Genomic DNA, 140,452 nt, shown 5'->3' on the forward strand with positions numbered 1-140,452 from the left:
CTTGATCGATCTTAACTCGTAGGGACAATTCACTTTTTGTATTACCTGTAAATAGATTGGCTTGTCTCGTCACTTAAAGTTCGCCGTGAAATTAATAGAGCATGATTTATACAGTACTCCCTCCGTCCCCTTTTACATGTCCATTTTGACTTTTGACCAGTCAAATTGACTGAATTTTGACTGATTTTACATGTATCAGATAATTGTGAAAAATATTAAAAGTTATACCATTAGAAAGTATATTTAGTCTACTTTAATATGTAATTTTCAGATTTTAAAAATAATAAATAGATAATTCGTAATGTTTAGTCAAAAATTGGTCAATTTGACTCCTCGAAAAGCAAAATGGACATGTAAAAAGGGACGGAGGTAGTTGCGCCAATTATATTAGATAGACAAGCATATGTGTGCAGGACTGCAGGGCTATATATCTGTCAATGTATGAGTAGAACTTAAGTCTTTCACGTACAGATGTGTTTTTTTGTTGTCTTCGAAAACTTTCACTCTGCACTTTTCCATTTGTTGAAATGGTCTGCAAGAATCCAGATGCCTGCAAGAGGAAATTGCTTGGAAGCTGTATGTAAATAATATTAAAAAATTTAAATTACCAAAAGAAAAGAAAAGAATATCGCAAATTTTCTTCAACCAAGCAGACCACATGAGATAAGGTTAACTAAATATCTATGTTAGTTGGACTCGGCTACTAGCAATGACGGATTTAGGAATAAATTTCACTACATACCGTTTTTGTTATAGTTATATCATGTGCTTAAACAGACCTCCTGGAGGAGGCTGACCAGAAAATTATCCGGTCAGCTTAAACACACCTCCCGGAAGATGGCGACTTGAAAATTATCCCACCCCCGTGAACAATCCACTCTTAAATCCGTATTAATTTTGCGATGATTCGAACCCGAGATCGTGAGTGGACCTTCCAAATCTATTACCGTGGCGTACAAGTCGTGAATAGTTATTAGACGGAGCAGTGCCGACAATTCCTGCAATTTGATCATGTGAATTAGCTGCTCATCAAGTTCCGTTTGAGATCAGCCACTAACATTCTGGTATACTTCCAAGTATGCCTGTTTGTCTTTGCCAAATATAATCATCATGCACACATGCATTTGCATATTGTAAACAAGGTAAACAACGATTGCATGCATGTGACATGTATATATAAAGTGTAACAAAAATATACAACTATATATACATGCTACTTTACCTATAATCTACGGCACGAACAGTCCAGAAAAGGCAATTATTCAAGCCTAATTTAATTAGTTAAAGACCTAATTTGTTGTTCTATCTTTTCAAGCAGTCATGTATGTTGACGTATACAGAGCTAGTAGGGGTGATCACGGTGCGGGCGGTACAGTTTTTAACTAAAACCGCGAATCAAACCGCGCATGCGGTTTGGTTAAAAACTCAAACCGCAACCGCAGCACGCTAGCATAAAAACCGCGTAAAAAAATGCGGTGCGGTGCGGTGCGGTTTGTGCGGTTTGTATGCTTAAGAATCAATATTTTTAGTTGAAGTTAGAAATAAAATTTAAATATACAATAATTAAAATCTTTTCTTGTAATGAATTTATATGATATTTATCATTTAAGAGCTACAACAACTACTAAAATAATACAAACAAAAGTGTAAATATGATAATAAATATGAATACTAATAGACATATTATAATAATATAATCATTTCATTCAAATTTGATATAATAGTAATGAGAGACCGATAAGTTAATTATTAACTATTATTTGAAGAGATTTAACGAATATATATAACATAATTATACATAATATATATATGAATATAATATAATTTTATTTGACAATAACTAATATATATATATATATATATATATATATATATATATATATATTATTGCGGTGCGGTGCGGTTTGAACCGCACTAGGAATATGTCAAACCGCAACCCGCACCGCGCGGTTTGTGAAAAATTCAAACCGCAACCGCACCACGAAAATTAAAAACCGCATTTTGTGGTGCGGTTTGGTGCGATGCGGACGGTTTATGCGGTTTGGACGGTTTCTTGATCACCCCTAAGAGCTAGTTTACTGATAAGAAAGAAACTACGCATCTTTCGTATTACTCTTGCACATCTATAGTAAAAGCGGCCTGAAAAATAGGTCAAGAGTTACTCCTCCATCCCCTCAATTGTTTACATGGGATGGGACTCAGCACCTATTCTAATACTCTCATATATTTTGAACTTTTTTCTTTTGAATTAATGTTTAGTATTTAAATTTTCATACAAAAAAGTAAATTTTTTGAAAATAAGTAATGGAACTATGTTTTATATGCACCTTAAAATGTGTGTCGAACGGTGTAAGAAACGGTAAAAAAATGAGAGTGACATAGGGAGTATATAAATAGTTTTCCTCAACACCAGCAGAATTATGCTATAATTTTTGGAAAGAAATTGTTTCTATCATAATTTTGTAAAATTCTGTTTTTAAGTTTGTATGAAATTGTTATAAATTATATTATCAGATCAACCAAAATTATTATATTTTCATATTATACCGCAAATATATAAATATCAAAAATATTATCAGACAGCTTCGTGATTTCCGTAATAGCAAACCAATATTTCCTCCATCTCTTTTTACATATTCATTTTGAAAAAATTACACAAACGATATGTGTAAAAGGGGACAAAGAGAATATTTGTTTTAATAGTGCAAAAAATTTTGAACGCCACTTCTACACTTCTAAGTACATCTTAAAAACAAGCCGAATGTATTTTGATGATGAGACTGGCTTTATTGTTTGGTGTAAAGAATTTGTAGAATTGTCAAACATGCAATATTTTGGAATTGATGTGAAAAATGTCCGTGACCGAAAAGTTAAATGAAATTTTGTTACTTATGACGATCAACCAGAGTTCAGCAATATTCTTTTTCCCCAATATCAGCTAAATCGATGACCTAATATCAAGTATATATTATATAATATTTAAGAGGGATTACATACTAATCAAATGAAAATTCCAAGAACAAATCAAATGAGAAAAGATGAAAACAATTTAATATTTAATTTATAGTTATCGAGTTTGTAATAGTCAAGTTGTTTCTGATTTTAAACCAATTTATTACTGTATTATTATTATATTTTTAATAATCTAGAAATCATAAATAAATCAAAAAAAATATTTTAAACTGCATGCCAATTTATCTTATTATATCATAAATCACAATTAAGCTCAAACACTCATCATCTTACAGACCCCCAAACACTTTTGTGTCCGAGTACCCGAGCTAATATCTTGTTTCCTTATCATAACATTACACAGGACAAATTCGAGATATTGATTGGGATAAGAGGACAGACTACCCGGACTGAACTCTATAAAAAAAATTATTAATAAAATTTACTAGCAGGTCCTGCCTGAGATTTTAGGTGACCTGAGCAAAATTATAAATATGTGCCCCAACAACAAAAAATAATAGTAATTATGTAAAATAATATAAATAATCATTTTTTTAATTTTGATATAATTATAAAAAATTAAAAAACTGGAAAAACAAGTACAAAAACAGTAAGATATAATTATAAAAAATATAATCATACAAAAACTAATTTAAATGTAGAATTTATTAAATTTTGATGTAAAACTTTAACTAACTGATTAATTAATTCTAATTTAACTTTTTCATTGAATATATAAACATTCAATAGAAACCTAATTTAAAATAAATTAGATATCCAAAAATTGAATTATTAAAAATAATATAATGTACAAGTTGTCTAAACAAAAACTAGTGTTGACGGTTTTATTTAATTATTAAAATTAGTAGTCTAAATTACCAATCAAATAGATAAATATTCTTATTACATATTTTTTTTATTAAATTTATTTAAAAAAATTATAAATTACTTTTTCATTAAGACTAATATAACATTTTTTCAATTTTGCTAAAATGATTTTTTTTTTAAACAATACACGTGCCCCTCAAAATTTTGGCCCTGTTCAGTCGAAAATCTCGCACACCCTCAGGCACCCTTACTACGGGTCTACCACCAACCCTAGCCTCGGCTATTCTCCGTTCATGAAAGCTAACACTTCACTTAAACTCGTGATTCTTTACGAAAATAAAAAGGGGCTCTCTCGAATAAATAAAATGGCACAAATGTTATTATTTGTATAGTGGAGGTCATTTGCCCGGACCTTCTGGTATAAATATGCATGAAAGTTCATCACATCTCCCCACCATCCATATATCTCCTCTCATAACATAACCAAACTGCAAACAGCACCATAGCTATGGCCTCTAGATTGATCCCTCTTAAGTTTTCAACTCAAGTCCTTCGTCCAACCATTCTCCCTGCCAAGATCGAAATCTCCGATAACTCCCCACGGACACCGTTTTCAGCAGTTTCACCGGCTCATCACCATCTCCTTGAAATCCCAAGAGCTCCCATACATAAAACCCTGGAAACAATTTTTGAGGAAGAGAGCCAGGAGGAAAATCTCGAGTTGTCCACTTCCTCGGCCTCCTTGTCAGGTTACTCATCGTCGTGCAACTGCGACGCGAGTTCAAGGAGGTTGCTTCGTTTTATAGCGCTGCTAATGATGCAGAAACATTCTCAATCATCAACTCAGGAGTGCAAGTGTTGTTAAGGGGGCTGTGCTTAGGAATTATGATATGTCTTTTGAGGTCCACTCAAAATAATTAAGCCTTAGGCCAAAATGTTGTATACAAGTAACAAGCCTTCCTACAATTTGATTAGGGGTTTGTTCGTTATATATTAATTTAATGTTAATTAGTTTCGTATCAAGTTATAGTAATACTCTATATCCCTCTGCCTTAATCTTTAATAGGTATAACTATATATATGGTGTGCATAAAAATTAAACACATAACCAATTTTCCAAATAGATTATAAGTTATAAATAAGAGTCACGCTCAAGAGAACCGGTACTTAAAATAGGAACTATAACATCAGTTCTGCTGCAAAACTCTAAATTTTAAATAGATTTTTAGAGTCTAAATCTAAATCATGCTTTTTGCTTAATTCGTTGTGTGTGTTCAAAATAATTTTAAAATATAGGGTACATAAACACGACACTTTTTGCATGTGCAGTTCTGTTGGAGAATTATTAATACTAAAAGGTTCTAAGATTCTTAGGCTAATTATTCTGAGAGAAATATGACCCTTATTTTAAATATAATAAATAAATTTTTAAGTTCAATCAAACTTCACCTAAAATACATTCAAAATGATCATATTTTATAATCATTTTCAATATTGGATCCCTTAGACTTGCAGTGAGGATGCATAACTAAAGTCTAATCATCTAAAACAGTATATTAAAATTGTTACTGCTTTACAATAATTTTAAACATTTACTAATTTCCTCAAATTAATTTTGAGAATATACATGCATGGCTATAGCATGACATTAACCAATTATCCCAGCTGCATGCATAGTTTTCTTTCAAAGTACAAACCGAGTTAATGTCATGATAACAGGGGCAACACCAATAGCTAGCTGCTGGTAGCACTCTTTAGGGACATGTTATTAACAATTTAATATTGTTATCTTTTATTTTCCCCTTATTTATACATTTGTCGTTTTTTCAAAAAACAGTCTGAAGCATACCTTAACCCTAACCGAGGGTCAATACTTTTAAATAATACTTGTATTTCTGATATGACTTACAAACGAAATACATCCAACATTTTTTAAACGTTCAGTATCCCTCTGCATGAATATACCAACCCCTCTCAAATAGAGCGTTAATTGTCATGTGATATCATGTTAGCACCTTGTTAAAACTTCTTGAGAAAAAGAAAACCTGCGAAAATTTTATAATATATATAACTTTCGAAAATTAATAACTAGCGTATTACGTTAAGTGTCGAATTCTATTAAAATATTAGAATTAGTATTTAAAAGTTAATAGGAGGCTTTAACTGATCATGTATTATATTATAAATAATAAATAATTATATAGTATTGTCAAAGGAAGATAAAATGCCAAAACTCAGCACGTAAAGTTTTTAAGCAAACACAACATATGTAACTATGTAAGATTTTATACAGATAAAATATTTTAGTTTCAACCTTGACCCAGAAAAAAAAGAAGGAAATACACATATAGATGTCGTAGAGATTGTAATTAGGGGTATGTTTGGATGTGTTTTTAAAAACTGTTATGCTCTTATAAAAAATGTCTGAAAGAAAGCGTTGTAGAAATCAGATAATCGGTAATGTTTTTAATATTTGCATATTTTAATTTTTAAGTAATAATAAAAAAATTGAGGAGATTTGAAGGTAAAATTTATTGATAGTTTTACCGCAAAAACTGAAATTTGCAAAAGCATGGGGATCTGCTTTTTTTTTTTTAAACGGTTTTTGAAATAAAAACTGCTATTCAAAAAATTACTTTTAAAATTTTCAAATAATTTATTACCAATCATTCAGTAAAAAGCTAGCTACTGTTTATAATGTTGATGCTATTTATGTTGATGTCAAATCCTTAGATAACGATAAACTCACAATTATTGAGAGAAAGCACGGGAGAGAGTATTTTGAACTAAAAATGCATGGGGCATAACTTTCAAATTACGAAATGATTATAATCTTCCAAATTAATTAGCTGTTTGTTCAATAGTAGACTAGTAGTGCAAGCTAAGCTGGGGCATGCAAGAAAAGAGACGATAATCACCTGCGCCGTATTTGCAAGGGCACGTACCTTTCAAATATATTTTCAAAAAAGGACTTATTTGTTGTGCACAATATAACAAATTTAGGCCATCTATCCAGGGAACTATGGAATATAGTGATGTTAATTTACACTCATAAATATTGTCAGCAAGTCGGCCTTGTGAAGAAGACCGATACGGTAGATGTGGCCTTTGCTTGACAAGTTTGCTATGAACCTTATCTTGTTTCCCAGCTTAATAATTTTCTTGCATTTCAGTAATGGACGTCAATGTGACGAACTCTTTTTGGTCATCACTTATCAGTTAGTATCAAATTGCCAAAGGAGGACTGTTGGGCTAATTTAAGTTGCATTATTGTAATTCGCCACCATTTTTTTGCTCAAATATGTTTACCATTTGACCTTGGAAATTTAGTAGGCTGAAATAGGGTTTTTACGAGCGATTCAATTTCGGTCGACCCAATTCCAACGATGCTAATTCCAGTCAAAAAATAGAACGATCGGAATATGGGATCAACAACGACTAGATGCAGACTTAGGTTGGTATTTTGTGGATATTAATCGATAATTACGATTAATAATCAAGAACTCTATAAAATAAAAATTGACTTGGAAGTAATGTTGATAAGTAATCGATTTTGTGTCCAATAATTCGGTCGTTATCTAGAAACTCAGGTTCTTAAAATATCGAAATTATCGCTCGTAATCGATCAGTAGTCAAGATGAGTCCACTCTCTTAAAAAAGTTTGACCCGTAAATTATAAATAAATATATATAACGATTAATTATCCGATCGACGGTTCGGTCACAATGACATGATTTTTTAAAATTCCGATCACAAAAATTTCTTTTGATTTGTTTTGCTATTCAAGTTTTATTATTTAACTCTGTGGTTCATTAATTATAGTATTGTGTTTATAGCCTGCGGTCCCCATATCAGTGACCTCAAAAATAATTATATATATTTTAACAAAATTTATTTCTCCGAACTTATTCTGAAAGAACATTTTATATTAATATATTATTTACTAAGAAAGTAAGGAGAAAGTGTTTGACGCATCTGATCTATGTAAAGAAATACTTATTTTAATGAAAAAGGAAATATTTACATATTTTTGTAAAATAAATAATTATATTAAATATCCAACTTCATCTTCAAAATTACTATTCCCTCTTTTCTCCTCGTTTATAAATAACTTTTCAATTATTTAACACGTATTTTAAAATTTTCACAGATTATAATTTTATAATCTATTTTTGAAAAATATTTATAAATAAAAATTTCAAATATTATATTTTTATTAATAAAAAAATACTAGCCGGCCCTCCAAAAACGACGGAGTGAGTAAGAAGATGATAAATTCTACTCCGACCACAGATCTTGATCGAGAGATCCGACAGAATAACTCGGAAGATTGAGAAATATTGTTGATTTGTTCATGCTAGTTCCAAATTCGAAAGAAATTTTCATTATGTACATGTCAGATCATGAATTAGTAACTGCATCTAATTTCCAAAATAAATCCCCACCGAAATTGTACATGCTCCCATAGCAACAACCTTCTTTTACCTCCCGCGGATTCAAAAAAGGAGGAAGTCAATAAGAAAAAACGTTAATTAATCAAAAGTACGCTGGACCGTCCATGAATTTTATCATCAACTTCTTCGAGGATGAGAAGGGTCCTTTTCAAGTTTAAATCGTTCACTTGGAATTTGGATTCTTCTGTTACTTCGTTTTCTTCTTTTTAGGCCTGCTTTTTACAGGCTAGTAAAATCTTTATGCTCAAAACCCCGACTCAAATAGCCATTTATTTGGTACCTTCCAAGAAAGCACGGCCATTCTAACCTTTTTCGGGGATTTCATCCACAAACGCAAAGTTTGTGGCTGACCGAATCCCTCTAAATTGTTTACGTTCATTATTTGCACTGAGACTCTTATAAATTATAATTTCATAATTTTTTCTTAAAATTTTCTTATTTTGAATAAAAATTAATTTTAAAAATATATTATAAAACTATACTTTAAATGAATTTTAAAAAAAGTGTCAAAAATAACTTAAAAAAACATAATTGCTAAATACACTTCATCTTTACTTCGTGCAGTTCACGGAGATTACAAATATATCACTCCTAAACTTTTGTGTAGTTGGTATAAAAAATAAATTTAGTCTTGGTTTTTTGTGCAGAAGAGGATTATTGCCGGCAATCAATACACGCACTGACTTAAGTTTTTGCTCATCATTTATTAATATCGGTTGATTATATTCTTATTGGTTTTTGTTAAAATATTGTTTATTCATTCTCAATTATATCAAACTATATTTGATTTTTTTTATATTATAACATCTAACTGACCTAATACCTTTAATATGTATTAAAAGTTTAGAAAAATAATATATATAATATTTATTCATACACTTTTATTTTACTTTATATATAAATTTATTACTAAAATACTTGACTTTATATATAATTTTATCCTCCACTTTAATTTTTTATCGATGTGTTTGAGTTTTTTGGGGCAAAAAATTATTTGGGCTGGAATGGGTCAAAATCTCAATACATAAATATTAAAAAAATTAACACTAGTGTTTGATATAATATTTTAGTCGAATAAAAAATACTTGATTTTTAATTAAAAAGATAACACTAGTGTTTGATATAATATTTTAGTGAAAATAAAAATAAATTGATTTTTTATAATATAACCTTTAGCTGGCCAGAATCTTTAATATGTATTAAAAATTTTGAACGATAATTTATACTATATATTGTATTTATTCATATAATTTCATTTGACTTTATATATAATTTTATCAGTAAAATATTTGAATTTGTGTATAATTTTATCCACTTTAATTTTTTATCGATGTGTTTAATTTCTTTTATTTTGTTCATTCTCATTTAATCAAAAAAAAACTTAAAATTTTGAGACTTCACTATCAGGGGCGAGGCATATAACCCAATAATATTAAATATTAAATATTAAAAAAAATTAACATTAGTGTTTGATATAATATTTTAGTCAAAATAAAAAATCCTTGAGTTTTTTATAATATAACTTTTAGATGGCCTAGAATCTTTAACATCTATTAAGAATCTTCACAATTTTAAAATGTATTTAAAAATTACTCTTGATCAAAATTTTAAAATGTATTTAATATTTAAAAAAGTGAATGATTCCTTAATAGTCATAAATATTTAATATGCAAAACTAATAGATTATTAAAACATGATAATCATATTTTATAATATATTTTTGAAAAGAATATATGTTTTAGAATTAAAATCTAAATATTTTAAATTTTAAAATTAAAAAAGTAAGAAATTGTTTGAAGTTAACCATCAATGCAGTAGCACCTGTTGAACCCTGTTACACGTGTGCAAATAAATATACATTCAAGCGTGAGTATTATTATCAAGAGTTAATTACATTGTAGTCAACAGTACGTGCTTAACAGGGTTTCACGCATTTAATAGATTAAAGGTTATACTAGTAATTTCAACGAACTGTGTATAAATTCACGCATTTAATAGATTAAAGGTTATACTAGTAATTTCAACGAACTGTGTATAAAGTAAAAATGAACTGTATTTAGCAACATCCCAAAAAAATGAGAGATAATATAAAATTCATCTTTACCTGTGTCCAAATCTAATTATAAAAATTACCGACGGAGTTCTCAAAAAAAAAATTACCGACGGATGTGCAGAAGACACTCATTTATGCTTCCTTTGTTCCCCAATCCGATCACTAGTAGCTCGCTTCTCATTTCCACATCCACCACCGCAATCTCTCAAGGTTCCCCTCTTATCTCTGAAAATCTTAAATCCCTATGTAGCTTTTGGTGTTAGGGTTTTAATTTCCTCTAATTATTAATTTGAATATGATTACTGTGTGTTAGGGCTAATTGCTAATGCTGTTTGCTGTTTTTGCAATTTGTGTGCTTTTCGAGTATTATTATTTTGATGTTAAGCTTTTTAATTTTGTAATTCATTGTTCCAATATTGTTAAATTGGCATGTTGAAAATAGATAAGAGTAATTGTCAGTTGTAACAAGCTTGATGAACTGTTTTCCAGCTTGTTTTTATCTCGATAGCATTGTTAAGTTCATTTATAAAAAGTCTTTCGAGATTTGAAAACATTACTACAGTTGAGAATGAATTTTTCGGGTGACTCAATTATCTGCAGTTGCTGTATTTTTTTGTCTGCATTTTGAATCACATTTAAAGTGTACGTATTGGAGTGTGTTGTCTACTCTGACCTCGTTAACTGTAGCTAGCTAAATATGTTAAGACACATTTGTAAAGAGGACTATAGTATTACCACATACAGTTTTTGTTTTTGTGCCAAGTGATTGTGGCACTGAAGACAGTATAAAATATTAACGATCATCAATTTTACTCATTCTTATTGTGTATCTGTATAGATTTCTTTAGCAATGTTTTGGTAATTAACAAACAAGCTACATGATTCCGACTCCTGTGGCCTCTTGATATCCGTGTTGTCCTCGGCGCTTTATTCAAAACTGTTTGAATTGCTTTTTTGGTTTAATCGTGGCTCCTATAGCTTTTTTTGTTGGGAGGTTCTAACTTCTGAGTTCTATTTTTTATAATCTAAGCATTCACTGTTGGTGAAGGTTTAGTCATTGTCTTTATAATATATGATGGCGGGACGCTGTGAAGGGGAAGATGAAAACCGTACCCCTAGCGGCCGTAAAGGTGAGGGAATTATATCTTACGCATCATGTTATTATCATGTATCATGTTACTAACAACTGAAAGTTCTGCAGGTCTCCCTCGTAAGCTTCGCAGTCATTCTTCAGGGGCTCATGGGAGGCCTCCTCAAAAGCCACACACTATTACCATAAAATCTGGGAGTATTAAGCACAAGGAAGCAAAGAAGACTTTACTAGCTATTATTCGGCTGCACTGGCCTGTGGGAGCGTATAGCTACACTGAGATAGAGCGTATTACTAATAAGAAGTTTACAGAGGACGTCCTGGATGAGTTTCATGTATTATACTCTGAAATCTGTTTATCATAATATTTTTATTCACCTTTTAATTGATTTTATGCATATATGCATCTATGCATCTAATTGTTGTAATTTTTGAATATATAGTTGTATTACACATATGAGCCAACCATGCCCCGCAAAATTGCAATTTCTTGTGTGAGAAAGCACATTATGGGCGTTGTTAGAAGGACAAGTAACGAGGAGAAGACACGGGCATACGCTCGGGCAAAGACCTCTGGCCGCACCCCCTTCGATCATAGGCCATCATATTTTAATCAAGATGTGTGGCGTTACTTCTGTGATCGCTGGGTGTCGGAAGCCCACATAGCGAAGTCAGAGACTAGTAAGAAAAATCGCGAGAAGCTAGAGGTTAATCACACAGCTGGTGCGAAGCCCTTTGACGATGTTCGAGAGGTACTACAAATAATTAATTATTCTAATTTAATGTTTAATCACTTGTTTGTGCAATCTTTCAGTTTATAAGGAATAATAAAGTTTTTTTCTTTATTGTTGCAGGAGCTCGAGCGTAGCACCGGGACGCCTCCCTCTCGCCTTAAGCTCTGGGAGACTACGCATAAGAAAAAAGACACTGGTGATTGGGTCACTAAGGCTGCAAAAGAGATATACGTATGTTTCTCCCTGTCTGGAGCTTATAATAATGCAAATACTTGCAATCAGTGACATACTGACATGGATCAAACTTATACAGTAAGTTGTAGTTACAAATAGGTAATTTGACTGATTGAAGTCATAGATGCAGAAGTACATCAAAATTGAAGAAACTCTAATAATAAAGACTATAAAAGGATCAACCCTTATCATTTATACCAATCTTCAATCTAAAAATGACGGCTTTTCTTTTTGTTAAATTTTTACTGGCCAGATTTGCCACCTGCTTCTTGTTATAATTTGTGCTTATTCTGGTATCCATCTTCTCTAACACTTCTATGCTGATACTAAAGTTGTTGAGAGCTTTTACATTTATGCTTTTACGTAAATATTTTTGAGTGTATATTGGAGACGCTTAGTGTGAGTTATGAAAATACCTTGTTCTTGGTTTATTTGAGATTAAAATATTTTAACTTAAAAATTCGGTAAAAAGGAAGATTAAAACTTTTCATCAAGGGCCTTTCGGCCCTTGCTGCCTGCTCACTTAGAATATATTGCATGTAAAGTGATTGAGCTCTTTTGAGTTCTTTGGCAGGATATTATGTGTTATGAGGATCTCATCAGGTTTTACATTTTGTTTTTTTTTTTTTTTAATAAAAAAATTTTGGGTTCCTCTTTCTTTCGACTTATCTAGTGTCATTAATATATTTGAATATAGGACGGGTTGTATGTGTATTATATATGTTAATTCCACCATTTTGTTGTGTAGACTGTAAGAAAGAACATGTAGAATATACCTGTAGAAGCTAAATTTACTGTTCTGGTTTCATAATGTGATTCTGTCTTTTTTTTATTACTTATCATGTTCACCTGGCATACAAAATTGAAATACTAGGAGCTATATAACTAATGCTCTTGAATCAGTAATTGTGAAGATATTAACAGCAAAGAGAGTATGAAATTCCCAATAGAAACTTAATATATTGTTTGTTAATTGCATTGTGTTTCTGCCTTTTTGCTGTATTACATGATATAAATTTTCTTGCTTTATTACTTTAGAATCTTATCACTTATCAGTTGAGATGGATAGAGTGATTCTTTTCTCTCGTCAGTACAAAATACTATTAATTAATTTCTATGATAATACAGAGTAATATATTATTCTTTCTCCCCCTCCATTAAACTTGTTTGTTGAATTTATTAGTCGTTATTCCCTTTTTCTTGGTCAATTTTTTATTATTTTTTTTATCACAATAATAATTTCAAATTATATTACAGCTATAGAATGGCTCTACAGTTCCAGAAGATCTGATTAGAACTCAAACATAATCCTTCAGAGGATTATACCTTAAATATAAAGATATTTTCGTTTCTAGTATAGACTTCTATGAATTGATTGAGCTGACACAATTATTATTGGATTGCTTATTATCCCAATAATTGGCCCAAAGCTAAATAACAGAAACAATACTCTGAGCACCAAAAACAAGTTTTATGGAATTAATAGATGGGATCTGCTGATCTGCACTCTGCCTTAATAAATTGGTGTGTGTGTGCGTGAGTGAGAGAGATGGAGAGAGTGAGATTACATAGCAATTGACATATTGTTTTCACAGGAGCGTTATCGTGCCCTTTCTAGCGAACAATCCTCTACAACTTCAGCAGATGAACCTGCAGATGAGCCATTGGATTTGTGGCTGCAGGCCACGGGTGGCATTAAAAAAAATCGTATTATTGGTATGCCAAGAGTGCAAGCTTCCAAAATTTTATCTCCTGTCCAATGCACTAGCGAGTCCTTGCAAGGGGAAGGGCCATCAGTAGGCTCATCGAAGCCAGGTAGGGATCTCTCGAATGAGACATTTGTTCATATTGTCGAATCTACCTTGGCACGTATCCGCTCCAGCCAATTATATCAAGGAGGACGTAAGCTTGACAGACAGACGCTCCAAACAGTAGCTCAGGAGGCATTGGCAGCAGGTGACATGGGTCCGAACTCTGTCTTATCAGAGCTCATTCGCGGTGAGGCACTCAGGGTGGCAGTGAGCTTGATTGAGAATATGCTTCTGGGGATAGAGTGTGAGAAAGAGGTAACTTATGCTTTATATTAAAGAATTTTCTCTGTTTCTTGTTATGTTATATATACATATATATTAATTTTTGCTTTATTATATATTTACTATTAAGTTTCCCGCAATTATGTGTTCCAATCCAGGATTGCAATGAAATGGAGACGGTACCCATTTCAGATGGTGAGGATGATAACCACTCTGATGACGAGGAGCGAACAATGAGCCTTTCAAATAATGAGGCCAATGGGGACTCAGATTAGGCCTTTTGTAAATGTAAACAACAATCGAAAAGTTTGTTGGTGTAAGATGTCTTATCTTGGGTGTGTTTTATAACTTGATAGATCTAAAAGTTTTTGTCTAGTTTAAGTACAGTATTACTTTTACATATATTTGTTTGTTTTTTAGTTGCGGTTGTTGTAGTGTTGGTGTTGATTATTGTTGCTGGTGTAGTATCTTACATGCAGTTAGCAAAAGTTGAAGCGCTTATACGTTGTAACTTGTAAGCCGTGGCCAGAAAGCAACATACTATGTCAAGGCAGTTTGGAGCATGAGGGGCACCATTTGTGGCCCTGTTTAGCACTGGTCATGTTTTTCATAGGACTGTCATTTAACAAAATTTGGGGAAGCTGAAGATATAAACCAACTGGAGCTAAGATTCAGCTAATCAGCTCGGAATGAAATTTATTGGATACTGTTATTGATGCTAACAAAATTAAAATAAGTATAGCTCTGTTAATTAAATATTTTGATTTATAATATGGTATATTGCTGGTATTTAATTTATATTTTATAATATATGTTTTTTCTTCTGATAGTATCTTAAAATTTAGGGCTTTTTTTATTCATAACCAAGTTTTCAATCTTATTTTCAAAAATACTACCTTCTCCAATCTTATTTTCAAAAATACTACTTTCTCTAAAATATTTTCAAAAAAATAAGATCGGAGAAGGTAGTATTTTTGAAAATAAGATTGAAAAAATAGTATACAAGGTAATTCCCCCAAAATTTATAGAAATTATCTGTAAAAGTTTACTATGTTGTTAATGTTATTGATTAGCAAGTCATATTTTGCTTTAAAAATGTGTGCATATGCATAAAATTATTATTATTATTATTATTATTATTATTATTATATATCTGTTATTATATTTTTATTCTACCTTTTGCTGGCAACCATTTTTAGTTAGTTAAGATCAACACAATGTGTTAGTTTCGTTTCATTTCTTCTCTTCACCGCGGGTTTTATAATACAACTTTAATTCCATCCCATTATATTGATAAAATGAAATTTAAATATTAATTAAATATAAAATAAAAGACAGTAGAGAATATTGTTGAGAATCGTATATTTTATATTATATTTAAAATTGATTACAAAACTCCTGAATATGTTCTTATTGTATATTATTATCATTGTATCCTTAATATGTTATTAATAATGATCCTTTTTGAAAATCAAATGCATTATATTATTTTATAAACACTAACTATATATTATATAATAAATTTCAGTACCAAATCATATTTAATCAAATTATGTAAATTATATAATATTAAGAAGATTGTTACATTTTGAAACACAAACAATTATTCAGAGGAAAAGTCCTTTTATAGAAAAGTAAAAAAGTTTGAGTAAATTACAAACAACGCAAATTTGATACGCAAAGGAGATCTCTCTCGTTTATGCAAACACTCTATTTTCCCACCTTCAATTTGCTCCATATATATACACACACCTGTATCTATATCCCCTGAACCGACAACAACTTGAATCGAAATGACAACCGTCGGCGGCAATGCGACGGAGAACGGCGTCGTTTCGCCTCGCTCCGCCCTCATATTTCTCGGCACCGGCTGTTCCAGCGCTGTTCCCAATGCTATGTGTCTTTTACAACCTTCCGATCCGCCGTGTCAACTCTGTTTTAAGTCCATCTCACTCCCTGCTGAACAGAATCCTAATTATCGGTACATTTTGTTGCTGATTCTAATTGTTTAATATAGATGATCATATTTAAATTATTCTATAATGTTGTTTTTTCCGGAATTAATTAGGTGTTTAAATAGAAGTTTAATTAGTATTTATTAGATTGATTATAATGGAGTATTAATAGAAGTTAAGTTGAGAAATGTGCTCCATTGTGATTGATGTTGTGCAATGTATATGAATATAATGTAGTCGATTAAAGAGAATTGATTAGACTTTTCGACGTGTATTTGATTTGTATTCTTAAGTTTTAGTTTGAACTTCAATTTGATATTATTGTAGGGAGGTGTGGTATGATTATTGATAACATTATCGCGAGTGTGTAGTTTAAGTAAAATTATTTTTGTACGACGCAGATCTCATGTTTTGTTTTATATTGACACGCGAAGGACAATATTATTTATTAATTTGTAATTTTAATTAGAGAATCAGGTTTCACAATCAGATTAAAATGCAATTTTTGTTAGATATAGGATGCTTTTGTGTAGTTATATTGGTAATTGTTTGCGTGGTTTGACGTTAATTGTGATAGAATGTTTTTGTTGTTATTATTGATAAAGTTGTTACTCAAGAGGTACAGAATTTGAGTTGAAAAAGCTTTTTTAGCTTGTAGGTAAGTAGGTGTGCTCATGATCTGTTTTGTATTAACAGGTGCAATACATCACTACTTATCGACTTTTGTCCAAATGATGGCCATCACAAATATATATTGATTGATGTTGGAAAGACATTTAGAGAGCAAGTGCTTAGGTGGTTCACATTTCATAAGATTCCTCGGGTGGATTCTGTGAGTTTAGTTCTGCTCATGGATTTTTCTTAAACTTAAAATGCTGTTTGATTTGGTAACTAATGCTTGTATTCATTTGCAGATTTTGTTGACTCATGAACATGCTGATGCAATTCTTGGTCTGGATGACATACGTGCTGTACAGCCATTTAGCCCTACAAATGATATTGATCCAACTCCAATCTACCTTACACAGTTTGCCATGGATAGGTACATCATGCTTTTGCTCTTAATTTAGAGTTTCACTGTTTGCATGGATGATTGACGGTTGCAAATGATGATTGTATTGTCATTTTGTGTCACTTTTATTTACGATTCAGGAGCCTACATTTGAATTTCACTAGCTATTTAGGCTCATGGGGTACTTGATTACTTGTATAAGTTCCTCTTTAGTTGTGGAGACTGGAGGGATAATAGTTTCTTGGGTCCTTTGACTTGTTTAGCTATGCGTCTCTTTAGTTGTGTTTCCTGGTAATTAAATGGACATAGTGACAGTTCTAACTTGAACGTCTAGTGACTCTGGTCTTGACTTTGGTTAGAAAAAGCTGGATCTCATCAGTGCACATGCCTTGTTGGGTACTATAACTTTGTCGTATATAGTTCTCTGACTTGTTAAACGATCTAATATATGGAGCATGCTTTTTTATTTAAGGCATGTTACTACTGAGGTGATTACCAATATGCAAATGATCAAGATATTGGTTAAGAACTTGTAAACATTGTCAAGCCTTAATGAACTGTTGTCCTTTAGCTTGGTGATACAGAAGAGCAAAAATGTATCCCCTCTGCAGCAGGGTTTCACTATATGACTCCTAAGCCTTTGTGATAGCATAACTTCTGTCGAGCATGAATTCTTTGCTTTTATGGCTATGCTTGAATTGCAAATGGTCTGTCATCTTTATTTTGGTCTTGGTACAGATGTACTTTTAGTTTCATCTTGCTCTTTGTTCTGCTAGATTTAATTCTGGAACTGATATAGGCATTGTGTATGGCGTGAATTTTATTTATTTAACTTCATTTACTAACACAGTATATGCATAATGATTGTTCATTTTCTACCTTGAAACAGTGTAGGTGTGAAATTTCCATATTTGCTTCCAAAACAACTCAAGCCTGGCCAAGAAGTAAGGCGTGTGGCCCAACTTGACTGGAAGATAATTGAGAACGACTGTATGAAGCCATTTGTTGCATCAGGATTAAAATTTTCTCCATTGCCTGTTAGTTTCTCCACATACCTAATATTGTCATCATTCTTCCTTTTACCAAATTACAGCAGTTTTTAATTATCCTTGTACTGCAGGTAATGCACGGGGAAGATTATATATGTCTTGGCTTTCTTTTTGGTGAAAAGTATAGAATAGCTTATATATCGGATGTTTCACGTTTTCTTCCCGAGACAGAGCATTGTAAGTTAGCACTGACCTATAACTGTTATATTTCATGAATTTAGGCCTGGCTGGCCGCTAAATTATATAAAATAATCCATTAGCAACATACAACAATAGGAATGTTCTTTAACTTGCATGCATATATGATGTGATTTATACAATACTCAATCTCAGCACAACCGGAACAAGTCGGATCGTACAAATAGTATTGTAGTATAAGTAGGATGTCGTATCTACTTGGAAAGACAAAGGCAATATTAAAGCAAGTCAATAGTCTCTTAATGTCCAGAAGTGTGCTGAGATAAATTGGTTTGTTACTAACTATGTTAAACTAATGAGCAATTAAAACTAAGATTTAACGATTAGGAAAGCAATCCGAGAACTAGGGTTCCTAACTGGTTCAATGAATGTCTAAATATATGCGATATCTACTTGTCATACTGTAGTAAAAACTATATTGAATATTGAGTTGAGATTCTCTCTTTCTTGTTATGGGGTGCAATCAAAGCAAATTCTTCTCTTTTGCGGGTAAGAAATCCCAAGAAGAGCGGTTCTTTTGCAGATCCCAAGATTAGTGGTTCTTTTGCGGTCGAATCACCTTAGGGCTAGTGATTGTTGGAACTAGGTTTCTGCTAGAATAGTTATCGGCAATGACCTGCAAAAGAGAAGAATGCGAGGGATGTTCTCCCGATTCACCTCTGGTGTGAGAATAAGTTAACTGGTCTTTGAGGGTGAGTAATCGAAAATACAAATGCTCTTGTGTGCTTAGAATGTGAATGAATGTAAATGCAAACCTGTACCAGTTACTATTTCAAATTGTGTCCGTCTCCTCCGGTCGTGGCCGAGAACGGGAATGGGAGGTGGTTTCGAGAACCAGGGACGAGGAAGTTGAGTTACAACGTCTCACGAACGACTCTGGAGACGCGGTCAAGGCAATTTCCAATTGTGGACTCTGCCCGAATGGGCTTCGACCAGATGGGCTTCGACCCAATGACCAAGACACTTGGGCCTGTGGAGACTGGCCTTTGCCAGTGATATTTCTGCTATTAATCCACTACGTACCTATCTTTATTGGCTATCTTTTTAATTTTTAATTCCATGTCCTGCATTACACTGCACTGCAGTGGACAACACTTCACTTCTTCACGGATAAAAATAATGCAATAATGCGAGTTGTACTCGATTTATTTTTGAAGGTAGACATTCTTTACTGTTATGCAGATATTTCTAAAGATGGTGGTGGTCAGTTGGATCTTCTAATATTAGACACACTGTACAAGGTCAGCTATACGCCTCTAATATGTTGTACTTTCGCCACTTTCTGGGGTGCTTTCCCTGTTGGGTGTTGTCAGCTAATGCATGACCTTTTGGAATTTGTTTGGAAAATGATTGAGTGGACCATCATCATTTTTCTATACATTGATGTATAAAAATCCTTCAATCTATCTAATGTGACCTGGGTACATATACAACTTTATTTAAAAGTACATATATAGTTTTTGGCAAGGTTTTACTATATTGTACTTGTAAACACCAATTAAAAAGTACAAATTAAAAGGTATTCAGGTATCTGCATGTCTTAATTTAAGAAGTTGCTATTAGACAACAGCAACAATATTTTACATTGGAGGACTGCAGTTCTTGTGGACTGCAGTTCTTATGATGAATTATTTTCTTAAATTGTGAATGGTAGTGCAGTATTTCTTCTCCTTTAGTTCTTGACACGCATGGCTTATAATTAGGTTAAACGCCACAGCTTTTCACTCAAGTGTTGGCTCGCACTATATGTTTAAAGCATGTTCTATCTCTTGGATAGTTGGATATAATTTTCCTTCCACAATTAGAATATTTCTCTCCATTTTCTCTATATTAGCCTGTTATATACTAATTTGCATGTTTTCTTCCACTTATTTATGCAGAATGGGTCCCATAATACTCACTTTTGCTTCCCCCAGGTTCGTTCAACTCCCTTACCTGTGGATGGGTTTATTTTCTGTTCTGTTGATATATATAACTCACCTTTTTCTTTTATCTTGTGGTTATTCTTCTTTAATTTATTTATGATGAAGAGTGTGCATTTTGTAGACTCTTGAAGCTGTGAAGAAGTTGAAGCCGAAGCAAGCTTTCTTCATTGGAATGACACATGAATTTGATCAGCAGAGGGATAATGAGTTTCTTGCAGACTGGTCTCAGAGGTACATGGTTTAACTATCCTTTCATTGTTTATATTAGTCTCATATGTCATGTACATTCCATTTTGGTTATCCATTCAAAATATATTGTAAATTGGAAGATGATTGCAACTTGTTACTTGTGGTCTTTTCTTTTCTTTTTTTCTTTGTTCTTTTTTTTTTTTGGTCAATACTTGTGATCGTTTTCTTATATTGGGTTACTTCTATTTTTGAAGTGGTCACTAATAGCTTAAACCTTATCTACTTTCAGAGAAGGAATTCCAGTCCAGCTTGCACATGATGGGTTGAAAATCCCGGTAGACCTTTCATGAGGTAAAGATATAATCTGTTGCATGCATGTATTGTTCTTAGTTTAGTAATAAACAAAGATATGAGCTGATCCCTGGCCATCAATGGCAAGGGAACTCTTATGTGCCATCAATTTGTTAGCCATTGGATCGACGGCTGAGATTAAATTTCTGCTCCCCCCTACCAGCAATAAATTTTCTTTTGAAAGAGTTGTTGCTTCTAGTAAAAGTATAAAGTTACTGGAGGAGGTATGTATTCAGCAAAAATTGATTGCTGGTTGGGAGAGCAGAAATTTTAATCAATCTAACGGCTGAGAAATTGATGGCCGCATAAGAGCTTCCGGGCCATTGATGTCCAGGAATTAGCTCCCATTACAATAATATGATAATAGTACAAAAATCCCCGAGTCGTTCACCGTCTTCAGATAAAAGAGTGCATGTAGAGGTGTTACTGTGTATCTTGAAGGTTCCTGTTTGTAATTTGCATGTTTTGCTTGTCAATAACAATTATATGTATGATAAACTGTAGTAATTTGAGATCTTATAAATTTTTAATCTTCACCCCGAAGTTCTTTATTACAGAAAACTCTTCTATGATATACGCAAAACTCCACTTATAAGATCTTTATGAAGCAATCTTCAAAAAACAGACCTGCTCAGCAACCTATCAACTATGTGATGAGTAATCTACTTGTATGCAAAATATAGCCACTTGTCATTAAAATGATTTACACTGTGTTCCCGAGTCACGAATTATAAAATGGATTGAAAAGAAGAGACAATAAGAGAAATCTTTGTAAGCAACGTCCCGAGTTTTTGTTGAAGAGAAGAAAAATATTTTACTCTTTTGAAAAATTTATCCACTATTTGAATAAACAAATAATTTTTGAATGTTCTTTTTTGCTTGTTCTTTTTTTCTTTTGCTAAAAAACTCATGAGCATGGGAGACTAAGTTTGAAAATGTTCTCTTTACTTTTCAACTGCACAGTTAGATCTGTTTATTTGTGTTTGTTCAACAAAAACTCAGTACTTAGAATTTTAGATGAGCTGTTCATCATTAATTGTATTAATCGTAAGTAGTAGATACACTGCACTGACTGTTATGTTACAGTGAAAGGATAATAATCCCTTAAAATTGCCTTGTTTGATGGGATTGAATAATACCTCCTCCAACCAAGTATTAGAGAGGATTATAATCCTATATCTTAATTAACAAAACAAACATGGGATATCTATTTTAAAGTATTATAAATCTTGAACTAATCCCAAATATGGTTATACCAAACAAACACGGGATTAAAAATTTTAAAGGATTATAATCCTATCCCTTACTTAATCCCATGAAACAAACATGGCCTTAAGTGCATCAGGCAACCTGAAATGTACATCCCGTGTGACTTTTTGCATCTTCAAGTTGGGGGTGTTTGGATGATTGGTGGGAATGGGAATGGGGAATGGGAATGGGGAGTATGGGAAATGGTAACCCAAGAGGTGTGGAGGTATTGATTTACCCTTCAAGAGGGAATGAGGTTCCCATTCCAAGCAAAAATTTTACTAATCCAAACACAATGTATGGGTATTAGGTTCCGATTCCCGTTAACCGGCTCATTAACCATCAACCAAACGTCCCCTTAATCTTGAAATGTAACACCTTGGTAGAATGGCGCTTCAAAACCAACAGGTGTTAAGTTATCCTAAATATACAATAAAAAATAGTACAGGTGTTACATACTTACATATCTATGTTAAGTACTAAAATTTATTGCCCAAACTATTCTCAAATGAAGTCATCATATATAACATGTTGATGGTACTTGGTAGGTAGCCTAGTTCTCAAGTTTGAATATGTTTATTGTGTATTATAGATTCCCAGTTTGCTTTCTCGTTGTTACTGATCACAGATTAGTATGAATGACCTTGGTATAAAATATATGTTCATTTTCTAAGTTCCCTGTGATAAAATTAAGCGCGGGGCGGGGGGGGGGGGGGGGGGGGGGGGGGGGACTGACATTCTGATTCTGAGCAACTTTTTATGGTCTGTATGCAGGTTGATCTTTGAGGGAACTTGTTTTATCAGACGATACAAAAAATTGCTTCTTCCCATTTCGAGATAGAGAGATTCAACACAGATTTTGGTAAAGTTCCGCTGCAAGCATGTTTAAGTGGTTTTCTGACATTCTGCGAAATTCACTGATGCATCATATAGTTCACAGATAGAGAGTACTGGCAGAATTAATATCTTGTTACATCTTATGTTTATTCTTACAGGGAAGAAATATATGCACATACATTACAAATTTCATCCTTGATATATGTCCGGAATTTACATTCTTAAAGTATTATTTCATATTTCATGTACCAAGAACTCAACTGAATGTGACATATAACATTTATACTATGCAAGTTTGGCAAGTTCTTATGTAAAAAGGAAGCAGCTGAGGAAAATACAATGTGGGTTAGAATGCTGTGCACAGCAAGTATATATTATTATATTATATATGTATGATATCAAGTATTAACCTTGATAAAGGATTAGTAAATGGAGGGATTGTATTAAAGTCGGACACGTGAATGAAAATGAAAGAAAAAGATAGTAGGGGCCGGTATTACTCACTGGAAAGTTGATAGACAAATTTTCTATTTCAGTCCAACTCATTACCGGCGATTGAGGGATGTTTGAAATGATGAAATCACTTGAACAATTAATGTCTCAATTCAATCATACAAACACACTTTATTTCATTTTTGGAGGATTTATAAAGTGCTACAAGTCAAATAACTTTCTGTTGAGGTGATAATTAGATTCTAAGAGGAAAAGAAAACATTATTACAGAACAAAATTGGATAAGAATTCAATACAAATAAGACAGAAGGAACCCTACAGTATAATGAATGTGTTGCATTATTACACGATGCCTGGTTACAGACTTTGAAACACTTGGGCAGTCTCTGGTCAAATAATTACGCTTATGAATCTAACCGAATCTATTTGGAGTAGATAATTAATTCTAGTCAAAACAATGACCAAAAATATATGTATATGCGTGTAAGTATCTGCTGCAATATAACTACATATATACCACTATGTATGGTTCGTGGCAAGGACAAAGAGAAGAAACATCATCACATGTGAAAGTGAAATGAGAAAGCTACGAGCCACAAAGCATATAGTCCCCACTTCCCAACCTCCTTACTTATCAGCTTAGCCATTAAGAGGAGTATTTCCAAATTCCAACTAATAAATTATGTAATGGAATGTTTTGAGTTCTATAATTTTATTCACATGTCCATTTCTTTTGCATCATTTCACACTTTGCACATACTTATCACCTCAAATTCGTGTTTTCAAATATATTTGTTCCAGCCAATTACATACATTTAATAATATAAGTACTTTTGTTTTGATTTAATAAATATTTTAATATAAACAACAGAGACGTATTTTTGGCTGTCTATAAATACTTCGTAATTAATTTTGATCCGAATTTTGTTTTATCACCATCATGTTCACACTATATATTATTTTAACGTTAGCAAAGGTGAATATGGTAGGACAATTCCGTTACATTGCCAGTTCTGTCCAAGAGTTAATTTATTTAATTTGCAGAAATGAAGTAAATGGAGAGGGTGAGAAAGAATTAAAGAAAGTTAAAGTAGGTTAGATGCTCCTGGGGTTCATAATCCTGGAGCTAATCAAATAGAAAAAGGATGAAGTGGTACGAAAGTATGGGAGCACTTTGCAGTCTTGAGTTCTGAGCTATTAAACTGAGCTACTCCTATTAAACTTATGATTGATATAAAAACCACACACATGCATACACACACTTTTGTGACAGAAAAGAACACGAATCCGAGGCTTAGGTCATGTTTATACCTCCATGATTTTGGAGTATTGTTTATTTGTTCAGAGGATAGGCACAAAATATTAGGGAATTTAACAAAATATTATGCAAAAATACTGTTTCCAATTATACGCAACCAGATACAACTTCATTCAAGATTGTTTCATACAGTAATTTTATAAATATTTTTGAAATTTTAATATTTTTACAAAATATTTGAAAAGGATGTAATATTTTTCAAAAAATATAAAATTGAACTTGGAAATTTATAGAAAACTCCAAAATAATATAAGCCCCTTCGGATTATCTTTTACTTGTTCCTTCAATTTTCTCTTCACCTGTCATAAGCTTGTGTTTGTCGGCAATGAATATTTTCATAAATTTTATAAATTTTTAAAGTTGAAAAATAATTTAATTTCATGATAATATACTACTTATAGTGGAGTTTTTTTTTAAAAAAAAGATTACGTAAATTCGTTGAATAAAAAATAAAATCAAGCACAACAATGGGTCGAAGAGTTGATCGAAGTAATTTATTTATTTTCATTTTGACTTTTTTTTTTGACAAATACAAAAAAAATTTATTAACTTGAATATAATATAGCCGAGACAAAATACAACCGCATGTAAAACAAATAACATATTAAAAACAAGTTAGAGCAGATTATGCTCAAGCCACAAGTCTAAAACGATTTCCCGTAAAATGTAATTTTTCCATTGTCCGTGTGTTATATGATTATTATTTAATAAAAGTGAAATTTTTTGTAAACTTGTCTAATTTTAGTATTATTAAATGGAAAATATAATTATTTAAATATAAAAAATTTATCAAATCGAGTTCGAATTTGACGAGATTGAATAAGTTCCAGTTGAATAACTAATATTCCAGTTCAGCATGATAAATTTATAAAATAATTTTATAAACAAAACAGTTGAGTCATTCAATTTAAATTTTTTAACAATAGAAACACTTATTTGTATCATTTAAAATATTAAGAAATACTTAAAAATGGTTAATATAAAGAATAATTTTTGTTTCATAACTTTTATTTTCTCTTTGACATTTTAACTATAAATCTTAACTTGCTTATGATTTCTCTTTTATTTTTTTGAGTTTAAATAAAAAGACTTATTTTAAGTTCACCTGCAGAGTTCCTCGTGCTTTTTAGCATGCAAATTATCTAACTTATTTATCTGTTCCTTTGCTTGGAATTGGTAGCCGATTTAAAAGAACATTACAAAATATTTCACCCCGAAACCCGAACAAATAATATCCTCTCACTGCTAGCTATCAGTGGTCTAAGAAACCGGTACAAGTACTTGGCTACTAGTCTATCATATGGGTTAGAGATGCATCGAAGCACGTGTAGACCAGGTATCTTTGACTCCTTTCCACCTACTAACTTTTTTCACTTACACATACACACTCTGCAATTATTTTTTTCCGGACGCCCCTCTGCTCACAACTAACTTTCATTGCAAATAATTAGATAAACACCACTCATTTTTTTATTTTATTTTTTTTGCTAAATCACTCATTTTTTTTATTTCATGCAACCGTGCAAATCACAATAATTAACAAATTATATAAAACAATAATGAATCAAACACATAAAATGAAAAATGTACAATATTCTTTTCTGGTGAAAATACAGCAACCTTTGTCATCAACAACAAAAACAAGAAAGAGAGGAACTGGTTGTGTCATTTCCTTCCTCAGCTTGGAGAAAAACTCAGATTTTAATTTTGTGGAACAGAAACAGCACAAGACAGACAAATAGTGAAACAAAGTTAGAAAAGCTCTTCTTACGTACGTACATGCATTACATGTAACTCACATAGTACACCCGACTACAGATCGATGGCAAGAAAACAAAACCCTCTTTTTAATGCTCGTGAATTAATTGGATCCTAGTAGTACTTTTTTCACTCTGAAATTTCGTCTAGGTTTTGTACTTTGTTCAGTAATATTGCCCATCTTTTATTTTTCATAATGTGGGACTAGCCTAGTTTCTGTACCAGCCTCCCTAGCCAGCTCCCCGTCTCATTTCCAAGAGATTGTTGTTTTTAACCATTTCTTATATGGGTCCAGGTCCTAGCATACGTATGTCAATCAATTTTTTGATCGTTGAATGCATATCCAGCGGTCAAGATGAAAATAAAAGTTTAATATGTCCAGCGTTTTTTTATCGCTGGACGGGGAAAAAGACTCCGTCCAATGATAAAAAAAACGCTGAACAGACTTCGTCTAGCGCTAAAAGAGCACTGAACGTAAGTTATAATCCTAGCCGCTAGATGAAAGCCCACTAACTGTGGGTTGGGTAAACAGTCCCTGGCAATACCGCTGCCCTTCTTATATAATTCTTTTTTATCGTTCGTTTACAGAGATACTCCTTATCCTATTCATTTTTATTAAGTTTATTTTTTGGAACACTTCAACCAATTCTAAATATTCTCAAAATAATAAAATAGTATAATATAAAATTTTAATTGCATCCACTATTTTCTTCAACCACCCTCATTTTATATATTAAATATTGGTTGATCCCACTACTTTATCCAATTTTCTTATACTTCTTTACTAATTTATATTTTTCTTAATATTCGTATCTCATCTCATGTGTACACTGCTGCATGGGACGAAAAGAGTGACCATTAGCCACTTTTCATTTTTCTCTTAATAATTTACACCTCAGTTTCACATTTTACGTTTTTGTTAAGACATTTTAATTTACTTTATGACAATAACAATAAAAACATGATAATAATATTTAATATATAATATATATTTGGAAAACCAACTAAATCTCCTTGCTCATATTGGGCGGAAGAGTATGCAACTTGCCGACTTGATTATAGTATGGGTGTGCTTGTAAGTTGTGATTGTATACATGGTGATGGTGGTGTGTATGCTCACCGATTTTCACACCTCAGATTTATTATTATTATTTTATTAAAGTATACAGTAGCAAATTGCATGTAGTCGGACTAGTCAGTTGTCGGTATGTGGAAGATTGTGGCAGCCTGAGGATGTCAGCTTCGTAAATAAGAGCGGTGATTTAAAAATTCATAATTTATTTGAAATTTTTGTTATCTTAAAATTTAATTATAGATTTATAAGTTATATTTAAATAAAAATTCAATTTATCAAAAATTCTCAAATAAATATACTGTTTTAGTTGATCAAATGATTAATTCTGTTTAATGATTTTACCGGAAACAAACTATAATATTATGTTATGAAAAATGCTCGAAGTACATAATTATTTACAAAATTTTGTATATAAAGACATGAGATGAGATGGGAGGAACCCTAACGAAAACATATCATGGACATCGATTTGTACAATTTTATGAACACAATTATGAATTATAAAAAGAATACTAAACTCGACATCCTTTAAGATTACTGAAATTATTAGCAAACTAAGACAATAATTAATATAATGAAAGAAGAAGGATAATGTGGTAGAGCCAAATTAGTTGTAAGAGCATATTTATCAGAATAATGGTGAGTTTTTTAAATTTATAGTAAAAAATTAATTTACAAAAATGAGAATTTCATATTGATTAACAAATCTAATAATAAGCTCTTTTCATAATTTTATTATTTTATATTAAATTCAAATTATATTAATAAAAAATAAGGAAAAAATGTGAAAAGAGGAACTAGTTAATCATTATCTATTTATTAGGAAACGAAATTGATTCCTTGATATTTAAAAAGTGACTAATACTGTGCTGAAATGGTTTTATATGATATGTTATTGAAAATTATAATTTAGAATACAATATAACAGTGTGAAAGTATTTTTATTTTCAGATATCACAAAATTTTAAACTTAGAGCACAGCGGTTAAGAATTTATCATTTATCATCCTGATTCGATTCTAGCTGATTATGAAAATTTCTTAAAACATATACTCCCTTCGTCCCATATGGTTGTTTATATTCACTGTTTGCACACATTTTGGCTCTTATAAAGTATAGTTTCATAATTATTTTTTAAAATTTTATTTTTGAATAAAAGTTTAAACATCAAACTTTTATTCAGAGAATTTTTTTTTAAAAAAAAGTTATAGAACTATAAATTAAACGAGTGTGGAAAAACATGACAAAAAGTAACGTAAAAAAAATAAGAGGGGCAGAGGGGTACTCATTTATTTATAAATCATATTTGTCAAAAAAAAATTCTAAATCGTAATCCAGTATACAAAAATTCAGCTTGACATATGGCGTCTGTTTGGCACTTTTTTTGATCAGTTTGTGTAAAAAACAGAAATATTTTTCAGAAGTTATAAATGCTAGTTTTTTTTTACCGTTTCTACTTTTTTCCCAAACAATCACTTACTGTATAAATTTTAACTTCTTTCTAACTTATAATTACTTTTTTTTACTTTAGTCTCTATTTTTTTCACTTTTTCTTTTAATTAAAAAATATTTATTTTAAACTCACTCAAACGGACGATGAATTACTGAAATGAAACCAAATCTGCACTTACTCGACTCTGGATAGATAGTCAGGAAAAATGATTTGGTCAAAGATGAGTAAGGTCATCAATTAGTAATTGGAGAGGACAGGGGATGATGATGATTAGTTGAGTCAAAAGTATGGTGTGTATTCAATTCACTGGTTTCGTTGGCTGTCACGAGTAAATTTCCTGTAAAATGATTTGATTGATTAATACAACATGTCTCAGTATACGTATACAATTCATATTACTCTCCTCATCTATGCCCCGTTTTTGTCAATTTTAGAAACCTGCCATTTGCATGTGTGGTCGGATTTTAAGTTTTCTAAGCAAAAGTTATACGTCCGCGACTCCCGTTCAACCCACCTCTTTTCTATTAAGATCGGGCTCGTTTTTGCGAAAAAAAATTGAAAAAGGTTAATTTTTACATTATACGACCACATGTGAATATTTCTGTACTACTCCTCGTTGGTCCCGAGGGACGGAGGAGACTAGATTAGCCGAAAGATGGTTATCGGTTCAAGCACGTAAGGTGACCCTACTTTTTCAGGGTAAGAATGGGTAGAGAAAATGTCTCAAGCCAACGTTCGAATACCAAGCGCTACGACGCTGAAGTAACACATGTCATACTCCCAGAAAAAGCTCGAACGACCTTCAACAAAAGGGTACCTGTATCCAAAATCAACACAGATAGGTAGATAGAGAATGCCTAGAGACGCGAGACAAATCTCTCTAAGAAACTCGGCAAAATAGCCCCGTAACTTCGGGAGATAGTAAATTAATTTTTTAATTATTTATATTTTAAATAATCGTTATGTTACTAAATTCGACACTAAGATCTCTTCTCGAAGATGGCTCTAATTATTACTCTTTATATATATGTGTGTTATACGCAGTATCATAAAATGGGGGAAATCGAAATTACCGTTAGGTGATTAATGAGATAATCGAGATATTAGTTGGATATATTAAAATAATATATTAATATTTAATTTATTAAACTTGTTATATTAATATTAGAATATATGTATTCTCTCTGTCTCATAATACTTTTCATGTTTCTCTTTATCACGCTTGCTGACACACATTTTTGATCGTTAGTATTTTTAATTTTGTATTAGTATTAAATATAAAAACTTCATCGTATTAAAGTACTCGTAAATACGAATCCAACCAAATCACTCATAAATATAATTAATCTTATAAATTAGACGTAAATTAGTAATTTATATTTCATGTTATGAACAGTCTCGATATATCAAACGAGAGAAGTAAATAGAAACGGAGGGAGTATTATTATTATCAACCAAATCCAGTGTTACAGAAATCGGGAATCGGACCTAATCGGTTGAGCTACCGATTCAGAGATTAATCGGAAATCGGGGATTAATCGGAAGGATTAATCGGTGTGAAAATCGGATTTATTTTAATATTAAGATATTATTTAATATTTAGTTATTATTATATTAACTATTCAGTAACTAATATATTTACTACTCCCTCCGTCCCACCCATTTCTTATCAAATGGGTTGGGCACGGAGGTTAAGGAATATGTATAAAGTAGTGGAAAAGAGGAAGAAAAGTGGGTAAAGTGGTGGGACCCATTGATTTTTAATGTATAAAAAGAAGATAGTGGAGTAAAAGTAGTGTGAAAAGTAAAGAAAAGTGGAGAAGTGGTGGGACCCATTGACTATTTTTGGTAAGTTTTGAAATGTAAAGAATTGGATGGGACACCCCAAAAGGGAAAGTGTAAAGAAATGGGTGGGACGGAGGGAGTATATTCATAAACTTTATAATTACTCATATTTAAAGTAATATAGTATTTTAATTCTAATAATTTATCATATATACTTCAATTAAGATATATATATAAGGATTAATCGGATTTCAAAAATCGGATCGATGGCCGACCTTGCAGGAGATTAATCGGGAATTAATCAGTTAAATCGGGGATTTTCAGAACACTGACCAAATCTGACAAATCGAATTAATAGAATATCTTATATTCATGTACGGTACGTGGTCACAGATAAAGTTAAAAGTTCTTTTTAGTCCCCCTAGTTGAGTTTTTCTTTTATTTTACTTTGTCAGTGATTTTATGTTTTACGTGTTGTGTGACACTGTGACTTGTGTATTGCACTTTCATTTTACCTGTCTCATTTTAGTTGCACTAATTACTCTAACCTTACGAATCTAAACACGTACATTCTGCACTATAAATTCTGTTGCAGGTAAACATTTGTGTAATTGAGCTCAATTATTCGCGAATATTTAATGTTTGGCTTCATAATATTCGAGATTTAGAGAAAGTGTTTATGAGTGTTAGTTTGATCATTCACTTCGAACTTAAATTCTATAATGCGCACTAGAATCCAATTTTGAGTTCAAGATTTGTAACGTAAATGAACTTAAATTCAAATCTAAATCACTACAGATTCAAACTCGAATAAACATTTTCATATCCGATACGATTGCATAACATATTTTCTTGTTTGTAACTGTATAAGTGTCGATTAAACTACTCTAATTTATTATATTCGAAAGTGTTTATCAATTTTAATGATCAATTTAAACTCAAATTTTATATCGCACTTCAACCAAATTCTGAGTTAAGGATTCGTAACGTAAATTTAAATTCATATTAAAATATTTATTCGAATCAAACTCGAAACACGAGAATTTTATATGCGGTTCGAATTCATAACGTGCCATAATTTCTTGTTTGTACATGCACCAACCTTTTTCCCCACTGTTACAGTAGATTACTGTAATAAATGGCGAGTAACATGATGTAGAATCCGCGACTCTCTGTCGGCTCTGCAGGTAAATAAAAGAGACTGTGTGTATGAATGAACAGTCTTGCTGCATTGTGTTGTATAAAATATATTAACAATCATATCTCTTCGTTACTCTCACCTCTCTGCATATTCTCTGTCTCTCTCTTGCTTTCACAGCACCATCAAATGGATTATGATAGAATACATAAACCCCAGGTAGCCCTTCTTCACATTTGAGCTCATTTCAACTTTTAAGTACTTTTTGTGTGTGTGAAAAATGTTGTAAGACTGATTTGATTTGATTTGTGTTGATGGGTTTTTTGCAGACTGGGATCATTTCACCAAGCAAGCTGAGAATGAAGCTGATGGGCCAACAGAGAAAGAAAGAAGGAGGATCAAATAGTAACTCTGCAAGAACTTCTCCTTCTAAGCTTGAGGATGCAGAGTTTGTGAGGAATAGCTTGTTGGCTTCTGATGTGGAGGATTTTTATCAAGATGGTCAGTTGGTTTGGCTTAATTTACTTGCTCAACTTAGACCATCTCCAATCTTGTCTCTATCTTTATCTTCAAACCAACCCTTTAAACTTTATTCTTCTCCAACCAATCCTTCAAACTTTACTTTAAACTCAATTTAATACAATAAAATATAGAAAGATAGATACATATATATGTTGTGTGAGAGTTGGTCAAATAGTAATGAAGATAAAGTTGTACAGTATTCCTTCAAATTTGAAGATAAAATGTTGATATCTTCAAATATGAAGATAAAGCCAGCATGCGTTGGAGTTGTTTTGATTGCTCTAACTTCAAAAATATGAAGATAAAGTCATCCGTTGGAGATGGCCTTAAGGAACTTACTTTCTTGATTTTTTCTAGATGGGAATGTAAATATGTGATTGGTGCTAGTTGTTTTTATCATGTACTGCAGTGGCCTCAATTTCAAATCTTTAACTTGTAAATCTGTGGCAAATTTGTTTTTCGACCATTTTTTTCTGTTTAGTAGCCTGAAACTGGGAAATTTGCTTGTAGAAATTGCTACAATCTGCAATTTTTGCCAAAAGTAGCTATCTTTTGCAACTTGTGATGAAAGTTTATTTTTAATTTTTCTGGGAAAAAGTCATTTTTTTTGCTAAATAGCTGAGTTTCTGTTAGCAGCAGCAATGCCAAACTGACCCTTTGTGGATTGCCTATTCTGTATGTTGATGCACATAGTGATAGAGTTAGTACTGGTTATATGACTTTGTTTGAACTGTTTTGTTTATGTGCTCAACTGCTGGATAAGTGTTTTAGAATTTGTGTCCTGTAATCCTGTTGCAGTTTCCAATCTACAAATTGAGTCGGTGAAACCAGGAGGCTCTGCGGTTTTGGATTACAGTCAAGGCGATTACAACCCTTATCAGCAAAGGGAACATGGTAATGGCGGTCGTCTTAAATTGCAACAATTCTCAAAAGCGGATGGTTTAAGTTTGAGTTCAGTTCATCCGATGAGAGCATTGGAAGATGATATTGATTATGATAGTAATGCAAGTTCATCTAGCTTTGAATTTCAAGGGGAAAGAACAGTGAACAATCCTATTGGGAGGTCACACTTGAGGCCAAAATCTTCGAAGTGGAATGATGCAGAGAAGTGGATAATGAATAGGCAAGCTAATCATTCAAAAAGTAGCAATGTACAAAGCCAAGCGATGAGAATGCAAGTTAAAAATGGTGTTAAATTTGCTTCAGAGTCTGCTAGCAGTGACAACAAGTCGGCAGTTAAACGAGTTGATTTCTGCCAACCTGCAGAACTAATGAGCATGGAGAAGTTTTCTTTTATTTCTCCTGGAGGTCTGCCTACTGGTCAAGGAAACGGGACAAATCTGCCGATTGATCTTTGCCCTCAAAGTAAGGATCTGGAAGCCGTGGAATCCAAGAATTCCTCGTGTATGACTGCTGCAGGCGACGGATCAACAGGTAAATCCTATGACTCTGCTTAGATTAGATCAACGTGTTCCCTTGTTTTCCCATATTTATTATACTAATTCTAGTTTTTGTTTCAATCATGAAGGTCCACCAGTAATAAGAGCTGTTTCGATGAGAGACATGGGAACAGAAATGACTCCTGTTCCAAGTCAGGAACCTTCAAGGACTGCTACTCCTGTAGGGGCAACGACTCCAATTCGGAGTCCAACTTCTTCACTCCCATCCACTCCTCGAGGAGTACCAACTTGCACGCCTGCAGATTACTTTAGTGATGCTGAGTTGAAAACTTCGACTAAGGGTGGCACAAAAGAGTTGTCAGAGCAAGAACTGAAACTCAAGACAAGAAAGGAGATTGTAGCTCTTGGCGTCCAACTTGGTAAGATGAATATCGCTGCCTGGGCAAGTAAAGATGAGAAAGACAATAGTGCTGCAGCAGCTGAAAACGCTGAACTGGAGGAACTGCGTAGGATAGAATTTGAGAAACGTGCAGAACTATGGGAAGAAGCTGAAAAATCTAAGCACAACGCAAGGTTTATCCCTATACCTACACAATATTACTTGGCGTAGAACTTGATCTGGCCTCTTGACATCAATTCTTATTTCAGATTCAAGAGGGAAGCAATCAAAATCCAAGCCTGGGAGAGCCAGCAGAAAGCAAAACTTGATGCCGAGATGAGGAGAATCGAGGTATGAATGGAAACTCTTCCTCTGTTTATAGTCAGTCATCGAAAGAATGTGATTGTTGTATCACTGTGTAGTCTAATACATATCTTGAAGTTGCTGCTTTGGATCATTCGAGTATTAGATTGCATTCAGTTTAGCCGTTATGGCAAAAGCCAACCAAGTTTTCTAACTTAATCACACTTCTAAACTGTTGTTTTAGTCCCAAGTCGAACAAATGAAAGCACATGCCCAGGCAAAAATGGTTAAAAAGATTGCAATGGCAAGGCAAAGATCAGAGGAAAAACGCATTTCAGCTGAAGCTAAGAAGAATCGCCAAAACGAGAAACTTGCTGCTCAGGCAGACTACATTCGCCAAACTGGCCGTCTTCCATCTTATCCATATATGTGTTGCGGATAGTCCTACATAATTAAGCAGTACTAGACAAGTCTCCGAATAGCCTACTTGAATCATCCGCATCTCGTGTAAAGAGGATTGCTTTCATCTGTTTAATCTATCCATATAAGTACTCCCCACAAGGTACAAGTTATAGATGGGTTGTGTTCTTGAATTGCTGCACAACATCCACACACAGATACTTGTATGTTCAAGAATGGATAGTGTTGTAAAACCCGCGGTCTTGCAGTTGGTTACAGTTTGCCATGTACATTTGAAACTTAGACTGAAATCGAGGTTTTTATTTCAAGGTTATTTGATACACATTGCCGTTCTGGTTGAAAAAACTGAAATGTAGCTTTCCCAATCTATTTAAATGGCTTTTAGTTTCAACGCTTCTCCATAATGTTGAAGATCTTCTTATACTATGTTAAGTTACCGGTTCTCTTAAAACGCGAAATTTATCACATTTGGTTTATAGCAACTGATATAAATTTTTAATACCATGTTAGCCGGCTATTTTGGGACCTGTACTTGAAAGTAGGCTGAAGGTTTTAAATTCCCATAGAGTTCCATATAGAATCATAGATTCCCATAAACTTGCATGTTCACCCATACAGTAGATGCAACAATTCACTTTCATACCTCAAATAGCCAGGGGCGTCTCCAGGATTTCGGAGGCCCTAGTAATATACTACAAAGAATCAAAAATATGTAGTATCTAGTATAGAAAATTAATTTTGAATTAAAAATCTCAAAGTAGAGAAGAATTGAAGAGATCACTATATATTATCTTTGCTGGCATGCTGCTCTGGTTCTATATCTGCTCAATTGAGCGTATTAGGTTTTCTACCTTTTTGGATATATTAAAGACTTAAAGTGATTTAAAATATTGAAAAACTTTATATTTTATTGGGCTTTTATCTATTTTTTTATTTTATTACATGGACCTAAAGTTAAATGACTGTATATATAGGAGGCCCATGTATGGATGGAGGCCCTAGGCAAATAGATGGGAAGACTCCCCCTGAAGACGCCTCTGCAAATAGCCATCACTTGTTCAAATATGATATTAGATCCATTTGGGCCTCACATATTAAAATTTTAAGACAGGTTCTCGACATGATATCATAACTCTGATTTGACGAATGTTTCAGATTCGAATCTCCTTCACCTCCAATTCTCACAATATAATATAAACACAAAGACATTAATTGCCCTAAAGAATGGGCACCCATGATATCTATCCGATAGCTCGAAGGGATGTAAAAGCATGTCAGCAAAGAATGATTTGTTAGCACTACCATATCAGCTTTCATTTTCTGAAGGATCAACGTATACCAGAATTTGAAACTAAAACATATAACAATGGGAATATAATCTGATAATATATTAAAAAGCAGCACAGAAGCTTAATAAACGAGTCCATTGCTAAACGGAATTGTGCTATGTAGCTTATGTTTCATGACATTCGTCTCCCATTAAACACAGCTCATGCATATAATGCTTCGAGACATTAAACATAGAAAATAACTTAATTACACCATTAGCTCTTGTGAGAAGCTACTAAGCTAGAATCAGGCATTTCTTCTTACTGAATTACTACATTGGGTGGATAGCTAAGTTACTCAGGAAGTAGTAGCTTAACTGGTTGATGTTTTTCAGTAATCATGAGCGCCCATTGACGCAATTCCATTGCTCAAATTTTTGGACCCCTGTTGGCTCGGATAGTTTTCACAGTTGTTGCTGGACAGCCTGTGAACTGGTACTGAGTTCAGAAGCTCTAGACCTAGTTTACCCATCTGCTGCATTTCTTGCAGTGAGAGTATCTTAATACACCAGACACTGTTAACAAACTCCCTGGAATACAGAAACATAAGATAAAAAAATAAATTTAAGGTAAATCAACAGAGACTACTAAATAGAAGCAGAGCTTAAGATACAAAAGGTGATTCAGTTTCTGACCCTATAGGCACATCATTTACGTGTTACTGTTGCTGATATAAGGTTTTATAAAAAACTATACAATAATACAAATAATACATAGATGGAAATGTAAGATATAGTGTATAGGTACTAGAAAGCATCAGCACATCTTCGAAGTTTAACAATAATATGCTAAATCAATTTTTGTATGTAACTATTGAAGAGAACTTACGGCCAGGGGTCATCGCCGAGAAGGAGAACATCATTCTCCCGGTCAACGAATACAAGCTGCCAGCCTGATCTCAAAGGATCCTCCAAATCGCCTTCAAGGCCAAACATATGAGCAAGCTCACTACGCAGTTCGATGTAACTGCTAAATTTGGCTATGTCTAGCGACCGTCCGAAGGACCCTGACTTATACACCTGTCAGAATTGCTAGCTTTTAGGATGCAATATTTGCCAAGTTTACTTGTAAAAATCACTAATATAAGCTTGTAATATATGTATAGTTCCTGGATAATATATTTTGGAAATTATGTCCAAATCAGACAATACATGGGCATATAAAAAATAATGGCACATCACCTTAACAAAAGTAGCAGGTGTGCTTTCTTGTCCCAAATTTTCAGGAGACTGAAGGAAATTCGGCTCATCTATACAACTGGAAGCTGTCACTGATGGATTGAGCGAAAAGTCAGCGCCTGCAGTACTCATGTAATTGGAGGAAGTAAACGGTATGGTTGTGGAATCCCCATCACTACCAACTCCCCTTAGACCTGAAATCCCATTTTGCATGAAGAGAGGTGTCGAATCTATATTAACCCCAAAACGAAGACAGTTCTGAGGATCATTGTCCCCGTCTTGGTTGATTGAGCAATCCCTACCAGGGTATGGTGGCAATGAAAATGCATGTTGAGTGATGTTAGTATGGAGGGACCCTAACTGATCTATCTGGGGTAGAACACTATGTGATGCTCCAAATGATGAAACAGGATCAACTGCTACTCGCTTTGGTGGCCATCCTTCTGAAGTTAAAAGGCCACTAGACCTAGAACAATTGAAAAGTTGGGTATTTTCGTCATTGGAATATGAACCAGCAAGATTATTTAGAGGAGACACAACAGAACTGGTCACAGGTTTCCCATTTGAGTCTGAAAAACTTTGATGTTGCATGGTATTCATGGTCTGCAAGGATGGTGTCTGAGCTTGAGAAGCAGAATGAGATAAGAGAGGGCCAAAGCCTGAAACTTTCTGATTATCAATCAGATGCTGTTGCTGACCTATTACAGGTTGTATCTGTTGCTGCTGCTGCTGCAGCTGATGTTGATGCTCTTGGTGGTGTTGCTGCTGCTGTTGATTGCGGTGTTCGTGCTGCTGCTGCTGCTGCAGCTGATTACCAAATGAATTATGTTGCCGCAACTGTTGCTGAAGGTGTGATTGACTTTGAGCTTGGGACTGAGTTTCCCCTCCACAATAAAGAAATGAAGCTTCAGGCTGTGACTGTTGCAACATCTGAGTGTGAAGTAATCCACTAGAAGACCTATGAGGAACACTTTGTGATTGCTGGAACTGCAGAACCGATGGAATAGGATTCTTGGAAGTATCAACAGCTCTCATCTCCTGAAGCGCAGCAGCAGCCATAGTTTGATATATATCAGCAGTTTGCATGCCAAGCACGGAAGCGTCAACCCTTGGCTGCATCCAGGGTGTGACTCCAATTCCCTGGAAGTTGAGTGACTGGAATCCTCGGTCTCCATTATCCCCTTGGAGCCACATATGTGGAGAATTCATACCCAAAACACTCTCCTTCATCCCTGCACAAGGTACAGAATACAAGTGACAATTATAATTATGGAGACCAGATACATGACTGAAAACAATTGAGAGGTTGCAGGGGCAGCTACACTTCATCATAATGAAAGAATGAAGGGTTGTCCCATCACTATAAGGATGTGGATGAACTTGCCATTAAATGAGGGTAGTCCCGCTGGCCATGGACGCTTGAGTCTGAATGGAAATGGGGAGGGATACATTGGAAATGTTGTTAGAGGTTCAATTTCCCAGAGGGAAACTCTTGGCTGCCTCTCGCCAGCTGTAGACTCATCCCAGCCAACCTGCATTCACCGTGTAAAGTCCATGCCAGTTTACTCAATGATCAAAGGGAAAGAAAGAAAAACTAGTAAGGTACTTAGTGAAGTAGTTACAAACCTTTACCGAACGCCAATGTGAGTTCTGCCAACGAACAGAATCCAAGTCGCTTATACCAGTAATTGTGCCCATATATCTGTAATATGACGAATCTTATAGTGGATTAGTAGGCATATCTGCAGTTAGGATCATAGCCAAAGACGAAAAAAGTTTGCAAACTAAATTATATAGTTTTAAAAAAAATCGTTTAACAAGCCACTTTTCCCAGTTGAGGATTGACTTTTCTTGCTATCATTAACTTTACAAGTCTTGCCTGAGTGTTAGACTCTCCAATATATGACTAATTTACAAAATAGTATATAGAATGTCTGAAACTTTTGATTACTCAACGATTACTTAGAATAACGCTTAGCTATCCATTCAACATATAGAAGAATTATTTATATCTATCACTAAAATTGAATTCAGTATTACCAATTATTACATATATATATATATATATATATAGGGTCATACTCCAATACAAAATACTAAAATACAAACTAAACACAGACCAATGCCATTAGGTAGAATGTTTAGGGTTATGGGACCGGGGATGGACCCCGAGATGGGCCTAGACGGGGTCTAAGTGGGAGAGGGAGGGGGAGGGGGGAGGGGGGTGGAGTGGGAGGGAAAGGGAGAGGAAGGGGGGGGGGGGGGGGGGAGAGAGAGAGAGAGAGAATTCACATAATATATCAGTATGTGTCTGAGAGACAGGAAGCAAGGAGGGACGGAGGGAGAAGAGAGAGTTGCATAAAACATGGAAAGTACAAGAAATTAGAAAACTGCATGCTCACAGTGGTTTGTATAAGAATTGGAACCTACCGACGAACACTTGATTCTTCTGTTTCGAACAGCATCCGAAAACGCATGCCAACAGAAACTCTAGTGTGATAGACCGCTTTCACATACTTGGCCAGTGGTATGACAAATTCTGATGGGCAGGCCCTATATGCAAATGAAATGCAGGTATAAGATAGATTCCACATGAATGCATCAACTATATATGCAGCAGAACATACCGTGGATTGTAAAATATGGTGAATCGGCTCTTAGTGGTGGCAGCGTGAGCTGCAGCTGCAAGAAGCCCCAAGTGCATACTGTCACATGATAATACTGATGAAGGCATAACAGTTTGTGGTCGAATAGCTCGTCGTATTCCTAAGAACAACTGATTCTTTTCATTCCTGGCACAAAAGAATCAAACTCAGCAACTTAGTCTGACCTCAGCTATAAAAATCAGTCTAGAAGATAATCAATATCATACAACTAACTTTTTTCTGATATAATACGATGGAAGATAAGATAGAAGTAAATTGTTATTCAGCAAGACAGTTTTTACATTATTTATATAAAATTGTGTTATGTAGAGATATCAGGTTTCTTGCCAACCACTTCGTCGTTGCACTGAAGAGGAATGGAAAAACAGATGTGATACTCGTCATAAATTCGTTGCACCAACCCTCCAACAAGTAAAATGTGTGAATAATATCAATTTAAAAATAAGAACAAAAAATTACCATATAAAAAGGACAGAGTCGCCAGTAACAAGCCTCTTAGCACTTACAAACACACTCCATCCTGTTGTAAGTAAATGCCTTTTTGGTTGGCCTGTAATAAAAAATGAGTACACAATTTCAAAAATTATGATATATATATATGTGTGTGTGTGTGTGTGTGTGTGTGTGTGTGTGTGTGTGTGTATTAATAAGTAACACGTTTAAAATGATGAAAGGTACGCACTTAATACAAAATCCACACAACTACAAGGTCGTACTTTGGCAGGCTAATAGAATTACAAAGTGTTATACTAAACATTATAGTTGAATGTTCCAATAAAATATGATAACATTAACACATTCTATAGAAGCAAGGTTGATGATTGCGAGCAAAAAACTATCGAAAGTCAGTTAGTTAAAGTGCTGTAGCATTATCTATATCGGCTCTTGTAAAACCGTAAGGTGTTAGGATGGTCATGTATCATAGAAATACTTATCCTTGCCCACAAACCATTTTCGGAATTAAAAAGTGGCGAAATAAAGCTCATCTTTGGGGCAAAAACCGAACTCAGTACCCTAATTCACTATTTTAGAGTGTTCGCCTGTGAAGGTTCGAATTGGAGATCTCTCCCAATCTCAGCTCTGATGCTATGTTAAGCTATTACCTCTCCCCAAACCATGGGGTGATCAGAAGAAAGCTTAATTGGATCATATACTTATTTAACTTGATATGGTAGAGATAGATAACTGCTGAGTAACTTTATGTAGCCAAGCTGCAAGATTGTTTCTCAGCCTGTTACAAAGGACTGCTCCCTATTTGCTTAGACATATTGGGCTTACAATTATGCAAATGTGAATGTTGTGAACCAGTAGCAACAAGCTTCTTGCAGTAAGTAAAACAATCTAAGAAACTAATCCTATCTGATCACCCTTGACGCCAGAAGATAGAACTATAGTTTAAGCCATGCGGAGTAGTCGATATCCCAACTAATTATTACTCATATGCACTAAATTCTTTTATTGGATGTCAAAGTGTATTGTGATGATTGGTACAATAAACATTTGAGCAATATTCTCGAATAGATTCCGACTTTATAATACTATAGTCTACATGTATGCATTAAAACTGAGGTAAAAACATATTCATACTTACTTTATTACAATTCTTTCCATGATATAAGGACACCTATTAAGTGTCAAAAAAGAAAGGGAAAGGACTCAAGGTCATTATACCAGAGGAATAAGTATGAGATAAATACTTCTAATGATCAACTGAAGCATGCAAACTGTTGTTGGTAATCATTCTAGTAAACCAAATTAATAAGATCTAAATTTAGCTGACCTTGCTGTTTGAAATAAAAACTACTTCTATTGTGTGCATTGCAATTACAGTATTATCCTAGGACCGACTTAACATTACATATATAAATCAGATAAAAACTTGCCTCTTCAGGCTCTACTCTTCGTATTCACAAAATTAACATAACTCAAAAGTGAATGATAAAGCAACTTCTCAAAACTTTACTGGGACAAAGGCATAAACATTTCACAACTGATACTACCATATAACGTTTTGTGTGCTTTCAGTAAAAAGAAGTTAAATAAAAGCTCACCACGAAATATGTGTCGAAATTTCCATTCATTTTCATGTAGGTCTCTTGCAATCAACTCTTGGGCAGGAGGTTGTTGTGTAAAATCCTGGAATGGAAACATATTCTTCAATACAAGTTATTTAAATGAAGGGTAATCTCAAAATATTATTACTAATTAAATAGACCGAAATTAATAAAAAATGCACCAATGGTGGAAAAACTTTCTCTGCTGCACGACGGGGGACTGAAAATCCTCCATGAGTACTAGTGTCGCTCGCAGTCAATGTTTTACAGAAATAATTAGTCGGCTGTTTGCTGGGAGCACCCAAGTCAACTGGAAGAAATGCCTCCTTTTGCTCATCCTACATGATCAGATGATTAGTAGAAAAACATAGTAGATATAAAACAAGCATAGACAAACATAATTAAGCCAATGTCACATACTGGGCTTAGTGGTTGCAAGGTCATCTGAGCATAAACCTCATCCGTCTCTGCATCGGCCTGCAAGGAAAAATCAGGACCCAAGGACTGTGGCATACGCTAGGAGCAGGGAAATATATATATATTAGACTGCTTACATGCATAGTTATATTGTGAAGCTGGCAAATGAGCTGTGGAGGCAAGCTTGGATAATTAGGGATATGAGCATCCACTTCCTTGTTCGTGGATGCAACAACCTTCACAAAACTTAGTATGAGTAACATCAACCTAATATTGCATTAAAACATGGGCTTCAGCATTAAGTATCAGCAAACTAGATTGATTAATCCACTTGCAGAATTGATCATTAACTGGAAATTCAGACAGAACAAAATTATGCTCTAAATTAATTTATTTATTTTCAATTTGTTACAATTAAAACATTTCACTTCTACATAATCTGAAAACTTTATACATCTTATACAAGCACAAGGACCCTCACAAGCAGCATAACTGCCTGAGTACTATGTGCATAACAATTATTATACAAAGAACTGAATAATTGAGTCAGCAACTGATTGATCCACGTGAATCTTACGTCAAGGCAAAAACAGAGTAGGATCCTAAGAGATGTCAATAGAGGAAGGCAGGAAGCTCTTCACATGATTTTGCAGCTTGGATTTGAAATAGTAGGTTTATACTTGTGTATTGTTCAGTTGGCTAAGATGTCACTATGTAGATGATATAGTACTTAGTTGGCTATATCTCTAATCATATCCATTGCAAGTTGTGTCACAGAAATTTTGCACATTAGCACTTCAGTCGCTCTTGTCTAATTCATCATTTTGATCTACCACTATTTTAACTCACATTTTCTCATCCTGTTCCCAACTCATTTCATTACATTCAACAGAACACAATATTAATATTTAACCAAACCCCCTCCCAAGCTATAAACATGCATACAAAAAGGAGTGAACATTAAATAAAAGCTAACCTGTTCGCTATGACCCTGAGGGAAATATACAACACGGCTTCCTATAGCAGGAAGAGAAACTAGAGGACCAGCACACGCATGCCAGAGTTCAGAATTTGAACAACTCTTCTCCCCTGAAAATTGTAGGAAGAGATAGCTAAGTATCTATGAACATCAGTTATGTGTTGCAAATTTTGATGCTAAAATCACATTTGTAAACCATATATCAAATTCATCTTACATTCATATAAACAAAAAAGGAGTATAGCTTCCTTGCACATGCTAAAGTCACAAACTTTATTGAAAACGACAGCAGATGAACCTTTTGAGTTAAAAAATGAGGGAAAACAAAAGCCAATATATCACTAATTTAAGAAAAAAAATGCAAAAAATCAATGATAATGTTTGTTTGGTAGATTAATAATCACTTATTGATCAATTTGTCTACATCATACTGAATGCTTCAGTTGTCCATCAAAACTTCAATCAGTTTGTATGTTTACATGAGACTAAATGCTAGTAATACCTTGGGGACGTGTGGAGTGCTCCAAAATTAATAGCAAGTAATTATAAAAAAAATGCCCACAGGACCATCTAAAGGATTAAGTATTAATGAGATGGATACAAATCGTAATCGATATTTAATCCCATCAAACAAACATAGCTCATGTTAATCAATGACAGAATTGAATGGTAAAAGAATTTCAGCAAACTCACATATAAAATGAAAATTATTAAACGAAACATCATTATATACTACCTTCAGGTGACTGCTGACTAAAACTTGCGGTAGACAGCCTCATGTCTGCAGATACAACAACCTCCTCACCCCGAAATTCGGAGTCACAAATCGAGATCAAGAACTATTACAAAATCCTACAGTTCTACCCAAATTTCCCCACAAGTCAGTACCAAAGTGCTTGAAAGATTCTTTCTTCACTTCTTTAACACCCCAAAACACCATAATCACTTTCTTTAAACCCCTTCACAATTCCCCCAGAATGTGCTACTCAAAACAAGTAATATAAATTAGCAATTGTGGTAACTTATTCAATCACAAGCTTTCATATTAAGATAGCAAAAAACCAGCTAAAAATCCCCTTTTTATATCTTTAACCAAAACCAGTTCCACTATATGATATGAAAGATTTCAACTTCATTAGCTGCTGATCTTTTTAACCAAACCCAACACCAAAACTACAAATAATACTATATATTTATAAGGGAATCTTTAAACTCTTATTCAACTCATTTCTACACAAGCATAAAAACTCACAAAGGACAAGCTGATACAAAGCTCATAAGCATCAGATCTCAGCTTCAGAACCCAAATCTTCAACTTGGAAAGCTAAAATACTTAGTTCAGTAATAAACCCACATCCTCAAAGGAGAAAACAGAGAGATATTTTAGCAGCACAGCACCCAATGATCATCAGTTTCAAAGCACATATATTACCACATAGTAGTATAATAATACAGTAATATTATAATTGTTAGTACATGGGTATGGGTGAAGCTTGATAGTAATAGGAAAGCTAGCAAGGGGCTTTTACTACAGTTCTTACAAACTGCCCGGCAATGGAAACATGGGAAAAAAAGGTAGTACTACTTGTGTAATGAAAGAGGAGAGAGGTTTGTGTGGAGGCTTGTGCCTTAAGAGCATCTCCACTCTCCAGGACTCTCCTTGTTGGCTCCTAAATATAATATAAAAAATGTGGTAAGAGTGTAAACTCCAACAATACTCTCTACATCTCTTCTCTATTTCATATTTTATTCATATATTGGGCTCCATTATAACAAAAGAGAGGGAAAGATGGAGGTTGATTGGAGGGAATGATTTTTTTATTGTGAAAAAATAAGTTAGGAGGCATGTGGCATGTGGTGGCTCTTAACTTTGAGGAGAGAGGAGAGAGAAACAAGAGGCTCTTAAGATCTAAGAGCCACTTAAGAGTCTCTTGGAGCAACATTTTGCTTCTCCCTCCTCAAATCTCAAGTTAGGAGTCTAAATAAAGAGCATCTTGGAGATGCTCTAAATGACTCTGCTCAACTCATTTCAAGAAATATAAATATATCCTGTAAAGTAAAAATAACTGTGATGGTTAATTTTAGAGTTTATTGCATTTTGTAACCCCACACTTTGAAACGTGACAGTTTGTAACCCTAAGTTTCATTTAGCTTTCGGTTTCTAACTCTAACCCAAACATCTGTTAAAAACAACCGTTAACTTTAAGTGTTTGAGAGGTAACAGTGTGTATATTAGTTTCTAACAGCTACTTTGCCCCATGTGACCTCTCAAAATGTATGTATTATATTTTAAAATTATTCTGAACACACACAACAATATATATTAAATTACAAATAATTTTTAAAATATGTATTTATTTTAAAATAAGTTACATCGTTTATGTAAAAATAAATAAATTTTCAGATTTTAGCTCTAAATACGTATTTTAAAAATTATTTTAAATTGTTTTACATCATTTTGTGTGTTCGGAAATATTCCAAATATGATACATAAATTTTGAGGGGTCACGTGGAGTAAAGTAGCTGTTGGAAACTAACATACACACTGTTACCTCTCAAACAGTTAAAGTTAACGGCTGTTTTTAACGGATATGTGGGCCAGGGTTACAAACCGAAATCTAAATGAAACTTAGAGTTACAAACTGTCACGTTTCAAAGTGTGGGGTCTGATTTGCTAATCAGCCAAACTGTGGGGTTACAAAGTGCAATAAGCTCTTAATTTTATTCAAACAGATTTTCAAATGTGTTAATGAGCTCAATCATTTTTAATTAAGTGGTGAATTTTTACAGAATTTTATTATATAATTAATGATGGTCCTGCATGCACAAAAATTATCCCAATTAAAATTCCTCATCTGAATAAAAAGTAATTGTTCGTGCGTGCACATGAACAGATACCAGAAAGATCTTATTTAAATTATTAGATTTGATAATATCAACTATGATATAATTATGACAACTTCAATGAGGAGGAAAAATTTACTAGTTCCATCAAAAATTATATTCAGATATATATATATATATATATATATATATATATATGCATTGGAGATCGTGTTCATTTTAGTTTCATGAAAATATATATTTTACAAATGAAATTAAGAAAGTTATATAGTTTATTATATCTTAATTAAATGAAAGTTTTCAAAAAAATTAAGTAATTATGTATCAAATATAAAGGTGTCATCACATTTCAGCCTATGTCAGTACCAGAGAAATCAAACTGAGGACTATTTACAAATTTTCACGATTCATGTTGCGTCTCGCTCATTTTGGAATCTAAAAAAAGAATTACTAGTTGAGAATATCGTAATTAGAGATAATAGTCTTCATCCAATTTAACTAGCAAAAGATATTGCAATCAGAGATAATAAGTCCTCATCCAGGCTAACTAGCATCTCCAAGTTAGAGGGGCAAAATGACCTCGCCCACTACTAGAGATGCGATGATAGCCTTCTAACAACATCAAGATCCGTATACATCATGTATTTATTCCGAACAATTAACATAGTTGTCACACTTTTTATATGTGGTTGGTCTCAATAGTACATTTATATCCAAACTGTTCGCGTCCACCAAATTCTATGAATTTTCAAAGTAGAAAATCTAGCCCATGTAAATGAAGTACTACCTAAAAATTAGGTTTGACATTGATCTTAATAAATAGGGTATGCAAACATATTATTTAGGGACATACAACAACATTCGATTTCGAGAGATAATGTTACTTCTATCTTATGAGCAAAATCCTGATTTCCTAAAATAATCCCAGCCATCTGCAAATTCATCAACCACTTTACATTAATCATTATTATAGATATTACCACATTTTTATTAATCCTCAACGACTTTATCATCACCAAATTCTTGATATTCTTGATTTTGACAACTTCATATTATTAAATTAAGGTTTTTTATTTTATTCGAAAACAAATATATATTCTTATACTTAAATCAAAGACTCTTGCTCTTCTCCAAATCCTAAAAAAAACCCTCTCAACCTCTTCTTCTTTTCCTAGTCGCCGTCAAGGGTCTGCATCGATTTTCACCAATGAAAAAACCCCAAAATCAATTATCTTCTTTGTTTTTTTCTTGTTGTTTTAATAAAACTCCTTACCTAGTAAGGATTTTTATCTTTCGAGGTTTTATTGTTTTCTTGATAAAATCTTTTCTGGGTAAGTTTTGTTCCCAATTTATTTCAGTTTTTTTTTCGTGTGAGAGTTTGGTGTGTGTGTTTTGGTGTGATACAATGTCCAGGACATTAATTCTACCGTATTTTCAAGTGTTTGATTCATTGATAAAGATTATTATATAGCAATACAATTAAGGTTGATAGCTCAAATTGGTTGTGATGAAGCCGATACATGTACATATATCTACTTCAACAAATAGTTTAATTGTGTCTGCATAAAAGACTAGATTAATCAGCGATGTAATTCGTCTTATGTTTGTTCGACTCAACTGTTTTTATAGATGCCGTATGACTTTTTATTAATGAACTAAATCTTTTTTGGAAAAAAGACATTCCAGATTGTTATTCAAATTATATTTATTTTTACTGTCAAATTATATTCATTTTAAAATTTTAAAATAAGTTACATCGTTTATGTATAAATAAATAAATTTTCAGATTCTAAATCTAAATACATATTTTAAAATTTATTTTAAATTGTTTTACATCGTTGCGTGTGTTCATAAATAATTTCAAAATATAATACATAAATTTTGAGGTGTCACATGAGGTAAAATAGTTGTTAGAAACTAATATTACACACTGTTATCTCCCAAACAGTTAAAGTTAACGGCTGTTTTTAACAAATGTGTGAGTCAGGGTTACAAACCGAAAGCTAAATGAAAGTTAGGATTACAAACTACCACATTTTAAAGTGTGAGGTCTGATTTGCTGATGAGCCAAAACCCGGGATTACGAAATGCAATATACTCCATTTATAAACCGCCTTTAAATTGAGATATACATGTAAAAAGCCCGTGTTTCTAATTGAAATTTTTGGGAAGCCAGCAATTTAAAGCGAGTCACCATCGAGCAAATATAAAAAAAGTGAGTCACACAGCAGATAAGACCGTGTTTGGACAAAGTGCAGAAACAAGAAGAAAGATGTCAATGGGAATGGGAGGAAGTGACAGCAACACATGGGTAGCAAAGAAACCTCTTAAACGCCTTGGTGGGATGTCTGATGCGCTCTCTCTGGCTGCTGATCTTGGCTTTTCTGTCAATCCTCCTCCTTCCCAGGTACTCCATTTTCCACATTTAATATATTGTGTGTGTGTGTATTCATTTGAGTTTTGAATTTTGGGAATTGCTGTACTTTTAGTGTTGATCTTGAGTTTTTTCTACTCAGCATTGGATTTTAAGTAGGTGGTCACTTTGATTATTGGGTTTTTCTGGTTCTTGTTTTGTAATTGTGTTAAAAATAATGGTTTTGTGGAAGGAGCTTGTGGGTTTTGGATTTTCAGCTTCCTTTAGCATTTCAGGACTTATTTTGATATCGACAGCCCAAATTGGGATGTTTTGGGAGGAGGGCTTATCAGGATCATATTATATTCTAATTGAGATGATTGTGATTAGTTTTGGAAATTTAAAAAAGAAGAAGTTACTTTATGATTTATACTTGAATTAGGTGTAATTGTTGTTCTACAGGTCAGATTCGAAATGCTGAATTCTTGTTCATGGTATACTTATTTTGTCATTGTAACTATTTTCTTGTAAGTGTAAATTTTCCGGCATTGTAATGTGATAGCAGGGGGATTTTGGGTGAATTGTTATTGATTACTCTTTACTTTGTTAGGATGAGTTACAGAAATTATCAACTGGTACTGACGAAAAAGCGGATAACTTGGTAAGGGTTTTAAGAGATCTTACTACTGTACAGAGAAAGATAGCAGATTTACAAGTGGAACTGCAAGGTCGAAAGGTGAAGTGCGGAACTTTTGCAAATTCATGCTTTGTTGTTTCCTGTTTGTTGTACAATATGACTCTCTTTTAAGTACAGGTTTTTTATCCCTGCCGGTCTATATATAGAGTCATATTTTGCTATTAACTATGTTAAACTACAAATTTGTGACAGAAATCGCCTAATAATACGACAAATTACTTAAGCTCTTGAATTATAACGAGGGTGTGGTTGTAGTGAGTTTGTACTTTGTAGTTTGTTATGAGCACACACCTTTATATATGTATAAATTTTAGGTGAACAGCAACAGGATTATTTGTCAGGTTTATTTTCACAAAGTTTTTACGATTAGTACATTTTCATGGATTCCAGTTCTTTTGGAATATACAATCATATACATGCCGGAATTATAACCAATTAGGTTATAGTACTTCTCAGTCTCTTATATGAGAAACTATTACTTATTTACTTATTTTTTATGGACATGGTGGCTTTGTAGGAAGACAAAAATGTTGCTCATCTGACACATGTTAGTGCAATGGAAAAGAAGATCGAGACATTAGCAAGGATCACTGATATTTTAAAAGACGTTATTCAGAACAAGGTAATTTATCTGGTTTTAAGTGTTCACCCATTTTTATATTATTGCTAAAATACAGTCATATCGAGACAGACATGTAAAGTTCACATCTCATCTTTGTTTAAAGTAATACACATGCACTCTGAAACATGGACCCCTATGCTTGTCCTTTATCGCAAATAATAGGTATAAGGCAAAACAGATTCCCAATGTCTCACTTGGTGGATCAGCCTTTTAATATCTCTCTTAAGCAAGATACTAACTGTGGAACCCCTTTTCCAAAATGCAACATCCATCAATTGCCATGGTCATGTTCTTTGACCAGTTTTAAATTATAGTCAAAACTTAACTTTCGGAGATGGGCTGGTCTTCGTACCAACTGACAAGCGTACAAGAAAGTAGCAATTTCCACCAGCTACCTTGCACAATTATAATTTACATATCATTTGCCTATGGTCTTTAACCAACAAGTTTATAAAAGATTATTAGGTTCAGCGTATTGGTGCTAATATAAGTGAATGTAGAGTGAAAAGAATTTTGTAATAAGCTCTTCATCTCGTAATGACACATATTAGTTCCTTGCAATCTCCTTGCTTGGCAGGGTTAGTTATGTATGCTGTACTCATTCATGTAAATTATTTTTACTCTATTATTGAACTCATAAAATACTTGATGTTTAGATATTAGTTCTCTATTATTAAATTATTGCAAACCACTTAGGTTCCATATTCTGCAGTTACCGCTTAACGCATGAACTAGTATACCCAAAATAGCTAAATTGCTCGACTGACTCCAAAGTAGATAGTAACAACATGAGCAAAAACTTGTTCTCCTGGACACTGCTACGTCTTCTTCAGTTATGTCCATTTTGGGCGATTCTAATAGTTTACTCTCTTCATCTTATTCATATTAACGTTCATAAATTTTCCTACATTTTGGTTCTTAATAATTTCAACATTGCTAAAGTACAAGAGTATAACTGTACAAGGAGACCAGACATAACAGATGATAGTTATTACTTCTAGAAACTGTGCAAAACGGTGTTGAGGATGAACAACTAAAAACCCAAACGATGAACTCATGAACATAGATATGTGCTCAGAATCAAGCTTAATTTATATGTGTATCTTAGACTCTATCACAATGAACTACTTGTAACATATTAGTCAGGGCGATTATTGACCAGGGCAGCAATCAATGCATCCTTCAAGTTTGTCTTATAATCTAGAATTGTCTGGCAGATGAAAATATCAACCATTTAGTTCATCTTCAACTGGTAGACAGGCATAAGGAACCAGTATAATAGATAAGAGAGCCTTCATTAAAATACTTAATGTGTGTTCTCTTTTATCTATCACTCCTAAATCTAGATGTTCAAAATTTCAGAATTACTGCATATTTTTTTTGTTGCCATAATTAATTATTTATCTTATGGCAAGTATGTTAGAAATATTATAGATTTGCAACTATGGTACTAATACTATGTTACAGCAAAAACAGGATTTGCAGTTTGCTGGTTGTAGTTGCGCTTATTCAGAGTGTCTAAGAAAAATTATATATCTGATATTCTGATGCACATAAAGTTGACTTCAACATTTTTATGCCTTTGCTTGAATGTACATTTTTTGCAGGATCGTATCATAGCTCGTCTTCAACAGCCATATTCTTTAGATTGCATTCCTGTGGAAGCAGAATATCAGGTATCAACTTATAAATTTTTTAAGTCGAATGGTGTCAGTTTTAGTCCCTTTTCGTGAACGTGTCAGTTTAGGTTCCTTTCATTAACATATTTGTGTTGTCTGCACTACTTGCTATGTTACACTTCTTGCTGTTTTATAAAGATATCAGACCATCAGTTTCAGAGAAATTACGTTGTCGGCAATTATGCTTAATTGCTTACTTACGATGTATGCCAATTTGTAATAATAGTGGATCGATTATGAGTATAAATTTGTTACTTCAGTTAAAAGTAATTCATTACATGCATAATGAAGGGGAGTAAACTGTATATAAAATAGCTGAAAGCCTCCAGGGGAAGCTAATTCATTGATTAGTACAAAATTAAGAACAAGTTGGCCTCCTATATATTTTTGGTCGTTTTAATGGAAATCGATGGTGTACCGCCATATCAATTTTTGGATATTGCAAGGACAATTTGAAATTTACAATTGTTTATTGGTAAAGTATGATAATGTAAAGTGATGAAAATATGTGCCATTATCTTAAGTGATTCCAATTCTTGAATTTGTGCAATGTTAGTTGTGAGATCATTGTGTGCTAGGAAAAACTGCATCGATTGTTTATACTGCCCATCTAAAACCACTGCTTCATGACAGAGGAGGTTGACATTGTGTTTGTGCTACACATATGGAGTATTTAGCTTATGCTCTCTTCTAGAATCTTTACTGTATCTTCTGTTGTGTTTTGTTTCTAATCTTGTTTACGACTTTGTGGTTATAAGACATCGTATTTGTAATTAAATTTAAATCTTGATTGTGAATTGGCCTTTTAAGATATACTCTGTAGCCATCAATTTATTCGTATAATTTATTTGTGTGGTTCATGCAGAAACAATTTTCAGAACTTCTGATGAAGGCTGCGAGTGATTATGGATCCTTGACAGAATCTGTTGCAGATTTTCAATGGAGCCAAAATTTCAAGGAACCTCCTTCAGTATGGGGGGTATGGAACTGTCTCTTTATATCATGTTAAAAAGATTGGGAGCATGTACCAACACAAATGGAACTGTAACAGTCATCTGGAAATAAACGAGATCCTGGTTATATATGCCATTATATTAGGTCGCAAGATTGGTTGCTCTTTGCATAACTGAGTGGTAACTCCCAAATATGGAGATGTCTAGTTCTTATTTCAATAGGAAAAAAGATCATCTATTTCACCTTTAGTCTGCTTCTTTTAACTTGCAGGTATGTAATTTTTGCATTACCCAATATCTACAACTGACGTGTTAAATTTGCAGGAAATGCTTCGACCAATTCCTGTGGCTTTAGCGTCATGCACCCGGTTTTTCGAAGCCATGTCTGCAATGAGAGAATCATTTGCAACCCTTCAAGATTTAAGAGTCGGTCATTCTACTCAATCTGGTTCTACGTTCACAACCCCATCAAAGGATCCAGCTCAGAGAATTCCTGGAGTTTCTGAAGCCACTCAATTGTTGGAGAAATAAGTGTGTTCTCTATCAAATTGATGGCACAATAGAAATCTGCATTAAGCTTTAGGTAGGACCCGTTTCTGCCTTGTTATTGTACACTTGCAATTGGCCTAGCAGTCTGTTACAATTCTGTCTATAACCTTCTGTAATTTTTGACAAAAGAACAATCTGAAAAGCTGGTAACTTTTTGTAATGAGAACCTAAACGGCTGTTATACATTGATACTATGTTTATCTGGAAAGTTTGTATTGCACTTAATATTTTATTTCTAGTCCCTTATATAGTCCGGAAAGGCAAAGCAATTGCCATGAACTAGTGGAAGAGGTCTAAAATTCGTGCTAAGAACATTCATAAATGAGTTGTTTCTGGTAACTGATGAATGTTGCCATATATTCAGGTGCATGATATATGTCGGTACACTAAGTGTATTTTCTCCCAAGAATCTGGTTAAATATGTTTTCGAATCTTCTCCTTAAACTTCAAAGCAGATGTTATTCAAATACATTTCTCTCCGTCTCAATATGTTTTTGAATCTTATCTTTAAAACAAGCTGGATGTTCCTGTGCGAATCTCAGGGATGAGCATTAATACTAGTGTTTCTTTGCTCAAGTAACAAGACTAAAATTTGGTATTAATGCTCAAAGTGCAATTTACTGTTAAACAAGTATAGGGCACACAATACCAAATAAACTTAGTCGCAAATCAAACAAAATATAAACAGTATAGAGAAGCTGTGTGAAGTAGACTAAACCAACCAAACCAAACTTGACCGGTATACCAAACTTAACAGGTGTAAAGAGCAAGATGACCTGAGGCAGTGTGAAGTATATCATGGTGCCTCTATTCAAAATATTTGAGGTTATTTGCAGGAAACCCTAGCTTGTCCCTTATACCACACTGCCATATTATAAATTTTTGAACTACATTTGTTTTATATGCAAAACACACTTGCAACATATGCAGATTCTAACTACTGCCTTCAATGGTTACAAGTATGTCTGCTATACATAAAAGGGCATGATTCTATGGTAATATCAAGTCTGGATCTAAGAAACATATAGCACATTTGGTGTTATTTTCAATTCACCTTAAAACCTAAAAACCTAAAAACCACAATTCTATTTAAATGAATAAAAACAATTAGCCACACAACTGTCAGTGCCCATGGATATTATATGAAAATAATAAAATAAGTTCAAAAACCATAACTCCTCAAAACAACATTCATGATAACTTAAAGAGTTTACAAGAGTCGATTAAACACCTATTCATCAAATACTTAAAACACTACTAGCCTTGCACAACCTAACACATGTCTGCTAACTTTAAAAACTTAGAGGAAACCAACAGAGAAATACTCAGTAAACTGCACCACCAGTTTGGTGCAGCATAGCATCAATCTCGTCCCCATCTTCCATTTCCAACTACAAAATCAAAACACATTAAAAGTTACAATATGAATGTAAAATTAGAATGAAAAAATTACTTTACATAATCAGAGTAAAGACGGGGATCAGTCAACATGTAAGCAACATAGAGATACAAAGGGCTACCTCATCCGGACTCTGCTCCCCTCGGAGACGACGGCCATCAAACAAGAAAGCAATAGAATTTATGTCCACTGATTGACGGTCACAATAAGCATTCATAAGTTTCTTCAGCTGCGTACTACGCTTGATCCTGAAAAAGACTTCGTTGCCGTCCTGCACATAAATCATCACAATATTACCTCAATTTAAATCTCATACATCCTTATCCTTATATTCATAAACTACACTGCATACAAACAAGTAAATGGGCACCCATACATCAAAATTCAAACAAAGTAAGGTTTAAAAATACTATAACATTATAAATCCAACACAACCATTTTAGTAACTAGCAGCAGAACACATCTTGGCTGACCAACAAACAGAACACTAAAACTTGCAATAATTTTGAACCGACATCATTGATTATAATCTTACATATTATCAGTTACTATTAATAAACAAAATCAAACATTACACATTAAATCCCCAACCCTCCCATGTTAAGTTAAACCCAATTCTTAATACCTCCTTACAAATCATCATAAAAAAGACCTCAATTTTAACTAATCTGATTACGAACTGCGGTTCAGAAACACGACATCAATCAACAAACACAGAGCATCAATTCATGAACACAATTACACACATACACAATCAAACAAACAATAACATCACAATCAACACCCTAAAACACATGAAACACAATAATCAAACAATTGATCAACACCTCCACACGAACACACAATCAAACACATAAACAATCAGGTAATCGAAGCATATATTTAAAAAAGCCATAAAAAGTGCGTGTATGTAAGTGAAGGCGTGAGGATAGACCTGTCCTTTAACTTTGAGATTGATATGGGCACCATCGGCGGAGGGCTTCCTGTCTTCTTCGGTGCTAGCCTGGTTTTGACTGGGAGGGGTCGGGGTCGACATATCTCTCTCGCGCACTCTTTCTCGCTCTCTCTTTCTCTCTCTCTCTGTCTCTCTGAATAAAAGGCTGTTTGATGTGATGAAAAGAGATGAAGGCTTGGAGGGTTTAAAAAGGCCTGTTTTTTGGGTTTTTTAGCTTCGAAAATACGCGACTTTTTATGAACCGTTTCGTCTTCTTTAACAATTTTTTTATTTTTTTCGAGTGGGCCCGCTGCTTGATCTCTTTGGCCTCATCTGAAAAAGGTGTTCCGATAGTAGTACTGTTCTCGCGGAGTGCAAAGATTATAAGGCGGTTGGAAAATCGGAATTAATTGGTTTGAAATATCGATTTAGAAGATATTATAAATTTATTTCTGATAAATCAGAATTTTATATTTAAATTAATAATCAATGAACTGATAAAATATATTCTAAAGAATTCTATTTGAAACACTATTTGAGAGTCCTATTTATGTTGAAATCTTTTTCATAAAAATTATTATATATTGAAATATTATCCGAAAAATTTGTGTATATTATATACTTATATATAATAAGCATAAGGGAAATAATTTTATGGTCTAAGAGCTTATCATCCGTTACATCATATATTGAACAAATAAATACCGTTAGATTAGAATAAAATTAACTTATGTTCTATAAGATAAGAAAACTGATATCTACTTGCATGTTTATGATTCCTTTTCTGAATCCAAAACAAATTTTGTCTTACACGCGCTTATGATTTTTTTTAATCCAAAATAAATATCATAAAATTAATTTTATCTAATAAATTTTAAAATTAATAAGCCGAATTTATGTGAGGAACGAATACAAAAAAATTTACTTAATCCAAAACAAATTTTACCTTCTTATTGCATGTTTATGATTCCTTTTCTTAATTCGAAACAAATAAATTATGTTTATCAATTTTAATCTAGAACCATATAAGTTTTTAGAAAAATAATCAAATCACATTATAATAATTCTAATATAAAATACATTTATTAATATAATCAAATAAAAGTTGGCGTCACATGTTCTACTCGAAATATATTAAAATTTGATAGAAAGAATTTAATACCTTGACATGATACATACGACTTACGAGAAAAGGAATTTCTTGATAGTTTGCAACTTTTCTATTTTTTCCAAATTTCTCCATCGAATTACTGCTTACAAAGGTAATATTGTTTTTTTTTTTATTGTTGTTTGATGAATTGATATGCATCAATTTTATGAATTTTTTCTGTTTGTCTAAATTTTATTGATTTATTCAATTTTTCGTAGATCACGTCATAGATTTGCATGATGAATCAAATAATACTAATGAAAAACGGACAACTGAACTTAACACGCGTCGTAAAGAACGGTACAAGTTAAAGCAACAACAAGAACCATGCAAGTAATATATTAAAAGAAAATACAAAAAAATATGTACAAATATGCATTACATCATGCTATTAAATACTTTTATTATTAAAGACAAATATGTTAGATTAAATTACTCATAACTGTTAAATCATGGAATACTAATATTTTGGATTCGATTCAACTAAAATTTAAGATAAAATTTTAAATTATACCAACAACATATAAGAATTATATATTTTTACAACAGTTCTAACTTACAAACAAATCAAAATTTAAAATCATATTTAATTGAAAGTTTTAAATTATTATTTATAAATTAAAGTTTTTCACACCATTTAAAATATATTTAAAAAATTTATAAGTAATTAAAAAGCTCCCGTGCCTTGCACGGACTATAAGCTAGTACTAATAACATATATATCGAAGATATTTATTCGATGAACTCTTTTAAAAAATATGTCTGGATGTTAGTGTTATATATCACGATATCTATCCTGAAATATTCTAGATATTAATGTTACTCATAATATTTTTGTTAAAAGATTAAATATGTACTACAATAAATATATATTAGAATAAATTTAAAACTGAACAAAGAATATGATAATAAATTTAAGTAAGAGTTTGATTTGTGGATATCTACATAATAATCTTTCGTACTAGATCATAGAAAATAACCCTATATAATGTAAGTGATATTGTATTGTGATCTCCCGAATATCTTTTGGTTCTTGTTTTTTTTTTTTTTTATAAATATGATTTTATAGCCTTAGAAGTAAGTAGTTATTCTAACAAATTCTCGAAATGAGCCAAGGTCGAACCCAGGAACGACAGATGATAGACTTTTAACCACTTTGTAGAGATATTTTTTCGTTCCTGATATTTAGGTATATTTAATTCTCATATTGAAAAATGTGTCAGATTATTAGTATTACTTAATTGGGGTTCTCATTTAACCTAAAAAATTTGATGAAATTAATTAAAATGTTACTTAAAAATACGATGATATTCAACAGGGATTATTTGAAGTCCTCTAAAATTTGATGACATTCAATTGATGGATATTTTTGGCTTTAACAAAATGATGTATTTGTGAGATTTTCAATATATTTCATATTTTTTAAAATCACAACATAATTGCAAATTTTGAAGTATTATGATTAATCACAAAAACTCCAGATCAACTGAAACAATCCGGATCAAATCCCGAGCGTTTTTTCGAAAATCGAGCAAGTCCCGAATTCTGAATCCGAAAATAAGCACAAATATACCGACCCAAATAAAATAACTTGACTAATCCACAAGCGAATCACATGTGACTATGTGAGTTATCTGTATGTCACTATATGAGTTATCCATATTCCATACAGGTACTAATACAATATGGTCACTCGAGGTTACCCTATTATGCAAATGGATCACTAAGATTTGAGAACATTAGTTTCAACCTTTCAAGTATATATTTTGTATACTACATCCACAAATCTGAACAAAGCATCAGCTGATCCATAATTAAAAGAGAAAAACGAGATGGGAATATGTTTTATAATTTTGAGAATAGTCGTTCGAAACAAAATTTGGAAAAACATTGTAAACGAAAGTTGTAGGAAATTTAAAGATCTTTTCAAAATATCAATAATCATCAAATTCCGATAATAATTGAATTTTTCTACAAATTTTACAAGAAAGATGAGATGTATAAATAAAAAAATCTACGAATTTTATCCTATAAATTTGAGTGGCTCTACAAAAGAATATAAAAGAATGAGGGTTTCAAAATCTAGTTCTAGACTTACCAGTTATCTGAATACAAGTCCGATCCATATATTAGACCAATTATCCTAATTCAATTTTAAATCTTAATCATAATCCATTTTTAATCTTTTTAGTATTATTACTAATCAATTAATATTATTTTAAAAATTACCAGATATTATAATAGCCGTATTCAAACCTCTAATCTTCACACCATAAATTTACACTATAAATAATTATAGGCAGAGATCCGACAAGTAACTTATAATCCTTTCCATTTTGTAGATGTCTAGTGATTCTGCATCCATGATATCTTGAATTCTTCTTAATAATTCTCTTCATCAGTCGGAGGACGCAGCTGACCTTGCTCCAACTACTCATCTAATACCTCTGTAAGTGCTAGAACCTGCTAAACAATAGTTCTTAATCGCAAAAGCAGATGTTAGCATTTTCAGAGAAACTCCCAGATCAGATGACACTACCAACGATGTAAAGACGGCTGATGAAATCTCGTATATAATCGATATAATCGAGAAAGAAGTTTGACATCGAAGAGCCACATCCAAACATGGGAAGAAGTTGACTCCTTATTATCTTGGTCAAACTTGACGCTCTCCCTCAATAGTGTCACAGTGTCATGCTAATTATGAACTAGCGGCACATCCTTCAACACAAAAGGTGTGCCATACCAATTTTTTTTAATTTTCGTATTATAACTGATAATTTATGCATACTAAAAAGTAATTATTTGAAAAGTGTTTGATTTTGGTGACATGCCAACTATGAACTAGCGGCACCTTCTTCAACACAAAAGATGTGCCATTCCAAAATTTATTATTTTTGATATTATAACTGATTATTTATGCATAATAAAAAGTAATTATTTGAAAAGTTTTTTATTTTTACTACACTTTTTTATCATCACCTTTTGTGACGGTAAAATAACTTTGTAAAACACTCCAAACAAATGCTAAAGAGTATAAATTTGCTAAATTTATATTTAATATTTAAGTAAAATATGAAATTTTGTTTAACTAAATTTGCTTTAAGTTAGTATCTAACTGAAATATTAAATCACTATTTCTGATTTAATTGTTTTTATAGTTATTAAATATTAAAATTGTCCTTTTTTCTACTTAGGAGGTGTTTGGTCAGGAAAGCCCGGCTTCTGGATGTATAAGTTAGAAACACTTATTCGTACCGTTTATGTAAAAAGTCGAAAATTATTTCTAAAAAGCTAAAAAGCTGAAAATACTATTTGTCGGAATTCGATAACAAAGGGCAAAAAAGTAACTCGATACATCCTTCACTCTCTCGCTCCTTGTCCTCAGTTCCCATGAATTTCGCTTAGATTTTCACTCTCTCTCACTCCTCCTTCATTTCTTCTGCCTCTGCATTAAATCCAGAAAGCTCCCATGTCCGAATCTATACATACATGTATCTCACACCTATCTATCAATCTACACACACACTTCATACTTTACTTTATTACACACCCCCACTTCTCAATCAATAATACCCCAGTTTCACATTTCTCTCACGTACATTATTAAATTTATTTCAAACATTACCATTTTTCCCCAGAGAGAAACTAGGGAGAGAGATAGAGAGAGAGCGAGAGAGATTTGGTGAACATAAGGAGAGATGGATTTCAGTTCGTTCTTGACGTCGCTGGGGACGTCGTTTGCGATATTCGTGGTGTTGATGTTGATGTTTACGTGGTTGTCACGGAAACAGGGGAATGCGGTGGTGTACTATCCGAATCGGATCCTGAAAGGGATGGATCCGTGGGAAGGAAGGTCCGGAGAACGCAACCCGTTTGCATGGATCCAAGAAGCTATCAATTCTTCGGAACAAGATGTCGTTAATATGTCTGGTATTGATACTGCTGTTTATTTCGTCTTCTTGGGCACTGGTGCGTTCTTTTTCACTCTCCGTTCCATCCATTTGTTTATATTTTGCTCCGTCCCATCCATTTTTTTATGTTTTGGTGGATTGTAAAAGTTATTTGATAGAAATAAGAAAAATAGGTAAACTGGTGGACTCGTTACTATTTAATTGATATTTTGTACAAGAATGTATTAAAGTCTTTCTTATTTTCGTTAACTGGGTTGAAATCGCATGATCCACGGAGTAAATAGTTTTCAAACTCAAGGCACTTGTATACTCCCTCTGTCCATCCCTCTGTCACTCTCATTTCTTTATTTTTCACACCGCTCGACACGCATTTTAAGGCGCATATAAAACATAGTTCTAAAACTTATTTTTGAAATTTTCTTTTTTTTAATAAAAATTTGAACATCAAATTTTTGTTCAAAAGAAAAAAAAGTTTAAAATAATTTATCGAACTACGTTTTATGAGAGCATTAGAATGCGTGCCGAGCCCCCGTCCCCCAATGTAAACAAATGAGGGGTACGGAGTGAGTATCTGTTTATAGCCCTTTGAAGTGATTAATTTCCTTCCATGAAGTAGTTTTCTGTGATAGAAATTCGTAGTCTATTGTTAACAATATCACAAGTTGTTATTTCTTCCCTGAAGACGTCGGCTATTAGCAATCAATAGCACTAAAAAATGTGATCTTGAGTTCAAATATTTGTTTATGAATAATCATGCAACTAAAGTGCGGTGTTTTTCTTATTTAGCGGTGGGAATATTAGTATTGGCTAGCCTTGTACTGCTGCCGTTACTTCTTCCAGTGGCGGATTCAGACCCTGGTGAGACTGCAAGCAATGGGACTTTCAATGAGCTTGATAGGCTGTCGATGGGACATGTTCAAGTATTTTCCTCTGCCATTGAGTTCTTTTGCTTTTCTTAAAAATTGATTTTCGGATTGTAAATGTAGCTTGTGTTCCATTACCTCTTGATATCATCTTTTAATGGTTGAAGCTTGAAAGTGTTGAAGATTTGGTCATTATAATCCATAAACCAATCAATTGACACACTAGTACAAAAGTTCAATACAAATTTATACTACTGTCTTACATAGTTTTCTCTTAAGAACAAAGTTGTAGTACTCGAAGAAGGGGTGCTTCTCTCATTTGTGGCACCTCTTCTTGTAGAAGGGGTTCTTTATAGTGTGAAAAAGGAGAATGAAGGCGAGCACGTGTGTCAATTCACTATCCGCGATCCTGTCTTTTTATGTTATTTTTTCTCAGTGGCTGACACTCATTGGGAGAACAAAATCTTGATGTACTTTGCATAAGCAACAAATTATGAGAAATTAATGTATTGAAGGACATGTCATCACTGTGAGTGCTGACTCTGAAACAATTAGAATTTCTGTAAGTAGGACTGAAATTCAGTGTCACACATTATTTAGGTTTATTTCCAGAGATGAAAGATATACATATGACGTGCTCATTGCTCAAGTTCTCGTCGATTCTAATCTGACAGGCCATTGTTGGACTTATAGTTTTTTCTTGATGCTGCTTTCAGCCAGGAAGTCAAAGGTTATGGGCATTCGTGTTTGCCACCTACTGGGTTTCATTGGTTACATATTACCTACTTTGGAATGCATATGTACATGTATCTGATCTGAGAGCTGCAGCACTAATGGCCCCCATAGTAAGGCCTGAACAATTTGCTGTCATTGTTAAAGACATACCCACTCTACCTCAAGATCAAACACGAAAGGAACAAGTTGACACATTTTTCAAAGAAATCTACCCTGACACATTTTACCGATCAATGATTGTAACAGACAACAAGCAGGTATTTGCATAACCATGTTGTCTACTATACCTCTTCAGGCATCCTTCAAAGTACTCTGTGTGCATCAATTTATTATTTCTGTAATGGTATGATCCATTGGGGTTGAGTCAACGTGTTTCTTGATGCGGGTGTATATTAATCCGGTTTGTATTAGGTAAACAAGATTTGGGAAGAGTTGGAAGGGTACAGAAAAAAACTTGCACATGCTGAAGCTGTATATGCTAAATCCAGAAGCGGAAGCAGCCCTGAACGGACAAGACCAACATGCAGAACTGGATTACTTGGTCTTCTTGGCGAGAAGGTAGATGCCATAGATCACTATCATGGAAAGATTAGTGAACTGATTACAAAATTAGAGGCTGAGCAGAAAGTCACAGTCAGGGAAAAGCAACAATCATCAGCTCTTGTTTTCTTCTCAAGTAGGCTAACTGCAGCTTCTGCAGCTCAAAATCTCCACTCCCGCATTGTTGACACATGGAATGTCATGGAAGCACCTGAACCTCGCCAGATTATATGGAGTAACCTTCCAAAGAGTTTCTATGAGAGGCAGATTCAACAGTATGTTGTATATGTCATTGTCTTTCTGACAATAGTGTTTTACATGATTCCAATCGGATTTGTTTCTGCATTTACAACTCTTTCAAATCTAATGAAGCTCCTTCCATTTATAAAGCCAGTTGTGGAGGAGAATTCAATCAGAACAGTGTTAGAAGCCTACCTTCCTCAGCTTGCACTTATTATATTTCTGGCTTTGCTGCCAAAATTTCTTTTGTTCTTATCAATAACTGAGGGTATTTGTACTGAAAGTCACGCTATTAGGGCTGCCTCAGGAAAATACTTTTATTTTTCTGTGTTCAATGTATTCATCGGAGTGACATTGGGTGGAACCCTTTTCAGCACATTCAAGACCATCGAGAAAGATCCAAACTTTATTGTTCCATTACTAGCCAGTAGTCTTCCTGGCAATGCAACTTTCTTCCTGACTTATGTGGCTCTCAAGTAAGACCAAAATTCTACTGCTCATACTATATATAATTTCTTTTCCTATTCATTCATGATTATTCTTAAAGAGAAGATTTCAGTGTAAGGACACTGAATTAAGAGTCTAAATTTAAGTGTATGATGATCATATTGGTGATGCTTTTGTGAGAGGGAGCATCTACCAGCGTATAATGTGTGTAAGAATCTAGAAGTCAAGAAATACAATCTTGTGTTTTCAGGTTCTTTGTTGGCTATGGCCTTGAGCTTTCCAGGATGATTCCTTTAATTATATATCATCTAAAGCGGAAATATGTCTGTAAAACTGAAGCTGAGTTGAAGGAAGCATGGGCTCCTGGGGATCTGGGATACGGGACTAGAATTCCTGCTGATATGCTTATTCTTACAATCGTGCTTTGCTACTCTGTGATTGCTCCTATAATAATTCCTTTCGGGGTGATATACTTTGCCTTGGGATGGCTTGTTCTTCGGAATCAGGTAATCATCATAAACTCCATCACTTTTAAGGATATATGTTTTTGTTACTGCGTGTAAGGAAGGAATTGCTGTCAAAAGGCTGTTCCTAGAAGTTTATATTCGTTTTTACATCAATTAACACCTTACCTTCCTAGTGATGAAATTGTCGAGTACACTGAGGAAATAGAGCATTAACACGTTCTTGTAATAGCTTTTCCAGTACAGTGTGAACTACTAATAGCTGTTTCTATCGATCAGGCACTAAAAGTCTTGGTTCCATCTTATGAAAGCTATGGAAAATTCTGGCCGCACATATATACTCGAATGATGGCTGCCCTGATCCTATTTCAACTTACTATGTTCGGTTATTTTGGAGTAAAAGAATTCTACTACACTCCGCTCCTCATACCACTCCCTATATGTTCCTTGATCTTTGCATATATCTGCAAACAAAAATTCCATCAGTTTTTCCAGAACACAGCACTGGAGGTTGTTCGCCATGAGGTGAAGGATCTTCCAAACATGGAACACATCTATCGATCTTTTATCCCGCCCTCATTGGCTTCTGACAAGCTCGATGATGATCAATTTGACGACGCAATGTCTCAAACTTCGCGGCCAGGCTCTTCTGTGTGACGAACATTTTAGTGATCTTTCAGGGGTTAGAAGCTTTGTGCAGAGTTTCAAAATGCAAGATACTACATATACATATTTTAGAAATCTCAGAAGTTAGAAACATGTGATGCCTGTGTTAATTTAGTGTGCAGGTTGTAATAGTAAGCCATATCTGGCGTGTAAAAGTTCATTGTTTTACCACTGCTGTAGCTTTTTAGGTGGTGTTTATTTATTGAAGGTGATTAGTTATTTTTATATGAGGTTTTGAACATTGTTTTAAATTAACTATCTGGAGTTACTGATATCGGACTCATACATTGCGGAAAAGTTTTTTATCCAGCGTCAAGCGGGGCACCAGAAACTAAAACATACTTTCTCCGTCCCACCTGTTCTTTATTCACGAGGACTCTAACACACATTCTTTATATCGGAAAACGAAGACTCAACACGCGTTTTAAGACCAGGTTCTTTACATCGGGAGACCAGGACTCGACACGCATTTTAAAGAATAAATTTTTTAAAATTTTTTCTGAATAAAAATATAATATTTAAATTTTTATTCATAAAAAAATTCGAATATAAGTTATGAAACTATACTTACTCAAAACCTTAAAATGCGTGGAAAAAAACATGTAAAGAAATGAGTGAGGAGGGAGTACAGATTGATGTACAATAAGCCGGAAGATCACATTTTCAAGAATTATAATACTTTCACTACTAACTTGTCAAAAAAATGTAGCTTCTGTGCATTCAACATTTACCCTACTTGCTGCAGCATAAACAACTTTGGAAAACCTAAAAAACAAAAAACAAAAAAAAGTTTAGATTTCTTTGAAGTATGTGATCTTCAGCACAATAACTATGTGTGGGCAATCTGCTAGAAACTTGAGATGCTCAAACCACATTCTGGGAACTTTAGGCAAGAATGATTGCCGATATGAGCGTTGGTTTGTAGACAAATGAGGTAAGGTCAGGTCATGATCCGGCATGAGTGAAACGAAGGATGTTCTATTGTCCAAAACCGGAGGCTGATCCAGTACTCTCAGCATTGATGATTTGGAATGCTCTCCCACAATTGATATTTACAATAGTGCTTCAAAAATAAAATTCCTCAACCAGTACAAACGAAGCAGAAAGAATAAGTTGCTATAGTAAGTTAGTAACACAGAAGGATGAAGCAAAATGGAATCAAAACTTTTAAAGAACAGCAAGAGATCTATACTTGAAATTCTAGCGTGCGATCCTTGTGTCAACAATCTTGGCCTTCAAATTATCCAGCTGCATAGTTACATATGTAATAAGGAATGCAATATAATCTGATAAGTTTCATATAGATCTTAGTATCAACCAAGATAAAGTGTAGGTATTGATTATAGTTGATTTTACCTCTGTCTTCCGGCCTCTTTGGATACTGGAAATATCCACTCCTTCAAACTTCCTTTTCTGTAACAGGTAAGACACTTGTGTAAAATTAGCAACAATATCAACAAAGTTCAACCTAGATTATCTTAAACCATAACCATTCTATAGACCTAAATATAACTAAGATTCAACAAAGCTCTGTCCAGAAACCAATAGGTTAATTTAATGGCAACGCTCAATCCAGGTCCTCTGTACCAAAATCAGGAAACAAAAGTGTCAAGTTAATGTTAATATGGTCTATTTGATGGCAACCGTCTATCTGGGTTCAATTTTCCAGAATTAGGGATAAAACACAGTATCAAATATGTATAAAACTGCACTTGGTTCCCCAATTCTCATTTTGTATGGTTTATTTTGGAGCTGAACCTTAGAATTGAAAAAGAAAATAAGTCCATGTGCTTAAACAGATAAATCTTATATGTAACTAACTGCTTCTGCCAAATAATGGAAGTGGCATTTAAGCATGCAATTCTGAGAATATTTTGAACAAAGAAACAAAAAAGCTTTCAAGGAAAATCAAGATTACAAAAAACTCTACTTTCAAAGACCAGCTATAAGTGACTCAATTTAGTTCAACGAGAACTGCTGTCAGGTTAAATGATTATTAAATAAGGTCAAACCACAAATTATTTTAGGACTAGAGTACTAAATTTGGACCTTGTCTTGCAGTTTCTGCAAATTGTTGGTATTAATATCACGATGGCTTTTGCGAGTTTTCTCATCATCTTTTCTATTAGCACTGTCCTTTCGATGGTGTTGGCACGTATGATCCTTACTCTTTTCCTTGTCTCTAATCTTGTGGTTTTCAAGTATTTTGTCTGTGGAGTTACCACACATCTCAGGCATCTGTCTACCGGTTCCTTTCTCAACCTGATGTACATCATGAAGAATGATAACGATACATAATTCATTGCAAATATACAGCTAATGGTTGCAGCAAACAGGGATGCTGAATTTGGTAGCTATTTTTCTTTTTGGCACTGCCAAATTACAAGTTCATACGTAAATCAACACGTATTTTATATTAGCAATAACATACACTCACACTGTCATACATCAACAAAAGGACAGCCCAACTCCCAATAAGCTGGTATCCACTGCAAGCTGGTGGCTTACCACTTTGTTCTGTCTCAGGCAAATGATGAGAATGAAGACCACTAACAAAGACAAGTTAGATTACTCTTACATATGACAGGTCAGCGTCTGTTGTTTCCCTCATCTTAAAGGCTTCCCTGAGAATAACCATGTCAAATGGATGCAAGTCCTGATGCCTATTCTCCACACCAGAGGCATTCTGGAAGAGTTGATCCAATTCCATCCCTTCTCCTTTCTTGATTTTTGCTTCTCCGATGATATTGCGAAGATATCGAGTGTCTGATATCTCTATAGGCAGTGGCCTTTTGCAAAAAAACTCGTGATGCGGCCAGAGTTTGCATTGCTTAATAAGATCAACAGAACCACCAAGTTCTCTAGGTCCTAGAGTCCCAGTAAAAGACTCTGTTAGATAAAAATAGGTGTCCAAACAATAAAAAATGATAGACTATTATTAAGGTTTATCCTCTATCTTCCCAATTTCTGGGTTTGATCCTCTCACCACCGAGATTAATTGGAACAAATACTAATTTTAAGGCTTATATGTTTGCGTACTTAAAAAAATATGACAAAGATATATCAAAGAAAGTACACACCTCATTTAGTGAGATGCCATATATACAATCATAAATAACGCAAGTCTCATAAACAAGCAAAAAAGTGATATTTTATGCATGTTCCAAACAAATGTTAAAGGAAAAGTAAAAATGAGTATGTAATGGGTTGAAAAAGCATTAGAGTAGGCATCGCTTGCACTTGAAACATTAGAGAGTAAAAAATGGCCAGTCTCTTTAGTTAAATATTATAACCAGTAGATACCAATGTTTATTACATGTGTTATGTGCAAACGAATAATCTTCTTAAGATATCCTTTTAAGTCTTCAAAAGATCATTTAACACCAGAAGATATAGTAAAGCACATAATTTGATATACCACTGATTATAAACCACACGAGATAGACTTCCCATCGTGAAGCTCTGATATACAGTGAGAATAGAAGCAACAAATAAGCACATGAAAGAAATCATAACAAAAGATAAAACAACTAAATAATAGTTGGGTTTTTTCTAGAAATATTACCAAAACAATACAGCTCTACAACCTATAAAGAACCGCCTACTTCTAAAAAAAGAATTGAGATAAGAGTAGTATGTAGACGCAGTGGGTGCAACCATTAAGTACAAGAAATGATGCAGGTGAAGGTCCAGAGTTAAGTATTTGAGTTGAGGATCTGGGAACCCCTCCCAGAATGAATCTCTAAAGAGCAATGCTAGAGGTCCCAAAATGTTAACTAAATATGATTACTGAGTGATGATGTGGTAGTAGGCCATGTAAAATGAAGAATTACAAGATGTATTGATAAATAATTTCATGACACAAATTGACATGCACACAAGAAAGGCAACTGTCGTAGTGAATGTAACACCTATCAGTTAGTATAGTGACGCAAATATATCAAAATCACCTTACCTCGCCCAAATTTTGTGTCTGCGCAATCCATCAAACCAAGAAAACTAAAAAAAAATAAAAATTAGACCCTCTTTAGCTTGCAGTCATATCCTTTAAAGATATATACACAAAATCACAGTCACTAAAATGATTATTCGGACATGTACAGCCCTAGAAATTTTTGAACTAAATAACTAAAACATCACATATCTAATGACATGTAGACCAAAATACCAAAATAAGATGAACCAGAACCAATAAAAACATTTATCACCAGAAACATAAATGAAGACAACTATTAGAGCGTCAGTCATATGTGCGGTATGCATATTTAAGACATGGATTTTGCTTGAGATGTTTTGAGATCTATTTCTAGATTTGTAGTTTTATAATTCACCTCAATGTAGTACTCCCTTCGTCACAAAACAATAGTCTTGTTTTGAATTGATTTAGCTAAATCGGCCAAATTTTGACCAACAATTACACATATTATATAATTAAGAAAATTTTAAAACAATATCATTAGAAAATCATATTTTCTAGTGTGTGCCCATGGTTACACACTAAGATCCACTTTTAGTTAGGTGATGGATTTCTATTGGCTCCAATCTCATTAATGGCATGCACAAAAATCTGCGCCAATAAAAATCCTCCAGTAAAAAGTAGTTGTTCGTGTGTGCTTGTGGGCACACACTACAAAGACCCTTAGAAAATATATTTGATCAACTTTAAAATGTATGTTTTAGTTTTAATAAATTATAAAAGGATAACCTCTTATTTACGATCAAAAATTCGTCAATTTGACTATTAAAAAGTCCAACCAGACTATTATTTTGAGACGGAGGGAGTATTGTAATTTGGTCATCTCCAGTCTTGGTGAACAGTGTTTGCAAGACAATAATCAATATAAGTAAAAATTAACAAACTGTATAAAGGCTTCAGATCATGTAATGAGCTTGCTTACTAAATCGCATTACTGCACTGATAACAAGAAGCATATTAACCGAGAGTTTGTATCACATGAGAACTGCTCAAGAACTGATTTCGAGAACCCATCACTAGAATTTCATTCATTTACAATTCTAAAATTTAATTTCATTCAATCTAGTGATTTTAGCTTAATCGAAAATTGACCATTTTGACCTGACACGAACCCAACCCGAAACCCGACACTGTCGAGCAATATTAAGGTCCTAAATCATTTCTGATTCTACTAGTGTTCTTCAATACCAAAATACATAATTACACGATACTATATGCACATTCAAGAAACAATAAAAAGTAAAAATATATACTTACACAAAAACATGTGTTTAAAAATATACATATACATACATACATGTATATATAGATGGTAAGAATGAAGTGATTGATACCTGTGAAGAAGAAAGAATCAGTGGCGGCTAACGACGAGCAACATTCGTTTGTTTGATTTTAATCAGCTGTTTTATATGTAATAAATCGGATCTATTCTTTGTGATTGTCTGTGCGAGTCTTATAGACTGCGAGATAAGGGCCCAAACTAGGCCCATTTCGAAGCAGCTCTGTTTTTCGAGTTCAGTGCCGAGCGAGTCGAGTTTTTGCTTACTTCGAGGTTTTGCTTAACGAGTCGAGTTTGATCGTTAAATTTATAGAACAGTTTTTGTTGTTCGAATTCGATTTCGTTAAGAATTGAGTCGAGTTCGAGTTGTTCGCGAACAATTTGAGTTGATTTGAGTTCGAGTCAAGTAGTTTGTGAAAATGAAATTATTTTTAAAAAATTCAAGAATATTTAAAATAATTTTGAAATATTTTTTTGAAGATCCAACCGCACATATGTTCAGATATACTTGTTTTAGTAATGTTACAAAAATATTACAAAATATAAAATATATTTGATGTGAAATTTTAATAATCAACTAGTGAAAAACAACTACTGCTTCAAACATGTTTAGTTCTGAATTGATATTTTATTTTTTTATAAAAAATTTCTTGACTATTCAATCATACAGATGTTATGAATTATTTATTTTAATGATGTTATAATAATATTAAAAACTAATAAGTATATTTGATGTGAAATTTTAATATTCAGCTAGTGAAACTACTATTTCTTTAAACAAGTATGGTCCCAATTGATGTTATATTTTTTTCATACTAACATACATAAGCAAGGCATCCACGCATCCGATTTCTACATGGTATCAGAGCTATAGGCTTCATGATCTTCTCCATTCCGCTATCACCAAAGTCAAGCTTACAAAACACACCCGAAGTTGAGCCCTCACAGTTCTGTGCAAGATTTCGTAAAAACTGCCGACCAACAGTTCTTTGCAAACTTTGGTTAAAAACTCCGGCAAATACTACCTGTTTTGTCCAGCTATATATCTTCCTCAAGTGCATCATCCATACATCCATCCTTCCCGGTTTCAATTTTTCTTCTTGGTTCACCGTCTATTTGAGACATTTTCTCAAACACGTTTTGTGTCGGTGAGTAAGCTGCATAAACATCACCTTTTTCCACACCCATACCGCATTCACCATCACTTCGGCTTCTACAGACATGACATGCTCTTGGGACAAACCGTGAATACGGAAGATTGATTGTCAAGAAGATTTCAAGAGACACGATTCATCTACATTGTGTCTCAACTACAAAAGCTTATCCTCCTACCACTATCAGTGATTTTGTTTACAAACTCAAGTTGGTTCCTCAACCATCTTAAATTTGAGGGGGTGTTAAAGTATATGACTTCATAGCCATGACATCACATCCATGACCTCATCCAGCAACCTTGGCCTTCAAGTTCGTCACTGTAGTAGTACAATAGCAATCTTTGTCTTCAAGTAGTTTCATCTATTTAAGTAGCAAATCTCCTTTGTAATAGACAAACTGAACATTTCATAGTAATACAAGAGTTTGTTATTTCTCTTACATTATTGTTCAGCATCACCTTCTCCGTGCTCACATTGCTTATACAATATACGTAACACAAGCTTCAGTTACCATATACATACACAAGCAGAGCATCCACGCGTCCGATTTCGACATGGTATGAGAGCTATAGGCTTCCTGATCTTCTTCATTCCGATGTCACCAAAATCAAGCTTACAAAACACACCTGAAGTTGAGCCCAAACAGTTCTGTGCAAGCTTTCGTAAGAACTGCCGACCGACAATTCTTTGCAAGCTTTGGTTAAGAACTCCGGCAAATACTTCCAGCTATATATCTTCCTCTGGTTCATCATCCATACCTCCATCCTTCTTGGTTTCAATTTTTCTTCTTGGGTCACCATCTCTTTGAGACATATTCTCAAACACGTTTTGTGCCAGCCGAGTAAGCTGCATAAATATCACCTTTTTCCACACCCATACCGCATTCACTGTCACTTCGCGTTCTCCAGACATGACATGCTCTTGGGACAAACTGTGAATACGGAAGATTGTTTGTCAAGAAGTTTTCAAGACGCACTATTCATCTACATTGACTACAAAAGTTTATCCACTACCACTTTCAGTGGTTTTGTTTACAAACCCAAGTTGGTTCTTCAACCATCTTAAGTTTGGGGGCGGGGGCGGGGGCGGTAGGGGGGGGGGAGAGGTGGTTTTAAAGTATATGACTTCATAGTCATGACATCAAATTAATGACCTCATTCAGCAACCTTGGCCTCCAAGTTCGTCACTGTAGCATTACTATAGTTGTACTATATCAACCTTGGTCTTCAAGTAGTTTCATCTATCTAAGTAGCTAACTTCCTTTATAATAGACAAGCTGAACATTTCATAGTAATACAAGAGTTTGTTATTTCTCTTACATTATTGTTCAGTTTCACCTTCTTCGTGGTCACATTGCTTATACAATATACGTAACACAAGCTTCGGTTACTATATACATACACAAGCAGAGCATCCACGCGTCTGATTTCTACATTTCACGAATAAGATTCATCTTACCAAGAGATATTTATGTCATTGATTTTTACATTTTCTAAATGACAACATTACTTCCCTGCATTTCCCTCGACGAATAAAACACAGCACAGGATGAGCTCATCAATGACATCTCATGAATCTTGCTGAGGTTTTGGATAAATAACAGTGTTATCACTATGGTCGAGGTAAGAGAGTAGTCATTGTTAATTGGTTGGATGTTGACAGATTTGGGTTGCTCAAAAATTGGTCTGCTTCAAGCAAATCTCTCTCCATGAAAAAACCAGGTTGCTTAGGATGCGGCAGCTTCATATTGCTGCTCAACATTAGAATTACCTCAGACATGACTGGCCTGTCCTTTGGATCTTGTTGAACGCAAAGTAATCCAATTTGTATAACTCGCAAGGCTTCATAATGGTTATTGGGCTCCAAGATCACTCCATCAATGAGTTCCAACAGTTTGCCTTGTTTGTAACTCACCCATGCCTAAAATTTAATTATGTAACTTATCAGTGGTAAGAAGCATATAGCATGAGGAACGTCATAGACACTTAGTATATTTATACTCACATGCCCAAGTAGGTTTAAGCTGTGATCATGATGAATGAATAATCTGTTTTTCATTCCACTTGCTATCTCTACTAGTAAAACGCCAAAGCTGTAGACATCGGATTTAACAGAAAATTGTCCATCAATAGCATACTCTGGGGACATGTAACCACTGCAAGATTAGAAAATGGATACAAATTATCAGTTGTCAATTGTCATGCAAAGAAAACATATAAGTGCAAAGTCATAGGAATTCTTACTATGTACCGACAACTCTTAACGTTTTTGCTTCACTTTCATTTCCTCCGAAACTTCTTGCCAAGCCAAAGTCTGAAATCTTTGGATTCATATCATGATCAAGTAATATGTTACTGGCTTTGAGATCTCTGTGTATGATCCTCAGCTTTGAATCTTGATGAAGATAAAGAAGTCCTCTAGCAATGCCAATTATTATGTTGTATAGCCTCGGCCAGTCCATTGTATTTCTTACGTTACTATCTATTCATGTCATCAAATTAGACCAGTTCTCTATATATGGGTACATACATGACAAATCTTAGACAATTGACATAATATATATTCAGGTTGGGTCATACCAAAAATGAATGAATCTAGACTTTTGTTAGCCAGATATTCGTAGATCAAAATCCTTTCTCCTTTCTCTGTGCAGCAGCCAAGAAGCGTCACTAGATTTCTGTGCTGAAGTTTGGCAATACACGAAACTTCATTTTTAAACTCATCTAGTCCTTGACTTGAATTTTTTGACAGCCTTTTCACCGCTATTTCCAGTCCATCAGCCAATTTGCCCTGAAAATAAGTTGTTATGTGTGTACATCTATATATATTTGAATTGACTCGGTGTACATTTAAGAGCCATATTATTTGAATTTCCCTTTCACAGAACACTTAACATCTATATCTCATTACCATTTTAATTCTAACATAGAGAGTTCACAGACAAATAATTCTATGTGTTACACATGGTAAAATACACGTTTATTAGGTAAATGTATATATGAATTCTTTTTGTTATATGTGGTACAGATACTTCTATTGTTGCAGATAAACTTTTCCTACAGTATAGTGAGACAATGTTAGCTTGCTGCAAAAATTGTCTACATATAATCACCTTGTATACAGGTCCAAAGCCACCCTCTCCGAGTATCATATCTCGGGAAAAGTTACTTGTGGCATTTGCAATGCTTTGGAAGTCAAATAAGGGCAACTCCAGATCTTCATTCTCAATTTTGGTCAAGGCAACACTTTCCAAATTCAACGTCAATTTTTCTGCAGTGATTCAATATGGAACAGAGGGGGATTCTGAGGTCATAATTAGTTTTGCTGATAATAACTGTGAAGGATTAGACACCTATGATTTATATCATATTTTTCGGACAGAACTATAACTTATATAGGGACTACTTTGGGAAAATCAAATGACACGTCCCTCAACTATTCCGGTTTAATGCGATAGGTCTCAACAAAAGATTCCGCAAACCGGGTCATTTAACTGTAAATTTTTTTGAATCAGGCTCTTTTTTATGTTTTAATTTCATTTTATGTGTTTAATTTCTTTTTTTGTCCTGAATTTCATTTAAAGTTAGTAAAGTTAACTGCCTCGTCAGTAAGATTCTGACGCCGTCAGAATCTTTTTAACGGAAGGGCCTGAACCAAAAAAATTGAAAGCTAAATGACCCGATTTGTGGAATCTTTTGTTCAGGGACCTATCGCATAAAATCGGGATAGTTTAAGGATATATCATTTGATTTTCCCGGACTACTTACTATATCTACTTGGTCAAATTTCATATCTCCCTTTCTTGAATAACAGTATTGTAACAGAGACTAGTTTACCTTCTTTCTGCAGCTTTCTGTTCTTGCATGCTACAAGGAAGATTCGGCCAAGTAGCACTACTACCAGTACTGAAGCAATGAGAATGAACTCTAATTTCCACTTCACTCTGGAACTGCGTATTTTTACTGTGCGAAACAAATACTATAAATTTACAAAAAATTGTCAAAAAGCAAAGATGAGTTGGAGTAAAAAAAAAGAGGACACAAAATATTCGCGAAGGTCTGTCTTACCTATTTCAGACGATGGCATTCTTACGTAGATATCTTCTCCTTCTACTGTGTAGTCTCTAATATCAATTAGGTCAGAAAACCATAAGATACATCCATGTCCACCTCTTCTGACATCTGCAGTTGCATAAGCTGTACAAGAACAGTTTTTCCGACATGATATCTCACATTCTTGAAGGTTCATTTTCATGTTATACCATGAGTGACGTGCGTCTGGTAACTTCACACCAGAATATTTCATAAAGCCCTCCTCCCTCCCACAAACTAGATTAGTTTTGCGGATGCATCCACCAGACCAATCCGCTGCTTTCCACTCCTCTTGAAATTTCGGAACAAATCCCCTCAAGCATTCACATCTTGGTGCACTGTTGATCTTACATATTCCATATACACCGCATAGTCCATAATGATCACAGTCACTGTCCTGCATAGTAACGTAAACCATCCAGATTTGTTGTTGATCATTCCACACAAGAAGTTTTGAATCTCCGGTTGGAGTCAGTACAAACCTCATTATAGCAGAAGTTGTATTGATGAGATGAAACCTATAGTAGATTTCCTCTTCATTGAAAACAAACACGTCTTTAAAAAGTCCATTCGGGTTTTTGTTGGGAAGACCACCAAATTTATAACCATTCCATAGTCCTGTCCTCTTCCAAATCACCGAATCTTTTGACAGAAAATATTGTGGAAAACCATTAGGATCAAGTCCATGGGAAAAACTGCCAACTGATGGATCAACGTCACTTCTCCACGATGAAACGATCCTGTTCAGACCGGTTACCAGGTCTATCCCGTCTTTCATGCCAGGTAGCAAATTGTCTCCAGGGTGATCAAAGCTCTGCCATATAAAATCTTCTACGCTGTTAAAATCAGGATGCCCTTCCCTTAAAACTAAATTCCCTGTATCTAATAGCTGTGCAACAGGATTCTTCATGGATACAGACGTATTCGATGACCATATTATTCCAGTACTACTATCCACCAATTGCAATGTAATTCCCTTGTGATTGACCTGCACTAAGCCTGAGGTATTCATAAGAGGATTATCTCTATTAGCAACCCAAACAACTGTCCCTCTGGATATTTTCTTGTACCAGATGCCCAGATATCGATTCGTTGAACTTCCTGGACTGAAAAATCCAAGTTCAAACTCTCCACCTGCTGATGTGATAGTATCACCATCTCGTAAGGTCTGATGCATTCTGATGGTATCTACTGCCACAGACCTTGTTATTGTACAGATTAAAATGTAGCAAGCCAAAATGAAAGTATTCAACTCCATTATCTTGCAAAATGAATGTAGTTTGCATAACTTAACCACAATCAAGGTGAACCAAATACTATATATAGTACCAACAATTTCAGTATAGCCACTTGGATACTTTAAATACCTATCCTTAAAAATAAAAAATTATATTCCTACGAGTTATTGAAGCTGACTTTGATTATAATATACAGTAGAGGTTAAAATGGAACAGTGTAAGTCAACTCCATTATATTGCAGAACTCTTCTAGCTTGCTATATCTGTTGCTAGTAATGCATAACTTGACCCCAACCAAGAAAAAACCAATTTTTCAGTTTAAAAAAAACATTTTTGTCTCTGTCAAACTTAGTCACTTGGATTTGGATACCTAAATTAATATAAAACTTATACTATTATTAGTAATGAAAGCTTGAGTCTCTGATTATAATAATCAGTTAGCACTTGGGTCTGATTGGTAGATTTTAATAAAAACGAATTGCTTCGTACTCAGATGTCGGTTCTTGACCTGTTCAATCTGATATAGGAATATGATATTAGTGATTAAATCTTGACTTTGATCAAAAGAGTTCAGAATCTAAGCACCTTATCACTAGCAGTGACCTGGTCTCTCAGCAGGCATTTATATGAAGCGAAATGTTCAATTCTAAGTTCCAAGGTCAAAGGTTGCTATGCAAACTGAATAGACTTATGACATGGTATTGATCTGTTTTGAATAAGGATATATGAGCCTTTTTGGGTAAATACTAATGATATGGTATTGATATGTTTTCGGCTAATGTCAAAAGGTCTCATACTAATGAAATTATTTGACTACTTGTTCGTAAAATGATTGTTTCTTGTCTGGTAGGATTTGGGTGTTGTGATTCTGCATACAAGAAAGTGAGGAAGTGAAAGATAAAATGATTGAATCAGTTTCTTCAAATACAATATGCGCATAGAAAGAAAGGTTTGGTTTTGATGAATAGTGATTAAAATTCTTAAAAACAGATGTCTGTTGATTGTCACCCATTGTAAATTCTAAGTGCATGAGTGTTGACAAAAGATTAAGTTCAATCTTCTTCTTTTTTTTAAAAGAAAAATAATTTAATAATGAAAAGTCATACGGCATCTACAGATATAATTGAAATTGAACAAACACATAATCATATCGCTGTTAAATCCTTCCTTCTTCGGTAGGCAACTAAGCGATTTTTGAAGAGATATGTACGTGCTCTAATACTTTCAATATTGTTTTGAGCAATCGATCATAAATGCATCACCATACAAACCTTTATTACTGAATCAAAACCATGAAAATCTCGCGGATCTGTAATCCCGAACATGATGAACAATACAAAACCCACACAAAAACCAAACTCTCACGAGGAGAGACCAAACAAAACCCAAATAAATTGGGAACTTACTGGAAAAAAACAAGAGATTAATTAATACTCCCTCCTTCCCATTTTAATAGTCTTGTTTGTTAAGAAAAAATTCTCATATTATTTGTCCTTCTTCTTTGTCCAATACAAATTTTATACAAGTTTCAATGTTAACATTTATTAGCTCACACGATTTTCATGATTTACTATGCAAACTTACTCATACAATCAGGGACGTATCCAGGATCAGCAACTTATGGGGGCAATGTATATACTCCGTGTGTCCCTCTCATTTTTTTACATTTTTTAAGACGCCTTCCATAACTTTTTTCTAGAAATTTTTCTTTTTTATATAAAAATTAGATAACAAATATATATTCAAAAGAAAAAAATACAAAATAATTTATCAAATTATATCTTATGAGAGCATTAGAATCTGTTTTTGGATTGTGTTTCTGCTGAATACACTGCTGCTTGGCCATTCAGTTCTTTAAAAAAATAAAATGAAGCTTTGAAGAGTTGAACACTGGCAAATACATTAATATACCAACACAAGAACCATGGGGGCAATCCTTACTTGCTGAAAAGTTAGTAGTACTAACTTATAAAATCTACGCAGGGCACTGGGGGCAAGTACCCCCACTGCCCCCGGTGTAGATACGTCCCTGCATACAATCATATGCTTCATGTATTCAGTAATCTTTCTGATTCTATTTTAAGAGTTTACTAGCTTATCTGTTACACATGGTACTGGAAATGTACTTAGCTACATGTACTTGTGAAAAACGTTAGTTTATTGCGTATATTTATGGACATGTAATGTATCTCACCTTGTATACAGGTCCAAAGCCACCCTCTCCAAGTTTGTTGTCTGGCCAGAAGTTACTTGTGGCATTTGCAATGCTTTGGAAGTCGAATAATGGCAACTCCAGATCTTCTTTCTCAGTTCTGGTCAAGGCAACACTTTCCAAATTCAGTTTGAAGCTTTCTGCAATGATTGAAGGGCAACAAATGCACATTGATGTAGTGCTGAAATAATTTCTACGAAATTTCTGATTATTCCCCGAGGATCCCTTTATTATGGTACTATCGTATTTACTCGGTGGGAATTCAAAATCTTCCTTTCCAATTATTAGTACTCCACTGTTTTTGACTTTTTTACATGTATTTTAAGGTGTTAGAAAAATCACATTTAAACATAATTATTCTTTATAAAATTTATATCAATTAAAAGTTTAGAATCTAAATTTTTATCTGATATAAGAGTTGATTTTTTTTATTGAGTGTAGATATTATTTTTTTACACCTCAATATACGTGTAAAAAAGTTGAACATCAGCTAAAATGGGACGAGAATAGTAAATAATTACCTCTTTCTGCAGCTTTTTCTTCTTGTTTACTGGAAGAAATATTCCGCCAAGCAGTACTACTGCTAGTATGGCTAAAATGAGAATGAACTCTAGCATCCACTTTGCTCTGCGACTCTTTACTGCATTAGTCAAAATATTTAACTTCCAAAGAATACACCATCAAAAAGCAAATAGCTGAGGTACTAATTTTATAGAGCAAGAGTTGTTGTACAAAGAGTGAAGACACGAAGTATTCACGAAGGTAGTCTTACCTAATTCAGACGAAGGCATTCTTACATATATATCTTGTCCATCTTCAGAATAGTCTCTAATATCAATTAGCTTAGTAAACCATAAGACACATACATGTCCACCTCTTCTAACATCTGCATTTGCAAAAGCTGTACAAGAACAGTTTTTGAGGCACAATTTCTCACATTCTTGAAGGTTCATATTCGTGTTATACCAGGAGTGACGTGTGTCAGGTAACTTCACACCCGAATATTGCACAAAACCCTCATCAGTCCCGCAGACAAAGATTATTCTGCCATTTGTTATAATGTTATTTTTTCTCGATTTGAACTTACATCTAATATCGCTCCAATCGTTAGAAAACTTTCCGCCATTAAATATTTTTAATATCGACAGTTTGAAACTTACTTTCAATAATTTCGAAACCGAAAAAGTTACTTTTAAAACTTCATTCCAATATACTCAAAACGAACCGAAACTTCCTTCCAATAATTTCGAAACCGAAAAAAGTAATTTTAAAATTTTCTTCCAATATATCCAAACTAATAAGATAATTTTTATTTTGGATATTTATAATTTAAAATTTTCATAAAATTAGAAAAAATATAACAGAGAATATTTTTTTCCCTCAATTTTTCCACCATAAAATTTGTTTTAATGTTATTTTTTCTCGATTTCAAACGTACATGTAATAGATCTCTTCTACTATTTGGAAATTTTTCACCATAAAATATTTTTTAATATTGACCGTTTGAAATTCTTTTCTAATAATTTCGAAACCGGAAAAAATAGTGTTGGAACTTTCTTCCAATACATTCGAAATTAATTGAAACTTCTTTCTAATAATTTCGAAACCGAAAAATAATGTTGAAACTTTCTTCGAATATATTCAAAACTAATTATAACTTCTTTCCAATAATTTCGAAACCTAAAGAGGTAGTTTTTAAAACTTTCTTTCAATATTCGAAACTAAAAAGATAATTTTTATTTTTGATATTTTTAATGCAAAAATTTGAGAAAATTTTGAAACTTCTTCCGAATATTGTCAAAACTAATTGAAACTTCCTTTAATTAATTTCGAAACCAAAAAAGTTATTTTAAAACTTTCTTCCGATATATGAAATGTCACATCCCGGTCCCAAAAAAAAAAATGCTTATATAATACTTTTGAATGTATTAAAATAGTTTCCGGGATTTTTAGATTTAACAAAAATATTTTGTTTTAGGATTTATAAGGAATTTGCGAATAGTAAGGTGACCCTATAAAGGAGAAAGGACATGAAGGGGTAAAAATAAAAGTCTCAGAATAATTTTTAGATATTTTATAAATTACCAGAGCGGAGAAATAGTGAACAGAAGTACGGTCAGAATTGTATGATTTTGCACCGAACTGTGATTATAAAATCCAGTTATTAGAAAATAGGTGAAAATAGAAAAGACACAAAATGAGCCAAGAATTTTCCTAGAGTATCTAAATAAATTGTGGAACTCATTTATGAATTTTCGGAAATTTTACGAAGCTCAAGGAAGTTAAAATGAAAAGGAATAAAGGAGCCGGATACCCAAGATTTCCGGACTGCAAAATGACCTTTAAACTAAACCAGCGGAATTTCAGAAGGAATACTGAAGAGAAGGTTAGTACGTTTATGATCTTTGGAGTCTCTAGAACATTCCTATATTGAGTTTGAAGAAAAATCTCGAGATTAAGACTGGACAGGGATCAGTGGAATAATATCAGACCGATACATCCCTAAGAAAAAGTGAAATATTTTCGGACTCCAAATGAGCTCATTTTATAGTCAAAAATTCCCAAATAATATACTAGGAATTATTATATCATCAGAATTCGTCAACGAGATCAAGAATGGGGAGATTTAAATTAAGATTTTAACAGAAGTAATTAGCTTAAATGGATAATCATCCAGAATTCTCCCGAATGCATGTTGGCCAAGTCAGGAGGTGACACATGGCAATTACTTAAAGATAACTATCATTTAACTTTCTAAAACACCGCCCCATCATCAGCTTTCATTTCATTTGGTCGAAGCAAGCAGTGAAGATAAAGAAAAAGAAAAAGAATTCAAGAAAAATTCATAGAAAAAGATTTCTAGCTCAGATTTTCGTGTTCTATAGCTTGTTGGAAAGATCTCTTCAAGACCTTTAATTCAAGAGGTATGCTTCTTATTTTTGTAATCATTAGCGTGTTCAAAAAGATGGTTGATTCTAGCTATGAATAGTGATGTTCTTGGTGGAAGAATTTCTTTAAATCCTAAGATAAGTACTAGGAGGTTATGGTGTTATAATAAGCATGTTTACATGTTTGGATTATTGTGTAAGCTTGTAAAGTGGTTGTTCTTGATTGGGTTTGGAAGGAGGATCTGGTATAAGTATTATATGGTGATTTGGAGGTTGTATAATTGTTTGGGCTGATGATTAACATAAGTTTAATTATGGAAACGTTGAGATTATAGCCGTTATCATGGCCAAGTTGAAATAACAGCCGCTGTTACTGTTCATCCGAACAGTTTAGTTTCGACTTTAAGAGGTTTCTTTATATGGATGACTAGAGTTTGGTTAGTAGATCGCGTGTGCGCTTGAATCATGCAAAACGGATTTACGGTTTAGAAGTTATGGCCATTTTAGTACAGGACGCGCAGAATCCTAGTTTCCGTAAGAAAATGAACTTTGACGTTACAATTCGACTAGTTCAAAGATGATATAAATCATGAAATAATTTGAATAACTACTAGGGACAAATTGGGAGGTATATGAGTTGGTTTCGTAAGAAAAACTCGAATGATTTATAAGTGAGAAGTGTCAGAACCTAAAGGTGTAAATAGTAACAATAATACGTGAGACGAGAAACAGTTAGTACCAAATCTCTTTAAAATGAAAGGATTGATAATAAGACTGATTAGAAGGGACTTTAAGGGTAGGTAACACGTACACACACTATGATATAGAGTTATAAAGGATTTTAATGATTAATTATGTCCCTTATAGGTGCACAGAAAGGTGCAGAAGAACTTTAAGGACCAGGAAGTTGTAACTGAGTTGCTGAAGTAAGGTGAGTATACATCAACACTACTTATATCTATGTGATATGCGAATTACGTGCTTTTATATGCTGAAAGTGATATATTAGAATATTGATTCGACTATGTGATTCTATACATGACTGGAGTTCTTTGATGTCAATGTAGTGTGATGATATATCAAAGTACATGTATATATGGAATGTGTATTGACCTGTGATTTCACGAACGATACATTAACATAGAGTCTGCATATAGAATAGGTCATATGCACACCCTACATTCATTTGATAGTGATAAATTAAAAAGTCAAAGTGACAGTCACTTGTGTAATGGCCACCTTTATATATGGAAATGGAACCTACGGGTAATTACGGAGCAGACTATATGTCAGCCATAGACGGGGCCGACTTGTGTCGGACATAGACGGAGCCGATTTCCATAGTCGGACATAGACGGAGCTGGCCAGACACACATGGATCCTTTGAGGGTACATGTGGAAACACGGGCATTATACAGTGAACTGTTCACAATAGAAAAAGAAAAAGAAACAGAGATGCATGCATGCATAGATACAAGCTCATACATTCGTTGCATACATGATTAACAAAAGTAAGTGATTTATGATTAACTAAAGTTGATGTATATTCATTGAGTTGCGACTCATGGAAATCGCTCAATTTTCCAGGAGATGAATAATTAGTAGTGTGTTTTGTATGAGTGCTCAGTGGAGATTGTAGATAGTGCCTAAGAGACGGTGGTCCAGCAGGATGCTCCAGACTCCTCCATCAGCCGATGCACATATATGTAGTTTGAGAGATTGTGTTTGTGTACTCTAGACTTACTAAGTGTGCAAGAAATCACGAAGATAAATTTATGTTTAAATTCTGAATATGTGTGGTGAATAAGGATGATGGAAATGTATTGAAATGATATGTTGCTTGGTAAATGTTGTTGAAGTAGTTGAGATTTTCTGTTCTGGTGAAGATCAAGATATAGCCAAGCAATAGCTGATGGTTATATTATCCACTTATACAGGATAAGATATTTCATAATATTATTAAATTACATGATTTTGCTAGAAGTGCATGAAAATGATTATATGGTACAAGGGTGTTACATGAAAACTAAAAAGATCATTTTTATTTTTGATATTTTTTAATGTAAAAAAAAAATCGGAAAATTAGAAAAATATTATGGAGTTCTAGAGCAACCACCTCAACGCCCCTCGTTTCTCATTTGTATAAGTATATTGATTGTATATATATTAAATTCTAACTGTTAACACGCTCAATTTTTTATTAATTAAAGTAGGTGTACACTGCAACTTTCAATTGAAGATAGTTCATTGTTATATTTTCAAAATGCTCACACATATTATATTAGTCGATGAAATAAATATAACTATAACAAAATTTTTCTTGAAAGTTAAAAAAATTTAATATATGTAATTTTTTTGAGGATAGATATATAATTGAAACAGAATCAATATAATTAACTCATCTAAATTGCTCTCTGGTACTACTCTCTCACTTTTCCAATAACTGAAACCCTGCAAATATTGATATTTAAATGCTTCATAAATATTTTAATCCTAATATAGTAATATATTTGAAATCCTGGTAACCACCTCTATCTTTTTATTGTAGATACATCATTCCTTGAATAAGATTCATCTTGCCAAGAGATACTTATGCCATCAATTTTTACATTTTCTCAATGACAGCATTACTTCCCTGCATTTCCCTCGACGAATAAAACACAGCACCAGCTCAATGACATCTCATGAATCTTGCTTTTCCCTAGACCAAGAGGTTTTGGATAAATAACAGTGTTATCACTATGGTCGAGGTAAGAGAGTAGTCATTGTTAATTCGTTGGATGTTGACAGATTTTGGTTGCTCAAAAATTGGTCTGCTTCAAACAAATCTCTCTCCATGAAAAAACCAGGTTGCTTAGGATGCGGCAGCTTCATATTACTGCTCAACATCAGAACTACCTCTGACATGACTGGCCTGTCCTTTGGATCTTGTTGAACGCAAAGTAATCCAATTTGTATAACTCGCAAGGCTTCATAATGGTTATTGGGCTCCAAGATCACTCCATCAATGAGTTCCAACAGTTTGCCTTGTTTGTAACTTATCCATGCCTAAAATTTAATTATGCAACTTATCAGTGGTAAGAAGCATATAGCATGAGGAACGTCATAGACACTTAGGCCCTGCTCTTGAGTTTTTTTAGGAGAGAAAGCAAGTGAATGTAAGTGAAAGTTTGCATCCCACTTTTGGAGTGAAAGTTTTGGAGTGAAATTATATTATAATTGCATCCATTTTCACTTGTTTTCGTCCCTTTAAAAAACTCGGGAGCACAAACATGAGTGAAAGTTATATAACTTTACTTCCTCCTCACTTGCTTTCCTCCCTCTTTATAACTCGGGAGCAGGGCCTTAGTATATTTATACTCACATGCCCAAGTAGGTTAAAGCTGTGATCAGGATGATTGAATAATCTGTTTTTCATTCCACTTGCTATCTCTACTAGCAAAACGCCAAAGCTGTAGACATCGGATTTAACAGAAAATTGTCCATCAATAGCATACTCCGGGGACATGTAACCACTGCGAGATGAGAAAATGGATATTAATTATAAGTTGTCAATTGTCATGCAAAGAAAAAATTTAAGTGCAAAGTCATAGGAATTCTTACTATGTACCGACAACTCTTAACGTTTTTGCTTCACTTTCATTTCCTCCGAAACTTCTTGCCATGCCAAAGTCTGAAATCTTTGGATTCATATCATGATCAAGTAATATGTTACTGGCTTTGAGATCTCTGTGTATGATCCTCAGCTTTGAATCTTGATGAAGATAAAGAAGTCCCCTAGCAATGCCAATTATTATGTTGTATAGCCTCGGCCAGTCCATTGTGTTTCTGACGTTACTATCTATTCATGTCATCAAATTAGACCAGTTCTCTATATATGGGGACATACATGACAAATCTCAGACAATTAACATAATATATATCCAGGTTGGGTCATACCAAAAATGAATGAATCTAGACTTTTGTTAGCCAGATATTCGTAGATCAAAATCCTTTCTCCTTTCTCCGTGCAGCAACCAAGAAGCGTCACTAGATTTCTGTGTTGAAGTTTGGCAATACATGAAACTTCATTTTTAAACTCATCTAGTCCTTGACTTGAGTTTCTTGAAAGCCTTTTCACTGCTATTTCTTGTCCATCAGTCAATATACCCTGAAAATAGGTTGTAATGTGTTATATATTTGAATTGACTCGGTATAGATTTAAGAACCCAATTATTTGTATTTCCCTTCCACAGAGCACTTAACATCTATATCTCATTACCATTTTAATTCTAATATAGACAAGACGAATAATTCTATGTGTTACACATGGTAAAATACACGTTTATTAGGTAAATGTATATATGAATTCGTTTTGTTATATGTGGTACAGACACTTCTATTGTTGCAGATAAACTTTTCCTACAGTATAGTGAGACAATGTTAGCTTGGTGCAAAAATTGTCTACATATAATCACCTTGTATACAGGTCCAAAGCCACCCTCTCCGAGTATCATATCTCGTGAGAAGTCACTTGTGGCATTTGCAATGCTTTGGAAGTCAAATAATGGCAACTCCAGATCTTCATTCTCAATTTTGGTCAAGGCAACACTTTCCAAATTCAATTTCAATTTTTCTGCAGTGATTCAATATGGAACAGAGGGGGATTATGAGGTCATGATTAATTTTGCTGATAATAATTGTGAAGGATCAGCCATCTATGATTTATATAATATTATTCACACAGAGATATAATTTATGTAGATACTACTTAGTATATCTTCCTTCCTTGAGTAACAGTTACTGTAACAGACTAACAGAGACTAGTTTACCTTCTTTCTGCAGCTTTCTCTTCTTGCATGCTACAAGGAATATTCGGCCAAGTAGCACTACTACTAGTACTGAAGCAATGAGAATGAACTCTAATTTCCACTTTACTCTGGAGCTTCGGCTTTTTACTGTGTGAAACAAATTACACAAATATATTAAACTTACAAAAGAACTGTAAAAAGCAAAGAGTTGTTGGAGTAAAAAGGGGAGGACACAAAATATTCGTGAAGGTTGTCTTACCTAATTCAGACGATGGCATTCTTACGTAGATATCTTCCCCTTCTACTGTGTAGTCTCTAATATCAATTAGGTCAGAAAACCATAAGATACATCCATGTCCACCTCTTCTGACATCTGCAATTGCATAAGCTGTACAAGAACAGTTTTTCCGGCATGATATCTCACATTCTTGAAGGTTCATTTTCATGTTATACCATGAGTGACGTGTGTCTGGTAACTTCACACCAGAATATTTCATAAAGCCTTCGTCGTTCCCACAAACTAGATCAGTTTTGCGGATGCATCCACCAGACCAATCAGCTGCTTTCCACTCCTCTTGAAATTTCGGAATAAATCCTCTCAAGCATTCACATCTTGGTGTATTGTTGATCTTGCATATTCCATATACACCGCATAGTCCATAATGATCACAGTCACTGTCCTGCATAGTAAGGTAAACCATCCAGATTTGTTGCTGATCATTCCACACAAGAAGTTTTGAATCTCCGCTTGGAGTCAGTATGAACCTCATTATAGCAGAAGTTGTATTGATGAGATGAAACCTATAATAGATTTCCTTTTCATTGAAAACAAACACATCTTTAAAAATTCCATTCTGGTTCTTGTTGGGAAGACCACCAAATTTATAACCATTCCATAGTCCCGTCCTCGTCCAAATTAACGAATCTTTTGACACAAAATATTGTGGAAAACCATTAGGATCAAGTCCATGTGAAAAACTGCCAACTGATGGATCAACGTCACTTCTCCATGATGAAAAGATCCTGTTCAGACCAGTTACCAGGTCTATCCCATGTTTCATGCCAGGTAGCAAATTGTCTCCGGGGTGATCAAAGCTCTGCCATTTAAAATCTTCTACGCTGTTGAAATCAGGATGCCCTTCCCTTAAAACTAAATTCCCTGTATCTAATAGCTGTGCAACAGGATTCTTCATTGATACAGACGTATTCGATGACCATATTACCCCAGTACTATTATCAACCAATTGCAATGTAATTCCCTTGCGATTGACCTGCACTAAGCCTGAGGTGTTCATGAGAGGAACATCTCTATTAGCAACCCAAACAACAGTCCCTCTGGATATTTTCCTGTACCAGATGCCCAGATATCGATTCGTCGAACTACCTGGGCTGAAAAATCCAAGTTCAAACTCTCCACCTGCTGATGTGATAGTATCACCATCTCGAAAACTCTGATGCATTCTGATGGTATCAACTGCCACGGACCTTGTTATGGTACAGATTAAAATGTAGCAAGCCAAAATAATAGTATTCAACTCCATTATCTTGCAAAATGAATGTAGTTTGCATAATTTAACCACAATCCAGGTGAACCAAATACTATATAGTACCAACAATTTTAGTCCTATCATTATAGCCACTTGGATACCTTAAATACCTATCCTAAAAAATAAAAAAATACAGGGGCCGGTTGGGTGAGCTTAAGTGCTTTCTGCTTAAAGTAAAAAAATTGAAGTATAAGTTAGAAACAAGTTAAGACTTATAAGTGATTAAAATGTTTAGAAAAGAAGTAAAAGCCATGAAACAAAAGCTAGTGGGCCGTTTAAGTTAGCTTAAAAGAAGTGACTTCTTACTTAAACTAAAGAAGTGAAGTAGAAGTTAGAAGTAAATAAGTTAATAAAGTGTTTAGAAAAGAAGTAGAAGTTGTGAGAGAAAAGCTAGCATTCTCAGCTTCTTAAAAGTGATTCTTATAAAAGCCTCAGTATTCTCGACTTCTTATAAGTACTTCTAACTTATAAACCTAGAAGCCGGGTTTTGCCCGTCCAAACACCCAAGCTTGACTTTGATTATAAAAGTCGGTTAGCACCTTAAATCTGAAAAGTTTAGTCTTTGATTCGTTGTGATTGTATTATTGGTTTCAGACTTTAACATAAACCTATTCGTCGTAGTCAGAAGTCAGAGGCTAGGAGGTGCATCTGTCGGGTCTGATATATAAATATTACTATATTTGAATATGAAATTAGTGGTTAAAAGCTTGATTGTGAGTTAAGAATCTAAGCACCTGATCACTGGCGGCGTCTCTCAGCTGCCACTGACATGAAGCCAAATGCTCAATTCTTAATTCCCAGGTCGCAGGTTGCTGTGCAAACTATAAATAGTTAAATACTCTTGGCATGTATTGATATTTCTGGATGATGAAATATGGCCGCATATTCTACCAGTTCATGACCCTGCAGGCTGCAGGGCACGGCTGACTTAGAGCATCTCCATCCATCTAAAGCCCTTGGCTAAAAGGTGAGTTGGCTTACTTAAAATAAAAAAATTTAGCCAACAGCTCCAAAAACTCAACTCCAACCATACTCACCTGTTGTCTATAAATTTAGCCATGGATGGCTAAATTTGTCGAACCTCTACAGGTCTGTAAGAAAATCTGTAGAAAGATTGTACATCATTTATTACCATATTGAACTGATATATATTCTATTTTAACAATTTAAAATATTAATAACATACTATTTTTAAATTATAGCCAACCAATATAGCCAGTACCATTGAACCAAAATGTCTTACAGGTTCAGCAAATTTTACATAATGTCTTACAGGTCCAATTTAGCCAACGATTATAGCCAACGCCGTTGGAGATGCTCTAAATTTGTCGAACCTCTACACGTCTGTAAGAAAATCTGTAGGAAGATTGTACATCATTTATTACCATATTGAAATGATATATTCTATTTTAACAATTTAAAATATTAATAACATACTATTTTTAAATTATAGCCAACCAATATAGCCAGTACCATTGAAGCAAAATGTCTTACAGGTTCAGCAAATTTTACATAATGTCTTACAGCTTCAATTTAGCCAACGATTATAGCCAACGCCGTTGGAGATGCTCTTATATAACATTTGTAATTTTATCATCTATATTTTAAATTTAAATATTTTGGTTAATTAATGATAAAAAAATTTCATTATAACACTTATATCAAAAGACCCGTAGAATAATATTGATCGGTTCATAAAATTCGACCGATCAATAAAATTATTAATATTTAATTTTAATAAAATAATAATAATATTATATAGTATAATATAAATAGATAGTATAAATATATGATATTACTTTTAAAGTGATAACATAGAATAATTAAGAATAACATTAATATATTTAATTTTAACATATCATATGTTATATATTAATAATTATATATAATAATAATATCATCGGTTTTTTAGTTAGGAATTACAAAATATAAATCATTTTAGTTAAAAAAGATTTTTTTTCTGTCGGTAATTAAAAAGGATAATTGATTATATAAGTAGTCCATAATTCGGCCCAAGTACCGACAGACCCATCAACTTTTAATGTTCGGCTTTAATCGTATAGCTATTAACCTCGGTTTAGGAAAAAAGAAAATCATAGATTTCTGAACTATTAACATTTTATTGTCTAGACCCTGAACTAAAAATTCGATTCTTTGTGTTACTTACCTTTTTGTTTTCTAATCTAAGTTCTTCCGTTAAAAAGATTCTAACGACATTATAATCATAAAGCTATGGTTCTTGATGTTCATACAGATCAAAGCAATTTTAAAGGTATTTGTGATATCCAAACTTAAAGTTCAGGTAATCAAATTAAAATCTGAATCGCCACAGTTATATGACACCAATTTTCACAAACAAAGTTTAATTTAGTAAATCATAAATTTAGGTTCTTAAATTCGATCAAGAATCCTAAATTTATAGTTCATTTTAGGATTTTTTTTTTGAATTAAACCTTCAAATTTTGTGACGTGAGCTGCTATAGTAATTTTGTCCCTTGTTGGCTTTAAAATTGGGTGGGAAACCATAAATCTTGTAGCATCTATTAATACTGTAATCAAGAAATTTACAATGTGTGCAATAAAAGTGTGAGCTTGCTTTTTAGTTCTTTTGTTGACAGCATTTGAGAAAGCTTTGGGCTTGAAATTGTTGGACATGTTCTGATATGTATTGGTTTTCCTCTAGTTCTTCTGTTGTCGTTATATTTCTTCTTACCTGTCAAGAAAGCTATAGATTCACTTTCATATTGTCAAAAATTCCTCGTGTCTTTCTTCATGAACAAAAAGCCGATGAGCTTAAGAAACACTTGATAAAAGACTCATCATAAAAATGTTCCTCCTTACTGGAGCAAACTAATCATTAAGCTTCAGCATGAAAATGTTCTTTTACTGAAAATGTTGTCTCTGTTGAATTTTGATAGACAACTTACAAGCTATGTTACCTGACTCTTCATTTTTCTTCGAATATCCGTGTCAGACACTCGACACTCCATTTTTCTTCGAATATCTGTGTTGGACCCTCGACGCTCGGGCAATGGTATGGACACCGCGACAATTATTTTAGGCCAGAAACATGTAAAATTTTCAAAATATTGCCGAGTCCATCACTCGCATATATCCATGTACAACTTAAGCCGTGTCCGGATAATATAGGTTACAAGTGCACTTGTTGCACGTACCGTATGGTAATGGATTTGTGCCAGCAAGACTATCCCAGATAGTCAGAAACAGTTAGATTTCCTTGAATTAACTCTGAAAGTCGTTTCTGTAAATCAACTCATCTTATTAAATGAGAGAGATTGCAACTTGAGTGAATGAGTACATGAATGAATGAATACGAGAGAGAGAGAGTTGAGCCTATTATATACAGAGTAGCTAGTAACAGAAAGATGGCGGTAAAGTTAGTTAGTCTAACTAACTGTACAGCTGTCATTGCAGACCAGTAAAATTGCATTATAAAAATAGATCAATGTAGGTAAAATGATTGATTATTCTCGAGGTAGGAGAGTGGTGATCGTTAATTGGTTGGATGATGACGGATTTAGGTGGCTTAAATATCTTTCCGTGAAAAAACCAGGTTGCTTAGGACGAGGCAGTTTCATATCACTGCTTATCATTAGAACCACCTGTGACATGACTGGCCTGTCCTTCGGATCTTGTTGAACGCAGAGTAATCCAATCTGTACAACTCGAAAGACTTCAAAATGGTTGCTGTGCTCCAAGATCGTCCTGTCAATGACTTCCAACAATTTGTCGTGTTTGTAACTCATCCATGCCTAAAATATTTTATGTGAAATATCAGTAAAAGACGAGCATAGATCACAGGGAAGGTCATAATATATTCGTACTCACATGCCCTAGAAGGTTGAAGCTGTGATCAGGATGACTGAATGATCTGTTTTGCACTCCACTTATTATCTCTATTAGTAAAACTCCAAAACTATATACATCAGATTTAACAGAAAATTTTCCATCAATAGCGTACTCTGGGGACATGTAACCACTGCGAGATAAAAAGAAGTTCTAATTAATTATCAATTGTGATCCAAAGAAAACAGTAAATTGCAGAGTCCTCGTATACTTACTATGTCCCAATGACTCTCGATGTATTTGCTTCACTTTCATTTCCTACAAAAGTTCTTGCAATGCCAAAGTCTGAAATCTTTGGATTCATATCATGATCAAGTAAAATGTTACTGGCTTTGAGATCTCTATGTATGATCCTTAGCTTTGAATCCTGGTGAAGATACAGAAGTCCCCGAGCAATGCCATTTATTATGTTGTATAGCTTCGGCCAGTCCAAAGTGGTTCTCACGTTATTATCTGTTCATTTTTCATCAAATTAGACAGCTTGTCTGTATAAGAAGACACAATTGATAAATTTCAGAAAAAAAAACTTGACATATTCACAGGTTGGATCATACCAAAAATGAATGAATCTAGACTTTTGTTTGCCATATATTCGTAGATCAATATCCTTTCATCTTTCTCTGTGCAGCAACCAAGAAGCGTCACCAGATTTCTGTGCTGAAGTTTGGCAATACACGAAACCTCATTTTTGAACTCATCTAGTCCTTGACTTGAATTTCTTGAAAGCCTTTTCACGGCTATTTCTAGTCCATCAGTCAGCATGCCCTGAAAATAATAGTTGTGAGGCCATATATCTAGCTATATTATAATGTTATCATTTTCTTATACTTCCAGAGGGACTCACTGGTAAATCTGAATTCCCCCAAGAAAGTTTCTGCTCAGGGGAATTCGACGAACACCTGAGCTCAAGGTATTCAAGCCTCTTCTACAACCTGTAATATGCAACTTACACTTCCTAGGCCAACTCGTTAGAGTTTGGATCAAAATCCTTGGATTAACTCAATATAGTTTGAACAAACTTACTCATACAGTCATATGCTTCTCGGATTTAGTAATCTTTGTGATTCTATTTTAAACAGTTTAAATAGCTTGTCTGTTACACATGGTACTGGCACTACACTTAGATGTATATATGACATTAATTAATTGCATAAGTTGTTTGCATATATTAATGGACATGTAATACCTTGTATACAGGTCCAAAGCCACCCTCTCCAAGTTTGTTGTCCTGGGAGAAGTTACTTGTGGCATTTGTAATGCTTTGGAAGTCAAATGATGGCAACTCCGGATCTTCATTCTCTATTTTGGTCAGCGCAACAGTTTCCAAATTCAGTTTCAAGCTTTCTGCAATGATTGAAGTGTAACAAATGCACAGTGATGAGTGCTGAAATAGTATCTACCAATTTTCTGACTATTAGTTTTCCTGTTTAAAATTGGCTATCATTTATTTTCAAAATTCTAGGATCTCTTTATTATGGTACTATTATATTCACTTGGTCGAAATTCAAAATCTTTCTTACTAATTTTTTGTAGTGAATAATTTTACCCTTTTTCTGCAGCTTTTTCTTCTTGTATACTAGAAAGAATATTAGGCCAAGTAGCACTACTGCTAGTACTGCAGCAATGAAGATGAACTCTGGCATCCACTTTACTCTGCGACTTATAACTGCATTAGTCAAAAAGATGAAACTTATAAAGAATACACCATCAAAAGCAAATAGTTATGGTACTAATTTTATAGAGCAAAGAGTTGTGGTGCAAGAAGTGAAGACACGAAATATTCACGAAGCTAGAGTTACCTAATTCAGATGATGGCATTCTGACATATATATCCTGTCCATCTTCAGTAAAATCTCTAATATCAATTAGGTCATTAAACCATAAGATACATCCATGTCCACCTCTTCTGAACTCTGCAATTGCATAAGCTGTACAAGAACAGTTTTTCCAGCACACCATCTCACATTCCTGAAGGTTCATTTTCGAGTCATACCAAGAGTGGCGAGTGTCTGGTAACTTCAATCCTGAATATTTCACAAAACCCTCATCACTCCCACAAACTAGATCAGTTTTGCGGATGCATCCACTAGACCAATCGGCTGCCTTCCACTTCTCTGGGAATTTTGGAACAAATCCTCTCAAGCATTCACATCTTGGTGTACTGTTGATCTTACATACTCCATATACACCACATAGTCCATAACGATCACAGTCACTGTCCTGCATACTAAGGTAAACCATCCAGATTTTTTGTGGATCATTCCACACAAGAAGTTTTGCATCTCCAGTTGGGGTCAGTACGAACCTCATAATAGCAGAAGTTGTATTTGTATTGATGAGATGAAACTTATAATAGATTTCTTTTTCATTGAAAACAAACACATCTTTAAAAATTCCATTCGGGTTCCTGTTGGGAAGACCACTAAATTTGTGACCATTCCATGGTCCAATCCTTGTCCAAATCATTGAATCCTTTAACACAAAAAATTGTGGAAAGCCATTTGGATCAAGTCCACTAGTGAAATTGCCTAGGGATGGATCAACTACACTTGTCCATGATGAAAAAATCCAGTTCAGACCAGTTACCAGGTCTATTCCATGCTTCATGCCAGGTAGAAAATTGTCTCCAGGGTGATCAAAGCTCTGCCATATAAAATCTTTTACGCCATTGAAACTGAGATGCCCTTCCCTTAAAACTAAATTCCCTGTATCTAATAGCTGTGCAACAGGATTCCTCATTGATACAGACGTATTCGATGACCATATTATCCCAGTACTATTATCAACCAACTGCAATGAAATTCCCTTGTGATTGACCTGCACTAATCCTGAGGTATTCATAAGAGGATTATCTCTATTAGCAACCCAAACAACAGTCCCTCTGGATATTTTCCTGTACCAGATGCCCAGATATCGATTCGTTGAACTTCCTGGACTGAAAAATCCAAGTTCAAACTCTCCACCTGCTGATGTGATAGTATCACCATCTCGAAACGTCTGATGCATTCTAATGATGTCTACAGCCATGGAGTTCACTAAGGTAGAGGATAAAATGAAGCAAACCAAAATGGTGGAAGTCAACTCCATTATCTTGCACTCTTCTAACTTGCAAAATGCCAAAATCTATTTCTAGTAATGCATAACCTGACCCCAACCAAGGAAAAACAAATTTGTTAGTTAAAAAATAACATTTTTGCCTCTGTCAAACTTATAGCAACTTGGATTAAAATAAAAACTATACTATTATCAGTAATTGAAAGTTGAGTCTCTGATTATAATAATCAGTTAGCACTTGGATCTGATTTGTAGATTTTAATAAAAACGAATTGTGCCGTACTCAGATGTCAGTTCTTGACCTGTTCACTCTGATATAGGAATATGATATTAGTGATTAAATCTTGACTTTGATCAGAAGAGTTGAGAATCTAAGCACCTTGTCACTAGCGGCGACCTGGTCTCTCAGCAGCCATTTACATGAAGCTAAATGTTCCATTTTAAGTTCCAAGGTCAAAGGATGCTATGCAAACTCAATAGACTTATGACATGGTATTGATCTGTTTTGAATAATGAAATATAAAGCCCTTTTGGATAAATACTAATGACGTGCTAGTTTCCGGCAAGTACACAGACTAGTTCGTAATTTATGGAAACTTCAGGAGTTCAGGGTTTGTTTATGTTTTTTGAAAACATAAGAGACTGGTTTAACATGTTCAGAAAGTTGAAGGGACCCAACTTTAAGTTTCCATCAGATATAAAGAAAGATATTAGGGTACCTTCTTCCTTTACTAATTAAATTATTTGACTACTTACACGTAAAATAATTTGCATCTTGTCTAGTAGGATTTGGGTGCTGGGATTCTGCGTACAAGAAAGTGAGAAAGTGAAAGACAAAATGATTGAATCAATTTCTTCAAATACAATATGTGTGACAGCCCGAGAATCCGGGGGTCTGGATTCTGACGTCACCACACAAAATCATTCTAAAACACTTTTGAAAACCTGTATTTTTGAAAAAGGTAATAAAATCAAAGGATTTAAAACCTGAAAACTTTAGTAAAAGATTTAAAAGAAAACACTTTAACCCCCTAAAAACAGGATCGCATCCAGGTTACAGTATTGAAATTAGAATCAACCACTATCAATTAACAATGTCTTACAATCTCAGATCATCTTCGATGAGAAGAATCACTGCCAATCTATTCAAATTATGATTACATCTGAATCTCAATAACACAACTCTATCTAGAACCAACCTTGACAATCTCCCTGGACATTCCACTTGTCCTCTGGATATTCTATAACTCTGACTCCTCGCTTAGCCTTAGCCATACTCGCAACCTCAATCAAGCAATTCATCTCTAAGCTTTTCTGAAATGGTTAAAAAGGAATAGCAAGGGTGAGCAACAATGCTCAGCAAGTGTATATAAGCAACAATAGTCCTGAAATATCTTATCAGGGTTCACAAGTTCAGGATATGTAATTGAAAACTTCACAACTCTTATCAGCAATTGAAATCAGAATTCAAACTTACAGAAGAATTGTCGAATTGGATTCATCACATTTTTACTTAAAAACCAAAGGTTAGGCTGCTGATCAGTCACGCACTAACCCCGAACATGGCACACAGCCCTGCTCTCTATACTGGATCCAAGGCACACATTGGCCTATAATTGACCACGAATCTGGTCTGACCACGAATCTGGTCCACATGTTTTATAAAAACTAATCCAATTCTAACAATTGAAATCAATAGACAATTCAATCAACAGAACAGAATCATAATCATTATCAGCAACAGAAATATTTCAAATCAACTTTTGGGAATCAACATTTCATAAACCACAGTCTGTCTTTTGATAAATCATAGTTCAGGAAATTCCTAACTATTCAGTATCCTCCAGTATCGGCTAAGCAACTGAATTTAGCCTGCTAAACCAGCATGACAATGGCGGGTTGAATAATCAAGAAGATCCCATTTCATTCTAGGCTCTAACTATCATTGAGCAACACATGCTTCAATGACGGTCTGAACTTCGAATTAATTTGTAGAACTGGTATTTTTAAAATCTTGAGGATTGGAAAGAATGGATCAAAATAGAAAGTTGAGAGTAATTAGGTGTTTGGCTTTTCAAAACTTGGAAGAAGAAAACAATCATGGGATTCATTCTCAGAAGTAAGAGTTTGCTTGAGAAGGGTCTCAGCATAAACAATATCATAATCTTGACAGAATAATCAGAACATGCAATATATATATGAGGAAGGATTTAGGAATACTTGCCTTAAATCCGCTTCCACACACATAGCTTAATCTCATCTTTCCACTTTCACACTCTATGCATATCATAGTCTCTAGACCATCTTTGGCTATACTCTATTCGCCACACTGCTTCGTTTACTCGATTCGTTCCTTATTCGCTTTGTAACATCGTTTGACCTTCTGAACGTCTTCGATCGTATCCGTCTCGTCCAAACCCTTTACGAGAATAAGATACTACCATTATCACTAAATAATCTATTGATTCTTATCTCTACTTATCAACTCGGTAGCATAACCTATCGCATACACATATCACGTATATCGATACCCACTTATATAACTCTTTAAACTCATCAAATATCACTTAACACATAATCATGCTTTGACTCTACCATATAGTCTAATCATATTTCACATAACATATTATCAATTAATATCATATAAATCTTATCGAAAATCCGACATCGTCTCGTCTATTTATTAGACTATCCACCTGTTATCCTATCTCAATCAACAATCAATCAACCAAATCCAATCACTATAATCCATATGCTTTTATCCGACATATATCAAGACACGACACTATGTCATTTAATCATTTATCACATGTATGTAATACTAGGACAACCAGATAGTCCATGCAATCATCAATTAATAGCAATTAGATCACATATAATCATATTCTATACATTTAACAACAATTATTCACATTCTATACTCCACCATCTTATTATGTCACATTAAAATAGACTTTATAAGCTTTAATCTCTTTTTCGTTTCACTCGATTCTGAATTACCGATCAAAAGTTATAAGCAAAACCGTTTTCTAACTCTCCTATCAGCACAATACATATCAAACAGATAGCAGACAACATTTTTCATATAAGGTTTCCCATCCCAATTGATGTCAAATCAAGTTTCAGGTTAAAAATGATTTTTCAGGAATTTTCTGGAATTTCTAGACATTTTTCGGAATTAAAACAGGTAAAAGAATCCATTTTTAAATAAATAATCAAGTCCGATTGCTCAAGATCGGGTCCGAAATCATTTGAAATCAATTAACGAGCCTCAAACATATTTTAGAGAAATGATTCAAAGCTCGAAACTATTTTTCGGAATTTTTAAATCAACAGGAGCAATTAAATCTAATTAATTAATCAATTAAAATCAATTAATAATTAACTAAATTAATTAATCAATTAATATTTAAATTAATTGACCAATTAAAATAATTAATTACTAATTAAAATTAATTAAGAAACTAATTTAGATTTATTTTTGAATAAAGAAATAATTAAAAACTATTTTTGGAATTTAAAATAATTAAATAAAACAATTTTAGAAAATTAAATCAAAAGGTTTATTTTGTAAACTTTTGAAAACTTGGCCGCAGGGTCAAAACTGTAACCTTTAAAAGTTACAGGGGAGTTTTTGTAAGTATTGAAACCTCGGTATACACACTTCATCATCTTCGAAAGTAGGGGGTATCAAACCGTAATTTGCCACCATCGAAACTTTGAAACTCAATCGAGCTCTCATCCGAGCTCTCACACTGATTTCGATCACATCCCTCGACTCCCCTCCTCAAGATAAACACATTCATAACATCAAAAACCGCCCAGATTGACAGAATAAGAAACCCCCAAATTTCAATTAAAAAGCTTCAAGAACACTCAAGAACACAGCCTCAAGAATCAAACCCATATTTCTATATGTTACGGAACTCAAAAATCGACATATAATATATGAAAACGATTGGCAGGAGATGCTCTACAACATGGAATCATCAAATCAATCCAACAAGCTCGTTTGTAAAAATTCACTATTTAAATCTTAATAATTCGAATTTTGTAAAATTAATATAAAATCACCTGATGATTCTGCACTGAAACGGATGATTGTATTAGATTCTACGCGTCGAGAGCTTCGTTTTGACTATTTATACGCCTCCATCGGATTCCAATAACGCCTTCAAATCCTCGTTTGATTATGAAGAACACGAAGAACACCCGTTCGTCTTCTCTCGGTATTCGTGCAGAGAAACTGACGAAATGATTGTACGTGCGAGATAAACTGGTAAAGGATATTTATAGAAGAAGATAAGAGAATATTCATTGAATATGCTTTGGAATATTCCTGGAATATGCTTCACGCATTACGAGACAACCAGATAATTATTAACTTTAAAAATATTAATAAAACCGTACCGGACCATTTACGGGGCAAACCGTACTCCGGATTGAAAAAGTTAAAACACGAAAAATGCTCAGAATGTCCCAAATAGCTTAATGGCGAAATTTTCCCGAACGCCCGCGGGGTTTAAAATGCTAAATAACTATTTTAATATAATTAATAATTAACCGAAATTAAATCCATAAATCGATTATAAAATCACATAGCAATCCAAAAATCGATATAAACATATCTAAATAAACTATATTTTATCCTGATCATATAGAAATTGAAATATCTCAAATCCGAACACATATGAACAGTCAATTCAATAAACCCGATAACACAAACCTCACAAATTTTCATATAAATATCACATACTATCCATAAATTATCAGGAAAATACCCAAATGTTCCATATTTTATTCTGAGAATATAAAAATTGGAAACTCGTGATTGCAGCATATATAAGCAATCAAAATAGAAAACTAGTTATCAAAGAATTTACCAAATATTCATATAATATTCATAAATAACCATAACTGGTTACACGACCATTACACACGTAACACTTAATCATGTAATACATATATTCACATATCAACCATCTAACTTTTGCATAACCCATCTCTGTATTTTCAGAAATAATATTTGAAATAAGTTTTGAAAGGATATTCATATATCCATATATAAATCCATATATAAATCATTTGAAAATATCTAAATAACACATGACTCATTCTGATAATATCAATCATTAAACCCACAGTTCTGGCACATATAAATACCAATTACAGAAAATCAATTTACACCAAAAATTCATGCAATATTCACATTTATTTATTATAACTAATTAAACTCGCAATTCACATGCAACACTTAGCCATGTAACAATCATACTCACAGACCAATCTTTTAAATCTTTAAAATCAATTGTATGAAATACAGTTTTGAAAAGACAGTCCCTGTATCGATAACACAATAACCCGGGATTTAAATATAAACTTTGAAAACACATTAAACCGGAATAAAATATTAAATTTTATTCCTTTCTTTCTAAGAAAATTATTTTCATAACAATAAACAATTTTTGAAAAAATCCGGGTCGTTCAAATATACGAAATTCCAGAAGAATAGTGCATAATCTGTTTAAATCTTATAATTTCACATCACAATTATACTTATACTACACAGACCATTCATCTTATCAGATAAAAGTCCATTAAAGCCAATAATATTATTCAAAAACTTATTCTATATTAATAAACTAATTCTGAAAATCTGGGATGTTACAATATGCGCATAGAGAAATTTAAGGCACTTGAAACTGATGAGTGCTCCAATAATGTCCTAGTGATGTCTCTTCTTTTGATGCCAAGAACACCGTCCCAGATACATCACAATCGTTTGTGCATGGTGGAAGATGGTGACTTGTAAAAGTCACGAGTTAGGCTTGTTAAGACTTGGGTGTGTCTTAACAATGGGACTAATGCTTCGCCGGAGACACTCATCGCCAATTTGCTAGAGATTTGTACGACCGAAACATAGTAGTAATGTTCAAAATATTATATCTGAGTCCTACTTAATTGCCATTCATTCAAAAAGTTGTAATACTAAAAAATACAGTAACAATTTGCTCTAATGGAAATACTTAAAAACACTTGATCATCAGTTTACAAAGTCACAAGAATAAGGCACACTTGGAATATCATTGATCACTAGGGGACACTATCTTTAATTATATTTATAAGTTACTTGCTAGCACATTGTTGGACTTTCTCGTCTGAGGGACGAAGAGCATTCCTAGGTGATGAGTTTTCCAACTATTGTTTTCCCAAGCTTGGAAACAGGGTAGGTAAGTTCTCACTGACGCAAGGTAGCCCAGCTACTTTATTAAGAAGAAACCTCACAGTGAAGGCAGGGGCACACCTCCTCAAAAACCAATTGCCCTGAACAGCTAGTCAAAGCAGGCTCTACAGTGTGACTTAGCTTCCATGGCACCAAGAATGCTGATAGAAAGGGATCTGATCAACTGACTCCAGACTTGCCATATCGACACCCTCAGTCCTGGCATAGCTGAATTATCACTCTGGTGAAGATAGCATGATATCAAAGTATTAGGCAAAGGATCAAATTTACTTTTTATCCCGGGATACACCACAGGTTGGTTTTGAGAGCCGTGTGATGAGTGACTATCCAGCATGATTCGAAGGGCACTTTTAGTCTGCGTTGTTGAATGGAAGCCCCCCTTTGAAGCAAGAAAGAAGCAGCAGTAGCAGTTACTTTCTTTATTAGCTAACCTGAAGAGCCAAATGATCACACTATTCTCGAGGTAGGAGAGTGGTGATTGTTAATTGGTTGGATGATGACAGATTAGGGTTGCTTAAATATTCATCTGATTCAAGCAAATATCTCTCCATGAAAAAACCAGGTTGCTTAGGATCATGCAGTTTCATATTACTGTTTAACATTAGAACCACCTGTGACATCACTGGCCGGTCCTTTGGATTATGTTGAACGCACAATAATCCTATTTGTATGACTCGAAAGACTTCATGATAGTCACGGGGCTCCAAGATCACGCCATTAATGAGTGCCAACAGTTTGTCTTGTTTGTAACTCATCCATGCCTAAAATTTAATCAGGTGAATTATTTATCCGTAATAAAGTAGCATATAGCATAAGGAATGTCATAATAAATATTTACTCACATGCCCCAGAAGGTTTAAGCTGTGATCAGGATGACTGAATAATCTGTTTTTCACTCCACTTACTATCTCTACCAGTAAAACGCCAAAACTATATACATCTGATTTAACAGAAAATTGTCCATCAATAGCATACTCCGGGGACATGTAACCACTGCGAGACAAAAAATTCTAGTCAATTATCAGTTGTGATGCAAAGAAAATAGTAAATTGCAGAGTGCTAAAAGTTCTTACTATGTCCCAACAACCCTTGATGTATTAGCTTCAGTTTCATTGCCTCCAAAACTTCTTGCCATGCCAAAGTCTGAAATCTTTGGATTCATATCATGATCAAGTAATATGTTACTGGCTTTGAGATCTCTATGTATGATCCTTAGCTTTGAATCTTGGTGAAGATACAGAAGTCCTCTAGCAATGCCATTTATTATGTTGTATAGCTTCGGCCAGTCCAGAGCGTTTCTGACGTTATTATCTATTCATTTGTCATCAGATTAGACTTCCAAAGTGTATAAATGACAAAATTGATGAATTTCAGAACAAAAATATGACATATTCTCACAGGTTGGGCCATACCAAAAATGAATGAATCTAGACTTTTGTTGGCCATATATTCGTATATCAATATCCTTTCTCCTTTCTCTGTGCAGCAACCAAGAAGTGTCACCAGATTTCTGTGCTGAAGTTTGGCAATACATGAAACTTCATTTTTAAACTCATCTAGTCCTTGACTTGAGTTTCTTGAAAGCCTTTTCACCGCTATTTCTAGTCCATCAGTCAGCTTGCCCTGAAAGTCACGGTTGTCTTGCTTTATGTTTAATTTTTATGCTATAATTTCTTACACTTCCAAAGAGTCTCATTGGTAAATCTGAGTACCCCTGAGAAAGTTCTTGCTCATGGGAAATCAAAGATCCCCTGAGCTCAAGGTATTCAAGCCTGTATAATCAGTAATATGCAATTTACACCTACTAGGCCAATTCCTTGGAGATTGGTACAATATCTTTGAATATAAAATCAAACTCATACAGTCATATGCTTCATGTATTCAGTAATCTGTTTGATTCTATTTTAACAGTTTAATAGCTTATCTGTCACACATGATACTGGCACTGTAGTTAGCTACATGTATATTTACGTTGTGTTGTGCTTTCAGTTGTGACAAACATTGCTTTATTGCGTATATTTATGGACATGTACTGTATTTCACCTTGTATACAGGTCCAAAGCCACCCTCTCCAAGTATGTTGTCTGGGCAGAAGTTACTCGTGGCATTTGCAATGCTTCTGAAGTCAAATAATGGCAACTCCAGATCTTCATTCTCAATTTTTGTCAAGGCAACACTTTCCAAATTCAGTTTGAAGCTTTCTGCAATGATTGAAGGACAACAAATGCACATTGATGTAGTTCTGAAATAGTTTCTACCAAATTTCTGATTATTCCCCAGATGCTAGGATCCCTTTATTATGGTACTAGCAAATTTACTCAGTCGGAATTCAAAATCTTCCTTTCCAATTAATAGTAGTGAATAATTTACCTTCTTTCTGCATCTTTTTCTTCTTGTATATTAGAAGAAATATTCCTCCAAGTAGTACTACTGCTAGTATGGCTAAAATGAGGATGAACTCTAGCATCCACTCTGCTCTGCGACTCTTTACTGCATTAGTCAAAATATTTAACTTATAAAGAATACACCATCAATAAGCAAATAGCTGAGGCACTAATTTTATAGAGCAAGAGTCGTTGTACAAAGAGTGAAGACACGAAGCCAGTCTTACCTAATTCAGACGATGGCATTCTTACATATATATCTTGTCCATCTTCAGAGTAGTCTCTAATATCAATTAGCTCAGTAAACCATAACACACATACATGTCCACCTCTTCTAACATCTGCATTTGCAAAAGCTGTACACGAACAGTTTTTCAGGCACAATTTCTCACATTCTTGAAGGTTCATATTCGTGTTATACCAAGAATGACGTGTATCAGGTAACTTCACACCCGAATATTTCACAAAACCCTCATCAGTCCCACAGACAAGATTAGTTCTGCGGATGCATCCACTAGACCAATCTGCCGCCTTCCACTTCTCCTGGAATTTCGGTACAAAGCCTCTCAAGCATTCACATCTTGGAGTTTTGTTTATATTACATATTCCATAGCCACCACACAGTCCATAACGATCACAATCACTGTCCTGCAGACTAAGGTAAACCATCCAGATTTGTTGCTGATCATTCCACACAAGAAGCTTAGAATCCCCTGTAGGAGTCAGCACGAACCTCATTATAGCAGAAGTTGTATTGATAAGAACAAACCTATAATAAATTTCCCTTTTGTTAAAAACAAACTCATCTTTAAAAATTCCATTCGGGTTCCTGTTGGGAAGGCCTTCAAATTTATAACCATTCCACAGTCCAGTCCTGGACCAAATCACTGAACCTTTGGTCAGAACATATTGTGGAAAACCATTAGGATCAACACGGTTGCTAAAACTACCAACAGACGGATCAACAACGCTTTTCCACGACGAATAAATCCTGTTGAGACCCGTAACCAGGTCTATTCCAAGCTTCATGCCGGGTAACAAATTGTCCCCAGGGTAATCAAAGCTCTGCCACACTAAATTGTTATCTGCATCCCTTAGAACCAAATTCCCAGTATCTAATAACTGCACAACAGGATTATTCATTGCTCTACGCGAACTCCACGACCAAATTACACCAGCACTACTATCCACCGCTTGCAATAAAATTCCCTTTCGATTCACCTGTACTAAGCCTGAGGTATTCATAACAGGAACATCTCTATTAGCAACCCATACAACAGTCCCTCTTGAGATTTTCTTGTACCATATACCCAGATATCGGTTCGTCGAACTGCCTGGGCTGAAAAATCCCAGTTCGAATTCCCCCCCAGCAGATGTGACAGTGTCACCGTCTCGAAAACCCTGATTTGCTGAGATGGTGTCTCCTGCCCTGGAGTTCATCAAAGTAGAGGATAAAATGCAGCAAAAGAGAATGATGGTAGCCAACTTCATTGTATTACATAAAAGCTATTAGCCAGGAATCAGGATAAGTGTTTTAGTAAAATGTTTAAGAGATGCATCCATTCTTGTCAAACTTGCAAGTTGCAGCCACTTGGGAAGATTGAATAATTCAAGATTTAGTGGAGACCAATAATTCACACGGTGATTTAAAAGCGTCTCCGACAAAACAATAATTCATGTCTATGCCGACTATGCGTCAAGAATTGTAGATCCACGGGTAATTAAATATATATATAATTTCCGAAATTCCTAATAAAATAATGATCCCGATGATTAAATATTCAAATCACACTGTAAATTAGTTGACGAAGACATGGATTTCATGGTTGACAAAATGCAGCTGAAACTTAAGAAATGAGGGAGAAAAGGTTGACTTTATTTTATAGTTGAAGGGAGCTTAAACCAAATAAGACTAAAGGCATGTTGAATTGTTGACATCCAGCCACCATAATTCTATATCTTATCCATCTACTAGTTCTAATATCGATAAGGTCATTGATGTTAACCTTTTCTGACATCTGAATTTGCATAAGCTGTACAAGAATAGTTTTCCTGGCTCAATTTCTCACATTCTTGAACGTTTTAGATAACCTGGAGTGATGTGTGTCCGGCAACTTCACCTGAATATTTCACAAAACCCTCATCAGTCGTCCCACAGACTAAGGCAGTTGTGCGGATGCATCCACCAGACCATTCTGAAGCTTTCCACCTCTCTTGAAATTTCGGAACAATTCCTTTCAAGCCTTCACATCTTGGAGCTGTGTTTATCTTACATATTGCATTACCACTGCACAGTGGCATAGTCCAAAATGATCACAGTCACTGGCATGCAGAGGAAGGCCTTGTTTGAGATTGTTGTTGCAGATAGGTTACAGAGCTTTTGATCAGAAAGAAGGTAAAAAACTGTTTAGTAAAGTTAAAATCAGCATTTTTGAATCGTAGTTTTTGGCCTAAAAGCTGTTTTTAGTGAAAGCAGGTCCCGATACTTAAAAAAACAACTACTTTTCAACTTTTGTAGAACAAGCTAGTTGTTTCAATATCAAACGCATAAAAAATATCATTTTTTTTATATTATACCTAAATTAATACTCCCTCCGTCCCAAAAAGAGTGAGCTGGTTTGACTTTCACGGAGATTAAGAAAAATGTAGTAAGTTTAGTTGAAAAGTGGGTAAAGTGGTGGGACCTACCAATATTTAATAACAAATTTGAGATAGTGGAGGAAGATAGTGGGTGTAATAGTGTTTATATTATTATAGAAAAGAGATAGTGGAAGAAAGTAGTGGGTGTAATAGTGAAAAGTAGTGTTCAAAAATAGTAAGTATTGTAGGTTCATTCTTTTTGGGACATCCCAAAAAGGAATAAGGGTCACATAAAATGGGACGGAGGGAGTATATATATATCAAAAATTTACCAAATAGTGATCTGATTTCAGCAACAATACTTTTTTACCGGCATTTTACTAAATTATAAACGACAACTCTAAATGGAAACTAAGATAAACTGTCCAAATTTTTTGGTGATAATTCCAGAAAGAAGTTTTGAATCTCTGGTCGGAGTTTAAAATGAACCTCATAATAGCAGAATTTTATTGAGGAGATGAAACCTATAACAGATTTCCTGAAAATTTTATTGAGAAGTTGTGGAAAACCATTAGGATCAAGTCGATTGGTCAAAGTGGCTAGCGATGGATCAACAGCACTTCCCTGCGATGAACAGATCTTTTTCATACCAGTTACTAGGTCTATTCCAAGCTTCATGCCAGGTAAAATTTTCTCCGGGATAATTTAAACTCTGATGAATAAGATCTTCTGTGCTGTTGAAATTTAAGATCATCATCCCTTAAATATAATTTTCTTGTGATTAACCTGTACCACAACTGATGTACTCAAAGGAAGATGATCTCTATTAGAAACCTGTACAACAGTCCCTCTTCACATTTTTTAGTACCTGCAGATGCCAAGATATCGATTTGTTGAACTCCCTGTGCTGAAAAATCCAAGTTAAAACTCTCTATCTGATGCTGTGATAGTGTCACCGCTAGAAATGGCTGATGCATTCTGAATTCATTTAGGTGGGAGATAAGATGGATCAAAACAAAATGTTGGCAGTTAATTCATTGCACATATCTAAATCTTTTAATGTTTTACAATAAAATATGCTTGCATACACTAAATTATCCCATTAAACTCATCTTATAACAGCTTTAGTGTATTAGAGTATATAGCAGTTATATTTTTAATCAAGGCATGTGAAAAATCAGAACTATTGTCGAGGTAGGAGAGTGGTAATCGTTAATTGGGTGGATGATGACAAATTGGGCTTGCTCAAAAATTGGTCTTGTCTAAGCAAATATCTCTCCATGAAAAACCCAGGTTGCTTGGGATGTGGCAGTTTCATGTTACTGCTCAACATGAGAACCACCTGTGACATCACTGGCCTGTCCTCCGGATCATGTTGAACGCAGAGTAGTCCAATTTGTATAACTCGAAAGACTTCAGAATAGTTGTTGGACTCCAAGATCACTCCATCAATGAGTTGCAATAGATTGTCTTGTTCGTAGCTCAGCCATGCCTTAAAGAAAAATTATATTATGTGAATATCAGTAGTAAATATGCATAAAGATTGTCATAATATACTTGTACTTACATGCCCTAGAAGGTTTAAGCTGTGATCAGGATGACTGAATAATCTGTTTTTTACTCCTGTTATTATCTCTATTAGTAAAACGCCAAAACTATAAACATCCGATTTGACAGAAAATTGTCCATCAATAGCATACTCCGGGGACATGTAACCACTGCAAGGTATAAACATTGGAAATTATTTATCAAATGCAATTCAAAGAAAACAGAAAATGCAGAGTCATTCAACTTCTTACTATGTCCCAACAATTCTTGATGTATTTGATTCAGTTTCATTTCCTCCAAAACTCCTTGCCATTCCAAAGTCTGAAATCTTCGGATTCATATCATGATCAAGTAAAATGTTGCTGGCTTTAAGATCTCTATGTATGATCCTTAGCTTTGAATCCTGATGAAGATACAGAAGTCCCCTGGCAATGCCAGTTATTATGTTGTATAACTTCGGCCAGTCCAATGTGTTTCTAGCGTTACTATCTATACATATGTCATCAGATTAGACTACTTGTCAGTATATGAATACGAGCATGATAAATCTCAGAAAACGAATGTAAACATATTATGAGGTTGGCCATACCAAATATGAACGAATCTAGACTTTTGTTAGCCATATATTCGTATATCAAAATCCTCTCTCCTTTCTCCGTGCAGCAACCAAGAAGTGTCACCAGATTTCTATGCTGAAGTTTGGCAATACACGAAACTTCATTTTTAAACTCATCTAGTCCTTGACTTGAATCTTTTGAAAGCCTTTTCACGGCTATTTCCAGTCCACCAGTCAATGTGCCCTGAAAGTAATGGTTGTGATACCTGTAAACGTTAATAACTTTTTTTACACAAATTACAGACACTTCTAGTTACACACTTTAAGAATTTAATCATCTATTAACTCCATCATAAAAAGTTATAATAGCTTATTTTTACAGAAAGCACAGACACTTCTAGTAGTGACAATCTAGTTGCAGATAAAATTTTGCTACTGTATGGTGAAACTAGTTGCAAAAAGTTTCTACATTTATCACACATGTAATGTATCACGATAATCACCTTGTATACAGGTCCAAAGCCACCCTCTCCAAGTTTTTTCTCCGGGGAGAAGTTACTTGTGGCATGTGCAATGCTTTCAAAGTCATATAATGGCAACTCCAGATCTTCATTCTCAATTTTGGTCAGGGAAACACTTTCCGAATCCAATTTCAAGCTTTCTGCAATGTTTGAAATGGATCAAATGCACAGTGATGAGGTAGTATTTAACTGCTTTGTGCCAAAGTTCTGAACATAGAATTCGATTTGAAGGTCATGCCTTGTTTTCCTGGTTAAAATTCAGTAAATTTTTTACCTTCTTTCATCAGTTTTCTCTTCTTGTATACTGAAAGAAGTATTAGGCCGACTAGCACCACTAATAGCACAGCAGTAATCAGAATGAACTCTAGTTTCCCCTTTCTGCTTTTTACTGCGTTGGACAAATATATTCAAGTTATTAAAAAAACTATCAATAAAAGAGAGTAGAGATCATAATTTGATAAAACAGAGAGTTGTATGAAAAGTGAAGACAATTTTTCACGAAGGTAGTCTTACCTAATTCAGACGATGGCATTCTTACATAAATATCTTCTCCATCTTCAGCATAGTCGCTAATATCAATCAGTTCACCAAACCATAAGAGACATCCATGCCCACCTCTTCTGGCATCTGCATTTGCATAAGCTGTACAAGAGCAATTTTTCAGGCACAATTTTTCACATTCTTGAAGGCTCATTTTCAGAGTATACCAAGAGCTACGCATGTCTGGTAACTTCACACCCGAATATTTCACAAAACCCTCATCGGTCCCACAAACAAGATTAGTTTTGCGGATGCATCCACTAGACCAATCTGCTGCTTTCCACTTCTCTTGAGATCTCGGTACAAAACCTCTCAAGCATTCACATCTTGGAGTTTTGTCTATCTTACATATCCCATAACCACCGCACAGTCCATAACGATCACAATCATTATCCATTAGACTAGAGTAAACTGTCCAAATTTGCTGTTGATCATTCCACACAAGAACTTTTACATTTCCTGTTGGAGTCAGTATGATCCTCATGGTAGCAGAAGTTGGATTGACGAGATAAAACCTGTAATAAATTTCCTTTTCATTGAAAACAAATTCGTCTTTAAAAATTCCATTCAAACTCCTTTTGGGAATGCCTTTAAACTTATAACCATCCCATCGTCCGGTCCTGGCCTGAATTACTGAACCTTTTGACAAAAGAATTTGTGGAAAACCACTCGTATCAAGTCCAATGGTAAAACTGCCTCGGGATGGATCATTTACACTTGTCCACGACGAAGAGATCCTGTTCATACCAGTTACCAGGTCTATTCCAAACTTCATGCCAGGTAGCATATTGTCTCCTGGGTGATCAAAACTCTGCCATATAAAATCTTCTTCGCTCTTAAAATCGCGATCCTCATCTCTCAGAATCAAATTTCCTGTATCCAGTAGCTGTAAAACAGGATTTTTGAATAATTTAGACGTGCTCCATGACCAGATTATCCCTGTACTACTATTGACCGCTTGCAAAATAATTCCCTCGCGGCTGATTTGCAAGAAGCCTGAAGTATTCACAAGAGGACTATCTCTATTAGCAACCCATACAACAGTCACTCTTGATATTTTCTTGTACCAGATGCCCAAATATCGATTCGTCGAGCTGCCTGGGCTGAAAAATCCAAGTTGAAACTCTCCACCAGCTGATGTGATGGTGTCTCCGTCTCGAAACGTCTGATGCATGCTGATGGTGTCTACTGCCATGGATTTGATTAAGGTAGAGGATAAAATGGAGCAAACTAGAATAATGCTAGGCAACTGCATTCTATTGGCCATTCCTCTCTTCTTTGATCCAAATTTTAACCCCTAAATTCATTCATGGATTTTCAGTATTTATTTGTCAAAGTCGGGGTCTATCTGTTACATCTGTCAAATATTTGACTGAGTTTAGTCATGGTGGCCTACTTTGATATCATTGGTTCATTTTAGTATGATCGGGACAGGAGTTTCAGGTCTCGGGGGAAACTTACAGGCACTCGGGTCCTTTGAAAAATCACACCTCATGTTGCCCCTACCTCATCCTCATAAGTCATACACGGTCCTCTGTATTAATTTCCAGCGGTTTGTTTAGGATCATATTTTGCACGTATTTTGTGACTCCTCTCAAGTATAGTTCAATTTTAATTTTTTTTAATAAAAAACTAAACGTCAAACTTTTATTCAGAAATTTTTTTAAAACAAATATTATAAAATTATATTTTATAATAATCTCAAAATACGTATCAAAACTGTAAAGAACATAATGTCAGGACGAAAGGAGTAATGGATACCGAATGCAGTTTCCAAAGTATTTTTCATTTATAATAAAGCAAACCAAATCAAACGTGCATAGTATATCTCGCTTAAAGCAGGGTGTGAGGATGGTAAAATGTACGCAGACCATGCTCCTACCCTTAAAATAGACAAGATGTTTCTGTGAGACCTCTCAGCTTAGTGAGACCTCTCAGCTTAGTGCATAATGAATAAAATAGTGTGTGATACAATATAAACATAATACCTTGGCTAATGGCTTTTTTCACATGGGACTTGCATTCGTCCATGATTTTGTTACATGAGACTTTCCTCCACTAGTTGAATGATTTGAACATTTTTTAGAAGATGATAACTTGAAAATGGACACCGTCTCGAATATGATGTTAAATGAAACCAACACCCATCTGTCGGAAGAAGTTTACGATTTCTCAGTAGAAGGTTGAAATACCAATCAAGGATGTTCTTCGACCGTTATCGTGCACGTCCCTTTAGATTTCGAATGAATTGATGTGAAAAGTATATTGATACAAAAAGTTGTGTGTAATGTAAAGAGGGACTGCAGTGTTTACTTTTCATTTACAATCTTTCTTTTTATTTATATAGAGTCAAGTTCTATGGAGTACAAAAAATATTGGAATATTGGAGCACAATATTGATACAAATATAATCTAGTCATTTAAATCTTAATTTTTTTTCCTACAATATTTGTAAACATCCGACAACCTGCAGATTATGTTCTACAACATAAACATTGTAATCAAAAGAATAGTTACTTTTATAAATCGTAGGACATTATGTTCTGCAATATAACTTATAAGTTGAACAACAATCTCAATGCTTGTTAAAGTTAGAAGATATTAATGATTAATTGATAATTATGTTTAATACTACTTATATATGATAAATTGTATATAAATTTAGATAATCAGAGATATTATTTATGATTAAACTAAAAAATTATGATTTGTACTCCAATGTTTCTATGTGCTCCATAGAACTTAACTCTATTTATATAAGTGATGATTATATTTCAATGAAATTACTCCTTTTGTCTCTTTTTTAGTCGTCACCTTTGGTTTTGTACCGGTCAAATTGATCAAAGGTTGACTGAATTTTATTAATATTTTATCAATTGAAAAGAAAAATATCATCAGAAATAACTTTTAATTACTTTAAGATGTAAATTTCAGTTTTTTTAAATGATGAAAGAGTGACTAATAATGTTTGGTAGAAAATTAGTCAATTTGACCAACAAAAATAAAAATGCGACAACTAAAAAGAGACGGCAGAAGTATTTTATATACCACTTATTTTTCTTATTTTATCATAATTTAATTTTCACTTTTGATATTGCCTGTATTGTTCTATCATAGTCTAATTTACATTTTCTATATACAAATCCACATGGAAGGAATTTAAAAAATGAATTATTTTTTGAAAATTCCGATCGAATAGACGAATACACAACATACCTATGCGTAAAGGAAAAAAGATTTCACGGCTCCGCGGCAAAAGTGAGAAGCGCGGTAAAATGAAATAATTTGAAAACCCCACCCACCCGGGTCTTTTTAATTTCTCATGTCGCCGTCAAAACAAATCTCATCACACTATTTCAATCTCACTTCATCTGCTACACACACACACAGTCACACACACAAATCGTTGATTTCAATCATGGATCCCTCGTCGCACCTGGAGAAAATGGGCAGAGAACTCAAATGCCCTATCTGGTATCACAATTTCCCCCTTTCATACACATTCATATATTGATTTAGGGTTTTATGATTTAATTATGTGTTAATTTGTGTTGTTGCAGCTTAAGTCTGCTTAATTCCGCTGTTTCGCTCACTTGTAACCACGTCTTTTGCAAGTAAGTTTAATTTTTAATTTTTATAAATTTGTTTCTGTTTTATTGATTCTTTTTTTTTTTAAATTTTTGATTTTACAAAATGTTGTGTTTATTTTGTTTGTAGTGAATGTATTCAAAAATCGATGAAATTGGTTTCGGATTGCCCTGTGTGTAAGGTTCCTTATCGACGTAGAGGTACGTGCCTTTTATGTTATATTGCGTGGACATTATGATGTTTGATAGCTTTTTAGATGCCTGTTTGTGTTGATAATAAGAAAAATGTTTCGGAGCTTTTGGTGTGATGACGGAATTTTGAAGATTAGGGATTAAATGTCGAGATTTCCACTTTGGTTAAGAATTTATTGGTTAAGTAAATTAAATGTTAATGCAGAGTGATTTGTATAGTTTCTGTTTCAATTCAGTGAAAACAGCTAAGATTTGTATTGTTTAGATTCAGAAGTGGAGTGTTTTGATGCAAAAATTAGCACGTGTTTGTAACTTACGCGCAGAGCTGCACATACGTGAGATGTTAAATTGCATTTAGCCTTTGGTTCTATTGTCTCCTTTTTTATGCTGTGTACATGAAATGCAGAGGTTCGTCCTGCTCCACACATGGATAACTTGGTGAATATTTACAAGAGCATGGAAGTTGCTTCTGGTGCAAACATTTTTGTTAGCCAATCTGCGCCTTCGAAAAAGTTGTCTGGTAATTAACTATGCTTATTCTTATGTTAATATGTGATTGGTGCCCATCTAAAAAGCTTTTTTGATTGAACATAGTAATTCTCTTATGAAGCAGCAAGTCAATCTCATGATCTTTACTCTCATTGGGGTGTATGTAAGATTCGGATATGATTCACTAAGAAGTTTAAATGCACTGCAAAATTAAGCAACTGCTGTTACAAAATTGTGTTACATGTGCCTTTATAAGTACATAGCTTCGGTTTGTTGCTTTTCTATGTCATGACTATTTACTGTGTATATGTAACTAAATATGTGTCTCAGACCAGACCCTTGTTTTCATGAGAGGATAATTACATAACTTGGAATTCAGGCCTTTTAATGTGTTTCAATATAAACTACATTCTGTCTTATAAAATGAATTCAGGTGTTTGATTGAAATTTATGTTTATAATTATATATTGAAAAGGTGAAGAGAACCAGCTTGAAGCTGATGAGGTAGTTGGAAAAGGCAGCAAGCCAGTTAACCAGAAAAAGCCTAAAGGAAAAAGGTCAAAAGGGCACTCTACAAATTCTAGTTCAGATACCATGAGACCTTCATTTCCATCAAATAAAAGGATTCAAGTGCCACAACATCCTCTTCCCGAGACTCCAACGCAACCTATAAGACTGGAAATTGATTTAGGGAAAGAAACTCTAACTGAACCTCAGAGAAGTGCAGATGTAAAGGAGGCTGGGTCTCATTTAGACAAAAAAGAGAATCAGGGTTTTTGTCCATTTTTCTGGTTGCAAAATGAAGAGGATGCAGAAAAATGTACTGCACTTACAGTTGAAGACACTGTCATGGATACACCTCCAGATATTCCATGTTTCAGTGACCTTAAGGATGCTGATGATGAGGTGCAGTGTAATATGACTCCCAAAGTAAGTTTGAATTTTATTTAACTCCAAATAGATAAGGCTGTAGTTGTAAATCACATCCCCATCCATTAGTATTCTTCTAATCAAAACAAAATGCATGTTTATACAATTGTCTCATCAGTATTAGCAGCATTGATTTCAAGTTTACTGTAAGCACTGTTTGATTCTGAGGGACATACAATTTGCTTTAGCTTAAATTTCTTAAGTTTATTAAGAACTAAATTGTTTTTTAACAGAAAGGCACGTCAGTTACGTCTCATAATCCTGATCTTTATGATAGTGAGATGTTTGAGTGGACGCAAAGGGCTTGTTCTCCTGAGCTCTGTTCCAGTCCTACAAAATTGCAGGTATTACTTTTGCCCATGAGGTTAATCAATAACTATCTATAAAAACTCTGCATAATATATTACATGCTCTTTAATACTTTGTTTTATTTGCTTTTAATTCTCACCTGGTTCTGACCTAGCAACTAAATGTAGGTTGAAGAAACTGACCGGCACAATGATATGGGAGAAGAAACTATAGCTGAAAACATATTTATAAATATGGACAATAAATCTTATAATGCAGAAATCACAAATTCCCAGAAGTGTGCAAATAACATGATAGCAGAAACAGGTGCTTTGGCATGCTCTGATGTGGACTATAATGGCAACAACGCAAGAGCTACAAGACACAAAAAGAGAAGCAAGAAAGCACGCAAATGCAATCAAATCAAGCGAGCAAAGCTTAAGGAAAGCAATAAAATACTTGAGAGTGTAGCTGAAGATAGTGGTCAAAGGGAAAATGTTGATACTGTAGGCAACCATGCAAATATGTCACATGTGGAGGGAAAGTTTAACATCAGAACAAATAAGATTTGTCCTTCTCTGAGTGCTACAGCATCAATGCCAGTGAATGACTCCACTTTGGCTAAGGTGGTAAAATCTTCAAAGAACATTAGTAGCAACATGCTTGTTGTTGACTTGTTTCCTCCATTACATGATATAGATGGCAGCAGTGAGAGCAAAAGAAATAAGCAAAGAAAGAAAGCAACGGGAACCTGTATTGATCCTAAGGATTTAGCTGAGCACAGCAGTCAAAACCAAAATCTGGATACGGTAATCAAGCCGATCAACACATCAAATTCGTGTAAACCCAAAAGAAGTATTGAAAAAATATTTAGGGTTCCTGTTGCCACAAAGACATTATTAGGAAATGCCTGTATTTCAATGGAGGGGGTAGAGGCTACACATCAGGCTGATAAGAGAAAAGCTGTTGCTGATGCATTTGTTCCACTAAATGAGAAAGAAGGCATCAGTACAAGCCGAAATTTGAAGAGATCTGCCAAACAGAATACCAGTAATAAAAAACTTGAAAGAAATTTCAATAGAAGGTCAAAAGTGCCAAAAACGACCCCTAATTTAGATGCCACAGTTCGTCAAATAGAAACTGATTTGGGTTCAGGTGGGGGAACAGTAGCTAGTGGGAGTATGGTAGACTCAAAAACCCGTGATCAACTGAACGGTACAAAGGTGAATTGTGTTCCAGCTGATAACCCGAAGGTTATAGTACCTAATGATTGTCAACATAATCATGCAAAGGATACTCAGTCATCTGGAAAGCTATATGGTAATTTGCCAGAAACGAATACTGGGTTTTTGGGTATGAACGGAGTTTTACGCAAATGTGATAAAGGGCCTAACAATGTTCAGTGTTCGTTTTGTCATTCTGTGGAAGACTCAAAGGTTTATTGTTTTTCCTAACTTGTACTCTCACATAATCCCCACATGCGTGGTTAATTTATTAAAAGAGATTATTTCCAATTATGCAGGCATCGGGAGTAATGGTGCACTACCTCAATGGAAAACGTGTGAAAGTTGGTTATAGCGAAGCAGGAAATGTCATACATGTACACCAGAACTGTGCAGAATGGTATAGTGTGATTTCACATGTAAAGAATGTGTCTAGTTTCTTTACCAGCATCTCATTGTCCTTAAGTGCGTGACGTAATTATTTAGAAAGGCTAAATCTGCACATTATATTCTTATGCATTCTGCCATTGTCTCAAAAGCATCTGAGTCACATAGTGATGAACTTCTTTCTTTTAATGTTTTGTTGAATGTATTGTGATTTATGATTTAAAACTCTATTTGCAGGGCTCCTAACGTATATTTTGAAGAGGATGTAGCAGTTAACCTTGAAGCTGAATTGACAAGAAGTAAAAGAATTAAATGTGGCTGCTGTGGACTAAAAGGGGCAGCTCTTGGGTGCTATGAGAAGAGTTGTCGTAGAAGCTTTCATGTACCCTGTGCAAAGTTAACTCCACAGTGTCGATGGGATCATGTATGCATGTCTTTGCTAAATTGACTTTAAAGAATCATTGAAGTATATGACAGTTGAAATTTTACCTTTTGTTGCAGGAAAACTTTGTTATGCTATGCCCTCTCCATGCCTCGTCCAAACTGCCAAATGAAATCTCTAAATACCGAGCAGAACAAAAAGAAAAATCCCTTTCCAGAAGGTATATGTTATAGAAAGTTATCAGAAACTGATTCTAGAATTTTACTAATATCTTGGCATGGTTCTGTAATGGATTTGAACTAAGCTTACCATTTGCTTCGTTTATTTCTTTTAATGTTAATTTGCAGACAGCTGCCCATTAGCCAACCAAAATCGGCAATTAAACAGGATGATACCACACATTCCCAATGGAACTCTAATGGTTTATCAGCAAAATTAGTTCTCTGTTGTTCAGCTCTTACCATAGCGGAGAAGGTATAGACGTTATGATTAAATCCTTTCATGTGTTAAAATTTCAAGAGATTTTTTGTGCTAAAAAACTTAAAAATTGCAGGAAATTGTGTCTGAATTTGAGATGCTATCTGGAGTTAAGGTCATAAAGAATTGGGATTCTAGTGTAACCCATATTATTGCATCAACAGATGAGAATGGAGCATGTAGAAGAACCCTCAAGTTTTTGATGGGAATCTTGGAGGGGAAGTGGATACTAAATATAGAATGTAAGTGCAGTTTGTTCATCTATATGGAATTAAGTTACTTCAATGCTAGTAATGACTAGAACCTAAAGGCAGCAAGTTTCAGTTTCTCTCGATTATCCTTTACCTTATCGCTGTACTGTTTTATTCTAGGGGTCAAAGCTTGCCTAAAGGCAAATGAAAATGTTGATGAGCAGCAATATGAAATTGATGTTGACATTCACGGAATTAGAGGTGGTCCTAGACAAGGAAGATTAAGACATCTGAACAAGGTTACATTTCTACCCTAATCTGCTGGTGAATACAATGGTTAAATAGAATATACTTCTCTTAGAGAAAGTTTCAAAATAAGGAAATGCTGTATTATTCAAATGGGAAGATGGAGATGTTTAACTGTTCAGCCTGTTAAACTTACCTATTGCATTAACTTGCTCTGATAATTACAAGTACACAGACAGTACAAAGAGAGTTCTGCATACTAAATTAGCTCTTTTCCAAAAAAGGGGCAGTGTTAATAAGTGTTATTTTTCCCTTACACTTGCAGCAAGCTAAGATTTTTGATGGGTACAAGTTCTATTTTATTGGGGACTTCCAACCTTCATACAGAGGGTTTCTACATGATCTTTTAATTGCTGCTGGTGGAAGAATTCTGCACAGAAAGCCAATTGCAGGAGACAATGAAGCTGTATCATCGACATTCATAATTTATAGCCTGGAGCTACCTGATAAGTGTAACCCAAGCAATAGAATCTCAATTGTCAACCGTAGGCGAACTGATGCTGTGAATCTAGCAAGTTCCTGTCAGGCTGTCGTGGCAACCAATTCATGGATTCTGAACTCGATTGCTGCCTGCAAGTGGCAAAATCTTGCTGAATAGATTTACCGTAAGCATTATCATTATCATTACTACACTTCTAGTCTGTTGTTGATAGGGTTTTCATGTTGGGTGAATAACAGTATTATCTATTTCAACATGTTTAAGTTAAGTTTTTATGAATATATATAAAAAAAATGTTCAGACCAATACCTTTTCTGAATATATGTAATTCTGCTTTGCTATGTGTGGAAGGGGTGGGAGACTGGGAGTTGTACTCCTTTTGCTTGTGTGTTATATGTTCTGTTAAACTTTCGAAATTTTATTGGCAGTGACATTACTAAGCATTTCTGTCTCTGAACCGATTGTTAAGCCACATGTTATGTATTTTTCTATAGCTTTTTATGACAGGCATCCTCTATTACACAGTAATAGTTTGGCGGCAGTAAATTACTCTACAAAATTATACAAAAAAACACAGGACAACATCTTCTACATACTACTACAGTGACCTTACAACTAATTCCCCTTTCATACACATTTCCCCATATACTGGGGCCAGAAATCGGAATAATATTTATACAATAATACCTTTGATCCTATGTTACTCTCTCTTCTTACCATGTTTCGCCACCATCACTTGCAAAGATTGGAACACATTCTCCAATTCTACTACTGTATTACTCTCTCTATCATTCTGTTTTTTCAATTCACAAACCAGCTGAAGGCCCGCTCCAGTTTTTTCTGATACTTCCTCCATTGTTGCACGCAACTGTAGAGTTTCTTCTTGTGAATCTCGTAGTTTCCTCTTCATGTACCGATAACCTTCTAGTGACTTCAGTAGTTGTTGGGATAGTACCTTGTTCTGTTCTTGGAGGTCTACATTTCCTTGCAATTCCTTTATCCCTTCGCTAGCTTTCTCATTGTGTCCTGGGGCAAATCCCTTCACTTTCTCCAATAGCGAATTGTTTTGTGTTCTGAGGTCGTTAATATGTTCCTCCAGATCACTCAATTCAGAGTTTTTCCTTGCTAGTTCTTTTACCATTATTTCCTTTTCTTGTCCTAAGCTTGAACACATTAATTGTAAGCTCTTTTGGGCTGCCAAGCTTGCGCTCAGTTGTTTAATCAATTCTGCCTTCTCATCATCAACTGGCTTCTTATCTTTTAAGACCATACGATTAAGTTTAACATCGCTCATACACCGTTTCAACTCTGCTTCTGATCTTTTATTGCCAAATGATTGGCATTTTTGAATTCGGGTTCTGACATTATCCAAAACTGTCATCATTCCAGCTACCCGTAGCATCCTCCGGCTATCCTTTTGCCCCTTATTGCAGGCATGTTTATGATCTTGGATAAGCTTCAACAATAACTTAACATTTGCTGCAACACCTGAACATACAAATATATTTTTCTTAAGTAAATATTAAAACCGAGGGTATCTAAAAACATGATCGAAACAAACTAAATAAAAACAAAGCATAGCCCAACTGGAAAATGTAAAATGATCCTCAGACGCTTTAGCCATTGTATTATCTCGTATTATCATGTTTCTAAAACGAAAGGCCTATTGTAGCATCGGTTTGTCTGGTGTGTGCTCATGGGTACATGTTAAACTCTAAATTCTATACATTTAGTTAATTTTGATTGGTGTGATTTTTGTACATGCATGGGTCAACCAATTAAAATAAGCTAAACTTATAAAATTCAGTACTTGGTATGTGCCCATGGACGCCCATAGAAAAACCGTTTTAGCATTATAATGATCCGTATTTGATCAAGTACACAATAATTTAGTCTGAAACATAAACATCAGGATATGTGCAAGTGGTGCAATTTAGTTACCTTCTAAAGCAGAATCATCATACTGGTACGTCGTAGGTAAATCCGGAGAAGAATGAGTTCTGACCGGGTTCATAATTTAACAGAGGATTAGTCGTATATTTTCTCCGAAAAAAGGAACTTCACAACCTATGAATTTCAAGATTCAACAGCCCTGGAAAGAATGAACATATACAGATATAGAGAGGGTAGAAATAATCAGATGCAAACAACACAATGTTGGAAGAAATATATCAGAAGAAAAGAGAGGAGAGAGGAGAAAAGAACAGAAAAAAAAAGAGTTGTAATGAGGTTCTAGAGATCCAAAGAAGAGAGGTTGCTTGTGCATTCCCTCCCTTTGTTTTTCTATCTCTGGTCCTCATTTTTTCAAAAAATTGTTTTGTTTAATGTAATATTCTATAATTATTTTATTGGTGAAAGCTCAGTACATGATTTGGTTGGTTCATGGTAGTTAAGTTTCCCGCAATTATTGGTTAATTGCTTGACCTTTTCCCATGGACGTGGCTTTGGTCGACTTGAACAAATTGATCTTTGCTGGCTTTCTCTGTCATTTTAGCTATATTCTACTGTATATTCATACATTGCTGACCACATGCATGTGAATATATGCTTGCGATCTTTTTCAGTTCTGCTCAATATCAAAAACGTATATATTTTTTAAATGGAGTTGGTGGGTAACGTATATACAATTTGACCAGGCTGGATTAGAATTAATGAGTTAATAGTATTATTTGCCCTCGTTCCGCGCATGAGGGTAAATTATTTATTGTTGTTCATTAATATTTCAAAACTAAATTTAATATTTAATAATATTTTAATTTTCATATACAAAATAGATCAAAAATTGTTGTTGCAATTGGAATCAAACACAAGATTTTTGTGAATATCAATCCACGAGAATGGTGGATTCTCGCGGATTGGATTCAACCAAGTTCATCTCACACCATGTTTGCCTTTTTATGGCAACATTCATCTTCTTTTCAGATTCCCTGTTGTCTTGTTCAATTACGAAGTCTAACGATTTTCCAATCACGCTTGTGTTAACGTTTTCTATATGTCTTCGAAATTCCTCCCTTGGATGCCAGCTTTGCCCCCATACCAGAATTGGTCTTCTTGACCTTGGAGTTTTGAGCATACTTCACCATATTTGCCTTTTCAGTGGCAACATTCATCTTCTTTTCGAATTCCCTGTTGTCATCTTCAATACGAAGTCTAACGATTTTTCAATCACGCTTGTGTTAACGTTCTCCATATGTTAGTTATCCAACACCGCAGCTGTGTTTGATGATAACCCTAATGACTCTATAATATTGTATATCGAAAGATACGCAATAAACACAAGTAAACACTATAAAGGCATGAAAGACCCATATAAAACTGGCAAGATATGGATTTCGTTTGATTTTGGACCTAATAATATGAATTTGGTTTGGTTTAGGAACCAAGACCATTTAAAATCCATATTACATTAAATATGGTTATGGTTTTGGATTTGATCTTATGGTTTTGGTTACAAATATGGATAAATTATATTTATCATTGTCATTTAAACATAATTTGAAAAGCAATATAAAATACATTACCTTGTGCATGAAAAACAATACAGAGCATGTTATAATGCAGATCAAAACTTCAAACAGTTATTCATATCAAGGACATCTCATTTTTGTAAAAGTGTTGACAACCGTTTTACATGGCCATCCACTGCTGGTGGTCTACTGTGACTTTTTATTAGTTTCAAATGTGGAGTTTCCACCACTTCAATCTCGCTTCCACCACTTCAATCTCTATCTCTCATAGATATGTGATATTAATACATATAATTTTTTGATAGAGACACAAATGTAGTTAGATCCATATTTTGTGAGAAATGTGAGATTTTTTTTTTTTTTTTGGGTAAATGAGGGTGGCACCTCGTGTAAATTTTATAAATCAAAACAAAAATATACAACCAAGGGAGAAAACACTCCCAGGACGAGCAACAAATTTCTCAGAACACCCTCCGAGAAATCAACACCACGACAACTACAAAAATAAAAACTGCCAAACAAAGCTACAAGCATAAAAAATAATAAAGCAAGTCCTAGAAGACACACCCACATAGCTCCAGCAAGCCAACCTGCTATATAAATACCAACCACTACACCTCCAGGAATCCAACTTGACAAAATCACCTGGACCCACCAAGTTAGGCAACTGAGCACTAGAAAGGGCAGAGAGAGATAACTTTCCACATGAAAAGCTCCACCTTTTCCAACTAAGCAGGCCCCACAAGATACAACCAAAAGCACTCCCCTGGCACATGGGATATTTCCCACCGCAAAGGCTATCACCAAAAACAAAATCTGGGGAATAGTACTGGCATGAAATAAATTCAACACACCCATATACTGATCATTAGCACAAGACTTCCACGCGTGCAAAACACCAGGCAACTGTCCACTTAAGCCAAAGCCGCACAGGAAAATAAGAAGACAGCTGCACTGATATAAATTAATTTGCCAGAAAAAACCACACAAAATCAACTGCAGGAAGCAACAACTCAGCAGCAAAATAGTAGCAAACACCAGGACTAACCAACGACTGAAATTAAGCAAACTTAACATACACATTCCCGATATCGACATCGCTTTGGATCGAAGGAAGCCCCCAAGTAATATTCCACTGGTCCAACATCTGGTACACACGCGGATTATTTCTAATACGCAAGCCCAGGATTTTAAGACGCTATTTCAGAACAGATTTGAGTAGTTGGACGATGCTTAGTTTGAAATAAACGCATATTTCTCTCTTGCCAAATCACATAAACTATACATCCCAACAGAATCTTATTAATCACAATAACTAGTGATTTACTCTTCCATTTATCAGCCGCAAACTCTATAATATCAGACCACTTCTCTCTGAAAAGGAAGTTTAAGCCTGTAGAAATAAAGGAACTGCAAATGCTCCGACTAAATGGACATTCAAAAAACAAATGGTCCACCGAGTCTTGCTGCAGTTGGCAGAGAGAGCAGCGAAGATTTGCCGGATTGTGCCAGAATTTCATTCTATCTTGAGTCATTAGCTTACGCTTAATAGCCAGCCAAAGAAGATTAGAAACCAAACCAAATCCATTTTCCTAAATGTTATTTCATATTGATTCAAATTCACAAATTTGGTTTGGATTTGTTTCATGGTTTTGCTACCATATTGTCACCTCTAGACCTAGGGGTGTACATGGGTTGCTCAAACCGTTTAAACCGACCCAAACCGGCTCTATGGGTTGCGACGGATTGTACATGGGTATCTTTCCTTGAGTTTCCTTTAAAATATCTTCCCTGCACATTTGTCATTCGTCTACTTGCCTTTGAGAGTTCGATAGTGAAGCTACTATTCTTTAAAAGTCCGAACTTGTTTTAATGCTCTATAATTTATAGGTTGTGTAGCAATTTTAAAACTACGATTCAGTACTTAGTAACCCGTCAAACCGACCCAAACCAACCCAACCCGAAGTATGACAAATTGGGTTGGGTTATAAATTAATTTTAATGGATTGGGTTCAAAAATTAGCAAACCGAATTTAATAGGTTGGGTCGATAAAAAATCTAAACCAGGCCAACCCGACCCGCGTACACCCCTATCTAGACCCATATTCTTTTCAATTGTTCAATGTGAGATATAAGTTTCAAGCACCATTTTCCACTTCTAAGAAACAATTTTGGATATTTCTATTACATTTATCTATTAGTTGTTTTGAGTGATTCAAAGTGCTTTGGAAAGATCTTTCGGAGGAAAAAGCGTTCCAAGAGTCACTAGTTGCACACAACAATGCTCACTCAAGTTTGTGACTCAAAATTGACATAATAATGTAGGGCTCAAACCTACATTGCAACATTATGAATACTTAATCTTGTAAAGCTTATGATTTCAAAAATTTAAAACAAGCAAAAATATTTCTATTTTGACAAATGGACGCCCATTTATCAGAGTGAGAATTGTATTTGAATATTCATATTCCTATCACTTATAATTGGAAAATAATATATCTGATTATATTTACTATTCTGAGGATATTTCGACGTATAACTATCTAGTAATGATAATTTAATTTTATTATACGTCTATGTTATATTATTAAATTTGAAATATAATTATCTTGTATTTTGACTTTGCAGGTTAAATTAGAATTTTAACTTAATATGTTAACTAAGTTTTTAATAGTAAAATATTTAAAATTTTAATTAAAATCGTCCAAGAAATATATTTGAATAATAATATATAAATATATATTAATTATAATAAAAAGATCGATTAAAATATATTATAACTTAAGGAGGTTCGTAAGTTCAAATACTTATTAACTATACGGATAAAAGAAATTAATGTTCCGGGAGTATAATTCTCTAAATTCAAATAGAAATTAAATTAAATGCAGGTTATAAATTAGTATAATTTATTCAGCTAAATAATTAAAAATAATATTTATTATTCTATTCCTTAATTCAAGCATTATATACTGTTTTCTTTTCTTTTCAAACAAATTAAGGGGTACTAGTACTACTTTATTACTTTCGCATCTCGAAAACACAAAAACGTGATCCGGGTGACCTCTCAAAATGAACTTACCGGCGGCGGGAACTGGCCGGAAGTTCCGCCGGAGCTAACAGCTTCAGTTATGCAGGGGGTAGGTATGCTCTGCTCTGTGTATCTACCTGTTTGATTTTATGTCTATGAGAAAAATAAGTCTGCTCTTTCTTATATATTTTTGGTTAAATGATCTAGTAATTTCATGTGTTAGATATGCTTTTATATATTGATGCCAATATTGTTCTTTGTGATTTCATGTTTTATTGGGAATTAATATTTTTCTTTGAGCGTGTCATTCTTATAATGTAAAGTGTCAATAAAGTTCAAGAACTAAGAAAAGATGTAGCCTGGAAGAGTATGGTTGTCTGGGGATTTCAATTTTTGGTTTTGTCTGGTTTAGCATATATTGACACGAATCGAAGGATAGGTTCATTATGTACTTTATACGAACAATCTAAATAAACTTGGATTGTGGGTAGAAAGGAGCATAACATAGATTGTTCACAGCTTAAAGCTGGAACTATTAGTGAAGACACAATAGGGACATTGAACCATCACTTCGGAAATTGAAGTTGAGGGTGATATATGTCTGACTTGTAATGATGTTAATGAACCCATTTGGATTGTGTACAGGGGTATGCAGTCTGCTGTTTTTTACCCTCCAAGTGTGATAATTGAAAACTTTCATTGATGGAAGTCCTAGAAACCTCGAGACCCTGGGTCTCACTTTGTAATTATGTACTTTATACGAACAATCTGAATAAACTTGAATTGCGGGTAGAAAGGAGCATAACATAGATTGTTGACAGCTTAAAGCTGGAACTATTGGTGAAGACACAATAGGGACATCGAACCATCACTTCGGAAATTGAAGTTGAGGGTGATATACGTCTGACTTCTAATAATGTTAATGAACCCATTTGGAGGGTGTACAGGGGTATGCAGTCTGCTGTTTTTTACCCTCCAAGTGTAATAATTAAAAACTTGCATTGATAGAAGTCCTAGAAACCTCGAGACCCTGGGTCTCACTTTATAATTGAAACAGTCCTCTGGAATATTTACTAAGATAGTTTAAAAGAAAAGGGACAGTAAAATATAACATGTTGGGAAAAGTGGCAATGTAGAAGATGGTCCTGGTCTTCAACCAGAGCAGCAATAGAAACACTTAGTAATTAATCGGATTCAAATCTTTGGGGCCTGACTAAGGTGAAAGTCTATAATGACAACTATCTAAGAAAGATGAATAGCAAAGTGGATGGAGCATTGCTTCATAATTAAATTCATGGTTTTGAACTCTACTTTAGATCATTATGAATGGAATGGAGGAATGAATAAATTCCACAAATACTCACTCTATGATAAAAATTTCATTTTGTTCACTTATATATTCATTCACCCCAAGTCCCAACCAAACACAACATCACTTATTGTCACTGCAACTATACAATTAACTGTCAATTGAATGAGTCTATTTATCTAAATTTGTAAGTTGGATTGGTGTTTATTTTGTTATCTTGGTAATGGTTTTCAAATTTAATTTCATACATGTTTTTACTATCAAACTAAACTTTTGGCAATTTAAATTAGCAAAATACTTTCATAATGTTTTAGTAATTGAAAGTTAAAACATACACATTAAAGTTCGGACAGTGGACAACATCTATTAAAATATTAAAGGGAATAATAAAAAATAAAACCCCCCAAAAAAATGAAGTAACTGCATGATGCCTCCATAGCACCCAATATCTCAGAATTTGATGTTGCTTAAGAACTTGCATTAATGTTTCCTTCCATTTATGAAAATTAAAAAAATATACAAATTAATTTTTGCATTAATGTCAACAAATGTTCTTGCAAATAAAAACAGGTATTTCAGGGCACTACTTTCTGAGTTAAGCAATTTGACAAACACTTGGAGGTAGGAGTATACAAGCAGCAAAAACAATATTAATAAACTAATCTAAGATAATATATTGAGAAGAAATTAGAAAAAAACTTTGAAAGCTGAAAGCAGAGTTTTGAATCTTGATACAGTTGAACATGAAAGTTGAATTGGTAGATGTTGCCCTGAACCCTTCTAGCGAGAAAAACCAAGTTTCTAAACCTGAACGAAAGAATGAAAGAGAAGAAGTAAAAATATAAGAAAGTAATGTTTTTTTTAAAAAAAATTTGGCGGTCAATGCTGGCTAGGTGGGCCAAACCTGCTTGATAGCCGATTAAGCGACACTTAATTTCACAAACGCATAATGATCTTATTAGTATAAAAGCGGTGCGTTTTAGTAGCCTGAATCTACCTAGGAGCCTGCGTAAAAACATCTTAAGAACATAGTGTGATTGTGACTTGTTGGGTTAAAACATTTAATCATTTCTTACTAGGTTTGGTATTTACTCATTTGTGCTCCTTTGTTTATGAAGTTGTCACGGTAAACTATATTTATAACCCACATCATTGTCATGTCACATGTGAATCCCGCAGATCATTATATATATTTTTAGTGATACCTTCCTTTGTTTTATATATATCATTTTTCGTCCTCCTTGATTTCATTTATTATTATTATTCTTTTTTCGAAAATATTGATTGTCAAATTTTTAAGCCAATTGAAGACCGTTATTTTTTGGTCTTGTTAAGATATAAAAGTGTGATAAAGAGAACTGAAAGAATGTTGTGTTTAAATTCTGAAGAATTCTTAATTCACACAATTTTATTCAACAATAAAACCTCATTTAAGCACCTTATTTGCACAATACATGTGGTGTTGTTATTTATTTATATTCTTAATTCATGCATTAACTTTTGGGTTATGCCATGCATCGAAGTGGATTTGTTGTCATTATGGTTACCTTTGGTCATGTTTCTCGTCTGACTTTAACACGTGTATCGTGTATGTGTATACAAGTACGAGGATTATGTGTATATTTCTTTTGTTTTTGTTTTCCACTTTAGCCTTGTGGCACCACATTAGATCTATGTTGCAATTCGTCAAAAAAAAAACTTGGTGAATGAAATGTGTTGTAACTTTAATTTATTTAGGGAGCCCTCTTAACATAAGCGAGTCAAGTAAGACACTATATAAAACTGGGCCCACTTTGATATTCAACCCTATAGAATACCCGATCCATATTAGGCCTAATATTGTATCTACCGGGTCAGCCCACATCCCATCAATTTCACACATCAAACTTCAAACCCTAATTTTACCTAAAAACTTAAATCATTAGATATATATACAGTGTGTTGATATGTACGCATTCCTCAAGTGTCTCAAAAACTCTAAAAGTCTCGATCAACACCTCTCAAAATTAATGGCGTCCACTTCAATTGCATCCTTTTCTCGAGTGGGAACTAGTCAGAATTGGGCGGAACTCCCCCCGGAGCTAACAACATCGATTCTGACACGTGTTGGTTCAGTCGATCTGCTATTAAGTGCTCGAAAAGTATGTAAAACATGGCGCAAAATCTGCTCCGGCCCGGATGTATGGAAAGTTGTGGATATTAGGTATTCGGAAATTTTTTATAAACTTTTCAATGAGCTTGGATTTGATTATGTTTCTAAAATGGAGGAGTTGGTGAAGCAAGTTGTAAACTTGAGTTCTGGACAAATGATCGATTTTACTATAGAGAGCTTTGGGTCAGATAATATGCTTCGCTATATCTCCGATCGGTATAATTTATATTCCTATTACACTAGTATCTCTTGATAGATTAGGAAACGCATGTTTAATTTTGGTTACTTTTTCATTAGATTTATTTTGCATTATTTGGATTCATATGTTATATGCACCATATGTTTAATACACCGTTTGTGGAGGTTTCTTATACATTTTAGTGCTTGAACTTTATCAAAAAATGTACTAAAAAATGAGTTTGTCATACACCACATTAGTGTATTGAATACAACGAAGAAATTGAAATGTTGCATATGAGAAATTAATATTGCAACTTGAAAAATTATTCTATTAGGGAATGTGGTTTCTCACTGAAGTCCAAGGCTTGATCACAATACTTTTGATTTCCTTCACCCTACACATTTGATCCCAAATATTCTCAAAAACTGAATCAAAGATAAAACAATTAACCAAATCTCATTCTATTTATTATTCTAATACTCAAATCTTCACATATGTTCCACCAATCCTCTCTTACTGATTTTGTGGTCTCTAAGATGTTTATTTAGTTGGTGGTCTACTTTGCTGCCCAAACTTTCACCTCGTCTTCAAGGTGAAATTGAGGTAATTGTTATAGTTAGTTACCATAGTTCTCTCGGTGTAGCTTCAAACAGTGTTATGTCGTTCCAATTAATTAAGAACTTCATTGATTCATGTGCATTTTGACGATTACAAACTCCGAATTGTGTCTAATTGTCATCTTCACCAATTTTTTCAAATCTAATATCAATTTGCTTTTGAACCAATTTCAAAGTTTTGGAGCAATAAGCACAGAGATTCTTCCACCACCTGGTTCTCTAGGGCTTCTTATCCTTGTTCCTTTACATCTCCAACATAATTAACAAGTTCATACTAATCATCGAGGACAGCATTGCAACAACACTCAACAAGGCTTGTTCCACCAATACTTATCATGACACTTATTAAATTATAGCATAATCTTGTTGCCGTTTTTGATGGAGTTCAGCTTCTGATAAGCATCAAAATCCTAGTTCATTCTTTATGGTAGTTGTTTCGTGGAGTAAATTCCTTCTGAGATCTATGATAAAGTTTGATTCATTACTTAAGGTGCTCTATCTTTTGCTTATTGTGTTTCCTTCCCGCTTTGTTCTTCTTGATACAAGTAAGCGAAAGTTTGATAAGCTCTCCTGCATGTGGTATGCGATGAAATGCACATATTTTGCACTATGCTTTGACATGCACATGTTTTTGCTCGATACAAAATGCGCAACCTCTCAACTTTTAGTCATTCGAGGGTTTGTAAATTACAACTTGGCAAGCGATTTGAAATAGATATGAAGTAGAATGGGATAGCCAGGTCAAGTTCATAGTGCCTCCCAGTCACCTTAAACCAGATATCAGGCCTTAGTTCCAGTTTATTTTTCTTTAATTCGCTTTGTTTGGGTCACAAACATTATTCTGAATCTTCTATTTATATATATATTTGTACAAGCTCCCTTCTCTTCTACTGAAGTACTGAAATATAATATTATTCTAGAATACTTATTTAAGTCAGTTTCTTTATTGAACTTGGTTCCTTTCATGATTAATATGATATTTGATTGTGTAAATTGCCAATTAATTGGACTAGTAACTGAGGATTATAGGATAGCCTAGTGGTGAAGGTCTACCCCTCTCCTTTGATGTCGCGGGCCATTTTCAGAAATAGTCTCTCAAGAGTAGAAGTAAAATTTCCTAAAACTTACCCTCTCTAGACACTGACTACGAGTTAGATTTATCCATTTCCTCTTGAACACTAGTGACGATCTTTAGTTTTGTAATCAGGTTGTATTTAATCCTATTTCCTTGGAGTTCTAAATATTATTTGTTTAAAAATTAAAGTACTTAGTCTTATATAGTGATATGAACTAAGAAACAAGGATCATGGGATAGATGGATTCTAAAAATATGATAATATGGGTTTTAATTAATTCGTATGTGTGGGGGACAAGGCCCGTAGAAAAAATACTATAACTATCTATTTGATTTGATAAAATCTAATAACAGAATTAAAACTATTCGAACTGAGTAATATGTATAGCCAAATCATATCAAAAACAAGAATATAACCTAAAAGTTTATATTTCATTGAAGTGAATATAAGAGCTGTATATATTTTTTATCCTAATCCATCATTACTTTGCCTTTGTTAAACTAATTACTTTTAACCATTTTTGAGTACGTTTCGTAAAAGGAAGAAGTTACTACTAACATATATATTGTCCTTAGCTGATGGTGTTCCTTACAGGTTATCCTTGTAATTATATGTTTATAATGTGCAAATACATGTACTTAGAAATCTTTGGTTTAGTGTGCTTTTCTTGGATGAAGCAACACAGGCTCTTTTTGTAGATGTGACATGTATCTTTGGTGGTTATGAGTAAATATTGACTTTTGTCACCTTCATTTCCAACATGTTCACAGATCATGTCAGCTGACACGTCTACGGCTTTTATCTTGCCATCGCATTACGGAAGAAGGGCTTAGCGAATTGGTTAAAAAACTTCCTTTGTTGGAGGAACTCCACCTTTGCTATATTCCTGTCTCAAAACAAGCTATTGAAGTCATAGGGCGTTGTTGCCCTCTGCTAAAGTCATTTAGCTTAAACAGACTAAAATTTACTTTTCCGACTGGTGCATTCAATGAGGAAGCTCTGGCTATTGCAGAAAACATGCCTGGACTACGCCAGGTGCAGCTTATTGGAAATCAGATGACAAGTTTAGGCTTGCTCGCAATTCTTGAGAACTGTGTTCATCTTGAATCTCTTGATATGCGGCAGTGTTTTAATGTTGGTGACCTTGAGTATAATTTAGAAAGGCAGCTATCTCAGAAGATAAAGAATATCCGGTTCCCCTATGATTCTACCGAGGACTATGAATTTGGTGCAGAAATTTGTGATTCTTCCGAGGATGATCCTTTTGGATTATCTTATTTTGGATGCAGCGACATAGATTCTGACAATTAAGTGTATGTTGATGATATTGATGGTATGTTTTGTTTATTTTTCTCATGTAACTGAATGTTTAGAGTATTTGCATGCATTTGGCTGTTTGTGAATAGTCTTCTTCTTTCCAAGCCTCTACTATCTTCTGGAGTTCTGGTTAATAGCATTTTAGTGGGCTTATCTCTTGGCACCATTACTAACACCTTTGTCAGCTAATGCAGGGGTGAACGTTGTTGCATTCTGTTTGAAGCTGGAACACATCGACATATTCTATTTAGAGATAAAGCTGAACGGAGTTGACAATCCACTGCAGCCCGGGGAATTATCTGATATTCAAATTGCATGTTGTTTATGTATTTTTTTAGTATGTGGATGATGAAAACATGTTGTGTTGCTTTTTCAAACTTACTGTTGTAGTTGTAAAAGTTATAATTGGATCGAGGACTATGTTGGTTGACCTGCTCTATTGTCGTAAAAATTTCTTTCCTTGCATCATTGCATGCCCTTATTATTCTGTATGGCATGGACACAAGTGCTGCTAATTGTGAAATTTAGGTATGGTACAGTTTATGGTGCATGTGAAACAGAGTAGGATTTATTTTCTCAGACCATGCAACAGTTTCTTCCAAGTGTCAGGTATGTGCAAACAATTGCTTGTTCGAAGAGTATATGCAAACTGTTTGTTTAATATCTCAGGCAATTGAAACCCTTGTACATTTCTTATGCACATCAAGTGGAATAAATTGCCTAGTTTATTTGATTATAGATTATGACTCACTTTCTCAAATAGTCTATCACTCTTGCATGAATGAATATGGGTGTATTGGGTCCTCTTCTATTAGCCCTTTTGTCATGCCAAGAAAGTTTTGATTTGGTATTCATGACAATGAAGATTGATGTCCTGGCAATATTTTTTGCTGTTTTCAATGAAAACAAGGACTTCGGTAAAAAAAAAAAAAATCAAATTTATATTCAAGGCCATGTTTGAGAATTAGTGGTTAGAGGATTGAATTAAACGTTTTGACTATGTTTCACCGGCAAATTGAATTAGCAGTTTTCTATAAACTGTTTTGTAAATAACTGGTTGATTAGTTTTTTCTCAAACAAACCAAAACCTCTAATCTAGAAAAAAAATAGTTTTTTTAGACCCGAACTTTTGATTTTCAAAAAGGACCTAAGTGTTTTATATATGTTAAGTCATCTATTTCTAGAAGAAAATATACATCTATATATTATTTTATAAATAAGTGTATATAAATAATTCATTTCTAAAAAGTAAGATAAATCAAACGAGATTTATAAACTCAATAAAAAAAAAATAGGGATCTTTTTAAAAATACCCATCTGTAAAATCATTTTTTTAAAAATACTACCATCTTTTTCATTGTTTTTAAAAATACCTTTTCATAAAATTTTTTTTTCAAAAATACGATTTGCAACTTTTGCAACCTCATTTGCAACCTTGGGCGGCGCAGTCGTAAAAGTTGCAAATGAGGTTGCAAAAGTTGCAAATGAGGTTGCAAAAGTTGCGAATAAAAATGAAAAGTTGCAACTGTTGCAACGGTTGCAACTGCAGTTGCAACGGTTGCAACTGAAAACAGTAAGTTGCAAATGAGGTTGCAAAAGTTGCAAATGAAGTTGCAACTGCAGTTGCAACTGCAGTTGCAACTTTTGCAACTTCAGTTGCAACTTAATGCAACTGAAAATTATATATAGTTGTAAATGAGGTTGCAAAAGTTGCAAATGAGGTTGCAACTGCAGTTGCAACTTTTGCAACTTCATTTGCAACCTCAGTTGCAACTAAATGCAACTGAAAACTGTAAGTAACAACAGATGTATGGTGTGCCCCTGGCGGGGCCATTAGATTACAATAGAATCAACTGAATGCAACCATATGCAACTGAATACAACCATATGCAACCATATATGCAATTACAAATACTGATTTCAAGTTCCAGTTTTCAAATGTCATTTTCGACCTCATTTTCGGAATCGATATATATATATATATATATATATATATATATATATATATATAGGCCAACATTCAAAAGAGGGACTCCTTATATGGAGTTACATAGTGCGCCACTATAAATCATCAATTTTATTATAAATTCTGTTATAGAATACATATAAAACGTGATTCTAATATAAAATACTATAAAATAAATCTATTTTAAGTAATTTAACACTTAAAATTTGATTAAAAAAAGTATATTTTCGAAACTAATTCTAAAACAGAATAATTCTGGATGATTATTATTCTGTTACAGAATCATGTTGAGATATTGCATAATTTTAGATGATCTTTGGAATAAAAAAATTGTATAACTTCATTTTCGGATTAATAATCAAAATTTGCAATTATATTTCATAAAAAATATAATAGAATATATATTATGTATATATTTATAATGGTGTGCTACGTAACTCTATATAAGAGAGTATGCTATGGAGTGCTACCCTATATATATATATATATATATATATATATATATATATATATATATCGATTCCGAAAATGAGGTCGAAAATGACATTTGAAAACTGGAACTTGAAATCAGAAATTCAGTTGCAGATGAAGTTGCAAAAGAGGTTGCAACACGGCTGGCTAGTTGCAAATGAGGTTGCAAAAGTTGCAAACAGTATTTTTGAAAAAACAATTTTATGAAAAGGTATTTTTAAAAATAATTCTGAAAGGTAGTATTTTTGAAAACAATAAAAGAAAAGGTAGGTAGTTTTGTAGATTTCCCTAAAAAATACTTAATGGTGATTTTTATTTCTGAAAATTAATATAAAACAAACGAATATATATAATTTATCCAAAAAGGAACTTAAAAATAATTTTACACCCTGAATTTTTTTTTAACATATCATCAAAAAAAATGAAATTATTCAAGTGAATAAAAGTTTGAAGGGATGTATTTAACTGAGATTTTAAAAAAAAAAATTATTCATAAAATTCGGTTATATTTAATTCGGATTTTAGAAAATGTATCGCAATCTTGAGATAAATACAAAATCTGATGATATTGAATCGAGATTTTATATTATATATAAAAATCTAATGATATTCAATTGTTATTTATTAAAATCTGATAATATTTGCGTGATGTTTTTTTGGACCGCGTAAACCGATTGATTTTGTCAGATTGTTTAGTGTATTTAATTTTTTTTTGAAATCTTACCAAATTTAATAAGATTTTAAAACATTATATTTACATCAAATTGATAAGTAAGGAACGAGCTTTCGTAATATTTTGTCTAGACTTTGTATAAAATCAAAATTATATATAATCCATCAAAACTCATATATAATATATAATTTACTAAAATCATAGTTGAATACAACCATAAATATCATTTGAAATCACAAATATTTTTCGAAATTTTACTTTCCAAAAAGTATTTATTTTCTCGCATTTAAGCCTTGTAAAAATTGATAAAATGTTGAGAAAATCGTCGGGTTTTAAGATATATCTTCCTCCTCTTAAACAAATATAATAAAATGTTGTTTTGTAATCATATACTATTTTATAAAAAGAATTATTTCTTTGATTAAAAATCATTAATCTTAAAATATAAAAATATTAAAAATAATAGTAATTTTAAGTATGTTTTCACTAGCACACGTTACGAGAGATTCAACAGGGATTTTTTTAGTATTTGAATTTTAATAGATTGTATTTGATTTTAATTTTATGCGGATTTTTGATAAAATGACGTATAGTTGATATAGATTTTATAAAATTTAAGCACAATTCTTTAAAATCTAATGAATTTCGGTGAAATGCCAAAAATCTTAAAAATACATAATAACACAAAATCCATCATTTTAAAAATTTAAAAAAAAAATTTTATACCAATAAATTTTAAACAATCTCAACCGAATATCATTAAATTTTAAGAACCAAATTAAAAACCTAAACATTTTTATACCTAAATAAACAAAATGGGTATATACCCATAACTACATACGCATACCTCTTCTCGTTCTATCAGAGCCTATGGCGTCCACCTCCACAACGCCGTCTCCGCCGGCGACACCCCACCGGAACTGGCTCGAACTTCCGGCCGACCTGACGTCGTCCATCCTCCAACGCCTAGGCACAGTCGGCGTGTTAGTGAGTGCTCGAAAAGTGTGTAAAACGTGGCGCACAATCTGCTCCGACCCGTCTATGTGGCGGGTCGTGAATCTGGGGTATTCGGATAATTCAGCTTACTTGAAGGACTTTGATTGCAGTTTGGACTCGGGGATGGAGAAGCTAGCGAAGAAAGCTGTTGATTTGAGCTGCGGAGAATTGGTTGAATTTAGGATCGAGGATTTCGCTTCTGATGAGCTGCTTCAATACATCGCGAATCGGTATAATCATTTCTGATCTTTATAATTGATTATTTATCCGTGTTTTTCGATAATTTGGGATGTGATAGTTTTTAGTTGTGGTTAATTTGAGTAATGTGATTTGTTAATTAATCTCCGAGTTGTGTTGTTTATTTATAGTTGCTTTTGTTTGGAGATAATTTACGATATGGAGTTATATACTTATATTAGTTGCTAGTGCACATACATGATTTTTTGATAAGATGTGATAGTGCATGACCTTCGTTTAGGAATGGTGGATTAATTGAAACCTCGTAAGGATTATGACAGCCTCTTTTTTTGTGTTTCTAAATCTCTGTTTGTATATATGACGTTTGGATGAAATGAGGACCAATAACCGATAAGTAAATAACACTGTGAGAACCATGAAGGTTCAACATAGCGTGTGTTGTAATTATCTAATGGATACGGTTAGTCTGAGCTTCACTGTCCTAGAATTAGGGTATAGAGGGTGTTGAATTATGGTCATATATGTTGAAGTTTAGTGGTTATTCTGGTTCGTGTTATGTTTAGCTTTTCATTTGCACCAGACTTTATGTGCATATATGAGGTAACTATCATGTGAAAAAACTGTGACACCAAGGTTGTACAGAACCAGAAGGCAGGAAAAAGTGTTGGTCCTTTGGTTTTCTTCTAAATGTTCCCCTGTATATAGAGTTTTCTGTATCATATTTAATGAGAAGTGATATATTTATTTGTGATTTCTTCTCGTTGTTATATTTGGAAATCACGTTTATTATTGGCCAAAGTGTTTGAGCTTGACAATTTTGGTCATTCCTTTATTATTAGGCTTAGCATATACCTTGTTTTTTCTCTGTTGTTTGTGTTTAGTTTCTTTTGGTTGAGATGAGCTATATATCAAAGCAACGTTGGTATTGTATGAGCTATTTGAGGTGTTTGTCTTGAATATCATTGTTAATCTGTATATTTGAGGGGTTCCTGTCGTGTCATTTGTAATAATTTGCTGATGCAGTGCAAGGAACTAAAATATTACTCCTAATATTTATGTATGTTGGAATGAAGTTGATTGTAATTCGAAGTTTGATTATATCATATAACTAGATTGTCAAATATATTGTAGGCTATGGTAGTGGAATAATAAGATGGGTTGTTCCGCTATGATAGTGGTTAGTATTAAAAAGAATGTATTGATAAAGTTTTCTCTTTATTTTTAGGATTAGTTTTAGGGTTCTCGTCCTGGAAGGATATGTAATATACTGATCTATAGCTATTTCCAGTCTTCAGTTTTTGTATTTAAATTTCTTCTCTCCGGTATGTGTTGTCATCCACACAGTTTTCTCTTGAAATATGTTGGTTCCTCTGCGACTGAATTACCAAGACTCTATTTACTTCTCTATCCAGTGATTCACTCTTCTTACTTATTGTCCTATATTGTTTATAAATTTTATAACCAAACCTTAGTCGTAAGGTTTATGCTATATGCCTTAGACTATAAATTTGAATGATGGATGAAATGGCATAAGGACCAAAGATTGCCTTCGTTTACAGGTGATGCTTGCTCCTTATGGACCATTCTTCAACAAAATTGCACACATTTTATGTTTGAGCTTTGAAAGAAAATTACAATTGTATTTTATGGCCTTTTCTTCAATTTTTCTAATCTTGTGTTAATGACTTGGATGAGATAGATTGATGAGAGAGAAGAAGAATAATTTCCTTCTGATAAAGAAGCAAAAGGAGATTAAAAATAGTATAGGGAATAGAGATTCTGCTATATTTCCTGTTTATTTATCTTGGTTTGGAAAAAACATGTCCCCGTCTTCGTATTCACCTCTATATACACTTCATGTTTCAGAACCCTCACACAGTCCTTTTTTCTTGATGATTTTTTTTTTTTTATGTTATTTCGTACTGTGCAAATAAAATATTTCCTCATTTCATTTCTATGATCGATGATCATATAAAGCCCCTTTACCTTTCTGTATAAATGGGCTATTCTATTTGTACAGATAGGGTAGGCCCTATGTTTGGTTAAATTGCAAAATTGGTTGACTCCAAATTTAATAGACATAGTTTTGCAAAATAAAGACTTCATGCGTGCACATACCCTGATACCCAGATTTCCATCTCCGGGCAGTCGTCAACTCTTGGCAATGAATTACCTGTCATCTTGCAAACCTAGTCTAGGTTATTTTACAAGATAATGACTGAGAACCAAGTACCGATCAAACAAAAAGGTGCTAATTAAAATAATTTCATTACTTGAAATTGTTTTAACTTTCTCTTTTTGTTGACCAGTGACATTGCGACTGTCACAACTGACCGCATTTCTGGCTTTAAATCATGAATTCTAGATGTTTCCGATCTCTTCTTCTATTCTTCTTCTGCTACTTTTGTGATGCAACCCACAGTGTTAATTCCGTCTCTTCTATTTTCTTTGTACATGAACTTTTCTTCTTCTGGAGTATATATGAGTCTGTCGTGTTACTGCTTACTCCCTATATATTGTATATTACTTTATTGATTTTCCTAATTATCATTTTATTTTAAAATAGCATTACTGTAGTAGTGATTATGAGCTATATATAAATCAGTGGACTGTTATCGTTATTACGCTACTGCCAATTATTTTATCACATTCTAGATTTACAGTATATATTTGCTGTTGTTCATATTTAAAGTTTATATGTTCTCTATGTTACTTGAGACTATTCAGTTTTAGTCGTTGTCCACGAGTTAGACACTTGGACATGTAACTTATCGTATTGTATCCTTAGTTTGACATTTGGACATGTTGAAACCCCTGAAAAATACCCCCAAGTTATTAAAAACCTGGAGAAAAGAAAGGGGTTCAAGAAGACACGGCCTCACTATCAACATAAAGACGTCTCTAGATAAAGTGTATTTAGTTAATTAATTTTTTGGTAAAAGACTATATGTAATTTGCAAAGTCCTTTACATACTCATATTTAAATTGAGCATTCTTTAATCTTTGCCATGGTATGATTGTATTGCCGTGTCTGTATTCCTTGTACACTGTACAACAGTACAAGGCTCCAGAGTCATCAATTCTAGAAATTTAATGTGTGACACACATACATGTGTCTTGATTGCTTCTCGTTTTTATATTTGGAAATTACTTTTATTATCCGCCAAAGTGTTTGAGCTTGAAAATTTGGTCTTCCTTTATTTTGGGTCTAGTGTATACCTTGCTTTTGCTCCATTGTTTGTGTTTTGTTTCTTTTGGTTGAGTTTAGCTATATATCAACGCAACATCGGTATTGTATGAGCTATTGAAGGTGTTTGTCTTGAATATATAAATATTGTTGACTTGTATATTGGGAGGCTTTCTAAGTGGTTTCTGTTGTGTTATAGTTTGCTGATGCAGGGCAAGGAATTAAATTATTTACTCTTAATATGTTTCTATGTTGGAATGAAGCTTATTGTAATTTATTATGAAGTTTGATTATATTAGATAACTAGATTGTCAAGTATATCATAAGCTATGGTAGTGGAGTAGTAAGAACTAAGATGAGTTGTTTTCATTATTCAGCTATGATAGCGGTTAGTATTAAGAAACATGTATTGGTTAAAAGTTGTCTCCATATTTTTTGGATTAGTTTTTGCTCCCTATTGACAATTCTTCAACAAAATCGCAATCGCAGTTTTTGTTTTTGGTTGAGCTCTGACAGAAAATTGCAATTGTGTCTTTCATGACCTTTTTCCTCAATTTATCTAACCATGTGGTAATGCTACATGGATGAGATAGATTGATGAGGGAGGGAGAAAAATAGTTACCTTTTAATAAAGAGGTAAGAGGAGAGTAAAAACATTTTAATCTTTGCTATATTTCCTGTTTATTTTCCTTCGTTTGGAAAAAGCATGTCCCGGTCTTGGTATTCACCTCTTTATAAACTTCATATTGCGGAACCTGCACCAATCACACCATGTTTGGTTAAATCGCAAATTTGGTTGACACCAAATTTCTTAGACATATCTTTGCAAAATAAACACTCTGTGAGGACACACCCTGATACCCAGATTCCTATCTCTGGGCATTCTCAACTCTTGGCAATAAATTACCTGTCATCTTGCAAACCTAGTCGAGGTTATTTTACTAAAAAATGTCTGAAAACCAAGTACTGACCAAGCAAGAAGGTGCTAATTAAACTAATTTCATTACTTGGAGTGGTTTTATCTTTCTCTTTTTGTTGACCATTGACATTGCGACTCTCACAACTGACTGCGTTTATGGCTTTAATCATGAGTTCTAGATGTCCCAATCATTTATTTTCTTCTTCTGCTAAGTTTGTGATGCAACTCCCAATGTTAATTCTGTATGTTCTATTTCCTTTGTACGTTCCTTTTCTTCTTGGAGTATATGTATACACTTGAGTGTGTTTTGTTACTACCAAGTACCTACTATATATTGTATATTACTTTATTTCATGGTATACTGAGATTTAAACACCCCCATGGTTATCAAAATCAAGTAAGGAGAAAAAAAAGGGGGTCAAGGAGACACTGCCTCAGTATCAACATAAAGACGTCTCTAGATGAAGGGGATTTAATATAATTATTTGTAGTAAAAGACCATTTGTAATTTGCGAAGTCCTTTACATAATCATATTTGAATCGAGCATTCTTTAATCTTTGCCATGATATGATTGTATTGCCGTGTCTGTATTCCGTGTACACTTTCCAACAAGACAAGATCTCGAGTTTCGTCAATTTTAGAAATTTAAAGTGTGACTGCACATACATGTGTCGTGTCCAACACTTCATACACAAGCCCAAGCAACATATTAATATAA

General features: G+C 33.9%; 16 protein-coding genes and 3 long non-coding RNA genes across 29 annotated transcripts in view; 9 read left to right on the forward strand and 10 right to left on the reverse strand.

Moving 5' to 3' along the window:
* The first annotated feature begins 10,365 nt into the window (after window positions 1-10,365).
* LOC108197210 (uncharacterized) lies at window positions 10,366-14,797 on the forward strand. Of its 2 annotated transcripts, none has more exons than XM_017364761.2 (7): window positions 10,366-10,497; window positions 11,336-11,417; window positions 11,489-11,712; window positions 11,821-12,129; window positions 12,232-12,342; window positions 13,941-14,411; window positions 14,537-14,797. In XM_017364761.2, exons 2-7 carry the CDS (start codon window positions 11,360-11,362, stop codon window positions 14,651-14,653), a joined length of 1,290 nt encoding a protein of 429 aa, XP_017220250.1. In that variant the 5' UTR covers window positions 10,366-10,497; window positions 11,336-11,359; the 3' UTR covers window positions 14,654-14,797. The 2 variants fall into 2 exon arrangements, with proteins under 2 accessions (XP_017220250.1, XP_017220251.1); XM_017364762.2 differs by having other exon boundaries at window positions 10,378-10,497; window positions 11,318-11,417.
* A 1,229-nt stretch (window positions 14,798-16,026) lies between these two features.
* Window positions 16,027-23,386, forward strand: LOC108197335 (putative hydrolase C777.06c). The gene is made up of 10 exons (XM_017364916.2): window positions 16,027-16,359; window positions 17,030-17,165; window positions 17,248-17,375; window positions 18,235-18,382; window positions 18,466-18,571; window positions 19,775-19,833; window positions 20,473-20,508; window positions 20,639-20,748; window positions 20,996-21,057; window positions 23,080-23,386. The coding sequence occupies exons 1-9, from the start codon at window positions 16,172-16,174 to the stop codon at window positions 21,054-21,056; spliced, it is 972 nt and encodes a 323-aa protein (XP_017220405.1). The 5' UTR covers window positions 16,027-16,171; the 3' UTR covers window position 21,057; window positions 23,080-23,386.
* An 8,762-nt stretch (window positions 23,387-32,148) lies between these two features.
* On the forward strand, window positions 32,149-35,536 carry LOC108197078 (uncharacterized). Its single transcript, XM_017364567.2, has 6 exons — window positions 32,149-32,340; window positions 32,451-32,622; window positions 33,442-34,077; window positions 34,172-34,616; window positions 34,692-34,773; window positions 34,970-35,536. The coding sequence occupies exons 1-6, from the start codon at window positions 32,197-32,199 to the stop codon at window positions 35,165-35,167; spliced, it is 1,677 nt and encodes a 558-aa protein (XP_017220056.1). The 5' UTR covers window positions 32,149-32,196; the 3' UTR covers window positions 35,168-35,536.
* A 976-nt stretch (window positions 35,537-36,512) lies between these two features.
* Window positions 36,513-45,238, reverse strand: LOC108199285 (auxin response factor 6). Of its 2 annotated transcripts, XM_017367047.2 has the most exons (15): window positions 45,020-45,238; window positions 44,504-44,749; window positions 43,765-43,877; window positions 42,926-43,024; window positions 42,792-42,848; window positions 42,554-42,709; window positions 42,369-42,453; window positions 40,777-40,867; window positions 40,279-40,443; window positions 40,082-40,204; window positions 39,278-39,353; window positions 39,036-39,183; window positions 37,655-38,883; window positions 37,302-37,492; window positions 36,513-37,003 (listed from the first exon to the last, which is right to left on the reverse strand). In XM_017367047.2, the coding sequence occupies exons 2-15, from the start codon at window positions 44,544-44,546 to the stop codon at window positions 36,805-36,807; spliced, it is 2,775 nt and encodes a 924-aa protein (XP_017222536.1). In that variant the 5' UTR covers window positions 44,547-44,749; window positions 45,020-45,238; the 3' UTR covers window positions 36,513-36,804. The 2 variants fall into 2 exon arrangements, with proteins under 2 accessions (XP_017222536.1, XP_017222537.1); XM_017367048.2 differs by lacking the exons at window positions 44,504-44,749; window positions 45,020-45,238 and having other exon boundaries at window positions 42,926-43,055.
* Window positions 45,239-48,791: 3,553 nt separating this feature from the next.
* LOC108199286 (AUGMIN subunit 2) lies at window positions 48,792-53,696 on the forward strand. Its single transcript, XM_017367049.2, has 6 exons — window positions 48,792-49,018; window positions 49,575-49,700; window positions 50,179-50,283; window positions 51,891-51,959; window positions 52,828-52,941; window positions 53,240-53,696. The coding sequence occupies exons 1-6, from the start codon at window positions 48,884-48,886 to the stop codon at window positions 53,444-53,446; spliced, it is 756 nt and encodes a 251-aa protein (XP_017222538.1). The 5' UTR covers window positions 48,792-48,883; the 3' UTR covers window positions 53,447-53,696.
* Window positions 53,697-54,640: 944 nt separating this feature from the next.
* LOC108199287 (small ubiquitin-related modifier 1) lies at window positions 54,641-56,046 on the reverse strand. The gene is made up of 3 exons (XM_017367050.2): window positions 55,798-56,046; window positions 54,985-55,134; window positions 54,641-54,855 (listed from the first exon to the last, which is right to left on the reverse strand). The coding sequence occupies exons 1-3, from the start codon at window positions 55,897-55,899 to the stop codon at window positions 54,790-54,792; spliced, it is 318 nt and encodes a 105-aa protein (XP_017222539.1). The 5' UTR covers window positions 55,900-56,046; the 3' UTR covers window positions 54,641-54,789.
* Window positions 56,047-60,327: 4,281 nt separating this feature from the next.
* LOC108199045 (CSC1-like protein ERD4) lies at window positions 60,328-65,041 on the forward strand. The gene is made up of 6 exons (XM_017366804.2): window positions 60,328-60,919; window positions 61,648-61,781; window positions 62,441-62,716; window positions 62,871-63,715; window positions 63,937-64,192; window positions 64,430-65,041. The coding sequence occupies exons 1-6, from the start codon at window positions 60,649-60,651 to the stop codon at window positions 64,805-64,807; spliced, it is 2,160 nt and encodes a 719-aa protein (XP_017222293.1). The 5' UTR covers window positions 60,328-60,648; the 3' UTR covers window positions 64,808-65,041.
* A 413-nt stretch (window positions 65,042-65,454) lies between these two features.
* Window positions 65,455-70,281, reverse strand: LOC108197309 (probable mediator of RNA polymerase II transcription subunit 19b). Of its 2 annotated transcripts, XM_064083332.1 has the most exons (7): window positions 70,127-70,281; window positions 68,772-68,815; window positions 67,395-67,684; window positions 66,866-67,078; window positions 66,173-66,229; window positions 66,009-66,064; window positions 65,455-65,932 (listed from the first exon to the last, which is right to left on the reverse strand). In XM_064083332.1, exons 2-6 carry the CDS (start codon window positions 68,800-68,802, stop codon window positions 66,017-66,019), a joined length of 639 nt encoding a protein of 212 aa, XP_063939402.1. In that variant the 5' UTR covers window positions 68,803-68,815; window positions 70,127-70,281; the 3' UTR covers window positions 65,455-65,932; window positions 66,009-66,016. The 2 variants fall into 2 exon arrangements, with proteins under 2 accessions (XP_063939402.1, XP_017220379.1); XM_017364890.2 differs by having other exon boundaries at window positions 65,455-66,064.
* Window positions 70,282-72,508: 2,227 nt separating this feature from the next.
* Window positions 72,509-77,354, reverse strand: LOC108198284 (G-type lectin S-receptor-like serine/threonine-protein kinase At4g27290). Its single transcript, XM_064083892.1, has 7 exons — window positions 75,293-77,354; window positions 75,062-75,187; window positions 74,338-74,495; window positions 73,805-74,015; window positions 73,469-73,706; window positions 73,230-73,380; window positions 72,509-73,145 (listed from the first exon to the last, which is right to left on the reverse strand). Exons 1-7 carry the CDS (start codon window positions 76,572-76,574, stop codon window positions 72,837-72,839), a joined length of 2,475 nt encoding a protein of 824 aa, XP_063939962.1. The 5' UTR covers window positions 76,575-77,354; the 3' UTR covers window positions 72,509-72,836.
* Window positions 77,355-78,746: 1,392 nt separating this feature from the next.
* On the reverse strand, window positions 78,747-79,796 carry LOC135148550 (uncharacterized). The gene is made up of 3 exons (XR_010286627.1): window positions 79,539-79,796; window positions 79,288-79,406; window positions 78,747-78,866 (listed from the first exon to the last, which is right to left on the reverse strand). It is a non-coding gene; the product is annotated as an uncharacterized LOC135148550 (long non-coding RNA).
* Window positions 79,797-80,718: 922 nt separating this feature from the next.
* LOC108199829 (uncharacterized) lies at window positions 80,719-83,515 on the forward strand. Its single transcript, XR_001802500.2, has 3 exons — window positions 80,719-81,690; window positions 82,522-82,585; window positions 83,242-83,515. It is a non-coding gene; the product is annotated as an uncharacterized LOC108199829 (long non-coding RNA).
* A 670-nt stretch (window positions 83,516-84,185) lies between these two features.
* LOC108198285 (G-type lectin S-receptor-like serine/threonine-protein kinase At4g27290) lies at window positions 84,186-88,838 on the reverse strand. Of its 3 annotated transcripts, none has more exons than XM_064083890.1 (8): window positions 88,726-88,838; window positions 86,704-87,988; window positions 86,466-86,591; window positions 86,112-86,269; window positions 85,594-85,804; window positions 85,258-85,495; window positions 85,019-85,169; window positions 84,186-84,702 (listed from the first exon to the last, which is right to left on the reverse strand). In XM_064083890.1, exons 2-8 carry the CDS (start codon window positions 87,983-87,985, stop codon window positions 84,394-84,396), a joined length of 2,475 nt encoding a protein of 824 aa, XP_063939960.1. In that variant the 5' UTR covers window positions 87,986-87,988; window positions 88,726-88,838; the 3' UTR covers window positions 84,186-84,393. The 3 variants fall into 3 exon arrangements, with proteins under 3 accessions (XP_063939960.1, XP_063939961.1, XP_017221535.1); XM_064083891.1 differs by having other exon boundaries at window positions 86,704-87,918; window positions 88,726-88,834; XM_017366046.2 differs by lacking the exon at window positions 88,726-88,838 and having other exon boundaries at window positions 86,704-88,318.
* Window positions 88,839-91,189: 2,351 nt separating this feature from the next.
* Window positions 91,190-99,246, reverse strand: LOC108199828 (G-type lectin S-receptor-like serine/threonine-protein kinase At4g27290). 4 transcript variants are annotated; one of them, XM_064083893.1, is made up of 10 exons: window positions 98,987-99,229; window positions 97,137-97,331; window positions 96,112-96,226; window positions 93,658-95,002; window positions 93,405-93,524; window positions 93,045-93,202; window positions 92,413-92,623; window positions 92,074-92,311; window positions 91,841-91,991; window positions 91,190-91,764 (listed from the first exon to the last, which is right to left on the reverse strand). In XM_064083893.1, exons 4-10 carry the CDS (start codon window positions 94,943-94,945, stop codon window positions 91,477-91,479), a joined length of 2,454 nt encoding a protein of 817 aa, XP_063939963.1. In that variant the 5' UTR covers window positions 94,946-95,002; window positions 96,112-96,226; window positions 97,137-97,331; window positions 98,987-99,229; the 3' UTR covers window positions 91,190-91,476. The 4 variants fall into 4 exon arrangements, with proteins under 4 accessions (XP_063939963.1, XP_017223309.1, XP_063939964.1 ...); XM_017367820.2 differs by lacking the exon at window positions 97,137-97,331 and having other exon boundaries at window positions 98,987-99,246; XM_064083894.1 differs by lacking the exon at window positions 98,987-99,229 and having other exon boundaries at window positions 97,137-98,455.
* Window positions 99,247-100,832: 1,586 nt separating this feature from the next.
* On the reverse strand, window positions 100,833-105,213 carry LOC108197818 (G-type lectin S-receptor-like serine/threonine-protein kinase At4g27290). Its single transcript, XM_017365524.2, has 7 exons — window positions 103,768-105,213; window positions 103,527-103,646; window positions 103,200-103,357; window positions 102,569-102,779; window positions 102,230-102,467; window positions 101,999-102,149; window positions 100,833-101,917 (listed from the first exon to the last, which is right to left on the reverse strand). Exons 1-7 carry the CDS (start codon window positions 105,029-105,031, stop codon window positions 101,609-101,611), a joined length of 2,451 nt encoding a protein of 816 aa, XP_017221013.2. The 5' UTR covers window positions 105,032-105,213; the 3' UTR covers window positions 100,833-101,608.
* A 1,910-nt stretch (window positions 105,214-107,123) lies between these two features.
* LOC108198287 (G-type lectin S-receptor-like serine/threonine-protein kinase At4g27290) lies at window positions 107,124-110,586 on the reverse strand. Its single transcript, XM_017366047.2, has 7 exons — window positions 109,259-110,586; window positions 109,020-109,133; window positions 108,728-108,885; window positions 108,258-108,468; window positions 107,920-108,157; window positions 107,688-107,838; window positions 107,124-107,612 (listed from the first exon to the last, which is right to left on the reverse strand). Exons 1-7 carry the CDS (start codon window positions 110,550-110,552, stop codon window positions 107,304-107,306), a joined length of 2,475 nt encoding a protein of 824 aa, XP_017221536.2. The 5' UTR covers window positions 110,553-110,586; the 3' UTR covers window positions 107,124-107,303.
* A 2,036-nt stretch (window positions 110,587-112,622) lies between these two features.
* LOC108199916 (protein BREAST CANCER SUSCEPTIBILITY 1 homolog) lies at window positions 112,623-118,482 on the forward strand. Its single transcript, XM_064083190.1, has 14 exons — window positions 112,623-112,759; window positions 112,846-112,899; window positions 113,003-113,073; window positions 113,471-113,584; window positions 114,029-114,483; window positions 114,717-114,827; window positions 114,960-116,207; window positions 116,294-116,394; window positions 116,619-116,805; window positions 116,883-116,983; window positions 117,111-117,237; window positions 117,317-117,482; window positions 117,612-117,730; window positions 118,003-118,482. The coding sequence occupies exons 1-14, from the start codon at window positions 112,704-112,706 to the stop codon at window positions 118,333-118,335; spliced, it is 3,243 nt and encodes a 1,080-aa protein (XP_063939260.1). The 5' UTR covers window positions 112,623-112,703; the 3' UTR covers window positions 118,336-118,482.
* A 211-nt stretch (window positions 118,483-118,693) lies between these two features.
* Window positions 118,694-120,487, reverse strand: LOC108199917 (uncharacterized). Its single transcript, XM_017367940.2, has 2 exons — window positions 120,118-120,487; window positions 118,694-119,664 (listed from the first exon to the last, which is right to left on the reverse strand). The coding sequence occupies exons 1-2, from the start codon at window positions 120,188-120,190 to the stop codon at window positions 118,877-118,879; spliced, it is 861 nt and encodes a 286-aa protein (XP_017223429.1). The 5' UTR covers window positions 120,191-120,487; the 3' UTR covers window positions 118,694-118,876.
* Window positions 120,488-124,620: 4,133 nt separating this feature from the next.
* On the forward strand, window positions 124,621-131,788 carry LOC108197478 (uncharacterized). 3 transcript variants are annotated; one of them, XR_001802013.2, is made up of 3 exons: window positions 124,621-124,780; window positions 130,777-131,339; window positions 131,518-131,788. It is a non-coding gene; the product is annotated as an uncharacterized LOC108197478 (long non-coding RNA). The 3 variants fall into 3 exon arrangements; XR_010286587.1 differs by having other exon boundaries at window positions 124,624-124,780; window positions 130,777-131,317; XR_001802014.2 differs by having other exon boundaries at window positions 124,629-124,784.
* Window positions 131,789-135,221: 3,433 nt separating this feature from the next.
* LOC108197446 (putative F-box/LRR-repeat protein 9) overlaps window positions 135,222-140,452 on the forward strand; it is a 6,575-nt gene continuing 1,344 nt past the window's right edge. Inside the window, exon 1 of the mRNA XM_017365071.2 lies at window positions 135,222-135,659. Within this exon, the coding sequence (XP_017220560.1) occupies window positions 135,304-135,659 (356 nt within the window). The 5' untranslated portion in view covers window positions 135,222-135,303. The remainder of the gene's footprint in view (window positions 135,660-140,452) is intronic.

The sequence above is a fragment of the Daucus carota genome, chromosome 8 (genome assembly GCF_001625215.2).
Source record: "Daucus carota subsp. sativus chromosome 8, DH1 v3.0, whole genome shotgun sequence".
In the NCBI taxonomy this organism is placed as follows: domain Eukaryota; kingdom Viridiplantae; phylum Streptophyta; class Magnoliopsida; order Apiales; family Apiaceae; genus Daucus; species Daucus carota.

Excerpts from the sequence above, each read along its gene's own strand:
- LOC108197210 (XM_017364761.2), top strand. The coding sequence starts at position 11,360 with ATGATGGCGGGACGCTGTGAAGGGGAAGATGAAAACCGTACCCCTAGC. Across the intron at positions 11,418-11,488 it reads TACCCCTAGCGGCCGTAAAG|GTCTCCCTCGTAAGCTTCGC; the intron begins GTGAGGGAATTA and ends AAAGTTCTGCAG. Across the intron at positions 11,713-11,820 it reads ACGTCCTGGATGAGTTTCAT|TTGTATTACACATATGAGCC; the intron begins GTATTATACTCT and ends TTGAATATATAG.
- LOC108197335 (XM_017364916.2), top strand. The coding sequence starts at position 16,172 with ATGACAACCGTCGGCGGCAATGCGACGGAGAACGGCGTCGTTTCGCCT. Across the intron at positions 18,383-18,465 it reads TAAAATTTTCTCCATTGCCT|GTAATGCACGGGGAAGATTA; the intron begins GTTAGTTTCTCC and ends CTTGTACTGCAG. Across the intron at positions 18,572-19,774 it reads TCTTCCCGAGACAGAGCATT|ATATTTCTAAAGATGGTGGT; the intron begins GTAAGTTAGCAC and ends ACTGTTATGCAG.
- LOC108197078 (XM_017364567.2), top strand. The coding sequence starts at position 32,197 with ATGAACAGTCTTGCTGCATTGTGTTGTATAAAATATATTAACAATCAT. Across the intron at positions 32,623-33,441 it reads GGAGGATTTTTATCAAGATG|TTTCCAATCTACAAATTGAG; the intron begins GTCAGTTGGTTT and ends ATCCTGTTGCAG. Across the intron at positions 34,774-34,969 it reads CCGAGATGAGGAGAATCGAG|TCCCAAGTCGAACAAATGAA; the intron begins GTATGAATGGAA and ends CTGTTGTTTTAG.
- LOC108199285 (XM_017367047.2), bottom strand. The coding sequence starts at position 44,546 with ATGAGGCTGTCTACCGCAAGTTTTAGTCAGCAGTCACCTGAAG. Across the intron at positions 40,868-42,368 it reads ATTTCGACACATATTTCGTG|GCCAACCAAAAAGGCATTTA; the intron begins GTGAGCTTTTAT and ends TTTTTATTACAG. Across the intron at positions 40,444-40,776 it reads GACTCTGTCCTTTTTATATG|GAATGAAAAGAATCAGTTGT; the intron begins GTAATTTTTTGT and ends CTTTTGTGCCAG.
- LOC108199286 (XM_017367049.2), top strand. The coding sequence starts at position 48,884 with ATGTCAATGGGAATGGGAGGAAGTGACAGCAACACATGGGTAGCAAAG. Across the intron at positions 49,019-49,574 it reads TCAATCCTCCTCCTTCCCAG|GATGAGTTACAGAAATTATC; the intron begins GTACTCCATTTT and ends TTACTTTGTTAG. Across the intron at positions 52,942-53,239 it reads AACCTCCTTCAGTATGGGGG|GAAATGCTTCGACCAATTCC; the intron begins GTATGGAACTGT and ends TTAAATTTGCAG.
- LOC108199287 (XM_017367050.2), bottom strand. The coding sequence starts at position 55,899 with ATGTCGACCCCGACCCCTCCCAGTCAAAACCAGGCTAGCACCGAAGAA. Across the intron at positions 55,135-55,797 it reads ATCTCAAAGTTAAAGGACAG|GACGGCAACGAAGTCTTTTT; the intron begins GTCTATCCTCAC and ends ATTTATGTGCAG. Across the intron at positions 54,856-54,984 it reads GGGAGCAGAGTCCGGATGAG|TTGGAAATGGAAGATGGGGA; the intron begins GTAGCCCTTTGT and ends TTGATTTTGTAG.
- LOC108199045 (XM_017366804.2), top strand. The coding sequence starts at position 60,649 with ATGGATTTCAGTTCGTTCTTGACGTCGCTGGGGACGTCGTTTGCGATA. Across the intron at positions 62,717-62,870 it reads TTGTAACAGACAACAAGCAG|GTAAACAAGATTTGGGAAGA; the intron begins GTATTTGCATAA and ends GGTTTGTATTAG. Across the intron at positions 63,716-63,936 it reads CTGACTTATGTGGCTCTCAA|GTTCTTTGTTGGCTATGGCC; the intron begins GTAAGACCAAAA and ends TTGTGTTTTCAG.
- LOC108197309 (XM_064083332.1), bottom strand. The coding sequence starts at position 68,802 with ATGGATTGCGCAGACACAAAATTTGGGCGAG. Across the intron at positions 67,685-68,771 it reads AGACACAAAATTTGGGCGAG|GACCTAGAGAACTTGGTGGT; the intron begins GTAAGGTGATTT and ends CTGGGACTCTAG. Across the intron at positions 66,065-66,172 it reads AAAGAGGCCGGAAGACAGAG|CTGGATAATTTGAAGGCCAA; the intron begins GTAAAATCAACT and ends GTAACTATGCAG.
- LOC108198284 (XM_064083892.1), bottom strand. The coding sequence starts at position 76,574 with ATGGAGTTGAATACTTTCATTTTGGCTTGCTACATTTTAATCTGTACA. Across the intron at positions 74,016-74,337 it reads GCTTTGGACCTGTATACAAG|GGCAAATTGGCTGATGGACT; the intron begins GTGATTATATGT and ends ACTTATTTTCAG. Across the intron at positions 73,381-73,468 it reads TTAAGAGTTGTCGGTACATA|TGGTTACATGTCCCCAGAGT; the intron begins GTAAGAATTCCT and ends CTAATCTTGCAG.
- LOC108198285 (XM_017366046.2), bottom strand. The coding sequence starts at position 88,075 with ATGATAGGACTAAAATTGTTGGTACTATATAGTATTTGGTTCACCTGG. Across the intron at positions 86,270-86,465 it reads GAGAAAGCTGCAGAAAGAAG|AAAAATTGAAATTGAATTTG; the intron begins GTAAACTAGTCT and ends GAATCACTGCAG. Across the intron at positions 84,703-85,018 it reads GCTTTAACCTACTTGGGCAT|GCATGGATAAGTTACAAACA; the intron begins GTGAGTATAAAT and ends ATTAAATTTTAG.
- LOC108199828 (XM_017367820.2), bottom strand. The coding sequence starts at position 94,945 with ATGGAGTTGACTTCCACCATTTTGGTTTGCTTCATTTTATCCTCTACC. Across the intron at positions 93,525-93,657 it reads AATGCCATCATCTGAATTAG|TTATAAGTCGCAGAGTAAAG; the intron begins GTAACTCTAGCT and ends TGACTAATGCAG. Across the intron at positions 91,992-92,073 it reads TCGAGAGTCATTGGGACATA|TGGTTACATGTCCCCAGAGT; the intron begins GTAAGTATACGA and ends TTTATCTCGCAG.
- LOC108197818 (XM_017365524.2), bottom strand. The coding sequence starts at position 105,031 with ATGAAGTTGGCTACCATCATTCTCTTTTGCTGCATTTTATCCTCTACT. Across the intron at positions 103,647-103,767 it reads AATGCCATCGTCTGAATTAG|TAAAGAGTCGCAGAGCAGAG; the intron begins GTAAGACTGGCT and ends TGACTAATGCAG. Across the intron at positions 103,358-103,526 it reads GAAAAAGATGCAGAAAGAAG|AAAGCTTCAAACTGAATTTG; the intron begins GTAAATTATTCA and ends CAATCATTGCAG.
- LOC108198287 (XM_017366047.2), bottom strand. The coding sequence starts at position 110,552 with ATGGCCAATAGAATGCAGTTGCCTAGCATTATTCTAGTTTGCTCCATT. Across the intron at positions 109,134-109,258 it reads AATGCCATCGTCTGAATTAG|TAAAAAGCAGAAAGGGGAAA; the intron begins GTAAGACTACCT and ends TGTCCAACGCAG. Across the intron at positions 107,613-107,687 it reads GCTTAAACCTTCTAGGGCAT|GCATGGCTGAGCTACGAACA; the intron begins GTAAGTACAAGT and ends TTTTTCTTTAAG.
- LOC108199916 (XM_064083190.1), top strand. The coding sequence starts at position 112,704 with ATGGATCCCTCGTCGCACCTGGAGAAAATGGGCAGAGAACTCAAATGC. Across the intron at positions 113,074-113,470 it reads GGTTCCTTATCGACGTAGAG|AGGTTCGTCCTGCTCCACAC; the intron begins GTACGTGCCTTT and ends CATGAAATGCAG. Across the intron at positions 114,484-114,716 it reads AGTGTAATATGACTCCCAAA|AAAGGCACGTCAGTTACGTC; the intron begins GTAAGTTTGAAT and ends GTTTTTTAACAG.
- LOC108199917 (XM_017367940.2), bottom strand. The coding sequence starts at position 120,190 with ATGAACCCGGTCAGAACTCATTCTTCTCCGGATTTACCTACGACGTAC. Across the intron at positions 119,665-120,117 it reads TGATGATTCTGCTTTAGAAG|GTGTTGCAGCAAATGTTAAG; the intron begins GTAACTAAATTG and ends TTGTATGTTCAG.